Here is a 142631-nt window from a genome sequence, read left to right on the forward strand (position 1 = left end):
CTTCTGCTTTAATTTAGTTCTCTCCTTCCCTGCACCCCATCAAGTGACTTCTAATAAATGACTGAATAAATGCATTCAGATAGTGCTGTAATGGAGAAAAATTCAGTGTCTAATGAAGAGATTGTTCGTACCCCGAGACTGTAAAGATGAATGATGGTGACTACAGTTTGAAAACTCCTTTTAGTTTAAAATATTGCTCCTTGGTAAGGAAAAAAGAAAGCACAAAGAAAAAAAAAAAAACAATCCTGTATAGTTTTTACCAGGAAGGAGCTGCATGCACACGGAACAGAACTGTCGCAGCCAAAATTGCTTCATATATCATAGACTAACACCAGGCAGATAATGGCAAACAAGTTCTGATCAGGGAATGATTATTGCTCCGTGCTCCAAGCACTGATGTGCAGAGAACTGACTACAGCTTGATTTTTCTTTAACTGAACTGACCTTTTGAGGTTGAAATTAAGAATGTGATCACACTGGCCAGTAAGATGAGGTGCCAACCTGAAGGAAAATTCATAAAATATGTCAGTCCTTCCTCTCTCACACTTACGTTTTCTGTTTGAAATAGGATTGTCTCTTTCCACATTGTAGCTATACGTGCTTGTGCTTAAAGGGAAAAAAAAGGCTCTTGGACCTGTTACTGACAGATATCAAATTATCTCAAAATCATCTTGCACCTGATGGAAATCTGTGGTCAGATGAGTTATCAGATTTCAGACCCTGGCAGAAATAGGAAGCAGAGTGGAGGGCATTATGATGGGATCATTTAGTTCTGATGTGATACTCAAGCAGCCGTCATCTCCCATGCAGTCGCAGTTTGTGTGTGTTTGTTTTGCCAATGCAGGAGAAGAGTTCACGCAGAACAAAAGGCAGGCTGCTATGAGCGATTTGGGAGCAGAGGGACATGCCAGGGGATGCATTTGCAGGCAAGGCACAAGGCCCGTTAGCTCTATGTCCACTGGCTGGGAACGTGTAAGGAGTGCTCGTCCTTCTGGCCAGTCTTGCTCAGCCGCATAGGTCCTTCAGAGAGGATATAAAACTCAGCAGACACCAATGGGCATCTGCTCAATGCCATCTGCTCTGTTATACCCCTCTGGTCGTTAGCTCCATTTCCCTGGGCACCCCTTTGTGCTCTTTGCTTTGTTTTGCTCTGACTGTACTGCTGGTGCTGATGAACACATTCATGCTTTCCAGACTCACAACAGACACCACGATCAAATACTCTGGCACTGGAGGTTTAGGCTGGAACACGGGAGATGCAAAGGCAGGTCCTGTTCCATGCTATTACAATGTGATCACGTGGGATCATCAATCAGCCCATTTGGCCAGGCTCAAAACTCTTCCCTTCTCCCAACATTTTGTCTAGTTAGGCCATATGACTTTCAGAACAGGGACACTTCCTACCTGGTACAGACAGTCACAGTACAAACAACGATCAAATATGACAACTAAATTCTGTCCACTAACAACGGAGCTGCGGGCACAACTCTCCTCCTCTCTTCCACCCCTTGAGCCCAATGCAATGGGTCAATCTATTCACTGTCAGGCTAGATTTGCAGTCAATACGATGCTTTAACTGCAAGTTTGTACCTTAAGGCCAACTATTTTATTTTTTTTGGCATGACATAGGCATAGTCTCAGGATAGGAAGTTGGATGAACCCCAGGCTTGATCAAATTTGGCAATTCCTATGTGCCTATTAACATTTCACTACTGGAGAACAAGCTCCCAGCTGAGAAAGGCATCCAGTGGTTAAAGGAGCATTGTGGGGGCACAGCTCGACAGAATGAGACGCAAGCACATTACAAGTACCAGGAGGTCTCCAGAGCAGGGGTAGTCAGTGAAGAGGGAAGCTCAGATTTCATCCTTGTCTAGAAGCTTGCACGCTATGTGATGTATGTACAACAGCCTGTGTGATAATGTACATCAGCCTGCATCTTGTGGAGAAAGCTAAGCCTGACTGCATCTTCCTTCCATGTAAATGTAAAGCTAAAGTCATTCCCTGGAAGCCAATGAGCGGGAGCAGAGTTAGACCCAGCGTATTCAGTGCCAATGGCTTTGAGACGGAGTGCTGGGCTGCAGCTTGACTGTGTGCTCCAGTTCAGTACTTCTGCAGAGGCTGGAGGGGAGACAGTGTCTCAGCCTGTGTAATGGTGAGGTCAAATTGTGCAGCTTTACCACCTGGCAGAGGGGAAGGTGGCTGTGAGCAGTAGGACAGGCTGAGCGGTGGGCTGTGGAAGAAGGGAAGCTGTCTGAATCTGCCCTTTCCTCTGCCCATCTTAATATCAGTAGGGCTTCAGCCTCTGGTGTTAGTCTGCCAGTCAATACTCCAAGGGAAGAAATCAAGTTGACTAGGATTTTTCAAAGGTTCTGGGGTCTATGGCACGTCACTGCATTGGGCTGAGCAGTTACCCAAGATGAGTCCTGAGAGGGGAGTTCAAAGTAGCAAGCAAATAATACAAGCAAAGTCATGCGTAGATGAATCCCCTGCCACTAAGACAACAAGAAGTCAAACTTTCACCTTTCAGGACTAAGACAGCACATTGAAATTGATTGAATGAGCCCCAGTTTTCATGAAAAGGATGTTCTACGGCTGTTCATCTGAATCTTTGCTTCCCTCAAAGATGCTTTTGTGTCATTAATCCAAACTTGCACTGCATATACTATTTCTTGTAAAGCACAATGAGTCACACAAGACCCAGGATCTGCCACAGTTTGTTACTGAGTTTGTAATATGCAATTGTGGGAATGATTATAATATCACCAACTGGATTTCATCTGTCCCCACACATTCAAACATGCAAGCTGAAATGAACAGTGACAGGAAAATGTTCTTGTTTGCACACAAATACTTTAATAACTAGCAATTTCAGAAAGAGAAAAGTGGGAGAAAAAAAAATTGAAGGACAAAGAACTCACATATTAAAAATTCTACAGTGAAATTAACTCTTAAAAACAATATCATTAAGGCTTTCAATGTGCCCTGAAGAGTGGTTAAAACAACCAAACGGGTTAATTCTCCCCCTAAACCTCTCATCCAGCGACCACTACTTTGCATGCCTTTTAAGGCAGCCAGGAAATTATATTAATTTCTCTAATGTGTGCAATGCCATAAGTTCTTTTTTTAATTATGATGATCAAAATATTGCTTAAAATTAAAGGCAGCTGCATTTGTTTCTGACGGGTACCGTAATTGCAATTGTAAATTGGGAAGTGTAATGTTTCCTGGTGCTGCTGTGAGTAATGGTTCTGAAATCATTATAGATAGGTAGATATAAATAAACCAAGAGATCTGTGAAAATAGAGCAAAAGCAAGCTAAAAGGGTAATTAGCAGAGCAAATAGGAACAGAAGAATCCAGTGCTCAAAAAAATTAAAAATTCTGTGGAGTTCTGTGACTGTATTTGTAGCATTTTGTAAAAAAAAGAAAATTGCTCTCCAAAAAGGCAGGGAAAAGCCCCAAACAAAAAAAGAATTAATTTGAACTCTGGATTTACCATTAAGTTTCTTTGCTGTCTTTTATACCCTGCAGAGAAATAAATTCATCCTCATGAAATACTCAAATGCGAATGCCACGGATAGAGTCCTGTTCCTTTTGGTTTGTCCTAGCCTTGGGCTTGACTCGGAGCAATGCTTACGCATTATGCTGACTGCCCTGCTTTTCCCTGGGGATCAGCAGGTGAAAAGTGAGTGGTCCTGGGGCTCTGTCATTGCTGGTGATGAAAAGACAAGTCAGGTCTTTCAAACTAGCACAGAGGAGGACCGGCTGCCTCTTTTCACCTACTGCTCCTGAAGAGGGAATGTGAAACCGGGCTTGGGCTCCTTGCTCCGGGGCTATGCCTAATCTGGGAGGCTGTTACCCTCTGAGAGAGGGATGGAGTGGCTTTATGCCCAGGAAGCATTTCTATTCCATACAGCTATGGAAGAGCTGAAAGTACTCAGAAAAGCCCTGCAACACCCAGCAAGGTGCAGCTGAGCTCTTTTTGTGTAACTAAATGCTCTCCCAAAACATAATGAGCCAATTCGGAATGGGTGTAAATCCAGAGGAATGCACTAAACATCAGTTTAAGCCATGGGGTAGAAAACAAACAGAACAACAGAACCAGTTGTAAAAAGCGCGGCTTGTATTTGCCCTAGCCAACACCCATCTATTTAGACTGTAGAGGAAAGAGAGGAAAAGGTAAAACTAATCTTAATTTTAAAGTCTTAGGCTTTTTTTTTTTAGGGAAAAGAAAAATAAAGGTTTTCTGATACTGAGGCCCTGACAACTGGAAAATGGCTTAACAGCAACATTTATCAGTAGACCCTGAGATATAACAAGCAATCACACTCCAGCTGGTTTATCATCAATAAGCAGGGATGGAATATTAGTAACAATTTTGCAGGTTTTAGAAGGTGAACACTGGAAAAAGAACAGTTGCAAATTGGAGACCTCAGCCTGGATTTCCTGGTCTGCTAAACTCACTTGTTCAACAGCTCCAGGTGGTGTTGCCATGTAACTACATCACGAGAGCCATACTGGAAGTTGCGGACTGAACTGATGACTCATTGAGTAGATAAACAGGTGGAAATGGGAAAGCAGTCAACAGTTGTACAAGCCCCTGGAACATCCCCAGATAGAAAGAAGCTATCACTGGACCAGCTGACCACAGGGCTGGAATTGTTCCTAGCACAAGCAGAATGAGCAGGACACAGAGATCAAACACTGTTTTGAAGATACTTGCTAGAGAGGCATAGGACACTGCAAAAAACTGTGGAGCTCTCATGTTCTGGGACAGACCAAACTTGGCTTTTATTGTTATGCCCACAAAATTTGCAAGCACAAGTAGAGCTGAAATAATTTAACATCTGCCGAAGAAATACATGTTCTTGCATGTGTAAGAAGACACTTTGACCTTAATTGGAGCAAAACCAAGCACCAGAATTTGACTAGCCAGGCAAAATTCAAGGAAAGCCAGTCCATCCCATAAAGCTGATTACTAAGAACACTTTCCCTCTACTGAGGGCAGGGGGAGAAGCCTAGAGACTTCTCAGGGTTCATTAGAGAAATGGGGATCATTATTTTCCTTCTTCAGCTCATAGAATCACCTCCTGAAAGGATCTTTTAGCAGCCAGAAACGAACTTAACAAGGACACTGACCGATTGAAGAGCCTTTGTTGATTCTATAAACAGTATTGATTTTCACATTCACAAAGAAATGAATTAGATGCCAATTGTATATGAACTGAGCCGTTGTCTCTTGTACACAGTGTGTCTCACTACCTGTATGAATAGAAGTAGGTCTGCAAAACAGTGGGTGCCCTCAAGGGAAAAAAAGGTTGAGGAGGGAGGGAGTACAGCTGTGAGATTAAAAAGGTTGTCTCCAGTCTAGTCCTCTGCTGTTGTCAGCAAGCGCCTTAGGGAAGACTACTGCTCAACTAATCAGGCTGCTGTATAAAACCATAGTGAAACAGATTTAAACTCCATGGTCACCATGATGTTGACGTACATGGTTACAGACTAACCTCAGACCTCCTAGCTAAAGGGGACCAGAAGACAGAGGAAGTGGTGAATACCAAGTGAATAATATGAAACTGGACTCCCCTCTGCTCCACGGACTTTTCACTTGCACAAATCCAACTGCGTATTTATTCTCGTGCTTGACAAATGACAAAATAGACATGTAGGCATTGAGCATCACTATCATCTCTGTGCCAGTCACAGTGACCTTTCCCTTCCAGACCTCCAAAACTACCGTTCAGGGCAGTCGTCCATCGCTGGGAGACGGAGAGATGCAGAGGTCCTTGGGGATGGACAGGATACCAGTGCTGTGTCCCCTCTTGTGCTGGCCGCATTTGACAAGGGCAGACCTGAAAGCCATGACAAATGACATGACCCCATGTCATAAAGCTCTATCTCATACTCTAATCTTCATCATCACCATCACCAAGAAGAGCTCAGACACTGAAGCCAGGGCCGGTTTAATCTTCTGCAGGCCTGTAATGACTCTGAACCCTCTGTCTAACATCACTCAGCATGACTGCTTAATTACAGTAATTAGGGAGCGCGATAGAAACCTGCGCAGTGTGAAGGAGGCACTGCACTCAGGAAATGGATTCTCTGTCAATCGGGTCCATTAGGAGGTCAGCCTGCCTGTCACTTCCATCTCCTGTGGCAGCCTATGCTCAAGTCTGGGAGTTTGAAACATGCTGGGCTGGACCCCGTGTCCCAGGCAGGAGACGTGCAGCTTCTCATCTTTCTTCCTTCCCTGCCATTCCCAGGACTGCTTTTACACTCCAAGATCAGGCCCAGTGAAAGACCACTCCTGGCTACTCTTTAGAAGACAAGGACAGTGCTTGTTAGTTAGAGAGGTGTCCCTGGGAGAGGTGGCGACAGCGAGGGCTCCTCTCTTACCATCGCCCCCCATGAGAGTGGAAGTGCTCATCATAGCTTTACCACTGAGTCACAGGAAGTCTAGGTAGGGCTCTGCAGCTGGCTTAGCCCTCCGCCCCGAGAAAAGGCATACGGAGAACCAACACAGAGGAGATACCACCAGGATACCATTATTCTCACCCCAAATGCGTAAGTCAGGATGGCCTTTCCAGACCATGACATGTTAAGGGAGTGATTAGAGCTTGCCCTCAAAGTAGGTGTGATGTCTTTCTGGAGAAGCATCTCACTCCTGACTACGTCCAGCCACCTAACCAGGTTGCCTTAGGTCAGGCAGCATAAATCCTCTCTGTCCTGTGCTATGAGTGGCTTCCGCAGGCTCACAGCAACTCTATACCAGACTTGAAGCCAGATCTCCCGAGCACTAGTACAAACCTTTCCCCACACCACCAAAGATGTTCTTTTCAGTCCTGATCCACCCTGGCACGTAGCCCACCCGCAAGTATTCCTTTGGCTGTTCTCACTCTGCTAGTCACACCTGATTTTCCCTGAACTGTAACAAAACGCATTTCACACTGGGCCTGCACCAGGGGTGTTGACCTTTCCAGTCCTCCTGTGGTTCAGAAACACCTTCCCTGCCTGGTGTGATACCCCTGTACGAGCACACGCGACTTTGTTCACACTTCAATAGGCGATGCTGAGCGTGGCCAAGGGACATGGATTAGAACCTGCCCCCAGCCAGGACAGAAATAATCCTGGCCCCACACCACTGCACCGAGGAAGAACTCCGGCTCTGAGTTAATGAACCATAAATTCCAGCTTAATGAGTTTTATACTGAGGAGAATAATTAATGTAATTAGTACTGATATGAAAATGATGGTACTCGAGCCTGGATTACAAGGGGGAGGGGAGGATGTGGGGGTGGGAGGAAGCTTGGAGAAAGTTCATTCTGTCTATGGTGCTGTTCACCCAGAGGAACAGGACTGGATGCATTCTTGGCAGGCTTTAAAACCTCACCTCCCATCCGCCATAAAGGGAAAGAAAATAGAGCATGACAGTATAGCAAAGAAGAGATCAGCCATCCCTGTTTGCAGCAGAGACGTGGAATCTTTAATGCAGCTCTTTCCTGTGCTGTCCTTTAATTTGCAGCTCCCCCACTCCACTCCAGACGTGTGGTATATTGTCTGCCCTCCACGGTGCCTATTTTTTGCTTCTATATGAAAAGCTCTTTATAAAGGTGACTATCTCCAAGGATAAAACAACAGCTCTTTAGCTATATAAGTGTTTTGATACGTTTTATATATTTAGTGCAGTCCAAGAGGCAGTAATACCAATATTTTAGTTTTATACATATAGATTGATACATAAATTTCTGTATACACATAAAGTGACCCAGCAGGAAGTACTCTGTTCTGAGTGAGGCACTGATCATAGTACATTCAGCACTGAAGAAAGAGACCTCAACACTCATCTTAAGTGCTGACCCTGCTTGCACATCTGATAGCAGCGGGGAAATAAAAAAAAAAGCAGGAATGGATGTGTTTCACAGCACCTCTGTTTGAGCGGGCATCTTTTCCACCTTATCTGTGCAAAGCGTCTCTGATACTAGCCTGGGTGTTCATGTGCCTTTTCAACTCAGATGAGCAAAGCTCTAGCTGGGCATTGGTGGGAGTCTCCGTGCAAATGGCACCTGTGTTATAAACTGGCCATGCAGGAGGTAAATCCAGATTCTTTTCCCCTGTTCAGAAAGTAAATACAGTCCTGGGGGGAGATGCCAGGTTCCAGAAATACAGGATATACTTGTCTGTCTTTGTGCAAAGCGAGGATAACATTGCCAGCAGTCTGCTTTCACCATCCTGCGCTAGTGCTTGGATCTGCATGCTATCCTGGGCCACATTGTCCCTGAGGATAAGTTGTGGCTCTCCTTGAACCATTCTGAGAAACAACCAAGAGAAACTCTGGAGTTCTCAACAAAATGTGCCCTGGTCATGACAGCTTATCTCATGCAATCCAATAAACGCCTACCTGGTAATGACCAGCTTTGGCTGCTGCTAACACAGGCTGTATTCAACCCACTGACTGCAACACAGAGACCCTTTTACCTTCCCTTCATGACTCCCCACCCAGCCCTCTGCCACTTTCTAGCCCAGATCTGTGGCAAAATTGTTCCAAAAGGTCTTTATCCAGATGCAGAGGCTCTATCCTTGTGCAATGGAGCTTTTTTATTAAAAAATATCCTGGGGATTTTTCATTCTCAGAGTTAGTGGCTTGTGCTAAAAATTCTCTACTAGTGTATTGATCAAACCTGTCTGGTAGGGAACGTCCTAAGTAAGTGCGAGCTTCATGTTCAGCTGGACTGGACTGACACCCCGTTCCCCTATGAGTGCATGCGTGCTCGCACACGCACATGCCAATGTGTCTGTCTGTCTGCATATAGCTCCTCTGCCCGCCGCGGGATGTCAGCACGCTCACCAGGCTAGGCAGGCACGACAGCAGGGGTCTGCCGGTTCAGCAAGGTGAACCCTAGCCACGGGAGCAGGATTGCCAGGCTGGCATGTAACACCCTGCACAGCCTGCGTGGCCTCCTAAAGCGAGCAGTGCCTGGAAGGGGGAAAGGCAAGAGCCTGGCTGGGAAGCCCTCGTCCTGCAGCGTGCTGGGCTCTCCTCCTGCCACGGGTCCTAGCCCGAGCTTGGGTTGCTGGGGCTGTGGAGGCGTGCGGCCGGGCTGGGGAGCTGTGGAGGAAATCCCCCCAGACTGGAGCACTTTCCCCTCCTCACCCCCTACCCTCTCGCCAGACCGCTTGCTTCTCTCTTTTTTAACCAGAGGACCCCCTTTTAAGGACGGGTTTTTATTCTGTTGCCTGTTTCTTGTGTGAATCCAGCTCTTGCTAATCCTAGATTAACCAGGGAGCGCTTCCCGCCAGCTGGTGCAGGGCCCGGTCCTGCCCCTGACCGAGGTACATTTGATTGCCATGTGCTGCTGGTGAGGAAATATCCGGGACACCAGTGCTCACTGCACCGTGATTCGTGGGTGCTAGCGGAGCGTGTAATGAAGCAGGAGCAGAGATGGAGTAGTCTCCTTTCCCCTGCGTTATGGATGTGGCAGAGGAGGCGTCTCTGGGCTCCCCATCCCTCTCTGACAGTTCCCACGCAGCGCACCAGAGTGCAGCAGGGGCTGTCTGGCAGTCCCTTGCAGCAAAGGCAGCTGCAATGCATTTGTTGTCTTAAAACAATGTTCAATGTCTACCTGCATATGGAACCAGAAGCAGTGCTTGCCTGCAGAAGGAAATCAGGGCACTTGCAAGAAAAGTGGGCTAGAGAGGAGGGGGCCCCGGGGATGACTTCACCTATACCTTCCCTAAATACCTGCTGGCCCAGAGGACCGGCTGTTTGTGACTGAATCTATTCCATCCACTTGCACGGGGAGGCTGGGAGGAGGCTTCCCTAAAAGGTAACAAATAAAATGAATGAAGTGAAAGAGGCATCTCTCATAGAGCACTTGGGCATCATAATTATGTTTGTATTGCTCCAAAGGCAGAGCTATAGTAGTAATGTGCACCAGGCATTGCCTTGCAGGTCACCTGAACACTGCTCCTCTGTTTACCTTTAAGTCCCATGCCCCTGCCAGTGCTGCAGACGGTGCAGGATGCAACGTGAAAAGCGGGTTAGTCTAGTCCTGAGGACAGCCTTCGCGAACAGGCAGAACTCAGCGAGTAACTCCCGGGCCCCAGTGCGAAGGCAGGGGTGCGTGTGCATGCGTGTACATTTTGGGGTGTGAATGTGCAAGGGATGATAGGTGTAGTGAACAACTCAGGAAGAAGTCAGCACTGGGAGAAAGGAAGAGATCAAGCACCTCACACATTTCACAGCTATGAGAGAAGTTGTTTTAACTCTTCAGTTCACTTTTATTTAAGTTCTGTGATCAGTCTTTTCCACCTGCAAGAGCTCTTGTGTCAGTGCCACCAACATATGGAACAGAAATTATGACATTTCACCCCAGTAACAGGAAGAAAGGCTTCATGTCTCACACCAGTAAGACACAGAAATAAACCACCAGTTCCTCCCATATACTGCTAGCCCACTGGATGATCACACTCCACCAGTTTCCTGTTCAACTTGTTCAGCAATCTACGCCCAACAATGTTACTGGATGGCTCTCTTCCTGGAGAAGGGATCTTTTAAGCACCATGGCAGGAGAACACCTCTCATTAGCATTGCTGCAGCAGGATTTCTGCACCTGCGAGGTCACCGCAGACATGGGTAGCCTTATCACGGAGCAAAGCCAGTGTTAAGCCCGCGGCAACAGGTGCAGCAAAGTTTGGAAATAGCCATTAGGCGAACTTTGTGCAACTGTATGGAAAGGGAAGGGGGAATACGAGCCCTGAATCAGAACCACTTCTAAACACAGCTTTGTAAAACTCAAACAATGAACTTGAATCTCACTATCTCTTTCTTCAGGGTTTTTCTTCAGGGGGTTTCCCCCTTTTCCTAGGGTACAAAGGAATTTGGTGGTGTGTGGAGACTCTCTTTTGCCATTTGTTTGAGACCAACCCAGTTCTTAAGGAGAAGAAAGAACGTTAAAAGGCAAAGAGAACCAAGACATTCCTAAGCTTAATATATGTGCTGGCGTAAGTCAAACTACTGCTTTGAATTTAGGCTTTTCTTGCTTTTACCCTTTCTAAGGAGGATTGAAATCCTTTTGCTTTGCTGAAAAGCACAGTAAAACCCTTTGTGGCAGTCTTCTGTGGGCAGCTCAAATTCAAAGCTGCACAAGGCAACTAGAGTTTCTCTGTAATGCTGCAGTCTGTATCTCTGCCTTCCCCTCCCTCATCAAAGCATCGTTCCTCCAGCCACGGGCAGCAGAGAAAACTACCTGCAACATGTCCCCTGCCTACTCTGGCAAACAACCATTTTGTCTAGCTTGTTTCCTTATGTGTCTGAAGACCTGACCATATTCCACTTCTCATTTAAATTCTTAGATCTGTCTGAAACTGCATCAGGTGAAGGCTCCTAATCAAATCTACTTTAATTGCTGCTGTGCAGGCAGCATCCTGCTATTACAGGCATGCAAATAGGGAAGCGTGTAATGGACTTTTTCTTGCTTTTTCTCCATGGTCAGTGGTGCTGGGTTGATTCCAGGATGTCAGAGACCCCTGGGTTTTCCAGCACCTCATCACTTTTCCAAACAGAGTGACCAAAGGCAGATTTGGCAGACTCCAAAGCGTGGTTCCCTTGCTGAGGCGAATATGTTGGCTGTGGCTTCAGTTCAGAGCACACCCAATTTCCAGCTCTGTGGTAACCAGAAAGTACCCCAAGGTATGTTGAGAAGAAAATGAGAGAGAGAAATACATTATCTGAACCAGGACATGTAGCACTTGAGTCCGTTGGTGTAAGTAAATGACTGGCTGAATTCTCTGGAGGCTGGCAGAGGAAATGTGAATCCAAATGACTCCAAAAAGGGTTCCATCAGTCAAGACCAAAAGGATGGTATTGGAAAAGTTGTATTTAACACTCTAAGGCTATGTATGTATAGTGCCCTGATCCTCCGGGAATGAGAGCACTCCATGCACTAGCACTTATGAAAGCTGCTACGCCTGTTAGAGGTACTGGCCATTTCAGCTTGGACAAGAAATGCATCAGTGCCCTTTCATCCACACCTCACCCAGCCAAGCAGAGCCAGGTCACCTAGCAGATACAATAACCTGTCAATCTAGTGGGAAACCACCTCCCCACGTTGTGCAGTGATTTCCCACCACAGAGACGAAATCTTGTCCTTGTGACCAGCTACCATGCTGTCTCCACAAAGCACAGTGGCAACATGCACCAGGGAGGCAGGGGAAGAGGGGTGGGAAGAGTCGGTTCTCCAAGGGTATGTTGTATGCTGTGCAAGGGCCCAGCGGGATCCATGCGTGTGGCATCATCCTCACACAGTGCGGACTGTACTAACTGAAGTATAAGCTTCTCTCTTATATACAGATCTATTTATTAGCCTGCAGGGAATCCACGAGGTAGTGTGAACACAGATGTGCTTCTCTGTGGAGGAAGAGGGACAAGCAGGGTGAGTCTTGAGGCTATGCTAGGTGATGGGAACACAGAAAGTGCATAGAACAACTACAGCTGTTTAGATTCAGATATACAAAAATAAAATGGTGTCTCAGTCCGTGTGGCATGGCAGGAGCTGGGCTGGTAGCATCCAACACGGTATTCATATCTCCTCTTATGGGGAGGCTTTCATTTTGATGGTAGTTTCACTTCTTTGTACAAGTAGCACTGAAACGTCGTTTGGTGCCTGGGCAGCAGGATAATGGTGTGGTCCCCATCTCTCCCTCCCACATGCACTTTGCTCAAACATCCTCATGGTTTCCAGAGTGATGTTAAGTGTGCAATGTCTGCAGAATGCCAAATACCCAACCTGAGACAAAGGAAAGTAAATGCCCATTCGCCAAGAAGGCATATCCCCTTGTTCAGAACTGTCCCAGCCGTCATCTCTTCTATGCCATACCTGGGTGAAACAGATGACAGTTATCCTTGAAACCAAGCTCTTATACAGGATGTTCATTCCTTTTTCTCCTCTTCCTCTTCTTTGCTTTTATATACATTTAAGTGTATATCTATATTTATTTTTCCTCTAATACAAGTGAACACAAATGTGATGTGGAGATAAATTCCCTTCTCTAAAACACTTTGTGGTCACAGGAATGTATGCATTTGGATTTACACACCCACACACATTCCAATATAAAAAAATTTGTAGTCCCAAAACTAAGATGCTTTTAAAAAAGTTAAAAGGCCAGATTCCTCTATTGGCTTTTATCCTTCATTAAGAGCAAGAAGATTACCTGAAATCGTGATTTATTCTTTATATTCTGCCTGAGTTCATTTTAAAATTCCAATCAACAGATGCAAGGAAGAGAGGGGGGAAAGCTAGTGGGGGGTCACGTTACGCTTTGAAAAGGAAAATTAGAGAGAATGTTTTCCTTTCTAATTTTTTTTCCCCTTTGGGTTTCAGGTTATAAGACAGTTATTTAAAGGATGCTTTCTCCAAATGTGGTAGCTTCAAAATATGTCTCCATGCCGTCTGGATTTAAGAGAGTCAATCCAAGAGATTGGGAGTGGGAGCAGGAGGGAAAAAGGACAGAAACAAAACCCCTAAACCAAGTCATTTTCTCTATTCTTGGGTTGGTTTTGAGCATCTTTCATTATAAGCATCTTATTATCTTGTTCAGCAATCTTGGCTGTTTAGCTCTTCACAACAGGGATTTCCTATCCCCACTGCCAAGGGGGAAACAAATTTCTCCAAAGGAGGGGGAAAAAACCTGCTACAGCCTCAGATTTGAGCACTGGCTGCGCTGTAAAACTTCACACAAGCTGGAACAAGGGCTGTGAAGAATCCACACCCGGCTACTCTGGTGCAAACAGTGTAGAGATTGACACAAGGGAACCTACGGACTTTTAATCAGGTTGGGCACATCCCATCCAACACAGGGCAGCTGTCATCCACATACACATGCACACACATAGCCAGCTTGATACAGGAGGGCCAGGGTGAGAAAAGAAAGATGCAAGTACTGAATGAGACGTGGGCAAAGGCAGAGTGTTCCCTTGAGCATTAGCAAGCCAGGCAGATACTTAACCTAATCATGTCAATTACAGTTGCACCAAAATTTAAAAATCGATAAATAAAATAAGCAATGGCAAAGGGGGGGATCTAAAAGGCCTTGGTTGTTGAGCGACAGGGTCAGGAGAAGTGAAAAACATTAGCTTTTTCATTTGCTGTGTTGACACTTTAAACGTACTGTTCCTTAGGACAGATGTAAGGAGCCCGGGAACCGGGAGGTGGGCAGCAGAAGGAGATGTCAGAACGATGAGGATAAAGATCTTGCGGGAGATCTGACAAGGGCGTATAGACATGAGGGATCTTCTCCAGATATCGATCTTCATGAGAGTAACAGCGGGTCAGGTAATCACTCGCATTCGATATCTCTGAGTGACACTTTCCAAAGTTCTGTAAGTAGAGACAAAAGTCAATGGGTGAAAACTCTGGGATCATTGGCCATAAAACATACAACTCTTCAGTTCCTTGCTGAGACACACATATAACAAGTAGGATGGAAAATTAAATAGTTCTGCTTACTGCTTCAGAAAAATAGAAAGCCAGGTGATAAATCCTCACATTTAAAACTTTTTGTCTCACTTCCCGAAATATCCATATTGCTGATGAATATGTATAGATTTTGCATGGTTTGCCCCTTCTCTGTAAATGCTCTGCCTCTCTGGATAAAATAAGCAGTCAGCCAAGAAAGGACAGTTTATTTTCAGTCTTCCTAACTCTTCCACACCTGAGTTTTGCAAAAGCAGTGCTTGTATGCATCATTATTCTAATCCAGGTGCGTGCTCTTTTATTTAAAGGGCACATGTGTCTGACCAGGGACTCTGGAAGCAAAGTAAGTTATTGTGTCTAATGTTTACCTAGTAGATAGGAGTGCATGCGCTAAGCTTTACCTGTGTGAACAGTTCCACTGAAAGCCTCGGGGCCAGTTTTGTAAGTCAAATCAACTACAGAGAATATAAAGCACTCGCAAGATCGAGACTGCTGTGTGGTCCCGCGATCTTCCCTCTGATGGAGTGTATTATGGATACTTTGCAAAATCTGATTCTTCCTCTTTAAGTGCCAAATGAAATGAAAACCCCTCGGAGTCCAAAGTGCTTTGATTTCTATTGAGATAATTTTGCAGAGGTGTGGCAAGCAGTAATGAAGAAACACTGCTTGTTCGAGTGCAAAAATTGCAAAGAACCTTTTTCTCCCAGAAGTTCCATGCAAACAGCAGCAACAGGAGGAGAGAGACCCCCCTGCCTCTCCTGGTGTGCCTGCGGGGGACGCCTGTGTAAGCTCAGAGGAGTGCAGAGCTTTCCCACAGCCCAGGAATCTGGCTCCCCAGAGGGTGGCAGCAGATGGGAAGGATTCCTGCCTGCTCACAGACCCTTTCCTCCGGTTTGAAGCTCTGCAAGATGACCCAAGCAGGAGGGACATCTAGCGAGGACAGTGCTTTTGGTCTTTAAAATCAACCCACATTCATGGGCTCTCACCAAGGGCTAATCTCTTCTCTAAGAGAGAGCAAATGCACTGGCAATCACCTTTTATGCCTGTGGTTTGAACTGGGGCTGTTAGAAGCAAGTAACTTGCCCTCAAGTCCTTCCTTGTTCTCTTTCAAAACACCAGAAACAGTCTGTTTAGTGGAAAGGACAAGGACTTGACCCTCAGGAGAAAATGCCTGAGGGAACAGAACAATCTACTCTGCTTGTCTGCTGCCAGTTCCTGGATAAATATTTCACCAGGATGCTTAAAAAAATCATATAGAAAACCAAGTGTCAACAATAATTTATTAATGGTTCAGACTGCTAGAAGAGGCAACAAGCAAGTTGGAGGGCTGCACAGTCTTAAGGCAATTTCAGGAACAGCCTTGCTAAGAGCAATGAAGGCTGCCAGAGGATGGAAAGTTTGTCTGAACACCAGGAAAGCAGCAGCAATCTAAGGTCAATCTGATTTTCATTTCCCTTTCCTCGGCAAAACTGTATATCCCACTGCTTAAGCTTTTAAAAGTCAGTGATCTTGACCTGGCCAGACAGCAAAGAATAGTAGCCTCTAGGCCCCTTCTACTTAGAATTGCTGCATTGGTATCTGAAATTCAGGTGGGCCATTCCCACAGCTACCTCATGAGGTTTTTGTCCACTTCTGGCTTTTAATTGCAAAATGAAGAGGTGGAGAGGTGCTGTGCAGCATTATAGCTGTTTAACTGGAGGAACCCATGCCAGGGGACATGAGGAAGCTTCACTAACTCTACCTTAACCCCTACAATCTCTTCCTGGCTGCTTTAGGCAGCCCTGACTTACAGCTCTCCCATTCCCAGGTGCGAGCTATATTTACACAGAAAGTTTAGGCCTCTACAGAATTCAAGGCTCAGTTTTACACTGTACCACACACAACCCTCTGGCTGGAAAACTGGGCAGGCTCTGGCAACACATACTTCAAGCCTGGAGACAGTTATCTTCATACAAATTCTATAGCATAAACAGGGATCCATACCATAAGGGAAGCAGGGAACAAAGAACAGCTGATTGCTATTCTTCTGATGGCCCCAGCTGATAAAAAGGGATAAAGAAGGGCTAGCAGCTAGGGAGAGTGTTAGTCAGCACAGCATGTGTGAGGGTTCTCTCCCTGTATAATCTACTCTCAGGAAATCTCAAACGCAACAGAACTCCTTTCCATACCTGCAAGGGGAAGAAAAGCATTAGCCATGCTCTCCTCCTGTTTTAGAGAGGTAAGTCATTAACTGATAGCTCAACTTTCTGGATAAAGCTGACCTGAAAGGGAAGTTGTCTCAATGGTTGAAATTCAGTAAGACATAGCAGGCAAGAAGGTCTCTTAGCAAGGCTAGCAATCTATTATCAATTACATGGGAGGGTAGGTTTATATGCTTTTTGAGCATGCAACAGAAAAGCATAGGACTTCACACTAATCTGTGCACTCAAAAGGTCTAATAGACAGAAAGGTCTAATAGGAAAGAGATTCTTAGTTAACATAAGTACACATCTTGTGTAAATTGAGCTGGTTGTTAGCATCTAACACTGAAAGAAGCAGAAGGGGTCATGAGATACTATTTTTTGGGCTGCCTATTGACAATATACTGGGTCAGCAAAGCCTATTTCTTTCTGTTTATCTATGAGTTAGCGTGGGTGTGAAACAAGCATCCATGAAGTAGGGCTAGAGAAAACAAGTGCAATTTTGTCAGCACTTCTATTTGGCCAGATGAGTCTGAACAAGCTCTTTTCTTTCTGGCCAGTGTTTTGTGCTCACTCTTCACAGGTGGGAGTGGGGCCAGAGCAGGGCAGCTGGAGAATGCCAGCGTCGGGCTCAAAGGAAGAGACTTCCCTGTCTCTTTTCACCTTTCTTCAGCATGTGAAGCCAGAAGTCGCATTGCTTCTGCTTTGTTCCCTGATCTCATTTCTAAGTAGCGAAAGGGAAGAGAACAAAATCAGCCTGATGTTTTTTAACATATTTAGCAGCCGGTGCCCTCTGACTTCCTTCCCCAGTCCCACTGTGACTTCTCCCAAATCTAATTTATCTTTAACAAAGTTTGAAATTAAATTAGGGATAATGAACTAATTAGATTGAACTGGCACACCATTCTGCCACCTTCCCCCACCTGACTTCTCCCACTTGCTTTTGTTTCCAGCATGACTCCGTACAATTCTTCATTAGCTGGGTTACATCCTCCCCTCTCAGTTTTATTTTCAAGAGCTTGATTAAAGGGGATGTCAGCAATCTATCCATTTCAGACAGCCTGGCAGATTACCTTTAAACAGTCTTTATTTGATTGAATTAGAGAGCTTTCATTTCTGCCATGACTTACTCTCAACCCTTCTCCATCCCCTATACACCTGTCTCCAGCTTTTCTTCTATTTGCAGATCATCTCTTTGGTAAAACTAGGTGTGCTGCAGACAGCTTTCCCTCCGACCTGACTACATCCTATACTTTTAATCATCCCTAAATAATGAGGTCTTACTGGTCTAAAAGTGAAGAAAAACTTCTCAGGGTCCTGAGGATTCCTCTGCTATATTTTTCTCTGGAAAATCTGACAACTCTATTACATGTGAGAGTTGGACAGATACCGCCAGAGAGGACTGTGGTTTCTGCTATTGCTCAAAAGCCCAAGAGCCAGTTAATAATCTCTCATGCAGTTTAAACTTGTCTTTAGTCTTGCAGCATGGCTCACAAACAGAAGTAGGCTGGTTTTCTCTGCTTGGCCAAACTCAAGGCAAACACAGTGCACATTCATGCACCTATCGGATGTGTTAGCCTCTTCCCTGGCTGGGAAAAGTCCCTGCTGTTCAAAACTATTCAAACTTTGGGCTGCCACTACCCTGATCCTCTCCATCAGTTGGCTTTGAATTTTGGGATGCAGCACAGGCTGACGGATAGAGAGAAGCATTTTGTTGAGTGACAGCAACAGAGGACTGTTGTCACAGTGCAGACCAGTCAGTGGAGAGGATGTAGGTGTTGGAAGATAGAAAATATAATGGGAACCAAAAATAAGAACATTTCATCATGGTGTTGGGAGCCTCACATCCTCTCCTCCCTGTTTCTAAACTCCCTGTTCAGCATTTTTGACCTGCTTTTCAACTTCCAAGTACGGCCACAACTTTAGGTATGTCCTGGCATGCTCCTGCACTCTGTTTGACACCTTATCTATGAGGGAGCTCCGGGGATAATCAGTCCTGAGTAAAGAACAAACATTAATGTATCGGGGATGGGTGGGAACCAGTGGCCCTGAGCTTGCTCTTAGGAGTGGTGGACTTCTGTGAGGACAAAACTGAGGGCAAGTGGGACAGAGCAGCTCACCCCTGGGTTCAAGGTTGAGCATGAGGAAGGCTGAAATATAGGGTAAGGACCTATGATGAGGGATGCACCCACAGACACATGCAAGTATTATTTCTGCAGAAAACTTGCTCATAAGGCTGCATTCCTTCTTACAGCATGCTTTTAACTCACTCTCTCTCTGTCTATAGTACGTACCTGTTCTGTGTTCCTATAGCATCTTAGACCATCATTAATCTTAAACATTTCCCTTCATGCTGTTTCTCTCCTAGGTCTTTCTCTCTACCCTTCTGGAGTCAGGACAGGGCTGTTATCCTCATTTACTGATGGGAAACTAATAAGGAGCCACCTTAGTTCTTTGCTTTATTTCTCCTAAAAATTGGAAATGGGGCTATTGACCTGGGGGGGTATTCAGGCAACCTTGGTGTTGATAGGGAGGAAATGTGGCGAATGGGAACTAAGTCAAGGCTGCTACATTTGATGGTTCTCCAATATCCCCAGCTCAGTCTGCACCAAATCTGTAACTGGTGCAGGTTTAATAGTGTTATAGGGACATTCAGAAGGCAGAGCTGGGAATCTGAACCCTGGTCACTAATTTGCTGGGATCTTGGTGCGAGTCTCATGGTTTTGAGCTATTCTTGCTGTAACAGGGACAAGAAATTCCCAAACAAAACTGAGAGCAGAAGTGTGGGGAGGTGAAGGGGGAGGAAACAATTAAAAAGCATTAAAAAAAAATCACCCTGATCTGTGGTGTGCCTTACCAGGGAGATTTTGTGGCAGTGAGATTACACCTTCAAAGCACCATATGACTGGCTTTATTTTTACTTCAGAGAAACTGGGAGGATTTCCAAATTTGGATTTGGAGGATTACTGTCCTTTTGCTGACGATAAAATCCCCCACCCCAGGGAGGACAAGGCGAGACCTCCCAAGATGGATTAGGGAGCGCTTGCCTTGTTTGTAACAGTGGGAGTGGTCCTCCAGTGCAACCCAAGAAACTGTTGGGAACTGGAGGTGAAGGCATAAGGGAAGGTGGCTGCTTTCAACTACATCTTCCCCTGGGCTGGCGTTTTCATCCTCTCTCTGTGTGCAAGAGGCTGGCAGTGCTGCTGCCTGTTGGTGACAGGCAGGCAGGTGCCTGGGAGCTGATCAGCACCTCTCTCCAGTGACAAACAGACCCCACAACCAAATGGAGAAAAGAAAAACCAAACTGATCCAAAACTTACTGTCCATTCTCGCTCATTACGTCTACGAAGACCTTGATCCTCATTCTGGGAGCAGGGGTGGATGAGAGAGACACCGCAAAAGAGAGAGGTTACCGTTCTGGTCCAGGCCAGGCCTGCTGCAGACACTTACCTAGGAAGGGTTTTGCTACAGCAAGGGAACTACAGGGCTGCTTCCAACACAGGAAAACCAGGGACCACAGGGATAAAGGCAAAAGGAACTAACCCATTGCACACCTTCCACCCGGGTGTTTCTGCTCTACCTTAACCCACCTGTTAGCACAGATGTTCCTAGTCTGCAAGGAGGCACTACATCAACAGGACTGTCTGGTGGGACTTTTTAAAAACACCATTTTTCCCCTGCTTATCCTCCTGCACAGAGCTATTCCCCTCCTTCCCAAGGATCCAATTCCCTTGCCCTCTGTTATCTTCTCCAAATCACCCCTCCCCATCGCCAAGCTACTGCTTCTCTGTGTGCCTCCTCTGTGGAGCAAGGCAGAAGCTGTGGTCACCACAACTCAGGGAATACACAGGAGCGAGGGAAAGTCATAGCCAAGGACAGGGCTGCCAATGGCAATTCCTTGGCCGACAATTCTTGGCATCACCCAGCAAATCTCCCATGGGGTGGGAAAGGAGAGTTGCCTCCCTTTCAGATAGGGACCTGGTGGCTTTAATACCTGAGAAAAGGGTATGATTATAGGGTAATGGAATGTAAGAGCCGAAGACACCTCTTTCCACTGCAAACACCATTCCATTTCAAAGGGTCACTGGTAGCTAGAGATGGTCCAGAACAACCACTTGTAGGTTTAAACACAAGCTGAGTCCTAATCAGTCCCTGCCACAGGACCTGAGCTTGAAGGAGCTTGGTGACACTTAAAGTGGTCAGAAAAACATGAACAGGGAAACAGTCAGGTCTGGTTTCTAATTTTGAGGAGGAGAGCACCAAAGAAAACAATCTTTCTCCCTTTCTCTCAAACATCCAAACATGCTGTCTGTGCCAACCTCATGCAACGCAAGCTCTTTTATTTTTGCATACGCAGTCCCTCTCTGACTGTCTCTTATTCACCGACTCTTTCAGATGCAGGAACGTTTACGTGTTCCCATATTCTCTCACATACTCTCCCACCTTGTTCTTTCACACATGCACATATGCTCCGTCTTATCTATAGTTGCTTCCATACATACAAACTCTTCTTTTTTCTTTTTTTTTTCTTTCAGTCAGTCCCGTTTTCATTCCCTCCCCTTCTTGTACTGACTAGCTTGGAAAGGCCCTCTTAACATCTCCACAAGGCTTTTGGCTTCAGCTTCTGCACATCCTAGTATTGCTGCTTTGCTTTGTGCTGGTGAGCCTTACAAAAATTCACCAAACCAAATCCCACACCAAGAGCTGTACCCTTCAAACCCACCTCGTTTCTCCCTGTGTCTCCAGCCACACTGACTGCAGAGGGGGCAGACCCCTGTTCTGAAACAAAGCCATTAACCCTTTCCCCCTCCCACATGCTTCGCCTCACTGTAGAAAGCAAAGGAAAACACTGCAAAAAGCATGCGCAGAAGGCAAGACAAGGCAAAGGTGTTCCTGTCAGCACCCCCAGAAATAAGGGTAGCAAAGAGAGCAGCCATCGTGGGCAGCATGCAGGAGGTGGAGGGAGTGGGGAGGAGGACAGACTGGATGCATGGGGGCCGCTCCACAGGAAGGGGAGGAGATGCGGAGGGGAGCACTGACTTTCAGAGGGGCGCAGTGAGGAAGGCAGAGTGCGATTGTGTACCTTGAGGCCAGAATCTGAGGGGAAAGGGCCTAGAGTGACATGCGCTAGCGTAAGTTGGGCTGGATGGTTGCATACTCGACTAGGTCTCCGCCAGCATGGATGGAGGTCCGAGGACTGGGTGACGAGGCCAGAGCGGAAGTGTCCAGCTCTGCATAGTGGACATCACAGTCCTTGTTGCCAGGGTTCTGGAGAGAAGAGAGCAGCAAGGCGGTAGGGACACAGGGGGGAGGAATTGGGGTTGAAGTGGAGAGGCGGGGGAGTGAGAACACAGGAACCGTGCAGAAGGTGGGGAGCGAGTGAATGAGACAGGAGAGGGAGTGTGTGGAAGGAGAAAGAAGAAAAGGGTGAGAGGGGGGAGGAAGAAAAAACAGTTAAAAAGAGGGAGGTAGGGAGGTAATGAACAATCAGTCAGGTAAAATCCCAAATCAAAGCAAAGGTCCTAATGGCACTGCTCCACAAATTCACCACTGAGCTGAGTCACTCAGCCCAGGTTGGCAGCACTCCCAGCAACTGCCCCATCTGCCCCTTTTACTGGGGCTGCTCCCAGCAGCATCTCGCTGCTCTGATCTTCCCATCAACCCCTCTGGCATCAGCATTTTCCTTAGCTGGGGGTGGTTCAGTGAATTCAAACCTTATTGGATACCTGAGCTGTCAGTTTTGACCCAGGAATTTGGGGTTCGTCGCAGCACGCTGGAGGCAAACGCAGGGTTTGGGGGCATGAGTGAAAACCATGGGGAAGGCTTGAATTTTGGGTGTCGGGAAGGAGATACCTGGAGGGAGTGGCTTTAAAGCCATAGCTCCAAGGGCAGGTTTGCAGCGGATGCCTTACCATGGGGAAATGACACTGCTTAGTCAATACTGTTGTTTTGCCCTAGCGTGAGGGCTGGAGAGTTCTTAAGTGCTACATTTTAACATGAGGCTTGACTGCACAGTATGCTACTGCAGATTAACTATGCAGCATGATTTTGTCATTGTAATAATGTCTAATAGATGCTAAAAGCATCCTTCTTTGGCATGAAAATATTTATGGGTATTCCCTTACTAAGCGGGCTTATCAGCAAGAACTGCATGAATGGAATATTATCCAATTTGTCTGATCATTCCTACCCAGACATCTCTCATGCTTTGCAAATAATATTGGTCAGAGAACCCTGGAAGGCAGGATGGCCTGGAGACCTCACTGCTCAGTGGGGAAAATGAGTCACCAGGAGGAGCCCTGGTGTCAGTAGCCGAGGTGTGAGGGGGTACCCTGGCTACTTGCCCTGTGGAGTTTCTTTAATACTCGCTTTTGGGCCTGGTTTCTGTGCCAGCATTAGCCAAGGATCTGCTAAGCCTCTCTGAGAGGAGAGAGTTGTCTCTTCCAAATGAAATAGCTTTCCAGTTTCTCTATCCCCTTTCCAAAATGGCTACATCACATGGCAATTATGCAAAAGGTGTTTAATTTGAAAATGTTTCTCTTCTCTTTTTTTGGAAGCGTCCTCTGCCATGTACCAGCTGTGGCAGAGCCGTTTTCAGAAGTTTATAGCCCTGTAATGAGCTGGTTTAGTGCCTGTCAGAAGGGGGGTTATTCAGTGAGTGATTATCTCTGACTGCTGCACTGTCCTGTGGCAGGGTTTGGCTCCCTGCTGGTGTTCCCCAGCCACCGGGATGAGGGGAAAGGGGCACACGGCTGCAGCAGCATTTCCAGTGTCCAGATCCCCTGTGGTGCCCAGTAAAGCTGGACGCTGGAGGATCAGGAGGTTTGAGGTCGCCCTCTTTCCTGCCCTTGGGGAGGTGAACAGATGGCAGTGGCAAGTTGCTGGTGTGAAAGCTGTGTATCCTATGGCCTCTCTGCTTCGTGTCTGGACCCAGACTGAGTGTCTATGGACATTTAAGAAAATCAGTAATGCCAACTCCAGTCTCAAACCTAAACCTATGCCCTGCAGAACTCTTTCCCCCTGAACTTTGTATCTCAGTACCCCCTCTAGTCCCAGAGAAAGGCAGACGAAGTCTTTACCTCCTCATTCCTACCTCCTCGTTCCTATGCTGTCTACTTTGCCTCGCTCCTCTCCAAAATAGTGCTTCCTTCCCACTGGAGGTGTTTTCTCCATGGAGTTCCCTTGCTTTCTGCCACTCTTGGGCTTGCTCCTGCTCCCTGCTGCTTGTTTGGAGCAAAATTTATTACAATATCAATAATGTGACTTGTATACAAGGTCTAGCACTACCACATGCAAGCACTCTGTGTAAATCATCAGCATCAGCACCCTGGTAATTGCCCTGTAAACTGAAAGGAATTGTTTTGCTGTCTGCAGCAATGAAACTTTCCCTTCTACCTGTGCAAATGGGTATTGCCGATACATACACTCATCATACTTCTGCTCCTACATGCACTCGTACCTCCACCTCTCTCGCTCACGCTCCCTCTCGCACACAAACACACAGCATCTATGTGACACATAGGCACTGCCATGTGCACACAGAGCACACCTCTGCTTTTACCCACACACGTGTCACTCTGCGCACTGACACACGTGGGTACCGGCACTCTCAGGCATGCATAGTCTTTGTAGGTGTTATCTGAAACACACACTCACCTTTCCATCCCATTCACTCTGGCTTAGATATCCTCACATAAACCAAAGCTTTTACCCCACAAGAGCTCAGAGACAAATGCTGCAGGCAACCCCAGCACCCTCATGTCCACTTCTGTACCTTTAATTGTCCACTACACTGTCCTTGCATATTTCTGTGCTGTCAGCTTCATGTTATCTTTCCCACAGTTTGCAACACATAAACATACATATTCCTTTGTAGCCTCTGACACAGGGCCTGCCCCTGCTACTTTCTGCAGGTATCCTGTCCCTGCAGACATGCCCCAGCCTCTCCCCTTCACCTGGTCCCCTGCCAGCATGCATCTGCACATGTCCGCACACACATACCTGCACACCCTCTTTGCGGATTCCTCCTCCACCTGCCTGTTTTATTTTCTCCTGGCACCTCTCCATTTTCCCCTCCCTCACTCTTTGCCATCTCTAATCACTTTTTGACTCCCATTCTAGTGCTGTGAAATTGTCAACCCCAGGCAGTGGCTTTCATGCCGCCTTGTGATGAATCTAGTTTATCCCAAATTGCGAGGTTTTGCACAATTCATTTAAAGCTGAATGCACCCACCCCATTTTCCTGCAGAATCCCTTCCCTTCAACTCTCGTCTTCTTCACTACCCTCCCAAGTCAAATCTCCAGATGAAGTGCAAGCAGAACAAGAATATCCTGCCTTTCTCTTGTGCATTCCCCTCTAAAGGATCCCAGAACCACATACAGAACAGAGCAGCTGCCTACATCTGCGTCTGAACACAGTGGGAGGGGGGCTGTATCAAAGTGAGGTTGGCAGAGACCCAATGAAGCTGAAGGAATGTGCTTCCCTCCTCATCCTCCAACTGACCCATCTCTCAGGTGAAGGACTGTGCCAGGTCTAGCCTGCCTTCGTCAGTCCCTCCCTTAGCACGCTGTTGGAATGTGGTGACTGGGCCTGAGCTGAGTGTGCAGGTTTTGGTAACCACCACTATCCCTGCTGCTGTTCTCCAGAGGTTTCCGTGCAAGTGCTATCCCAGCCAGACACTCCTCAGCATCTCCTCTGCAGGGAAGTGCATGTCTGCGACATGAACAGGAGGCCTCTGCAATGCTTTAGGGGTGAAAAAAGTGATGCCTCCGAGTGGTCCTGCAGGGAGGAGGGCAAAAGCTGGCTCCCTTCAAAGCGTGGCTGGGCAACGTGATGCACACCTGGCCCTGGCTGTGGCAGCACATACTGTCTGTGTTATCTGGGAAGAATCCAGCAAAACCAGCACTCCCTGGCAGCAAAGTGACACCCTCCTTCCCCTTACCAGTCACAAACTTGAATAGCCTGCTGCCTGCCCAAAGGATACAGTGATTTAGCAGGAAATGGGAGCAAGCCTCATCTCATTCCTGGGGCAAAAAGCCAAAGCATGGTGCATCTGCATGGTGGGGGAGCCTGATACCATTTACAGGGACTGCCAGCCAAGCTGACCAGAGGACAGGGCCAATTCGCAGTTGTGCTAGACTTGTGCCGAGAGCGGGCACAGCTGTGGCAGCAGCGGTTGAGTCACCCAGATGCCACATCCCTGCTGCAAAGGGAGTTTCTTCATGGGTCAAATGAAATGAGGGCTCCACAGTCTGTCACCTCTTGGCTAAAACTATGGCTAAGGAGCAGCAAGTGCCAAGTGTGGGACATAGAAATGCATCTTCTCAGATCAGGATTGAGAGCAGCAAACTCGGTTCCCATGGTTACGGAGCAGCTACCCATCAGGCCCCATCTCGCATCACTAACTCTGCCACTTAATTAACTGACTACTCGTTATTTCCCGAAATGAGCTCCTCCATCCTCCTGCTTGCCTGAAATTCAGCTCTTAGATGCTCTCCACAGAGCAGCCCGTCTGGCTCTAGCATCCTGTGTTTCATTTAAAACTCAGCTACCACTCAGCAAGGATTAGAAAGAGCTGGAGACAAGCCCCAGGACTGAGGGAGGGCTCCAAAGGGAAGTTTTTCTTTAGGGACATCAACCACGTTCAGCTAGGATGAAGTAAATAGGATCACACCAACACAGCTCAGCACAGAACTGTGTCTTTTTATTTCCAGTGCCTTCGGCATCTGTCTTGCTGCAGACTTCTGCTAGCTAAAGGTTACTGGTCCCTGTCCTTCTATTATCTGCACAGGAATACACATTAAAGGGTCATTCCAGGATGAACTGGAGGAAGGGTTATAATTAGTTATGTTTGTAAAATATTACTCTAGTATGGGCTGATGTTTATACTGCTTTCTCAAACAAATGGGTTCACATTGCTGAGATGTAGAAGCACCAGGCTTGGTATGTAGTGCTCTGAACCACCCCTCATGGGGGAAGAGTTTGAGAGACCTGCAGCATTTACATGGGGATCCCCTGTCTCCCATGGAGGATGGGGGGGATCAGCCCCATGTGATGGGGTGAGGGAGGGAAAGGATATTGTCCAAGGCCTGGGAGGAGGAAGGTTTTCTGTTTTCTCGTTAAGGGAGGACTCTAATCCTACCTGTTCTCTGTTTCCTATGCCTTTGCCCTTTGAATCTAACATTTCCTCCTTCAGCCTCAGTCCTTGAAAACCAGCCTTTCCCGCATGGCTGCTAATATCTCTCCCTGACCCTTAATCTCTCTGCTGCTGGTGCCTCACATCAGCATCTCCCTATCTGAGGCTGAACAAATCCACACAAAAAAAGGGGGTTTAAAGAACTTGTTGTCAATTGAGAGTCAAACACTGGCATGCTCTGCCCTGCAGATAATTGCTTTGTGAAGCTCTCACTGTGGTGCATGCTGCTCTTTGAGAGCTGCTTCATTCAGCTGCAAACAATTGAGCAAGGGGCTCAGTTGCAGGAGGTGAAGAGTGACTGGGGTGGGATAGGTGGCTTGTAGGCTTAGCTGTCATATGTAGGTAAAGATGAGACTACCACAGGTTGTGATAGTCCTCTGATGAAGATTTGGAATAAGCAGGGTGTTTTACTGAGGAATGACCCATAAAGGCACAGCTCTAGGACCTATGGAAACCGAGGGCAAAAGGGGCAAGTGCTGAATTAGGATCAGTGGTATTTGAAAGGTTGGCTGAGATCAGAGTGTGGAGGTTGCCTTCCTCCAGGAGAGGATACTCCTGGACTGCGAAGGCTGCTTGTTCACCCCTGTGGATGGTGGGGGTCTTTCATTTTTTAGGGTGAGAGATCCTGTGTGAAAGGCAGTGAGGCTGGGGGCGAGGATGAGGCCAAGCAGTACTATTAGCACCCGGATCTCCTTACCAGTTTGTCAGTGTAGGGAGAGGGCTCGGTGGCTGCCATGTCATAGTATGGAGTCTGCAAAGGGAGTTTCTGGATTTCCTCCTCGTGTTTCATGTTGTCTAAGTGAACAACCTGTTATAGAGGAGAGAGAGAGAAGAGGGATGAGAACAGCAAGTACTATCCTTCTGTCATAGCTTGGGGCACCATCTGCTTCAGGTGACACCACCACAAGGTATCACCATGAAGGGCAGTGCATCTTACCTGCTCCCTTGCTCCTACCGTATTATTTGCCTCCTGTTCTCTTTTCTTTCATTCTCACACCCCTCACTACCACTCATGACATTCAAAATGGTGGGGATGCTCAAAAGTCCTCACACCTCAGAGCCCATCTGAACACCACCTCATTCAGAATTCAATCCCCACAAAAGAGAGTACCAGGATCCAAATTACAGCTTTCAGTTAGTGCCAATGTTTGGGAATTCTGAGCAGACAAGTCCTTTCTTGCTGCCCCTCAAACTTAGGCAATGGACTTCTTTGCTCTTGCAAACCTTCCAAAATTTAGGCACTGTGGACACTGCTTGGAGTCAGTTTTCCTTGCCAGAGGAAGGAACTTGCAGCTGGGCTGGGGAGGCATACCTGGATGTCTTCTGCAGTCAGGTGGCTTTTCATCTCCTGTTTCCTCTTTGGTGGAGGGGCAGGTTTGTGGGATGGAGGCAAGTCAATTCTGCAGACAAAGAAGAGGTTGCTGATTAGAGAGCAAGAGAAAGGGGTCTGCTTGCTTTGATGTGCCACAACAAGCCGGATCCTGCATGCACCAAAGATTTGATTATATTTGTCACCGAACTGCCAATATAATCATATCGATTATTCTCAGTAACCCCGCCCCCCCATGCCCTCTTTCTCACTGCAGTTAGAATTGTTACTAGAAATAACCTCCCTCCTAGCATCCTGTTCCTAATTCCAAGCAAATCCCCATGTTGGATTGCAGATCCCAAGGGTGCAGCTGGGATACCTGTCTCCTGGCTCTGTTTTGGAATGGCTCCAAATCATCCCATGGGAGGTGGCTCATTTTGTGGCTGTAGGGTACAAGAAAGTGTCTGGCAGTGATCACTGCAAATCAACAAGGTAATGTCAGACCCAATTCGGGAGCTTACCTAGAACAGTAGCCCCTGCCACAGGCTTCCCAGTAGGAGTTTGAATCTTCCTCGTAGACATGCTATGCCACGCAGGGACATTTATCCCTGACCCCCAGTCAGGGGATCAGCTTTTGCCCCAGAGCATAAGGATTGGCAGCCATTATAATCCCAGCCTAGAGACGGTCTCTGCACATTCTGTTCATAAGCACAGATGTGTCTAATCCTTTTACAAAACTTATTAAAACTCTGACCCACTCATTAGCTGGCTCCCCCTCCCTTCTCTCTGTACAAACTTCACCAGATCTTCTGATAGAGATGGGTGACTTTCCTTGGCAAGCCAATGGATTCCAGCATGGGACCAGAGTGTACAGGTGAGGGGGGAGAGTAAAACGGGTCCCTGAGGCTCTGCAAAACATTGACTTTATGGCTCTAAAGAAAAGAAATGCTATTAACTTTCGGAGGCTTTGGAACAGGCTCCACAATAGAGGCAGCACCTCTGCAAACTAGGGCACCATTGTGTTTCTATTCTCAGCTGAAGTGGCTCTTCCCTGTGCCTGCGTGGAGGGCCATTGTGGGAAGTGGATTGTCTGAATGCATCTCTATCATAGGGCCGATGCTGTTGATGCAATTTCACCTTGTGGTGCTATTTTTTTGTTTGTCTGCCTTTCTGTGTCCCCTCCTGCTTTCCCTGGTTCTCTTCCCTCCCTCTCCTGCTATCCTCCAATGCCCTCTCTCAAATGGGATTAAATGGAGCACAAAATGTGGCCAAGATGTAACAACAATGAGGTGGGGGTTGTGGAAGATAAAAGCAACTTCTAGCCTTTGGGCTTTCCGTGCCTCCCCTATGAGGTGGGAAGGAAGGGAGGGGGTGCTCTTGTGAAAAGGCAGTGACAAGACGGAGCTTTTCAGGAAGAGGCCAGGGTAAATATTTCTGAAGAGGGCTCTGTTCAGGCTGCATAGGCTGAACTCCACACCACCAAAATCCCTGCCTGGGGTCTGTGCTGCACAGTGTAGGGCAGAGCAAAGCAAGTACCTGTCAAAGAGGAGCCCCTGGGGCATCCCCTCTCCCTACTCTCGTATCGCCAGAGTTCATGTCTTCAGGCTGGCACCATATATACAAAACTGGAATGCTGAGTGGATGTGAATCCTTTCTGGACTTTTTGGGATACATTCAGAGCTGCTCAGGGTCTATCCGAGACCCCTCTCTGATGACAGAATGTGATTCAGTCTAAAACAGGAGCCTGAAGCCATTTCTCTGAAAAAGGAGGAATAGGGTCCTCTCCTACCACTGGAGGTGAGAGTGGCACTGAGCAGCTGCACCGTGTCCAAGGAAAAGCAGCATCTGGGTGAACATCGTTGTGCTTCAGTTTCCACTTAATGCTTGCGATAAGAGTTCAGAAATAGGAGAGAGCAGGATGGAAAGCACTGGGGGGCCCCAAGGAAGGGAAGAGAGTCAGAGGAGTGAGCCAGACGGTGGCAGACAGGAAGAAATGGCAGGAAAACCAGTTTGCCACCAGGCTTTTCTTGTGTGCAGGTAGCAGAAGGGTCAGTGGTGCTGTCTGCCTGCTGCCCCATCCAATAGCACCTGTACCATTACTGCGCTGTACTTCTGCGAGCGTGGTGCTACTTACAGGTCATTGTCCGTTTCAGTGCGGTTCTTTTGTTGCCGCCTGTAGACAATAATTACGGTGACAGCCACGCCGATGATGAGAGCTGCTGCGATGACTCCTCCCACGATCCCAATAATGCCTCCTGGGGCACCCTGAGGTAGTGGCTTATCTGCAACACACAGGGAAGCACGGGAGAGAGGGTTAGAGCATCAGACAACACAACCAGTAAGGTGCAAAGACCAGTAGAACGAGGGGCTCTGGGAGCAAAGATGCCAACACACTCTGAAACTGTCTCAGGTAGCTGTGTGCGGGCAGCTTCATGGGGGGAGACAGGTCATACTGAAATGTAGTAGTCAGAGCTGAAGAGGAACAGAAAGCTGTGGCTACAATCGCAGCCCACTGTGTCTCCAAGAGCTAACCGCTTAATTTCCCCTTAAATCAGGTGGTTATTCCTGGATCCGTTTTTCTGCCTTTGTTCTGTCCTCAAAGAAAGAAGCGTTTAGGGAATAAAGGTGCTTCTAAGCAGCCGTCCCATGTGGTGCAGAGGGACTCATGTGGACCTGCTACTTGATATTATTTAACTATCTTGAAAGCCTTCTGCAGGGCTTTGTCACAGTGTCTTCACTGAATTCCTGGCGCTGTTGAAATGAAGGAGAGCTTTGCTATTAATGTAGACCTTAGAAGAGCTAAGGACCAATGCTCAATTTATTGAGGTGGAGCAGAGGTATGTGCACCCCTAACTCTTACAAAGAAGATGTCCTGAGTGTAGGATTTAGGGGTGAGGGGGAGATATATCATATCTTGCACTTCATCTCCTGTTCGTCCTATGGCTGGAGAGCTCTGTGACTTGGGCCAGCTCCTCGGTGACTAATGTGGACCTCATTCAAAGGAAACCTATCCCATGGGCCTGATGGGAAAGTGCTTTGAAACGTACGATAAAAGGATTTAATTTGCTCTACCTTCCAACCTAATTAAACTTGAAAACTAGCTAATTGGTACTTTGTACTTACAGCTCTGGCAGTGATGAAAGGAGGAGATAATTGGAATGGAGGAAGAAGGAGGAGGAGGAGGAGAAGGAAAAGAAATTCAGGGGAGGGGAGTGAGACAGGGATGAGGGAACAAGGTGCTTTGTAGAACTTGTCTGTCACACTTAATTTTTGTACTTAATGCACTGGCTACTGGCTGCTCTTAGAGACTAGATACTGGGCTATATGGACCTTATTCTGCAACAATTATGGCTTTGGGTATCATAGTGGTAGCCAGTATCTCCACTAAACTACCCATCCCCAAGGCCTCAAAATTATACCCACTTTACATGTGTGCATGGCTATAAAATGTATATGCACGCATTCCCAAACCACATAGGACAACTTATACAGGACTCTTCAGGGTGAAAATCTGCCACGTACTCCCACCTCACATCCATGGATTCAGCACTTGCTTAGCTCAAAGGCTGGGCTCCCTGAAATCCCATGTCCCAGGTGCAATTGCAGAACTGACTGCGCTGAATTGTTGCCAACAGCCTATTCCCAGACCTCACCTCACAGCCAGCCTTCTTCACCTTTCAGATTTGCTGCTGTCATCCAGAAGTGAACTGAGGTGTATAAACATTTCCCAGGGAAGTCCCCTCTCTGGTCAATACCAAGAAATTGCACAGCAGAGAAACTGGCTTATTTACTGTATCAGTACAAAACACTTGAACTCCCAGCACCATGCTGAGGCATTGCTACCAATGAAGAATTTGCCCTGGGAATTGTCTTGACACTGATCCCCCATCCCTTTCCATGCAAACCTGGTTTTCTCTTGCCTCGCAAGGACACCCCAGAGCCTCCACTGGTCAGCATCCCACACCCCACCTTCCCCTGTTCCTTAATTAAGAACTCAGAGCTGTGTGTCTTCGAGTGGCAGGATGCTGTAGTCACCAGAACATGAGACCTCGCTCCCCACTGTCCTCGGCAGCGGCAGTCACTTTTATTTCTCTTCCCTTCTCCATAAGCCACATTATTTTGTAAATAATATTTCTGCCCTGAGACAGCTCACTTACAGCCATGCTCAGGCAGACAGCTGACATGTTGCAATCCAAAGCCCCTGACAGCATGCGAGATTGTGGCAGGGACGGCGACTGTAAAGAATCTTCCAGTCACTTTGGCTGGGGCATTTCCATGATGAATTGGCCCCTAATGGCTCTCTGGATGGCAGGTAGCGAGCAGAGAACATCAGCCTCCTACTACCGCTGTAAATCAGTAGGTGTGTATATGGGGGGGGGGAAGGAGGTGGGAGGAGAAAGAGGGGAAATAAATAAATAAAGCTAAAATTAATCTCCAGGAACTTGAACAGGGCTGTGTAATAGCAGAAAGGGGCCAGGGAAATTTAAAGTGGGGATAATGCAGCCATCAGTTTGCAGAAGAGAGAGGGGTAAATACAGGGCACTGGGTAAAGACAGTAAGTGGATGAGCAGAGGGAAAGAACGGAGGAGCACCAGGAGAAATGCAGATGTTTTGGGGTGTCTATCAGAGTACTTCCTTCTTGGCAAGCTCTCAAGACTATGGTATGAACTACGGGTGTTGGTACCCATCCCAGCTGCCTAAGACAGGGCTCTGTGGCAATGCAATGCTTCCACAGAACGGCAAGTACCAAACAATGATAAAATCCTATGACAACAAGCCCTGCCCCTACATGTGCAGGTCTCTTTCTTGAGGACAGGCTGAGCCATCCTGCAAAAGTGTTGGTCACATCTTTGCAGGAGTCCAGCTAGGAAGCTGTGAAAGGCAACAGCGATAATTGTTGACCGTAAGAGGAAACACCAGGAGACAAGGAAGGTAAATGAGAGATTGAAGTCCTGAGAGAGCAAGAAAGTACAGACGAGAGGAGAAGAAACAGGGAGAGGTAGAGAGAGAGACCTTCCCTTCTGCTGGATCTTCCCTCTTTCTTTTTCCTACACCCCCCCACCCCCCCCACCCCCCTTTTTAAAACCTTCTTTCATCTGCATCCCCAGGTGTTTATTTCCTGAATCTCCCCTTCCTGGGAAAAAGCTGTGGCTAGTACTGTTTGGAGGGCTCACCTGCAAACCAGCCTATTTCCTTCCCTCCTCTGTCTGCATTGCCTCTTTAACAGGTAAAGTCAGAGGCACCAACAAGGCTTTTCTGGAGGGCAGGGTGGCTGCAAGAAGGGGTGTTGTAAGTCAAACAGGAGGGCACCGGGAAAGCCTCAGGAGAAGATGATAAGAACTGGCAGATGAGGATTCAGTTACATGGACAGGGCTTTTGGGCAGCCCTGGGAAGATGTTTGCAAGGCTTGTGAATCAGGATCAGAATAAATTGGCAGGACAGCTCAGGGGCCTCCAGACTGGAGTGGAAAAAGGCTTTGCCAATTAAGAATGCAAAACCTCTTGCTCTGTGTCACGCTCGAATAATTTAAAACTCTCCAAAAAGTTTGTGTGAAGCAGTTGGCAGTGAGGCAGACACCAGAGAACCCAAAGGGGCTGAACGAATAGCTCAGCCTTATCTGGATGTCTAAGGGCTGCTGGGAACTCCTCGTTCCTGCTGGAAACGGAATTAATTCATGGTATTACAATTAAGGAGAAAAGAAGGACACCCCACCCCCAGTCTCTTTCAGAGCAGTTTTGTTCATTACTTTGTTCTCCCACCGCTCTTCTGGAGGTGGAAGCAGACACAGGAAAGGAAGAAAAGTGGTTATCTACCCATAAAGCATCCTTCCCAGTCACCTGATGGTGTGTGTCTCTGGGTTTCCAAAACTAACCGGTAACAGATGAAGATCTTCCTACCAACTAGATCAATTAAAACATTTTGTGAGGTGCTGATACTATAATTCACCAGTCCCAATGCTCAGTTAAATCACATCCAGCAGTCCAATGCCGTCAGTTGTTCACATCTCCCAAATAAGTGAAGAATGTCCACTAGACAAGAATGTCCATCCCGGAGAGATGCATCAGACACAATCACAGTGCACAACTGACGCATAGTTCCATAGCACTAGCTATGAAAAAACCCTTGTCCAAACAGCGGCGGAGCTGATGACTCTGTCTGGACAGAGCCGTGGCTCAGATTTACTGCAAACAGCCATGGTAGCGTTTCGAAGCACAGAGACAAACGGACGGAGCTGTCCACACGTGCCGTGCCCACGGGGTGAAATAGCGCAGCTGCAGAGCACAATAGTAAATAATAATAGAGGAACAACGAAGGCTTTTGAGAACCAGCTTGCAGGAGAGCAAGAGAGGTGTTCCCAAAGGGAACTTGAAGTGAGGCAAAGACGGATAAACTGGAAAGCTTCTAGAGAAGGGTATACCAGAGCAGAGGAAATTACTCACTTGCTCTTGGTATGGGGGGAGTGATGTGGAGGACTTTGCAAAAGGAAAGGGAAGACCACCAGCGTCTGTCACACTTTTGGAAGTAAGGTCTCTTTCCTTAAAGCTACTTGTGTGGCTGGGACATTTGCATCATGAAGCAGCCTGGCTGTTCTTGGTATCAAGACTTGAAAGTGGGATATTTTACATCCCCAACCAAGGGTATGTGCCTGTCTGGGATTAACTTTTTATGTAAAGCTGTGATCAGCCAGATAATTCTGCACTTGCTGCAGTGTATGTGCGGTGATATCCAGCCTGAGCAGGTGGGGAGGAACAGATCCATGGAATGGGGTCGTGCACGAATTGCAGAGACAGCTGTGGGGTAGGACAAAGGTGCTGGCAGGCAGGAAGGGTGAGGGTGGGTGACAGGGCTGGGTCTCACACCGGTACTGCCTTCTTTCTATCCTGACTGTCTGCCATGTATTCAGCTGCCCCAGGGAGAGCCTGAGCCCCATCTAATTGCTGAGGCACTAACCTGCATCCCCCAGGTAAATCTGGAAGCTGAGTCAGTCTCTGGGCCTAGTTCACTGCAGCTCTGAGTGAAGCTAGTTTGCTCAGAGCGCTGCACACTGCTTCTGTCTTTGCCTCCTAACTTCAACTTGATCCCTCAGTGCTTCGCAGAAAACCAGCATAAGAACATACAACATCTCTGATAAGCCATTTGCTCAAAGATCTGCCTGTATCTGTAACCAGTTGCAAAGTAGGGTTCCCTTTCCATTTATCACCTCCACACACAAAACAAATCCCCATCTATTTCATGGCTGGCTAGCCAAGGCACTCAGCAATGTGCTGCCTCGCTCACAGACACATTGCAAATCAATGGGAAGAAATTCTCCTTTCTTTATGCTAGCAGCTTTGAAGCTCTTCCAGCTGCCAGCCTTGCTAGAGTTAAAGTTACCTTGGTGCTCAGCTGCACCCCTGTTCACAGGCATGTACAGCCTGCATGGCTAAAGCAGCCTGTCCCGGTACAGTGCCAGCTCAAAGTAAGCCTGTCTGTGACCTGGATTGTCACCCTGATCCAGTGGAAGGAGTTAGCACTTGCTGGACTCTTTCTGCCTGCTGAGCCTTTGAGCAAGACAATGAGATCAGATGATGCATATTTATAATACACCCCACCTGACACATTCCAGGGAGCCTGAGACACGGCAAGTTCACACAGCTAAATTAAACTGAGTTGAAAAACTTGGCAGAACAAATATATCTCCAGTTTGGTTTTAAAGACAAGAGCAGGATTGGCTAATTTGAGGCACGCTCCAATAGCATACACACCCCAGGCACAAGCTGGTTCAGAGCCTCATGATGCCTTGTGTTTGCAAAGGGTTAATGAAATACTGTTCCCAGGAGAGCCAGAGATGTGAGCTGGCAGAGCTGATGGGCCAAAGGGTAGGATAGCCAGCAGGGCTTGCAAGTCACTGGAGATTTTAAAGGGATCTTAAGTCTGAGGGAGGAGAGGTGGGGTAGGTTTCTCTGGGGTCAGTTCCCTTCACTGTGTATATTAAGTGAATCCCTTGCAGGGACAGCTAAGCATCCAGAGGATAAAAGGGTTTAAGAAGGGAAAGGCACTGCTTAGAAAGCTGAGCCAGTGGCACTGGACCATTAGTGTGTGAGGCTGAAGTGCCATCCTACCCCCTCAGCAGCAGCATTTCCTTCATCCATCAGAGCTGGGCCCAAAATCTTCATGCCCCTTCCTTTTGTCCTGGCCTGAAGTGGAGAAGGGGAACACAACATCTCAGTCTCCTCCCACCTCAGCCCCGCTCAGACCTTGCTCCAGCTCAGATCCTTGCCTAACTGCAGGTGGAGGTGACCAGGCTGCAAGAAACACTTGTGAAAGCACTTCACAGTGAGGAGAGACTGTCCCTGTGCAAACACAAATCAATGTTTGATGGTCAGTTTGCAGTTTGCAGCACAACTTAACCCCTGCAGTATCCAGAACCAGCTCTGTTACCAAGTGCTGTTCATCTGGTGACACACAGTGAGAGAAAGAGGGAGAATTAGACCTCAGCATGGGGAAGAGGAGCAATTTGGTTAGCAAAGGTGGCTGGCAGGGTTTTCTGAGCAGGAGGAGTGTCTGGGCTTCACTGGGTGACAAAAGCATAGCAAGAGCAGAGCTGATCCAGCAGCCCTCCCCATCCCTGCCTCTCAGAGACTCCTCCAGCTACAGAAAGAGCTCAGGACCTCTCTTGCTAGCAAGAGAAGGTGCTTCTGGTTTTGTGTCACCTCAGGAGCTGGGGATGCAGCCAGCCAAACAAAGGTTAAACACCAAAATGAAGGCAGAGCTGCTCTTCTGCCTCTATGCCCTGATATAAGTCAGAAGGAATTTTAAAAGCCGTCACAGCCTCTCCAGCCGAGGGTGTTTGTTGATGTAACTCTCATTTACACAATTAGCCACCACAGATGTGAGTGCCAAGCCATGGCTGCAATCCTGACACTGCCGCCGCACAGGGCTTCAGCCTCATTCCCCTGGAAATCCCCCACTGCACAGGGTGGGTCCGCAGGGCCCCAGTAAGGCGGGGGAGCTCGCCTCCCACACGGGGCTGCTCCGCTTGCTGGTGCACCTCCCTGCATCTGGTCCAAGCAAACGGGTGCTGGGAGGGTCTCGGTTATATTGTGTGTTTTGAGTGGGGCCACAAGCCAGTGTCACCAAGGGTGGTTAAACAAACAAATGCTCGCTCCTGACCGCTCTCTGCGTTGTCCTTCCTCTCCCTCCCACAAGTGGGAATCCCTCGCAACTGCCAAGCCCCTCTATGAGTGACCTGATATATCCCCTCTCTAATTCCTCTCTGCTGAAGACCAGATGACTGGGTATCCCCTGGGTCCTGAGTGCATTCGGAGCGTGGGTATCTCACTGTCTAGGTACTAATCACAACATCCCTTTAAGATCCCTGCCCACTTTGCTTTCCTCTGTAATTTTTACTAGTCTAACTGGCACTTAAAGATTTTGCAAACCACTTGCCTGTCTCTGATGAGGTTTTGGGAGAGCTTGGCAGTGTGCTGTGCAGATCCAGCCCTCCCTGGGGTGCCTGCTTTGAAGAGCATGACCAACTGCAAGTGGACACATGGATGTGCTTGATAGTGGAGATTTCACACACATTCCAGCAAAGGCAATTGCTTTGCCATTCACCAAGGGTGGAGGCATCTGGGGTCTCTCCAGTAATGACCAGCTTTCTCCCTTTCCTCTCCTGCAGGGGAAGCAGCAGAGTCATCCTTGGTTAAGCAGCATCTGGTTAAGTAGCTGCTGGCTGCAAAAGCATGTCTGGAATGCGGCTTTAACCCCTGGTGACCTTCCCTTGCAATGCTTCCCAGTGGCCACTAACAAGGATGGGGTTTGGATAGCAGCAATAGGAGCAGTGTGTTAACCCCATGGGATCCAGCAGAGATGAGGACTGACTTCTGTGGAGTAGCTGTTGTAGTGGGAGCTCCCCTGCAGGTACCTCTTAGTGGGCTGGTTTTTCTTCCACTCCTGGAGCAAAGTGTAGCAGTTGTTAAACAGCACCTGGAAACATGGCTTGAGAGCTTAGGAAGGAAGCCTTTTCTCTGTGTGAAAGGACAGAGCGTCACAAAGTTATTACTGTGCAACAGAAAGAGACAGTTGTTCAGAGGGTGCAACAGCAAGCAGCCTTTTGCAGCAGTGTCCACCCACAGAAGCTTAGCCCCTCTATGCACACGCATGCTCCATCTCCGCGCTTTCCACTCAGCCAAGAAATGTCTGCATTAACTCCAGATCCTGGGATGTCCCTGTCTCTCTGTGCCACTCTGTGGCTCTAGCAAAGAGGGGCCAGACATGACTTCGTTGTCTCTAACCCATCTATCCAAATCCAGCACAAACCTCACCCTGCCCTCTCTCCAACCTGCTTGGCCAACTCCGCAGACTCCCCTGCCTTCCCAGAACCAGGGGCTTCCACAGCTCAGTGCAGCAGTATGGAGAGTGCCCCGGCCTGTTTGGGGGGAGAAGATGGGAAATGTTATCTGACGTTTCCTCTGCCTCCCAGCCCTTAATTTTAGTTCTGCTTCATTTCCTGCAGCTCAGCAGAGTAATGAACAATCAAATCCCTTTAGTAATTTATTTCTTCTGCTGTACAGTTTCGAGGAGGTGATGACACTTGAAATTGCTTCTCCTGGAGGGATGAAGGGGCCAGATCCTGAACCCCATTACACCAGAGTGTGTCTCTCTTGATCTTAGCAGCCTGCTATAGCTGCCCAGAGCACAGCGTGGTCCCAAATCCATGTTTAGCCAGAGATACAGCCTTGCTCCCTTGATGAGTCCATTAAGGTCATGCTATTACAAGCAGCCACCAGATGAATTCTGTCAGATAGAAGGTACAGGGACTGCAGCTCACACTCTTATCATTTGTGTTAATAGAGTTAATTTGCTCAACAATCTTCAGCAGCACTCCTGGGAACGTCTCACTCTGCTTGGCCATGTGCCCTGGGCCATATTTGTCTCCTGTTGCCTCCGGGGTGCTGTAAGCACCAGGCAGCTGTATCTTGGATGTCCCCAAAGGATGAGATCAGCTCCCTGTTTGCACCTACGCAGACAGACTGCTGGGAGTTAGGTGCAGACACAGGGTATGTGTGGCAGGGCGAGGAGGAACTGCTCTGCTTCTCTGTCATCTGGCCAAAAGTGTATGAAAAGTTGTACAAATGGAAAGGTGGACAGGGCTACAGTTCTTTTACCTCCCCGGTAGCTGCAGCAGCAAGGAAGGCTCGAGGCTGCTGTGCCTCTTCACACCCCCCCTTCCCTTCTCTCCTCTCCTCTCAAATACCCTTGAGACCTGCTGCAGTCCAGACAAAAGAATGACTCTTCAGCGTCCTGGAGCAGGGAGGGAGCTGCCAGCCATTCTGGAGTGATGTGCGAGAGTGAAGCTGTTGGATGCTGTGCTGGTTTTGGCTGGGATAGAGTTAATTTTCTTCCCAGTAGCTAGTATGGGGCCGTGTTTTGGATTTGTGCTGGAAACAGTGTTGATAACACAGGGATGTTTTCATTACTGCTGAGCAGTGCTGACACAGAGTCAAGGCCTTTTCTGCTCCTCACCCCACCCCCCCAGCGAGCAGGCTGGGGGGGCACAAGAAGCTGGGAGGGGACACAGCTGGGACAGCTGACCCCAACTGACCCAAGGGATACCCCACACCGTATGACGTCATGCTCAGCATAGAAAGCTGGGGGAAGAAGGAGGAAGGGGGGACGTTCAGAGTGATGGCGTTTGTCTTCCCAAGTCCCCGTTACACATGATGGAGCCCTGCTTTTCTGGGGATGGCTGAACACCTGCCTGCCCATGGAAAGCAGTGAATGAATGCCTTGTTTTGTTTTGCTTGTGTGTGCAGCTTTTGCTTTACCCATTAAACTGTCTTTATCTCAGCCCATGAGTTTTCTCACTTTTACTCTTCTGATTCTCTCCCCCATCCCACTGGGGGGGAGTGAGCGAGCGGCTGGGTGGGGCTGAGTTGCCGGCTGGGGTTAAACCACGACAGTCCCTTTTGTCTCATGTGGCTCTGACCTGGACTCTAGTGCCGCTGCCTTCCCTCCTGCTCCTCACATGCATCTTCCTGACCGGCAGTGCCGAGGGCGAGATCTGCTTCTCCCAAGCCAGGATGGTCAGTGTGCCTGCACTGACTTAGCGAAAGCAGCTGCAGCACGTCCCCGGCTGCCCCCATTCAATCCTACTCCAGGAGAGGGACAATGATGCAGAAGGCAACTCAGGCTTTATGTTCCTGACCCTTTTCCTGATTTCTCCCTTCTGTTAATGGCAATGAAAGATTCCTAGCACACCTTCCCTCCTAACTTCTCAAATGTCTTGCAAGATCTGCGGGATAGTCGCTGCCTTAGCGTGTAACCACCAATATTTAGCAATGTAACCTCATATCAGCTGGGTATTTGTTAGCTTGCACACAGGGAGCTTCCCCCATCTCCAGTATAGATCAAATGGAAAAGCTGGAAAGAGAGCGATCAGTCAGTGTGAAAGAGAAGCTGTGAAGGACAGGCGATTGATACAAAAGCTAGGGTTACCCTGGGGAATACCACAGGAATAAACAAAATCTCTGCAAGGCTCTATAGGCACTTTACCAGATGGATATGGTCAAGAGGGCAGTAATGACTCAGAAAAGGCAGAAGATTTGAATAACTATTCATGATCTGTCTCTGGAGACCAACAGACATTTGTTTGTGGCTTCTGAGATGACAAAACAATTTCTGTGTGTTTGAGGATGACAAGACTGAGGAGCTTGCTGGACACCATCTCCTTGGATACTCCACTTATTATAAGCAAACAGATGGCTTGAAAGACTTAGCTGAGGGGATCCCTAACTCACTGCTGTTAGTTTTTACTATTTATTGAAATAGTTAAATGCTAGAAGGTTAAATTCTAGCAGATTGGAAGAGGACACAGGGAACAACTTGAATACTATAGGGTGATTTGCTGGCACCAAAGAAAAAGCTAACACAGGTTCCAGTTAATAAAGAATTAAAAGGCAGGAATGCAATCGATGACAGTCTACATGGTTCGTGGGAAATGGGTCTTGTCAGTCAAACAGAATGTAATTTTTTGCCTACTAAACCAGTCATCTTATCAAAGTAAGTGTAGAGATGGAATAGAAAATAGATTAAGAATGGCTAACTGACAGGTCTCAGAAGGAGTTGTCAAGAGGGAATCACTGTCAGTGGGCATGTTCCTACAGAGTCCGCAAGGAGGGGTGGTGGGCCTGATGCTACTCAATGCTTTCATAGGGCTTGTGAAAACAATGACCACCTCAGTGCCTTAGCAATCCCTGGATGAGACAGAGGTCGGTGGATTTGTAAAAAAGCCCATTAATAGACTCAGGACATTGTAATTCAGCCATTGCAATAGTCTGTATCCCTCCTGAAGCACCCGTATTTTTAAAAGGAAGAGGATTCAGAAGGGAATAATGCAGAAGATGCCTGAGTATAGCTTTTCAGTAAGTCTATTGAAACTGGACCTTAAAGGATGTTCCTTAACACCTCCCTGGTGAGAAGGAAACTGGTGCCAACCTGCAGCAGAGGAACAGGGGAACAAGCAAGGGCTGGGAGTTGAACACAGAGTCCCAGAGGCTGCCAGAGCTGATCAGTCCCAAGGTCATGCTGTAACCCACGGACAAGCCTTCCCCATCTCTAGATCTCTTTCTCCCCACCCTAATCCCCTACTGTGTGTCAGCCTTTTTGGCTCAACAGTCAGCTGAATGCTGAGAGAGGGGAGGTGACCCCCTCTCTGACACAGGGAAGGTTGTGGGCCTTAAGGAAAGAGCATCCTAGGGAGGGGAGAGGGGTCTCAAAGCCTCTGTGGAGGGTGCAGAGCTGCCCGCGCACATTCCTTTGTGCGGGAAGGGCTCCACACATCCTCCTCTTCAGCTCCCCCTATTCTGTTGCTCAGGTAACACTTTCAAGGCAGGTCCTCCAAGCAAATTTTTAGGTCAGTTATAATTGGGAAGCCTTGCATGGAGCTATAAAACATCAGTTAATATGCTGGAACTATCTAGTTAAATGCCAATTATAAAACCCCATAAGCTCCTCAACTCAAATATATTAATGACATAATTAAACATTTATTGCTTATGCAAATTAAAAATTAAGTTAATCGGACATCAACAAAACCCCAGGAAGTGACCATTTAAGTAACTAATTTCTATTCAATTATGATTCCTTCCTATTATAAAGCCCCCATGCCATTATTTCTGGACTGCTCTGCAGTGTTTACTCGGGCCATTCAGACTCGGCATTCCTACTCCGGTATCCATTCATAATCCCAGACAGCTGCAGCATTCAGATCAACAGCCATGGACCTCGCACAGCTGGCAGCAGCTGGACTGTGTGCCCCTCCTACTTGTTGCTCCTTCTCCTACCTCCTCCTTGGCTAAGCTACTAGGAAGGGCACAGCCAGAATTAAATCTCCTCCAGATTCTGCAGATTCAGGGGGGGTAGAGGAAGGGATATGCACTGGACCTGTGGAAAGGCACCTGCTGGGGATGGTGGCAGTGAGCATGCGTTTGTATATATCCCATAGGCAGAAGTGTGCTCTGATGAGCAAGATAAGGATTTAGATCTCCCAAGTCCACCCCTGAGCCTTCTCCCTGGTTCCCGGCACACCTTCGCTGAAGTCATTTCACTTCTCTGTATCACCCCCCCGGCGAAGGGCACTCTTTTGCACAGCGGGGAAATTATGGACCCCAGGGGATGAGTGTTTCATGATGGGATCAGCTCCTTGGGTGGACAAAACTGTGTGCCAGCAGAAAGCTACTCTTCATTATTATTGTAAAGTGGTAATTGAAAGGGCTGGGAGCTACAGCAGGACAATGAGATGAGGCCAGGAGATGGGAAATGAAGCGCTTTGTTCCTCGAGGGATGGAGACGTTTCCCCCGGCGAGCAGAGCCTGTGCAGCCAGGGCCATACGGATGGACTCCCTCCCTCCAAGCAACAGGCAATCGGTTAAACCTGACAGGTGTGAAGTTGGCAATTTTCTTTTCAAAACTGTGAGATAAACAGGCTGGCAGGAGTTTGAGCGGAACAGAGAGATAAGGGAGAAATGGAAACATTCAGGTACCCTCCCCCCATGGGGCTAGCGGTGGCTCACAGGCAGATGGATGGAGGAAAGCGTTTGCTTTGCAAAGCCCCAGATACACCAGGAACTCAGGTGCTAGGCTAGAAAAAGGCTTGACAACCAGGCACTAATGAAAAAGAGAAACCCCTTCCTCTCACAGCTCCTCAAAGGGTGCTCCCTTTGATCTCTTAAGATTTGATCCATATTCACCTCCTGGGATTTAGCCAGCACTGAACTGCTCCTCCTGAGCTTACAGGCAAACTACAGGACAGTGTTTTCTGCAAAGGGGCAGAAAGAGCATTTAGTGCCTCTTTGCATGCAAACAATTTTCTTCCCCAAATTCCACGCAGTTCAGACAAAAAACCCTGCCTGTTTTCTACGAGGATCTGGGTTTGGTTCAGCAATTGTGAAACCTACGGAGGAGGGAGTGTCCCTAACTCACCTTGTGCTGGGCTTAGTCAGATGAGGCCACAACATTCACCTCAACTGCTGAGGCTAAGGGAGCAACTCCAATGGCTGGTATCCATAAATTACTACCTTTCGATAACTCAGCCCCTGGGGGTGATACAACATTTTTAGCATACATTTTAATCATGTACACATTTATCTTGCTGTGCCCCTGCTTTGCCTGCATGGCCATGCCTGACTCTGATTTCTGCTAGCTAGTATGTAAAATTTTAGGAGTGCAACATAAATCCAGGTTTTTTTTTTTACAGGCTGATCCTTGTTCTGCAAATACTATATAAGAGAGAGCCTGCATCTAAACACGTCTGGGAAGGCTGTGAAATGCCTTGTTTGGAGGAGGAGTGAACCAGCCCCCCTTGCCTTCTGCCAGGCACCACTGAGGGCATTTGAGGCTCAACAGCACTTCTTAGTGTCACAGGTCCCCCAGCTGGAATACATTTGCATAAAGCAATTTCCTCTAACAAATATGTTCATACAAATCAAACTCAAGTTTGCAAATAATCTGAAACCATGAAAAAAAATTAATCAAACATATTTGTTACTACAAGTAATTCACCCAGCACTGTTCTAAACAGGCAAGTTTCTCTCAGTTCAATTTTTCCAGCACCAGCTCTAGGAGACTTAGTGGTATGTGTGACCGTGAGTGCTCCGACTTGAACTTGAGCACAGATTACCTCTTACCTCACAATGAATTTTGGATTGAAAGTCACATATTTCTGGACTGATGCTCTGTGCCTGACCTGTCTCCAGTGCCCCTTGAGCTCCCACCCCTTCGTAGCCTGCCTGGTTTGACATCTCCCAGTTACACTGCCTTTTTCTCTGTCTGTTGGAGTCCTTTGGCTCTTGCACTTCCAGTTCTGAGTCTGCCATGAATGTGGATCCCTGGGAGATCCATCTGGTTTTGAGTGTTGTGCAAGGCATTAATCCCAGCATGGGAGGGACATCTCCTTCCCAGGTGCCTGTGCCCAGGGATATCAGGCAGGTTGCCTGGTAATTCCCTGATTACAGGGGAGTGTATCTCACTCTCACTCACCACAAATCCTACTTAGGCCACGTTCATTTGTGTGGGTGGAAATAAGCGTAACTCCATTGTAGTCAGAAAAATTGGATGTGCTTGCACCAACTGGGAACCTGGCTCTGTATCTTCATCATGGACTGCCCTGAACTCTGTGTACATCTCCCAGTTCCAGGGAGGTGAATCTCATGGTGTTCGCACTGGTCTAGACTGGCTCTCTGCTGCTGGACCATGCTCAGCGGTGGGCATACAGCCTAAGAGCAAAGCCAAGCCTCATTCATCTCCTCCTGCCCTGATCCAGCTCCTCCCCTGGCTCTCTGCTGGCACCTCTGCTGATCATCAGGGCTCTGAAGTTGCTTTTGGGGCCAGCAGTGCTTGCCTGCAGAGATGTGGCTTTGAGAAGAGATCCAAGCCACGCTGCCATTTTTCCATGGGCTACATACATTGCTGACGTTCCCGCCCCCAACGTGTTTCTGTTTTGTTCCAGAGAAACACAATACTTAGGGGCACTTGCATGGGAGTCAGTTCCCGCTGCGTTCAGCTCTCTGCAACCTGAGCTGCTGAGAAGAGGCCCCATGCAATGGGTTTTATCCATCATCGCTTAACTGTAAGACATGGCCTGGGAAATCAGCGCAGCATTTCCCAGGGGCTCAACCCAGCAGGACCACGGGCAAAGATAGCCCCTCCTATCCTTCTTTCCATCTTAGACCCCCATCCCAGCTCCCCGGTGCTCCTTTTCTTTCTCCCCTTTCTCCCCACCCCCAAACTTGGCTGATGTGGCTGAGCCAGCTGCTGGGGATCCAGTTCTGTAGGATGCTGCTCCTCTGCATCGCTGTCATGGGCGCTCCTAGGGCTACTGACCTGAACGGCTGCAGCTGAAGCAAAGCTACACTTTCAACATCTGTCATTACTAAAAGGAGCTGGCAGAAAGGGGAAAATGAGAGCAGTAAAATATGTGGACATACAGATACAGGCCGGATGGTGGTCACAGCTCCCTTGGCACATTGAAGCCTGGTAACAAGAGCGTTCCTGGCTTTCCCCTCCTTTGCATCTGAGGAAAGCTTCCCCAAGGCTATCTTTAACCCCTTCCAAAGTGAGGTGCCCAGCACACTCCTTTTTCAGCAGAATCACTGAGAACTGGCTCCCTTAGTGGCATGGGGTTTGGAGGGAGCCTGCCTGCCAAGCAGCACACAATGCATTGATCATCGAGCCTGGTATCAAAGAGCCTCCTGCTGCTCTGGCGCATGCTCCACGCCTGCTTTGCTGCTGACAGGGAATGAACAGTCTGCACCAAACCCCTCCTTTCCAGCCTAATCCTGAACACTTCCCTCTCCATCCAGCTCATCTCTTCACACTGGAGACCAGTTTAAGTTCAGATATGGGTCAGGATCCCTCTCCCTCTGTGATGGGAAATGCTGGGTTTTGGTTCAAATCTCCAGCAGATCATCCACGTGCTGAAGTTGGGTGCAAAAATCCCTTCCCAGGGAGTATTCCGCTCTCTAGGCCAGAGGCATGGCAAAGTGCCTGTTGATGTCAGTGCAAGGAAGAGCATGCACATTTTCTGTGATCTCTTGCTCGCTTTGTCTCTCCCTCCCTTGCAAAAGTCTGGGTCTTGCAGATGTCTGCCTTGATCTTTGGGAACAAGGCTTTCTTTGTAGCATATATTCACAGTCAGGAAGCTGGAGGAAAGGGGAAAGGCAAACTGTTCTGCCCAATGCAGAGATCAGTAACGGAGATGCAGGGATGCAGCCCGACTGATCTTGCCTCCCAATGGACCCTTAGCATCCCTATAGCATTTAGATGTTTTTGATGCACTATCGTCATGGTAGCCACGCGTTGCACTACAGGAACATCCTACTGTGTCAAATCAAAGGTTGGCCTAGCCCGTATCCTGGCACTGACCACAGCTAATTACACATGCCTAGAGAAAATGTAAGAAAAGAGCAAGTGTGTATTGACATTTTTCCAATAGCCTGTCCCATCTGCTATAGCGAACAGCAACTTAAGAACTTCCTAAGCTAGAGACAGTGTCGTAATTTTTAATAGCTTTTGATAGATTTTTCTTCGATAGGTTTTTCTAGCCACTTTTTTAGCTCAGGTTAAATTTTGGCATCAGCAGCATCTTTTGACAAGGCATTTCGCTGTTTACATCGAGAGGGGGAAATGCTCCCACCTCCTTTTGTCTATCTTGAATCTGCTGTCCAAGAATTTCAAACAATACCACCTATGTCAGTGGCAAAACCAGTCATTCCCTGTCCACCTTCTCCAGGCCACTTGCTGTTTGGCAGATTTCTTAACCCTTAGCCTTCACCCTTCATCTGCAAGCAACTCCCATTACAAAATACTGCATATCATGGGAACAGACCTAGGTCGTTGAAAAGCAGATGACATTGCTGCTGCTTTGACTCTCCTTACAGCTACCAAACACAGGTTGAGGAACGACGCAGTCACAGACGCACAAAAAAAGGGAGAATGTGTCTTTTTTTTAAATTCTTTATTTATAAAAAAGTACATTTTTTTCCACAGCTGAGCCACTATGTTTTTTATACAAGTAAAAGGAAGGGTGATGCAACACCCCGCCCACACAAATTATAACCATGAAAATGCCCCCCCAGACCCCAAACAAACAAATTATTACAAAGGATGGAAAACAAAAAACCCAAACAAAAATCATTAAAGTCCATTACATTATTATTATTATTTTTATTTTTTATTTTTTACAAAAGCACTTACAACACAGATTACAAAAAAAAAAAAAAGTGGGGTTGGGGTTGTTTGTCTGTCTGTAGTCTTTATTCCACAATGATAATTACAGCAAGAGGAAGAAGAAAAAGAGAGATAAAATCACTGGAGTTAAGGAATCACATTTTAAAAAAAGAAAGGCAAAAGAAAAGAAAAACCAGATCCTCAACAAGAGTACCTCCACCAATGCCAGTTTATGCTAGCGGAGGATCTGACTCCATATGCTTGTTACATTCACCCCCAGGTACATTACATATGGAAAGTCACACCGGTACGAAGTACGAACTCACCCCCCTCTCTAAGGCTTGGGTTTCCTTCCCTTGCTGGTGGACTGAATCCTCCCCTTCGCCCCGTTGCATAAGCACCCCCCGCTCCGGCACCCCAGCCCTGGCTGTGCTCTGCCCTGGCCCCTCGGCCAGCTCCAGCCCTTGGCCCTCCCCACCCCGTGCTGCAGCCCGGCAGCCCTTGGGGAGAGGCCAGTGAATTTTAGGAGCAATGGTGAGGCAGCGGCTGGACCCCAGGCCTTCACACCCTCTCTGCCCCAAGGCTTCCCCTGCCTCTCTCAAGGAGTTGCTCAAATTGTCAGCAAATTGCATCAAATGCAAAGGGGAGGGAAATAGGGGGGTGAAACAGCAGGCTAGGGGAGGGTAAAGTGCTATAGTAAGCCCCACAGAATAAAGAACAGGCATCAGTGCACACGGTGCTGGCAGCATCTCCTCTCCCCACCGGGGCCCACTGCCCACAGCCCAGCGGAGCAAACGGACCTGAAAACTTCGGTGCTACGGCAGGAGCGGTTGTGAACGTGGGAACCTTACGGTGAATTTTAACCTGCTGGCAAAAGGCTACAACCTGCCCCACTGCTTCTCCTCTTAGAACAAAACGGGCCTGGGATACCCCCCTCGTTTCCACAATACGAAACCTCTGAGCTTTGTGCAGCCTGCAGGCGTGACACATTCGCCCATCTCCCGCACTGAGCTGGGCAATGGAGTTTTCCCCTCCCCTCTTTGAGCATAACGACCAGCGCCTGGAACTCCAAAAATCTGTGAGTGTGCGTGCGCTTGTGTGCTCCTGTATGGGAAAGAACAACAGCAAAGGAGAGCAGCAGCCCCCGTTCTAATCGCATTCCCTTTTCTAATTGCTTGAAGATCAATCTTTCGAATCTCTCTCTCTCTCTCTAACCCTCAGTGATTTCTGCTGAACAGTTGTTGTGTTTCTTTTTGACTCAACATCAGGAAAATGGCTCATTTTGTCCCTTATGTCTTTGCAATCAATTTGGTGCTACCATTTCAGTTTGATTCTTTTTACTAAGAAATCTTCAGGGGTTTTTTTAATTTTTTTTCCCCTGGCTGAATGAAAATGATTTAACGACAGGGAAAAAAAATCTGGTAATTAAATAAAGGAAAATAACATCACTAGGGTGAATTGCAATGAATAATCCTAGAGATAAGCCCCAGCAGGAAAACAGCTGGGGTGTCTTTGTACATAAACTACAGTCTCATTTTGGGTTGTGACACAGATGCGTCTGCTTCAGCACGGCTCCCTGAGTACACCCAGGGAAGGAGCTGGGGGCTCGGCCCAAATTCACCTGCATTTTCTTTGCTGAGATGGTGGCGAGACCCAGGGTGATGTACCACAGGGCTCAGATTGACCTCCCTCTCACCTACCCGTTCAGCTTTCCCATCCGTCCATCTTAATCTTGAGGTACCACAAGTTTTGCCTCAAGTTGCCATCCAGGATCAGGGTTTGGGAACAGAAAAGCACCACGCTGATACATCTCTTCGCTGGCAAGAACCCAGCAAAGGGATCTGGACAATGATCCCTTCAAATGGAGGTATGGCAACCGGCTGTGCCTCCAAGGCACTTTGCCAACACCCAGTCCCCAAGGAGTGCGATGACGCTTCCCAGGCAGAAAGCCAGCTCTGGTATAACCAATGCAACACACCAGTTCAGGTCCAGTGTAACACGGGGCATTTCCTGGAGAGCAGCAGCTCCCTAGCACCTAGGTGGAGAGGCGGCCAACGCTGTGCTCACAGCAGGTGCTGGGAACTGAGAGAGGATGGGGACGTGCTCCACCCTGACCGGAGGGGTAGCCTGGGGGTCCCCACCCCGTCCTCCACTGCCGGTTGTGAAGCAGGGATGCCACAACAGCTTCCATCTCTGAACTGGAAGCTTCTGCTTGCTCTTTGCCGGGTCCCACAGGGATGTTTTACACCTCCTTAGCACCTCTGATGAAAGGGGGGGGGGCGGAGAAGCAGGGGATTTTTCACTTGAGGTAGCCTGAGGGTCCCTTGGAGAGGTGGTCCAGCCAGCCCAGCCTGGGAGCTTGTGTGCGCAGCTGTGAAAAGTGCGTCACCACTTAAAATCCGCAGCTTGACTCCAGCCTGCCAGAATCTGGCCCATTGCGAGAAATTGGGGCACAGAGGGACAAGTGACACCATCCCCCGAGGAAAGAACAGATTGCCCCTCTGCTTCCCCTCGCAGCCCAGACACCGGGAGGCCCTTGGGGCCACCAGGCAGATTGCCGCTCCAGGGTGAGTACTGCACGGTCTCCAGCACCTTCACTCCCCCGCAGAACCTCCCAGGAAGCAGGATGCACATGGTCTTCAATTTGGCATCTCTACTGAGCTCACCTTCACATTTGGGTAGAGACAGGTACCACTTTCTTCCTGATGCTGGTGGAAGACCTGATCTAATTACCTTCAAGGGCCCCCTCAGAGCAATTTAACCCAGAGAAGGGAGTGATGCTATTACTGGATCAAAACGGCTCTCAGATGAAACATCAGTCTGATTTTTTTTTTCCCCACACTTCTTTTTTCTCCTACCTTGCTATGGATTAATGGCTAATCACTTGGCTAATTACCACCCCAAGAGTCTCTTGGCCAATTAGCTGACCTTGCAAGGGACAGCAAGAAGCCAATCACTGCACTGAGGTGGCATTTGTCTATGGCTGTGGGGATAATTGCACCAATGGAGTGATGCTGAAGGGCCCAAGGATGGGAGGAATGCACTACTGAACCTTGAACTTGCAGGGTACCTCACTGCTGTGACAGGCAATACTGTCTGTCTAAGGATCTTCCATTCTAAGCTTGCCGAGGTTCTGGATGAAAAATAATCATTTGACCCCTCTTCTGAACCACACTGATGAGCTAAGTGGCTGAGCTCTTTCCTAAACTTATGCTGGTGCAGTGCTGGGGAGCAAAAAGTGTGATATAGCAGAAAGGGAACTGTATACAGGCTCTAGCTTGGAAATACCATATGGCTTCGCTATCTCCTTTTCTTTTTCTGAGTCCCACTGGTTTTTTGAGCCCCCATTCAGCTAACTGTGTGAACGGGCAATGAATAAGCCAAGGAAGCTACATCTCAAAAAATGACACCTCTAAGTGCAAGGCTAATAACTACCAAAGCAATGTTTCTTAGGACTCCTTGTTCGTATTTCCTGCAAGCCATACCTCAACTCGGGAACAGTCACACTGTCCCGTTCTCTCCCAGGCCCATCTGCTCCGTTTGCAAGGCTTTGTACCTTTGGTCTTTAGGACACAACTTCACTGTGGGCTAGGGACCCGCAGTGCGGTGGAGTCAGTGCAATGTGAATTTGCCAGATCAGGTCAGTGGCCCCTGCCTGTGACTAATGCAGAACATGAAAGAATCGCTGCTGGACCCTGCAGATTTTATAAAAGGTTGTTTTCTTCCAAATCCATCTCCTTGCAGTATGCATCTGCGCTGGGGGAAATTTGCAGAGGAGGGTCTGTGCCCCCGATTTCCACTCTGCGCTTGGTCATGGACCACCCAGAGTTTGGTGTTGGAGACGTTGTCACAATCCTTTTTAGCGTCTAGTTGTGAAATTCAGATCTAAAGGATTATTCACCTGAGACAAGGACTTTGTTGAGAATTACCTCTGAATCATGAACTGTGCAGGCTCTGGAGCATACTCCATGTCGCATTAAAGTAAGCTGTGGGTAAGGTACAGCGCTCAGCAATGCTGCTCTGTCCTGATCCAGATTACAGTGTTCACACTTTGGGGAATTGAAGCCCTGTGTATGCTGTTATCCCAAGGCACTGGAGGGAAGTCATTCTCTCTGCAGGTTTACAACCGCCCCTAATAATCAGCCCCTGCTAGTCATCAGAGATATGGAGAGATGTTAGAGATTTCATTTCCTTTATTGGGGGGTTTCTTGTTAGCAGGGTGCTCCTGGTGGCAGTGGACGGACACGGGAAGGTTTAGCCATAGTTTTTAAGGTTCAGCCCAAGAGATCCCAAGGGAATCTCTGTCTGCCCTGCTTCGAGTGGACATAAAGCAGCCTTCCTGTGGCATTTGGCTGTTCTGCCAGAAGCCAGGAAGCCTGGAGGGCTGGCAGGAACAGCAGAAAGATTACAGCATTACAGTTGGATTTCCCACTCCCCTACACCACTAACGCAATAAAAGCAAGCTACAAACTGCGGATGGCTCATGCTGAGCTTCATGTTGTTTGGAGCAAGCACCACACGCTAAAGGAAAGCATTGGAGGCTGCCTGGATCAGAGATCTGACCTTGACTCATCTGCGTGGGTCTGACTCTCCACCCTCCCTTTTGTAGCAGGATAACCACTGGATGCTATGGAACAAAACCCAGCGGGTAAGGCAGCAGGAGAATTAGTCCTGCTATTTTTAGATGTGCATGATAATACAGCTCAGAAAACTGGGGATTTCTTTTCAAACAAAAGATTTATTTATACATCAAATTAAAAAAAAAACAAAAACAAAAACAACCCACAAGAAGAAAAATAAGCCCCAACCCAGTGAATCTAATTTGGATACGGTCAGTGTCAGGCAGAGGGCCCTGAAATCTGGAATCCCATTTAACCACAGAGCAGAGATAGCAGCAATCCAAGCCTCCCCATCACAACGCAGTGGCTCAAGGGAAGGAGGACGAGATCAATACCGCAGGCTCACTCACTCCTGCCCTGTCTACCAAGTCTTTGCTTAGAAGAGGGATGCGATATTGAAAAAGTGGCATTCAATGCAGACTAAGCGATTTATCTAAGGGCTACGGTTGTTGCGAGGAGAGTTAGAGAAGCGCCCCCATGCTCTGAGCCCCCCCCCCCCCCCAAAAGTGTAAACACATGACAATTAAGTCTTAGTGGTATAATAAAACTAAGGGGCCTGATCCTGTACTGAAGCCCTCAAAGACACTGGATGGTACCCTGGGAGATCTGCCCTGCCAGGGTCTGCAGACCAGAGCTGAAGGCAGTGAGTCTGTGGGAGAAGCAAGTGGTATCGGTTGGTCCCCCTCCCCAGGCAGTGGCAGCAAGATGTGTGCACGACATGCCGTGCACAACCGTTGTGCCAGAATTAACTGCTCTGTGGCTGGTACTAGCAACAACAACAGCAACAAGAACAAAAAGAGCCAGCATTTCTCTGAGCCATCACAGGGGAAAAAATGTCAGCAATAAATACTCCTTTTCTTTCTTTTAAAAGAACACTCAAACAAAGACAGAAATGAAAAGCCAGGAAATAATAAATTGTAGGAGGAAAATGGCAGCTCTCTTTCCCTGCCCTGCTATCAGCCCATGCACCTGGGGTTTGTTCTAGGGCTTTTTCTCCCCCTTCTCCTCATTTTCCTTTTATTGAATCATTAAAAACTGGGAGTGGATCTCGCCAGGCGTGCAGTGGGCAATGGGAACGCTACCCAGACCCCACTGAAAAGAAAGTGATTAGGGGAAAAAAAAAATCAGTTCACTTAATAATGGCACCTATGTTTCCATTGCCATAAGCTTTCCTGGCCTCTGTCCTTCTACGGACAGCCCACTTGACCCCCTCCCAAGGTTAAAAAAAACAAAGAAGACAACATACAAACAAATTCCAGTGTTTCGGGGGTGCGGAAGTGGGAGGAGGAACCTCAGGGCGGGAAGTGGGGCCGAAGGGCACTCTGAGACATGAAGACACAAACAGAGTGTAATATACAGGCTGGGCAACAGTCGTTAAAGCAAATAGTAACACCTAAGCCACCGACCAATACAAACACCACAGAAGGGGACGAAAATCGTCAAGAGAAATTAAAAAGCAAAACCAAAACCAAGAAAATAATTACCCAACCTCCCACCTCCCGTACGTCCCAAAAATTATCTGTAAGCAAAGCTGCCCTCCCTCCCCGCTCGCCCCAGCCCGCCCTTCCTGCCAGTGCTGGAAGCGTCCAAAGTCTCTGCCGAGCACCCAGGGCTGGCCGGGGGCGTGCTTGCGTGTGCGGGGGGTGAGCGTGCGTGCAGTGTGTGTGCAAGCGGCTGTGGCACGCTCGGCTCCACTCGGCAGGGATGCAGGGTGAGTGGGAGGGCATCACTCGTGTGTACGTGTGTGTGTGTGTGTGTGTGTGTAGCAATGGGGTGCCGAGCTACACGTACCACTCCTTTTTGGAAATAAAAGATCCATCGTTCTGTGAGACCATGTTCTCTGCTATGTCGAGCTGCTCGGGGTCGTACTGGAAGCCGAGTGTCCTTTCATCGTAAGGTTCGGGGTGCGCCTCCCCCTCATCTACTGTGAAGTAAGGCCGCTTAGCATCCTCCTCGTATTTGCTGGGGCCACCCAGCTTGCGCTCGCCTCCTGCATCCTCGTCCTCATCTTCGTAGGTGCTGCCGCCCAGCGGGCCCGGCTTCTTCTCGTCGTCCGAGTCGTCGGGGTACTGGAGGTTTTGGGCCATGGGGGGATGATGCTGCGGGATGCCAGCCTTGCTGTAGCCATTGCCGTACACGTGCTTCTTTGTGCTGTAGTCACCCTTGAAGGTGTGACGACGGCGCCGGAGTACCACAAAGAGCACCACGGCCACCACCAGGACCAGCGAGACTCCTCCCACTATGCCCCCAATCACCGGTGTGGGGATGTTCGGCTGCACCATGGATTTGCGATCATCGATTGGAGACGGGGTGTAGGGAAATTCTGGGTAGGAAAAGACAGATGGAAGGGGGAACAGTGTCAAACCATGCGGAAACGCGCCCTCCCTCCATGCTTTCATTGCCATTTTTGGGGGGTGAGAGGGTGGGAAGATGAGGGTAAGGAACAGGGAAGGGAAAAACTAGGGAAAGGGGAAAAGGGTGCGTCCTCACAGGGGCCAGCGCATGGGAGCTCTGCCTTAGCAAGGGGAACGCAGCGTGCCGTGCCAAGGTCGCCAAGCCTCATGCAGGAGCCCAGCAGGCTGGAAGCAGTGTTTCCCTCCCCACCCCAGATGGTTTCTCCAGACGTGCTCAGATCCCACAAGCCCAGTGCCTTGAGTCCAGATGCTTTCCATTTTACTGGGTGACATTTCAGGTCCAGTTTGCCAGAGCATGGGAGGGTCTTGCCAGGGAGCAAGACCCAAATCCCATCCAACGGTGGGCACCGAGCTGCCACGACTGCTCCTGTAGATGCCACGCTTGGACCTGCCAGCTTTGCATCCCTCTCCTCGGCATCCCAGCTCGGCCTGACCCCAATCAGCCTAGGTCAGGCCAGAAGGCAGCGGCACGTTGTGATCTCCCCTCCCACCCACCCACAAGTGATCTGCGGCTGCACAGTGCTGCTCAGGGTCACGGCTGGCTCCTGAACCCGCTTGCTGACCCGGCTGTGTTCTGCAGCACAGGGACACAGACCTCCCACTGTTTCTTTTTCTTCCGCTATTACTGTGGCCAGCATAGCGCCACTACTCATGCTAATCTTGTTCCTACAGTTACCCTGACCTATTTAAAACAATAAATAACTCAAAAGAGAAAAAGAAAAGAAATGAGAAAGAAGCTCTCTTCTCTTTCATGCAGTTCAACACCTACACTTCGGCACAGATAAAGTTTGATCCAGGACTTAAATCAACCTTCTTAACGCTCCCTGGGCACAGTTACAGCCCCTGGCCAAACTCAGCTTTCAAAAACTGCCTGTTGAGCATCCGTGTCCATGAGGCATTAAGCACCACATGGCTGTCTCAGTCCTTCACCTGCCTCTGAATTTAGACAGCAGGCACCTGGTTAATGCCCCCTGGCAGCCTTGCCCTTGCACACCATGCTCAGAACCCTCGCACTGTTTTTTCTACCCCCAAGGCCTGTCTGCCAGCCCTGCTCATAGCTGCAAGCCATTATTGATGCTCTAGAGCGTCCTGGCCCTCACTTTCTACCCTGGCAGCCAAGGAGAGGCGCAGACCGACTAGATGTCTCAGCACACCCTCCCAGAGGAGCAGCCAGGATGGGGTGATGGGGAGGGAGAGGCTCAAAGGCAGCAAATTCAAAAGGGATATGAGGCAGAGTCCGATTCCTGCTGCCTCTTCACGTGCCTGCGGGACTGCCCTGGCAGCCATGATTCTGCATTAGGGCAGGAAGCCCTGAACCAGCAGGAGCTGAGCAGGGAGCAGGTTTCCCTGCAGCACAGCTTAGCCTAGCCACTAAGGAACAGGGGAGAAAAGAGCTTCCCCCGGGTAGAGGCAGTTCCTGAAACAGCTGCAGATTTTGGACAAGGGTACTGAATTCGAGCAATTGCTGGCCTGATCCTTGTGGCATAAATGTTTTGCTTGTGCCTGAGAGCTGTTTCATTCCTGCCTTTCCTGAGACATCATCCCAACAACAGCATCTTGGTTTCTGCAGTGCTTGACTTGCATTGAGCAAAGCCTCACGAGCCTGAAACCACGCACAGAGCAGCACACTGGGCAGAACGGGCTGGGGGACACGCAGATGGAGGGGCTCCCTGCTGCAGCCAGAATGAGGAGCAAGACGCTGTGCAGGCAGGAGCCAGCATCTCTTTCCAAAGACAGCCTTCAGAGCAGGAGCAAGGGCATGTATTTCAGCATAGGGAGCTGGAGTTGGGTTCTGGAAAGCCAAAACCACATGTTGCATCAGCAGAAGGCTTGTCATAGCCAGCTGGTTAATGCAAAACCTCTCTGCAGAGACAGCAAGAAATGTCACATCCATCCCCTGTTAGTCCTGGTTGCTGAGGGCTCAACTTCAACCACAGAAGTGTCCACAGAGCTCTTGCCATCCCTGCCCATGCCACCTCCCCAGGCCTGCTCCTTGCCATCACAGCCTCTGCAGCCCCGTGGTGCCCAATTCCCAAAACTGTGCACAAAGCAGGCATCCACCTGGAGCTTAAGTGGGTGCAGGGAAAGCCCAGCAAGCTGGCTCAGACCCCAGGGGCCATATCTTTGATTTTCCCCCAGCCCACAGCTCTGATCTGAAGCCTCTTCCTACCTCGCTTTTCCCCACAGCGAGGCTGATTTTGTGCATGGGACCATGGGTCCCAATACCCCACGCTGAAAAGACCCAGATACGGTGTGCGTGCGGGGCGCAGGGTCCCTAAAGCCATACTGATCCCCTCTGCCTCCCAGCTCTGGAAAACGGGCAGATCTGAGAGGGGATGTCTGTGCACAATTTAAAAAAGAGCTTGGCCCACTTTTCTATTAAAAGCCTCATTAACAGCCCAGGTTGGACGCACGAAGTGAAAGGGGGGGTATTTTTCTACCTTTCTCATATATATTTATTTTTTTCCTGCCCTTTGTGCTGCCCGCCCCCAAGATAGCACTCGCCTACGTGCCACCCCCCTGCCACTGCCAACGCCGTGGACACGCAAACTAACACGCCGCCGTGTTGGATTTCACACGTTGTTCAGGGAAGGAACTATTTTCTGCTCGGATCCCATCCCCATCCTCCTCGCAGTGGCCCAGTTCCCATGCCAGAGAAAACAAAACCAAACTGTGGGAAGAGAGGGAGAAGAAAGACGGGAAGATCGCAAGCCAGCAGCCGAAATCATCCCCTCCCTACCCACGTAGTTTCCTCCCCCCCTCGTCCACCCACCGCACTCCCCCGGAGCCTGGAAAAGCCAGCGGCTCTGGGGATGCAGCTGGGGAACGCGGCTAAGCCCCGGGGGGGCGGGGGACGGGTACAAAGGAGGCGTGAGTGACCCAGGCAGGAGGGGGACAGGCTGCTCCGCAGCAGGGGAGGGCACCCGCCCGACACCGCCGCTGGATGGCGGTACAGACCGCCGCCGGCTCCGGAGCAGGGGTGGGCGCTGCCGGAGCCCCTCTGCGTGGCCGCTGGGCTGCAGCGAGCGGCAAGCCCGGGCTGAGCCGGGAAGGGAGGGGGGGGTCCCCGGCCTGGGCTTTGCCCCGGCGTGCCTCTGCCTCGCGACAAGGTCCCCTTCCCAAGGCCAGGTGGCGAGCAGGGACCAGCGTGCCCCCCCCCGCGCCCCAGGCCGGCTCCCCCCGCAGCTGGCTCCCTTTGCTTTCCGCCCCCTCCAGCCCTGCCCCAGAGGCAGGCCCTGGCGGGGATCCCCGCGCCCCGCTGCTGCCGGGCACGGCGAGGCGCGCCTGCAGGCTCCTGCCCCGGTGCCCCGGCCTTCAGCAGCCAGGTTAATTAACGGCTCGGGACAGGGCCACCTCTCGGCGGGTGTCGCTCCGCACGCATCCACAGCTGTCAGCCCCACAAAGGGGGATTTACCCCTCTGCCCACCGCGTTTCGTGTCTGGGGTGCAAAAGAGAGCAGAACTGCAGCCTGGGGAGAGGGGAAAGTGTGGGAAAAGGATCCCCTTTTTGTGTTTGAGGGGTGCGTGAAATTTCTGGAAACTGGTGCTGAGCCTGAGCGTGCTGGGGGCCCCATGTGAAAAATCCATTAGGAAGAGTCTGGAGAGAATTAAAGCCACTGTGAAAAGCAGACTGGAGAAACAGGAGACAGCAGAGTCGAGGGAGGGGGAACAAGCTAGGCTTTAATGCCAGCATAAAAAGCCTCCCCCCCTCCTCCTGCTACTCCCCAGCCCTCATAAAAAGAGGGAGTGCTGTATGAATAGGAATTAAAGCAGCAACACTATCTGCCCGCTGCCCGGCTCTGCCAGCTGTTGCATTCAGCCCAGCTTCCTGTCCCCGTGCCAGGAGCCCGACCTCTGGGGCGGCAGCTGGGAGCGCAGGGAGACGGGGGGTCGCCCTGGCCTTCGCTCTGGCACCCGGCTGAGCCCACAGGTTCTCTTTGATCCCCCCCGTGCAAGGAGGAGGGCTCGAGCATCTCTCTGCCCTGGCTCCTGCCTTCTCTGTGCAGCACCCAGGGGCATAGCAGTGCTGCCACTGCAGAGACAAACCAGGCCTTCCCCATCACAAGAGTGGCTTCAAAAATACACGTTTTAAAAATCACATCTTTCTTTTAATGGCTGGTTTCCAATAAAAATGAGACATATGCAAATCAACCTGCCTGTCCATCAATCCCTTATCTAATGCTTTTTGAACCTGTTGGCCAATTTCAGCGCTATCTGACAGAAGAAGAAATGAGCCAAAATTATACCCATCATAAAGCTCTTGGAGAGAGCTGGAGTGAGATCCCTAGCAGAGGTGGGAGCTAAACCTCATTAGACATCAGAGGACCCACAGGGACAAGAGGCTGCTCCCAAGGGCAGGAAGGGCCCAGATCAGAAAAAGCGTATTTTTAGACACCAAGTAATTCTTCTATGATACGCAGATCCACAGGAAACCAGCTTTCAAAAGCCCTTCTGCTCATCACACCGCTTAGATATTTTAAAAAATACTACTCCTTGTGGACACATTTTTTCTTGAAGTCACATTTCCATCCTTTTCCCTTCAACCATAAGGGCCAAGGAAAAACCCAGCACCAGCCGAGATTCTCACTGCAGCCACGGGCATTGAGGAAAATGTCAAACTCCATGAGATATTACCTTTTGGACATGTGTCAGCCCAAGCTGCTCCTTGCACAAAGCTCCTCCAGAGGAAGGCCCTGGATTTCCTTCTGCCTTGCAAAATCAAACACCTGCTGCAATGGGAGGCAGGGGCCTTTGGCTGGCTCTAGCCAGGGCGAGCAGCAGCTCTGGGGAGGAGCAGGAACCTTAATTCCAACCTCATGGACCTTCCCAGTTCCCAGATGGCCTCAGCAAATACAGTGGTGATCATGTGGGGTTTTTTTACAAGACAGATTGCTGATGGCAAACTTTCCCTGCCAGTACAGTCCACACCAAATTATCCCAGGACTTTGACCCACTGTGTTACAGACGTGTACATGAGTGAAGATAGGGAGATACCTCTGGACCTGCCTCAGCCCAGACAGGGCTGCAATCTGAGAAGCCCGTAGCACTGCTGTTCTTTTTCCTTCACAACAGCCCTTGCACCTATGCATGCCCATCTCCGGCTTCAAGGGATCCTGCCTTTCCTCTCCCTACCAGGGATTTCTGCTCTCCTTGTGCGGAGCAGGGTGGGGGGGAAAGGAGGCGGTGGGGGTGGAAAAACCACTGGCAACTAATCCAGAAGTTTAGCAGCTGCCACTGGCATTTCAGAGTGTGACGGCTTTTAGGCCAGATGCCAAATGTGTCTTAGGTTTTAATCTGTCAGGTCACCTATCGCTTGTCAATCAAGCGCTGCTCCCGCAGGGGCCGTTGGCACAGATGCCATCAGACAGGATGCAGCAGACACTCCTACCCGCCATCTGGAAGATTACCATCAGATGGACCCCCCAGGCTTGCTCCTCTTTAGCCCCTGGCCCTACGTCCTCCCACCTAAAGCAGCCACAAGCGCTTGCTGGTGCAGCGTGGCACGGCCCTGGCCGGCGGCTGGGCTTTGGGTGCACCTGCTCTGGGCTCGGGATTTAACGCTTCCCGGAAAGGGCTTTCTCCTGCGCTCTGAGCCTTAGCAAAGGCCTGCTGCTGCATGGCAGAGGGCTCCAGCGAGCCCCACGGACTGTTTGCAGTGACCTTGCTGGGGTGAGATCACTGGTGGTGTGTAAGTAACTCCCTGCTGCAAGCCAAGCAAACGGGGGGGCCGTCAGCCTCTCCTCCCCTCCCCTCCACAGCCTGTAGCACATTCAAGGACAGGGCTGCAAAACCGCCTGCCGACCGGCTGACACGGCCCTGGGCAGGGAACAGCACAGAGCCTCCCATCCTCACAGCCCCTCCCCGGGGCACCTGCACATCGTGTCCTGTCTCCTGGAAATCCAGGAGGTGCAGAGGTGAGGCTACACCAAGCAAGCAACTGGGGGAGCCTGCAGTATCCTGGAGGAAAAGACCCCTTCCTGGCCTCGGGAAACAGGCGGGAGCCCTGCAGCAGAGAGGCTGATAGCGGTCACTGCCTCAGCACAGGCTCTGCGCTCCCTGCTCCCCCAGCTCTAGCACTGTGATTCTCCTTCGGTTTTGATGTTTGCCTGGTGTTTGAAGGCCCGTGAGGAGAAGAAATGTTTTAACAACATCTTTCTCCTTGTGCTTCCTCTGGCTGAAGCCAGTACACAAGTGCATGAATGTCCCCCCGCATACACACACAAATGCAGATGTACACACATGCACAGGGGCCAGGGTATGTATATGCACTGCTGCACGCAAGCCCATACAGCCAAGCACATATTCATAAATACATGCATATTCACTCATGCCAATACACTGATGCTCTTGCGTCCTGCATGCACACGTGACTGTGCAGCAGGGCATCCCTGTGCAGGCATGGAGGTTTGGGAGGCCCATTTGCGTGCCAGGATGCAGATTGGGGTCACACATGTGTGTGTATGTACATGACCAGCTCTCTGTGCAGGACCACCACACCCATGTGCAGGCACGCAGGGACACACATGCAGTCTATAACCTCAGCCTTTTATTATGTCACCCAACCGCCTGTAATAAATAGTTACATGTCACACTACATGGCTTGGCTGCGACTGACAAAGGTCCTGCAAGGCAGGAGAAGCAATTATAGGAACAGATTGCTGGAATAAAATATTAAATTTCCACTTATCAATCTCTTTAATGTGCTATAACTCTAATAGCGGTGTTCAGCCTTCTCCCTCTGAACAAATCGCCCTCCCCATGAGGGGGCTGAACTAGCCCTGCACTCCTCCTCTCCGGGGACAGGGCTGGGAGGAAGGATGCTGAGTGGCAGGAGGAGGGAGGTCTGTACCTGGGGAAACAGAAGGGGGAAAAGCCGCTGCAGGGTTTTCTCTGCACCAGCCTTCTGTTTTTTTTCTCCCAAGGCTGGCTGCTCACTAGATTGAACTCCATTTATTGCATGCAGCTCTTGAAAGAGGTTTCGTGGTCCACTGACAATCCCTAAATTGCCTGCAAGACCCAAACAAATGTACCTGTAATAGCTGAGCGAGGACGGCTGAGCCCTCCCCAGCACTGGCCTAATCGGTCCTTAGGGAGAGCTGGATAAACATATTCAGATCCCATGAATTATTAAAAGTGGGTTTTTTACGTGGAGGAGGCCTGGCCTAACAGGCTGGCTGCTAATCCCTCCTAGCAGGGCAGCTGCTGGTGTGCCCTTCCTTCCCTCTCATTTAACTTCAACCTCACAGTTCGGACCTTTGGGAATAAATTGAGATTACAGGCAGGCAGACATCAACCCGAAGTCATTCCCCAGAAATCCTGCCAGTCCCCGCTTCCCTTGCCAGCACTGCACTGATCGAGCGCGAGAACGATGCTCTACCAGTCCCCTGAAAAACCACCAGGAAGGGAGACATTTACCGAAGCCCGGAGGGGGAACCCACAGACCCTCGTCCCTAGAGGAGCCCATGCCCATGCAGGCGAGCCGGTGCAGCCCACCCGGGCTGCAATGCTATTGTGGTGCTGAAACAGATAATACGCTGGCAGGTGGCAGCAGGAAATATGAAGAGAGGGCTGTATCTGGTGTTTGGGAACGTGTCCTGACGGCGCAAGAGATACGGCGTGGTTGGATAGCCAGAACGACAGCAAGAAATGGACATACAGGCCATGCAGAAATGGAAAATGAGACATGGCGAAGAGAGCCTGTTCCTTCCTAAGTCTTCTGCGATACCTATCCCACCTCCTTCTCTGCAACTGGGGACTGAGCTTGGAGGATTTTCCCTCCGATCACTGTTTCAAATGTGACCCAAGGTGCTAGTTACTGTGTGGGATGGTTTTCTATTGCCGACGGGAAGCGAGTCTGCTCAGTTTGCACCAGGCAGTTGCCTGCACTGTCCCAGAAACACAGTGCCTTTGGTGGCAACTCCCATGAAATGGCCAGCGGCTGAATGGATTTTGGCCACGACCTTCCCCCGGCTTTGGGCGGTTGGGCAGGGCTGGGCAGGGCGGGTGCTGCGCCTCCTCTGTCCTGAACAAAGAGCTTTGTTATTCTGGTGCCTTTCACTGGCAAATGAAAAATCCCCCAGAGAAAAGCTTATACCAGGAACAACTCAGCAGGCAAGGATCCAGGACAGGAGGTGTGAATTAAAGGCCTGCTACAGTGATAATGATCATAAATAAATACTTGGTAATTAGCATCTAATTAGCACATCTCATCTATTGACCTCCAAGCACTTGGATAGAGGAAGATTAGCCTGGTTTACCCATGTTACAGAAGAGGGGAACTGAGGTGGTGAGGGTGCCAAACACAGTGTTATTGCCAATTTCAGGAGGTCAGCTGCCCAGGCCTCGTCTTTACGCTTGCTCAGCACTTACCACTGTAGAGAGTGGGTGGAGGGGGCTGGAACTCTGAGAAGCCCTTTTCATCACTCCCAGGTTAGACAACTCTTCAAGGACTGGGTGGCTCAGGGAGGTGGCCCGCTATCAGAACAGCAGGCGCTCTGATTTGCCTCAGGCTGGACAGCAGGAAGAGCTAACAATCCCCGGAACCTGTCCTGTATTTCCCGTGCATTGGGAGCCCCCAGGGCACCTCATTGCCCATCCAGCTCCGAGGCACCTGTGCCGTCTGTGGCATTTGCAGGATGCAGGCGGCCGGCTGCTCTCCAGCTCACCCGGCTGCAGTCACAGCCCCGCTGCCCTCCCCAGAGAGAGCAGGTCTGGAGCTACAACACCCCATGGTCCCTGCTGTGAGCCCAGCTGGAAAAGTGGCCGTGTGCCGTGGTTTGTGCTGCCTGCCCAGCTGGCAATGGTCCCAAGCTGGGGTGTAGGGGGAGCACCTGAAAGAGACAAGCGCTGAGCCCCCACAGCGCTGCTGGCCAGCCGGGGGGCCAGAGGAGAGCCTCAGCAAGTCGCCCCAGCTGCCAGGCATGTCCCCTAGGCAGGCAGTGCTGCTTCATCGCATGGTCACTCCCTCCTCTGTCCCCCAAGAGCCCGGAGCTCGCTGCAGTGTGGCAGTACTCCAACTCCCTACTGCTAGAGGTACTTCAGTCTCTCTCGTGAGACCCACAACTGCTGGTCACTGCCTGTCATTAACCCACTGATAAAATGAATCGCTCTTTTTACCCCAAAGGAATGGGGTAAACTTCCCTTCCGTGCTCTCAAAGCACCAACAGCCACCTTCCCCCTTTGGTGATGCCCTGCAATATCACTTTGTCTCTCTGAAATCAGGCTATTGCCATATGTTATTTCTTCTCTTTAACCTATTTCTTGACATCAGTTTCTCTCCCTGACACTACCTAAGCATATCCACATGTCTTTTCCTCAATCCTGTGGCTACACTGATTTGCAAGTCATCAAATTCCTTCTGTCCCATATGACATCACATACCATCACTTCCCATTGTCTGTATCCTGTGATGTTATTCGTTTCTGGAGCCCAGACAAAGCTACTCAATTGCTCACAGCCTCTCGGTAATCTGTGGCAGCCAGGTGAGCAAATGCACAGACCAACATGGCATTGGAAGGAGCACAAATGAAAAATCATGAGACTTGCCTAACATCAGAAACACCAAACATCATCCTGAACAAATGACTCATCCATCTCATGCTTTACTGCCTCAGTGGCAGTCTATACCCTCATCCTACTCCTTCTTCTGCCTTCTAACAAATATCTCCCTCACACGTCTTCGCTTTTAACATGTTCAATGATCTCTCTGAATCCAAAGCAGAAGACAAGGGGGAAACAAATTGAATGTATCTTGGTGTAAGAAAGGAAAAGACAACAAGAGGAAAGGAGAAAAAAATCCAAGCTGAACCAGTGCAAAACTGGTGCGAAGCAAAGAACTTCACTGCTCCCTTTGCATCATGAACCTCTCCACCCCTAGAAGGAGACATTGGTGATTAAGATAGACGTTAAGGAGATGCAACTGACTGGTAGTTGTCAGCCACTCACACTCTCCTCTCCCCACCTCCTCCTCCTCTTCTGTCTTTCAAAGCACACCAAGTGTTTTCCTACCTGTGACATTGACTTCCACCAAGCCTGACCGTGTTCCGATGGCGTTGGAGGCCTCACAGATGTAGGTGCCAGCCACACTGTAGGAGACAGGTCCTTTAAAGTAGATGGTGTTGTTCTGGATTTCCACGCTCCCTGGCAGAGTCCCGTTTGGCCTAGGGGAAACAAAGATCATGGTTGACCCCAGAGATGATACTCAGTAGGGTCAAGCAGTACTGCAGAGGTGACACTGACATGTTGGTTCTGCGTTTGCCCTTGGGCAGGTCCAGAACCTGGTGGTGCTGGCTGGAAAATACCCACTAACGTAGTCAGCCTTGAAACCAAACCCTCAGACAGCAGCATTACAGGGAAGAGTCAGTAGAGTGTCTCCAGGGTAAATCCACTGCATGATGAGAATCGGGTTCTTTACATCAATTGGTTTTTTTTTTCCTTCTCTGTGATTACAAGGGAGATTGGACATATTTGGGTCACATATAGGCCCTTGAATTTGGCTAACAGGATGTGGAGCACTTTCAGTCTATGTACTCCCCTATCCAGAAAACAGAGCCTTAAAATGGTTCATTTTCCAGCACAATCCCCGAGCAGCTTAGGGTAAGATGGTCAGGTCACTCTTTTGGTTTTGGTGGCTCACCTCTAGCAGGCTCATCTTCAGAGTGTTCCTCCATCCTTGACTTTCCATTTGATGGAAAACACAGGAATGGGACACCAACCTAACCCTGCTTTACTCCAATTTCCTGCCCATGTAACTCTCTTGGGCAGCTGATCAGCCAGTGTTAGTTGCAACTCAAGCTCGAGTAAAGCGGTGCTGATTTAGCGCCCTGCCATCTATGACCTGCCCATGTCAGAATACTCAGATAAGTGTGAAACTGCAATAATGCAAAACTAAGTCTAGAGATACACAGAACAAATGAACAAAGGCAGATAAATAAAAAAACCTCTGTGTGTTAGGAAAAGACACACATGGCCTGGTTATTCTTAATTACTGAAGCAAAGTAATTACTTCTCTTAGGCAATTAAAGATTACTCAAGTATTCTTTCCCCTCCTCCCAACAAAAATGTGCACATATTGTCAGCAATTTGTAAGAAACAAAAGGGAATAATGGGGGTATAATTAGGTTTGTAAAGAAGTACCTAAATGCACACGCACATATTTTGCATGTCTACATATACACATAGGCACATATGTATAGCAAACACATTAGTCTTTCCCAGCTACATCAAGCCAATGATCCCAAAGCTGATGGAAGAATAGAACAGCCTAACGTTGGTCCTCTGCTGTTGTGGTTTAACCCCAGCCGGCAACTCAGCCCCACCCAGCCGCTCGCTCACTCCCCCCCAGTGGGATGGGGGAGAGAATCGGAAGAGTAAAAGTGAGAAAACTCATGGGCTGAGATAAAGACAGTTTAATGGGTAAAGCAAAAGCTGCACACGCAAGCAAAGCAAAACAAGGCATTCATTCACTGCTTCCCATCGGCAGGCAGGTGTTCAGCCATCCCCAGGAAAGCAGGGCTCCATCACGCGTAACGGGGACTTGGGAAGACAAATGCCACTGCTCCGAACGTCCCCCCCCTTCCTTCTTCCCCCAGCATTATAAGCTGAGCATGACGTCATATGGTGTGGGGTATCCCTTGGGTCAGTTGGGGTCAGCTGTCCCAGCTGTGCCCCCTCCCAACTCCTTGTGCACCCCCAGCCTGCTCGCTGGTGGGGTGGGGTGAGGAGCAGAAAAGGCCTTGACTCAGTGTCAGCACTGCTCAGCAGTAACAGAAACATCCCTGTGTTATCAACACTGTTTCCAGCACAAATCCAAAGCACAGCCCCATACCAGCTACTGGGAAGAAAATTAACTCTATCCCAGCCAAAACCACAACATCTGCCTATGGGTGAATTAGGGCCCTGAATCTACAAAGACAAGGGCATATCTAAAAACTGTGCTGTGGGATGCTAAAGAAGGCTATTGCTTCTTCTAACAGCTCCCCTGACTGTTGCTCGTCACCATCCAAATGAGAGGAGAAGAAAGCATGGCAGGTTTTTACATTCCAGGCAGGAGCGAAACAGCGGCAGTAATTGCTTCCTGACCCCCAGGAAGGGGAAGAGGCACATATAAGCATATGGATAAACCAAAGATGCTGGTAGCTATTTCTCTGGCTGCCCAGCCAAAGAAATGAGGAATCAGTTTGATATTACCGAAGTGGCACTGTAGGAAGGAAGGGGATGGCCATGGATCTTATTCCCACTCCTTACGTCCCTACACACACACACGCTGCATGCCTAGGTGGTTGGCTGCAGTACAATTATTTATCAGGTTTTCATCCCATCTGCTTGGTCTGCCTCTTGCTCACAGGGTCCCGCTCACAGGCAGCCTGGGGCCAAGAATGGGAGAGCAGGATTCTGGGCTGAAAGAGCCAGGAGGCAACTCTGTGCCCCAGCTTTTTCTTCCTTCTCCCTTTCCACCTCTATTTTCCCCAGTCTCACTTGCTCACTTTCACTCTCTACTTTCCTCTTCTTCCACCTCCATTCTCCTTACCTTCAGCTGCACTCCATCTTTCCTTTCCATCCTCTCTCTGGTCAATAATCCTATACTCAGTACTAACTGACCCATCAAGTGTGCAAAAAGGGAGAGGCTGGGGAATCAGACTGAAGTGCTATCAGGCTTAGAAACCCGTACTCTTTAATTCCATGCTTTCTCTCTCTCTCTTTTTTTCCCCACAGTTCCTTCTCAAAGCAAAGTATTGATGCTCCCAGCCTCTAAGCTGTAAGTCAAGAAACCTTGCAGACTAAAGACAGACAAATGGACATACACACAGCTCACACAGAATCCATACGAAAACAACTCTTTCCAGTGTTTAAAAAAAAAAAAAATCATCAATCACACAAGCATATAGGGACCAACTCAATGCCTGGCTCAAAGATGTGCTGTTCCCAAGAATCGTTTTTGCCAGAGCTGAGTTTATTACCAGCGCAGTGTGCAAACCAGGTGTGCAAATGACACGTCATACTCACTCAGTCATGCAGCGCCATGCTCAGCCCTGACACCTGCATCCCCTGTTGTGTCTGAACCCAGTTGGTAAGTAACTCTCTCTCCTGCCCTGGGCTGCAGAAACATCACCTGGCTGAGATGTTCGGCACCCGGTTACCCCGTGCTTCAGCTCTCAGCCTGCCTTCAGCACCACTATCACAGCAGGAGCAGACGGCCCCAACAGAGATCAGGGTCCGCTTGTGCTGCTGGCTGTGTCTGTACACAGCAACAGAGCTCCTGCCACGGAAAGCCTGATGCCCAGGAGTCCAGCAAGTGCTCAGACTCCAGCTCCGCATGTGAGCAATAGCAGAACAAAGGGATGAAATGACTTGCCCAAAAGCAGAGCAAAAACCCGCCTCCTGTCCCCAGCTCCATCTCACAAGGCTCGCTTCAGCTCAATTCACCAGCCCTGCTACATAGAGATAGCCTAAACTGGGACCTCTTCTGCCTTGGGAGCCACAAGGGGCATCTTTGCCTCTAACACTTTCCTGGCAACGTGAGGAACCCAGAGAGCCCCCTCGGAGTTTAAGTCGAACTGGCAGAACCAACAGAGGGAGAGAGCTGGGGACGAGAACTAGAAAAAAGGCAAGAAAAACAATCAATCCTCTTCAGACTTTCACTGTGAACAGTTTGATCTGGGAAGCGAAATGAGAGAGAATATGCCTAGCTCCTTGCAAAGCCATTTTGAGAGCCTCTTTCCTGATGACAAATGCCAGCTGAAAAGAAGAAAGGATCCATTTGATCTTTCTTTTTTAAAGCTACATGAGTGCTTACAGAAAAGAAAGAGAGGGAAAGAGAAGCACATCAGGTTGCACCAATTCCCATCCGACACCCCAGACACCCCTCGCTCACTTTTCAGTCCCTTTAGTGTGTTCAGCCAAAAGCTGAAACCCTGGAGGACATTGAATTGCTTCTGTTTAATGTCACTTGGGTGGGGATGAGTGCTGCAAAGGGGCGCTCCTGCTTACAGCTGGGGCTGATTCCAGGGAAAGGTTTTTTCACACGCAGACAAATTTTGTGCTATTTGTGCCCCTTTAAGGGAGGGAAATCCTGGGTTCTTTTCCAGCTCTGCTACTGAAGCACTTAGTGGTGCTGGGCAAATTATTCACCTTGTCATATCTCAGCTGCTTCACGTCACCAGGGCAGAATATTATTCCAGTGAAGGAAGAATAGGAAGTTATCCTGGGTATTGAGGCTGCACTGCACTGGTAGCAAGCTCCATCCCAGCCCAGTGGAGAGGGGGTGTGTATGATCCTTACCCACTGCCCTTCCCTCCTGAGTCTGAACTGGAAGATGTTGGGGGAGGACCCAGCTGAAAGACAGGGGATAACTTCTGTCCATCGCAAGGTGAGGTGGCTGTGCATAGCTCAACTAAAATGCTAGTCCCAGCTCTGTCAGCTGGAGCCACAGGCCACGTGAAACTTCTGATAAAGCCCATCCACGCAAAACAAGCCCCTTGCCCTAGTCGCTTCAAACACTGCACTGCCTGCCTCAAAAGCATAGGCTGCCCTCTAGACAGGGCTGGCAGGGCAGCAAGCCTTGTTTTGGATCTGACAAGCTCAGCTTCAGAGGATGGCCAGCACAGGACGGGGTGAGCTAGAAAGGCCAAGGCTGAAGACAGCAGCTTCCCTGGTTTGCAAATAAAGAAATTAGTTCCAGTCCCCGTGCAATGAAGGCCTCCCGGCAGAGCTGTGCCAGGGAACCAGAATCAGCTCCGAGCATTCTGCAGAAGCACAGCTCCAGCAACTACAAGTGTCCAACTCTCCCCGCACATGCACAGGTTTTACCTTGGAGTGACACCACTGACAGTAATAGGACTGGGCCCTAATTGACCAGAGGGTGACTGAGGTTTCTACAGAGACTCCTTGGCCCTGTTCAAAGATCATATGTGCTGCTGAAAGCAGAAGCATTGTAGGCACTTACAGCTTCCATTCATAGGTGTGAGCTGGGGGGTTGGCATCAGATTTGCATATCAGCTTCACATCCTTCCGGTTGAGAAACCAATTGCCGTCAAAGCCCTCAATAGTGACTTCTGGCTCATCTGCAGGGGGACAAAAAAGATAGAAAAGCAGGATGGAAAAGGAGAGGAAAGAGTTATGGAAAAGGGAGGGGGAGAAAATGAAATAGGAAGAGATGAGGGGCAGGGGTGGGAGAAGGAGAGAGATTTCAAGGTGGGAAAGATGATGGGACAAGGAATGTGAGAGAGGGTGAATGAAGGAGAGAGAGAAGGGGAGGAACAAAGGGACGAGGCAGATGCAGAGAGAGAAAGAAGGTGTGAAAAAGAGAAAGCATATGATTATTCCAAGGGATCACTTCAGTTTTCACTCTCCAGAAAAAGAGAGCAGCCCCCTACTTCAGCCCCTCCACCAGACCAACACCTTCCCTTCAGAAAAATCCTTTTTTGCCAGACCTTATCACCCACCCCAGGGACTGACCACGCAGCATTGCTCTCCAGCCCTGCCCATGCTCACTTACACTGCACGTTGAGGGTCATGCTGTCAGTGAAGCGGTCCAGCTGGTAATTGACCACGCACATGAGCTGCTGCCGGTGGGCCTCCCGGCTCGGCACCAACCGGTACCGGCTGATCACTGTGATGGTGCCATTGCTATTCCGGATCTCCTGAAACTCCGCTTCCCCTTTGAGCTTGGTGTCCCAGGTGACAGTGCTGGGGGGCTTCCCATTAGAGGAGGTGCAGGTAGCTACCAAGATCTTTTCTGTCCTGCCAGACTTAGCAATAAGTGGCCGCTTGGTGCCCTCCATCCGATTTGTGGGCTTGGCTGCAAGGAAGTGCAAAAAGGAGGAGGACGAGGAGAAGAAAAGGGTACAAAGGAATGGTTAGAAAAGCAGTGCTATCCTCTCTACTACAACCCAAGAGACATCTAGCACCACTGAGCCTGTGACAGACCTTGTGGTGAATCCAGAGCTGCTGCAAATTGCCAGCAACCTACTCTGGGGAAAGAATGGTGGAGGTGCCCTAGATGCACAGATACACGATGGAAAGTCAATCCTTTCCTGCCATAGGTTTTCAGCCCTATGTTAGAATGAGAAACTGAAATTGGAGAGCAAATGAATCATGTAGACCTTGGGTGGGTTCTATTCACTTACAACCCTAAGCTCCATGGACAAGCTCTACTTGTGCTTAGGATCTCTCTTGTCTTTTCTCTCTGTTCACTTGACAGCCACAAGCTCATTAAAACTCACCACACCCTTAGGGAAAAGGTCACTGTTATTGCACCTGCATTAAGAGATAGGGGAACTGAGGCCTGGAAAGAGGAAGAGGCATTCCTGTGATAGCGCAGTGAACCACCTACCTTGGGTTCCCTGCTCTTCACCTCTTTACAGTCAACTTGAAAGATCATCATAGGTAAAATTTACACCCAAGATTCACCTTTGCCCTGAGCTCCCAGGACACGAGTCTCAGGTTCCTCCAGATCTGTTTAACTGGAGGCAATGGTTCACACTACAAAGCTTGCCCAGTATCTTACCCAGCACAGTCAGGTTCAGTTGACTTTCCCGGTTGCCTGTTGGGAAGGTAGCAAACTCACAGATGTAAACTCCCTCATCCTCCAGCTCTAGCCGAGAGAGCTGGATGGTGCCATCTTTGAAGGAAGGATTCCGGAAAGTCACCCGCTCTTTGTAGGGAGAGAGGATGGAGACCCCCATGGCAGGGTTGTAGATGGCCACATTCTGCTTGGAGCCGTTGGTGGCTTTCTGCCACGTGACCTGCGTGATCTTCACATTGGGGAGCGGATTGGTGAAGCTGCAGTGCAGGACCACATCTGTCCCAATAAACCCCGAGACTGTGTCATTGACTAAGACAGTCTGAGCTTGCAGCCCTGCAATAAAATGGAAAAGACATGAATATACGTGTACTTCTCAGACAGAGAAAGAGAGAAAAAGAAAGGTTCTTGGACATCAGGCTCATGAACTCCTTTATTTATTCCGTTTGCTTCTTCTTGGCTTGGCTGATACAAGAACAGACTATGGCTACAAGCACTCAGTACCTTCTGCAACTACCTGCATCCACCTGCAGCTCCTGCAGCTTCATTCCTGTTCATAAACACCTTCCTTCCCACAACTGGTGTTCACACTTCACTATGAGCAGCCCTAATGCTCTGCAGCCAACCTAGGGCTTGTGATCACCAAAAGGCACAAGGCTGGATCAATAATACTTTCCTTCCTTTTGTCTTCGATTTTGGATAACACTAAATCAGTTATTGTAAATATACAGAGCATGCGTATCTGGAGGCATATGAAAGCACTGATATTTATCAGCATAGCATATCCTAACATATGCTAACGCACACTCAGACATCCATTTAATCCTATTGGAAATGCATCAGTAATTAAATAAGCTGTAAAAACTCAGCCCTAATTTCAGAGTAGCAATAGTTCCCATATAAGAACAGATTTACGGCAGTGCCTGTACACCTTGCACGATCTACCTGCATGATCTAGATCATTTCTGTGGCCTTTTTTTAACCCCAGAAGTGGCTGCTTCCATCTTGATTCTGCGGAGTAAAGATGAAAGGTGCTTGGAAAAGTGATGGCTGGTGTTCATGACTGCTATTCTGTCTCAGTTGATTCCTCCCCTGACAGCTGGAGAAAAATGTCTCCCACCAGACTGACCCTGAAATTCATCTTTGGCTGCCACTGTGTCTTTCCCTAATCTGTATGTTTAGAGATAATGCTCTGGTAATTATACAGCCAGTATTTATATGATAAATACAACAGAGAAGCAAGGTGGTAAGAACAAGAAAAGCGGGTTTTGCTTACTGCTTCTGGCAGAATCTGAAACTGGATGTATTCTGGGAGACTGAGAGTAAAGGAAAGAAAAGGGTAATAAAAAAAGAAAGATGTACAAAGAGTGAGGAACATGAAAGGGTAATGAAAGAGAGAGAGGCTGGGGAAAGAAAAAAATGCATAGCAAGAGAAACAGGACAGCATCTTCCAACTGAAGGGACAGAGAATTTCTGAAATGTCACCCCTACCCTGTTCTTCCAGTGGACGAACGGGCTCCCCATGCAAGGCCAAAATGAACTCCTCAGTCTTAGCTCCCACAGACCCCTGGCAGATGCGCACTGCGACTTCTACACGTGAACCTGAGCAAGAGTAGTCTCCTTCCTGCAGTTTCACACACACACACAAGCGCAGGCATACAAAAGTCTTCTCACCCACAAACACCGCCGTTACCGTTCTCTCGGCACGCTCCCTCACTCCATGCCTGCTGTACTCAGACAGATCTCAGTCCCCACATCTCATCTAAGCCTCTTCTTTCTCCCCTTCTCCTTCTGTCTGTGCCAAGCCTGTGACCCTGAGGACAAGCCTCAACAATCCAGCCCGGCCATGAGACGCCATCAGCTGACCACAGTCATCAGCAGTTAAGACCGAAACTCAGTCTCTAGAGCTTTGTGTGAACTTGCCCCCTTCCCTGAGTCAAGCGCTGGTTTGCCCCACACCCTAGCATTGCGGCTGGGTGCTGAGGAATGTTTTTCAGCACTGCTTACAGCCACAGCAAAGCACTGGTGCCCTCACGTGCCTGCATGCAGGAAGCCATTGAGTCCTTAGAGGCTGTTAGCTGAGCTGGCAGGGTTGCACGTGCCCCCTCCCAGCGTAGCCAGGGCCATTTTTGCCATGCATGTCCCTCTGGAAACCAGAAGGAAGGGATGTTCCTGCTCTGAAAGTCACAGCTGGACCACGTTTCTCCATGCCAACTGGAGGCACTGGCCTATTGGAGAAGGATGTCCAGGCAGTAAGACACAGTGAAAGACTTTTCTGACACCAGTCTGGCCTGTGCCCTGTGAGACCCCGTGGCCCACAACGGCCTTCCCAATGAAATGAGGGCACTGGGTGCAGAGCAGGGCTGGGTTTAGATAATGCTACGCTGGGATTTGAGGAAAGAACGGGTGGATGGGGAGGGGGGAGATGTCTCCAACATGCTTTGCAGCATATTCTGCTCCTTCTAGCCTGGAGGTGAGAGAGCCTCTTGCAGAATTGCCCACACCTGCGGAGGTGAGCAACAGCTTTGCCAAGCAGTCTGGCTCTGAAGTCTTTAGAGCCTCGCAAAGCGTGTGGGAGCTTGCCAGAGAGCAAAAGCAATCACGTAGCAAAGGCCCTGGGAACAACCTGCCGCCCATCTCATGGCTGCCTGGCTGTAGGTGTGCTCAGCACTCCCTCTTTCTCCCGAGGCTGGAGGAGAGCGGATTCATCAGTACCGGTCCCCACCTCTTTCATGAAGGGCCCATGCCCCCCAGCAGAGCCTGCCCGGGGCTGGGGCGATGGCACAGCTGGCTCTGCTCCCACACAAGCTCCCTGACCCCCCACAGGCCTCAGCAGTTCCCTTTGAACCAGGCTTTCGACATCCCAATAAAAGAGGCCCCGTTTGCGACAGCAGGAAGTCATGGCCCAGCGCCTCCTTGCAGTGCCAGAAAAGCAAGAGATGAGCCAAACCCCAGAGAGGAGAGGATGGAAAGTCACCAGCTTCTCCTCGGAGTTGCCCTTGCCGCGCAGCCGGGAGGACAGCCCGGCCTCTCCCTAGCGGGGCATGCGGACGAGCACTGCACGCAGGAGGCTATGCCAGGCTGAAGGCCACCACTGCCCAAGGATGGGCACCTAAGACTGCCTCTTAAATGAAGATATTGTCAACCAACCTGGCAGAGAATGTGATATATATCACAAGAGCGAGATCAATCCAATCCCTCACTTCATCATTACTATGCCCTTTCTTTACGCTATGATTTCCCTGCAAATTAATGAATGACCCTTTTAAAAATCAAGTGATTTTTCTTGATCTTGAGTGGTAGTAACAATTCCGAGTTCTACCCTCCCGCTTCTACCCAACCCTGCCATGGGATCCATGCATCAGTGCAGACTGTACTTGGACAGAAGCTGGAGAAAAAGCAGACTGGTGCTGACGAACCTGACCCTGAACCAGACCCCAGAATCCAGGGTCCTGCAGAACCCTCCTTCACCCAGGTGTAAAGTCAGACTTTCGGCTAGGGAAAAACGTGGTGCCAGTTGAGGACTGCTTGCCAACAACAAAATGCTGCCAAAGCTGGGATTCAGGCCCCTACATGTAGCAGCTTTAACAAAAACACATTCCAAACTTTCTAAAGGCTTCAGGGGAAAAGGGAAAAAAAAACCAGAAGAAGAAATAACAAAACAAAACAAACAAAAAATACCCCCAAAAACCCCAAACACTGTGCGGAAATCGTGTTTCCTTTCCAGGTGACTGAATAACTTATGACTCTTTTGCAAGACAGGGGAAACTCTTTATGTTCTGTTCCTCCAAGCCTCTCATCAGGGAAATAACGCACCCATTGCTCTGCTCCATACCACGGCAGTAACACCCACACCTCAACAGCAATGATGAGGAAGGGGAACAGATGGAGTAAAGGGGTTTTGCAAGTTGCTGGATCAGCTTCCCATGCTCCCCATCCTAAATAGAAGCCAGAGGGCAAACCAGCTGCCGTCATGCTCTGGGGAGCATTGGTTTGCAAGGTGACTGAGCTGGGATGGCGCGTCTTCCCTTGCCGTTACACACTCAATAATTCATCAGGGCAAATGCATAGATAATTGATGGCAATAAGCGTGCAAGGCCGGGAGAGGAGGAGAAAATAAAATCACTAATTAGCCTCTGGAGAGGCTTGAACATATTAAGCAGGATGTGTGTGTGTGTGCGCGTGTGCAGTGCTGGGGTTCACCTTGCTGCTTCTTTGCTGAACGATGTATGTGGTTGGTATGGCAGAGAAAAGGCTTGGGATACATCCTGCCATTTGCAGTTCCTACGCCAGATCTCCCAGTGCCCACCAATCCACTCTGACACCTCCCAGGGGGCAGCCAGCATGCATGGAAGGATTAGCTATATAGGTTGAAGCTTGCCGAGTTGCGTTTTACTCATTAGTGTTTTGGTGTTACTTTTTGTTAAGGACCAAAAGCAGTAAAAAAGGGCTAGCTGAGTGCCAAAGACATTTTGGTGCCAAGACCTCATTAATGGAGACCTCTGAGATCCTACTCCTCCACCTTGGCCTCTGAAGTGGTTTGTGTTGATGCCTTTCCCCACGATCCCAAACCCAGATATTTACTAAGTCATGCAAAGCCTTGGGGGCAACTGTGCAGAACTCACGGTGCCCTGCGGCACAGGCAGTGGGCTGGGAAGGAAGGTCTGGACTCCTTGGGTGTGAGGGGCGCTCGGGGAGGGAGCAGACTAAGTGGCAGCTGGTGGCTCTTGAACCTGAAAACCCTTTCTCCTAAAAGCCTGGGAGGTGCTGTTACATTGAGGCTCCCACACTTGCAAATCTGGTTCTTGCTCCCCCGTATAGAAAGTTCTGGAAGTGTTCTCCAGGCACTAGTGAGCTCTGTCACAACAGCGAGCCTCCAATCAATGCCTCTTTGTTAAGAACCATGTGAACTCCACACTGCTTTGCACAACTTTGCCTCTGCTGAGCCTCTCACCAATTTCTCTCCCTCCTGTTCCCTGATACTCATCTCACCCCAAGGGCATTGAAACAGCCCTTGGCAGAAGTGTGGTGAGCCACCCTTTGGTGTGGCAATATCATGGCTGATGCAAATGTCAGAGGAATCAGTCCTGATAGTCTTTGCATCACTTAGAACTAAACTGAAGGGTCACAGTAACCAGACCTTACAAAAGGACAAAACAATGCATCATGCTTCAACCTACAAAAGACCCTAAAGCACCTGATTTTGAGACAGCCCCTTGCACTTGCACCTTGACTATGGGCAATGATGTCCTGTACACGGTCCTGTATGCCTCACAGACACTTCAAACAGATCTCTAAGAACTTTCCATGAGGGTAAAATGGGATGGAACAGGAGCTCAAAACTTTCTAGCTGGTGGCACTTATAAATTTTTCTCCTGGTATTTCTGAATTCATCTTTCAAGTCTTCCCTATTTTTAAGTGGAAATCACGGTCTGAAATGCAACCTTTGTGGGGCAGAACACAACCAGCCTCCAACAGCCCAAAGGAACGCCACAGGTGTGTTAGGCAGGGTGGGAAATGGGAAAGAAGATCCTAAATCCCAGCAGGGGAATTTCAGGTGGCAAGACGCAAAGGTTTGAGCTGGCGCTTGGCCAAGATGTTGGGGTTAATACCTTTCCTCTTGCCAGAGAGACTTTGTATTGATTGCCAGGCATTCAAATCAGTACTCTGCTGCTCTTCCAAAAGAGCACAGTGCCTGTCTCACCCTGCTTAGTCAATGGCTTGCAGCTGACTGCAATGAAGGAGTGGCCTCCAGTGCCTCGCCAACGTGCACTTCCTGCAGCAGCAGACTTTCACTGGAGGTCTCTCTGTCATGCACTGATTCAGTTCTGCCCCACTTAAGTGTGGAGCTTGAACACCAAAGGGATTAGAAGAGGAAAACTGACCTTCCAACACAAGGCGGGTGGTGGTGGTGGTGGTGTTAGAAAGATGAGAGAGTAAGAGATGTGGCAAGATTATAGCTCCAGGTGACATGCCTGCACATGAAAGTGAAAGGCCTGAGATAACATTGTGATCGGGTGGGGGTACACCAAGAGAAACTGCAAGCCCAAGCATCCCTTCCCCCAGCTGAGAGCTGGGAGCTTTATGGGAGCTGACAAGAAAATGGCAGCGTGTACAATGGCCCATCTGGCTCTTATCCAAATCCCTCTCAAAAAAGAAAGAACGGGCTTGGCTTTGGCTTGCAAATGGGAAACACAGAGCCTTTTACTCTAGGTCACTGGTTCATATCCAGAACCAGCACATAGTAGCAACAGCAGAGATGTTATTATCTGAGGACCAGTCAATGGCTTGTATTGAGCGAGGTCTCTAGCCAGCCCTCCATTGGCTGTCTGCTGGGAGAGGACAGTGGAGATGCCTTTGGGATAAGGCAGGGTTGCCTTCTCCTGCCTATGCAGTATTTCCTCTCTGGATAAATAGAGAACAAAGCAGCCTCAAGATCCATTTGAATGAAAGATCTTTCCCAAAGGGCCTGATCCATTGATGCTCCGCTTGTTCTCTGTTAAGGTTTGGGAAGTCTGTTCATTGAGCCACCACTGGGATTCACACAAAGGCCCTAAACAAGACCAATGCCATGTTTGTCCTAGGTGTTCTTCATAGAAATAGATGAAAGAAAAGCAGACGCCAGGGTGAGACCGGCCACAGATCAAACAGACAGAGAAAAGCAGAGATGAACACCAGACTAGACCACTAGTTCTTGCTGTCTGTGCTTCAACCTTGCAAACACCCTCAGTTGTGGCCAACCTTCTAGTTCTCTAGGAAAAGGGCTGCAAACCAGAGGAGTGGGAAGGGAACAACCATGCCTGCCTTCGCTCCCGGCTTTCACTCTTTCCTGTACCTTTCCTGGCTTTCACACAGCTGCTTTGCTTCACCCCCCAAGTCAAGAGAAGGGGAACACGCCCCATGGCAAAAGCAGGAAGGCTGGCAGAGCAGGGCTCCTGCTGAAAGAGCTGACACAGCACTGGGAAAGGCCTTCCTGCAATAAAGCTATGAAACCCCATGCTCAGCAACAAAGCACAAAGGCTCCTCAGTCACTGCGGAGGAGCCAGCTCCTGTTGCCCGCCCCGCCCCACAAGCATGTCAGCTAATCCTTCGGCAAGAGCTGCCAGTTCCCACACACCTGAGCAGTGAACCAGACTGCCCCTTGCCTCTACCTGACGTGCACCAGTGCTCAGTACTTGGCCCACTTTCCCGTCCATGCAGCCTGTCCCTCCAGGCCTTTTGGACTGGACTTTACTCCAGCTCCTTCCTCAGCTCTGTTCCCACTGTGCGCTCTTACTCATAGTTGTCCAGTGCCTGGGTTCAGAAGATTCCCATCTCCTTTCCCTTTGTGGCCTTGTGCAACTTATTACACAGCTAAGTTACATCTCCCTTCTGCCCCCGCTACCTGTCTCCATAAGCCGGGAGATGACTGCCTCTCAACCTGGTCTACAATGCTTGTTTCTTTGACTTGCCCTCCCTCCATTTTAGCCTTACCAATTTTCCCACACCTCTTGTGTCTCTCCAACATCATCACCACACCCCAGGCCACTCACTTGCCTCTTCTCATCCCTGGCCACTAGTTCCTCTGGAGGGGCACCAGTGAACATGTCCAGGATCATAATTCTGCACTAGGAAAAGCAGGCAGCTGGCCAGGCAAAGACAAGGGTGGACAAAGAACAAAAAATCAAAGACCCTTCTCTCAAGAGTCATCTTGTTGCCTGCCAGCAAGGAAAAAGCCAGGGTTTTCTTGCTTACCAAGACCTGTAAACAAGAGGGAGGACTGAGAAAGGGGACCACATTCAGAGCCAATGCTTATTTGGTGGTTGGGTGGGGAAGCGAGGGCAGAAGAGAACAGTACAGCTGGAAAATCAAGTGTGGAGGAGGGGAAAGAAGCTGAAGCATTGAGCACGGGGAAGCTAATTAAGCTGAGACTGTCCTGAGACCTTATCTTGATGGGCTGAGTCCCCAAATGTACATGAGTATTTTCTCTGCCCTGCCTCTTTCTTGGACTTCCGCGCTGCCTTGGATGTTGTTCAAGGAGCCCTGGTCCAGGGCTAAATATTCTCACTATTAGAGCTCTCCAGGTGCTGAGGAGGAGGGATTTAATGAAGAGCTGTGAAGAGGGGATCAAGATAGTAACCCATAGAGAGTCTCATTTCCGAAATGAAGGAACTTGAGACTGAAGAGATTCAATAAAAACAAAAATAAACTTGATGGCACAGAAAGAGAGAACATCAGATCCTTCCTTCCCTCCCCGGGCTCACAGCTCAGAGCTGCAGCAGGAAACCGGGGAGCTCTCAGGGCTCGGCCCAGTGATGACTCACTCACCTCCACAATGGGAACGCGACAAAGCCGAAACTCTGCTGACTCAGGCCTGACTTCAGCGCCAGGGTTAATAGCTGGCAGCCCTAATTTGGCTGCCCCCACCAGCCTCGCCACCCCCTGATTCTCTCTGTCCTCACTCAAATCAAGCCTCTTTTATCAGAGGGGTAGATGCCAGGTCACGGGAAGTTACCAAAGGATACAAACTCTCTGGTCTTCTGTCCAAGACATGGTGAAAAATGCACCCCTGCCAAACCGTGCTGGTATTGGCCAGGCCTGCAATTTTTGTGAAGAAGATCAAAACTCCTACTTTCCTATAGTTTAAATGCATGCTAACCAGTCACAGCTTGTCTGGCCTCTTGTCTTTCCTCCCATTATCCTTCTAGTATATAACGTATTGCTGATATTTCACTATCTCCTTAAGTTAGAGAGAAATGTTTTCTACTATTGCAAGTGGGAATGCCATGCTCTGTTCTACCATAATTTGTTCAAAGATAGAAAAAACAAATTTTTTCTGTGACCAGAAAAATGTGATATATGTTCTGGCGGCTCATGACCCATCAGAACTGACAACTAGGAAAAATCTTTGCAAAAAACATGAATGCAAACATGGCACCCAACAGATGCAACAGACAGACACCCTTCACCAGCTGACTGCCTGTGATTTCTCTCGTAATGTGTTTTATCTTGCCCTAGAGATATTTCTGCAGGAAAGTGGAAGCGACTCAGACCTCCCAACTTTGTCTGGGTTGTTTAAGGATTCCTGCCCATGAACAACAGGCCGTAAAGAACAGCATGTACATATAAACCAAAACTCAGTGCCCCGCCTGATTTCAAGCCTGCTGCTGCTCAGCTTTCTTATCATCAAGTCCCTGTGCAAGGAACTAATTTTACAAATTTCACCTCTTCCCGGATTTATGATCTCCACAGTGCAGAGTGACAGACACCACGCTTCAGTCCTACCTGGGCCCCATCTGTAGGAATAAGTCTGCATATTTATGGAAAGCTTTGCATCTTCAAAAGGCTTTTCAAACAGTAACTAATTAATCCTCCAACACCCTGAGAGGCAGGAAAGTATTATTACCCCTGCTTTCGGGGATGGGGAAATCAGAGGTGCTGAATGACAAAGAGATGTGCCCAAGGCCACCCAGGCAATCACTGGCAATCTCACTTGAATGGCTTGGTTTAGATGTGGGTATCTGCATATTATGGTGACAATTCTCACCTAAGGAAGCAGGTATGGAGGCATTTGTGCTAAGGCCTCACAGCCCCACCCACCGCTCATGCAAATAGAAAAGGTCACCCTCATTTTTATGGCTGAGAAAACCGAGGCACAGGGTGATGATGTGGAAAACCTACTCTATTGACAGAGCCTGGAAGCAAACCTGAACATTATCCACGTCAACAGCTAGACTAAAGGTTCCCAAAATGTGGCTCGCATTTTTTTCTCAACAACGAGCAAACTGGCTGTGACCAAATCTATGACATTTTGTGTTAAGAACATGCCAGAAATGATGAGAGACATTGAGGCTGATGGGGAGTGTCCCATTCAACCTCTGAGCAAAGACAGCTCCACAATTCCAGTCCCCACTGCCCCGAGGAGCTGACTTGCACTCCAAGTTTGCCTCATCTCACTCGCTTGCCAGAGCAGTGGCTGCTGTGATACTTCTAGCCCGGGTTTAGAACTGGCATGGCCTGCTACAGCTCAGCAGGAATGCCACCTCAGCGAGAAGAGAGATCTGAACAGGGCAGATTTGGGTGCATGGGAGTCCCTTTGACTCCAGACCTCACAGCAGCTGGTGGGGTTGAGCAGAGGGCGGCTGACAGAGAGATCGACTCCATGCTGGATGGAGATGCAGCTCTCATATCTATTAAGGTCACAGCCTCCACCCAGGCTGTCTCAGGAATGACTGCTGAGCTTCAAAACGGCTGCACAGGTGGGGGCTTAGAGAAGCCTGCTGAGCTTGTAAGACTCAGGACTGTAAACAAGTGACAAGACCACCCATTAAAGGTAGCCTGTGCTGGCCCCAATCATGAGCATCTGAAGGGGGGGGAGGAAGGCAATGAGTGAGGGTCAGAGCCCAGCGGGGAGGCCTCCCACAGGGGGTCACGCTCTCTGCCTTGTCCTGCCTCGTACACAGCTCTGGGATGCATGCGGCGGTGGCTTTGCTCTTCTGGGGATGGTAAGGGAGACCAACACGGTTATATCCACTCTTACCTGCCCAGAAAGGTGAGGGCAGTCAGCAAGGGCTCATTGCACTGTAAAGACAGATAGCATTTAGCCCAGAGCAGAGGGCAAGTCAGGAGGAGCAGGAGTTCAAAGGGACTTCTGCAGAAAGATGATTTGTCCTGCAGAGAGGACAAAATTACAAAATAGGGACCACATCGCATTTCCCTTTGGACACCTCTCAGTGGGAGCAAGGCTTGCTCTTTCTGGTGGGGCAAACAGGGGTAACTGGGGACTTAGACTTACGAGTTGTATATACTTAGTGATTGTAGCACAATGGGGGAGGCAAGCAAACTTCCAGGAAGAGAAACTAAGGGCTTCTCCATGCCTTATTATCCCCTCCTCAAACAAGGTGGCTTTGTGCTTCCAGGTAGCCCCAGGGAGGAGCTGGGTTGTGATATAACACTCAGGGGGATTCGATGACAAATGTCACTCAGGAGGTGGAATGACATGCTGCGCTGAGTGACTCATCGGGCCTCGTATGCCCAGGTACAAAGATGTCCCTTCATACACGTCCTGGGAGGCATTTCAGCTATGCATCACCCAGAGTCTGATGGATGCATCAGCAAGCATCTACACAGGGTTGCTGCTGTTTGGGCTAGTTTTGGGGGCCTCTCTCAGCATGTGTCACTTTCTTCCCCAATCTGGGGATGCCTGAGCAGGAAGGCTGGGATACCAACAACTGTGACAGGAGCTGCGGGTAGCTACAAGGCCTGAATCCCTATGGCAGGCTTGAACCACGTATTTGTTCTAAACCTAACTGTTCCTGAAGTCTAGATTCATGAGAGACAAGCCAGAATCAAAAAGCAATCAGTTGCCCATAAAGACCTATTAACAGTCAACAGGATGGAGCAAACTGAGAGTCAACGTCCCATTTCCAGCCTCATGCTGGAGAAACTAGGCCCAGAGACTGAGGGTTAAATAGCTCAGTTGACCTTAATTGACATATTTCATTGACTTTCATAGTTATTTCATTGACTTTTGTCGAAACGGCATCAGCACTAGGCTCCATGTTTCCTTCTTACGTAGCAATAAGCTGTGTTCAAAAGGCCGGCTATGTGGACGGGAACAGCAGGCTGCTCAGCGGGGCAGACATATTTTCCTCTGTGCCACTGGGGAGAGCTCCAGCGAGTCATCCTGGTCTTCAAAGACTAGGAGGTCAACTGCTCTCTCGGGACTTCTGTGTGCTTCATCCTAGCTGAAACCAGGGACTGATGAAGTTGCCACAAAAATGGAAAGCATGTGAAAAAAAAATAGAGCTCGTGGAAAAGTTTCCAACATGGCATGTTTTTCTGATGGAAAGTGCCATTTAGCCCAAGCCAAAACTATCCACTGGAACGTGCTGATTTTGACAAAATTCAATTAAAAAAATAAATAGCCCTTTGATAAGGTTGAAATGGTCTGTGCTAACCTTGGAACAGAATGTTTCCTTTTTTGTGGTTTTAGTTTTTCCCATTTTAAAAAAAGGGTTTTTTCATTTTAAGACTTATTAAATTTACTGTAGTTAGTTCACTTCTCCTTTTGGACTCTCATTTCTTTTAAATGGTATACGGTAAAACAATGACCAGAACTGCAACCAGAATGAAATGCTTTGGTTGTAATGCAACGGGACATTTTGGATTAAGCCAGACCAAAGTTTTCTTTTGAAATTTCATTTCTGTGGAACTTTTCAAATGCCAGTTTGTTTCAAAGCAGAAGGAAAACTCACTCTGAAACACCCAACTTCCCCACTTGCAAGCCCATTCTGCGTTTTAGTCATCTCCACAGCTGACCTTTCCAACAGCTCTCACACCCAAAGAGAAAGCACCTCCCGCCTGCCTGTGAATCTCCCCACCTTCATTTTCCACAGCCCACTCTGAGCTCCAGTCCATCTGGATTCATTCTCTAAGAGTCTCATCCCACCCTGTCCCCAGGCTAGGAGTTCTCTGGGGCCTCAGGCCAACCTGCACAGCAGTGTGAGGTAGCCTGGGATGGGACCACTCCGGTGCCCGTCCCTTTGGACTCCGTGTCTCTTCCTCCTTCCCGACAGACGGATTTGCTCCCACCCTCCACCTGCCTGGTGTGCCCACCTCCTCCTCCATCTGCTGTTTGTGTCTTCCCACTTGCTAACGACTACATGGGAGGCTATTTAAGAGAACTCATGTTCTTTTCAGATTGGGGGGAAAAAAAGGAGAGAGAACACAAACCAGACTATTACATTTTTTAGCAGACACGACAATATGGACACAGTTCTTGCAGAACGTTGTACATTTTTAAAGACAAACTTTACCCAAAAAATGTCAGCCAGCTCCCCTGGTGGGAGGAAAAATGAAGAAAGGGTCTTTCAGGTTTCCAGCAGAACTTTTATATTTTCCCCTTGGAAAGCTGAAAACAACTGGGCAAGATCTCTCAGCACCTGACTGCATAGTCAGGAGGCCGAGTGCTTGGCTACTGCACACAGCAGCTGCTCTTCGACACGCTGCAGAGCGCCTCTCGCTCGCCAAGCACGAGCTCCCGCACAGCGGTGCCCCAATGTCAGCCAGCATCCCAGCTCCCCAACCTTCCTCACGACAGTGCCCCGCCGCTTCGCGCAGCAGCAGGCCTCGTCTGCCGCCTCCCCTGAGGGCTGGAGCGAGGACGAACGCTCCCCAATACCACAGCACCGCGCAGCCAGCACTCCCGCAGAAGCAGCCCCGTCCCCCATCAGGGAAGCGCCCAAGGATGGGGGAAAGGTCTCTGGAGCCAAAACACCGGAGGCAGAAGCAGGGAGATGTAGGTCAGATGTGACTTTCTTGACCTACCATGCCAGGTCCCACAACAGCTGAGGACCATCACACAAGTGAGGGAGCAAGGGAAGGAGGAGCTGTGCAGAATGAATCCCTAGGAGACAAGAACATCTCCCCTGGGGTCCCAGTGCTCCACAGAAGGACAGGACAAGCCTGGCCAGGGCTTCCTTTGGTGCTTCACCACCTCTGGGCACGGCAGCTGGGCTTGAATTGCTCACAAGCTGCCCAGCAGCTCAAGGGTCACTTGTTTGCCACCCCTGCTCTAGAGCAGCCATTGCTTGAGCTAACAGCTGTTAAGAAACATCTTTACTTGTTGCTTAGGTACCAAGGTGACAGATATAACACAGCTGGATGTTTGACTACCTAAGAAGATGGATGGAAGGATATAAATAGCTAACAGAAAAAGAGGACAAGAAGTCCCATCTCCAATTTTGTAAAAATGACCAGAATAGTAGTGAAGAAAGACTTCCAGAAATAACCAGATGGTTATTGAATCAATGTAAATGGAGGCAATAAAAAAAGAATGAAAAAAGAAATCAGGGAAAAGAGATTAAAGGGAGCTTCTTAATTTGTCTGAACTATAATTCTCCCATCATCAAAAAAGAGTTAATGTCATCTGGATGCCACAAACTGTTACTGTTAGTAAGGTACCCAGATAGTTCAGTGTGGGGAGTAAGGGGGTAAGCAGTGGAAAAGAAAGATAAGTATATAGATAAATGTCATTAACTCCTATTAGTGTGGGGGTTAGAGAGTTCAAAGGGTCAATCTTCAGTTAAGGGTAGAGGTCTCAGGGGCTGTGTCTGGCAACAGAGGCTTGTCTGTCGAAACTCTGAGAGGAGGCCAAGGTAGGCAGAAAGAAACACCAGTTTTAAGGCAGGTTGTCGCCTTGTGTGAACACCGAGCAGAGCAGGACATGTCTTCCTGGCACAGCAGAGTGTCATGCAGAAATAGATTAACTTGCTCATTAAAAGTAAGCCCGGGCACTGGAAAATGGTATAGCCACTCTGGTAAAGGACTCTACTTGTGCTAAGCAGCCTGGTTGATCTAAGCAAGGAGAATACTGCTGCAAGACACAGACTGGTGCCTTGCCAGTATACCCATAAGTTGGATGAAATGAAAGAATCATTCATTAAACCAAAAGCTAAGTTTCTTCCTAGTTCTGGAAAGGCACCAGACTTGAGAATCTCCTGTTTCTGATGCTGTCACGGCACCAAATCTGTGACAGTCATAGGGAATAGGTCTTTGGACTTGAACCCCCAACAGATCAATAGTATGGTGAGCAGATCAGTCCACACTGGAATCACCCATGCAAGAATGCAAAGGTGATGGATTCTGCATCTGAAGTCACCCTGTGCCCAGACCCAGCAAAACACACAGGCAGTGAGACAGAAGAAACAGAGCACAAGAGGATAAGAATGATGTGCCCCAAAGGGAAATGAAGAGACTTAATTTAGGGGAGAGACACGCCTTTCTCAGGAAAGATCCCATCAGAAAGAAATAACACCCCTGAAATGGAAAATAACTACCTCTCTGCAGGACTGAAGGCAACCTGAAAGGACAGCCCAATCTTATCCCCAAGGCTATTTTCAACCCTGTGGGCTATACAAGCTCAACAAGCACTAAGAAAAGGACTGGGATTTGTTGCTGCGGATTTCCTCAAGCGAAGGACTCAGACAGGGAAGCAACAGGAAGCCCAAGAGGAAGAGGAAGTTTACAGTTGTCCTCAGAAAAATGAATGTGGCCTTTTCTCTCAGAGCTCCCATATCCCTTAGGAAAGCGTAACAGCTTATACGCAAGTCTGCACAGGACCCTTTGGGAGTCTGAACCTCAGGCCTGACAACTCACTGGCATAGTGTCAATCTAAAGTAATTGCATTATTTGCTCTGGGAATACTCCAGATACACTTGGCATAACTGAGAAATAGACTCCAAATTCTCCCATTGTAGGATCTACAAATCCTCTGCTCTTTCACATCCCTAGGATCTGTTTTTTCTCTTCTCTCATGCCCTCTTTCTTTCCATTGCCTTGATCCCAGAAAAAGGTATTTGCGTTTCTGCCTTCACTCTCTCACTGTGTAATGAAATCCTTGTATCCTCCAAACATGCCTTGCAGTTAAGGGGTTCTCTGGAGCAGACAATGAGGTAAGGGTCCCTTGGGCATAAAGACAAGTTATCTGCAGGCAGCTGTTTGGGCTGCAGGGTTAAGCCATTTTAATTACCTGGAAGCAGAGCACCAGCCAAAGAATGGTCAATGTGTAAAGCAAGCCCTGCTGTCCCAGTGGGGCTGGGATGTCTCAGGAAGGCTGCCTGCTGATCTTCTGCTAGATTAAATTCTTCTGTGAGAGATGGCCTACAGTTTTATGGCAATGGGGCAACTACTTTCCTGCACCCTAGAGTCCGTTGTTTGCTTTGGGGCAATGCCTGTAATCCCAGAGCAGTGCAACTGCAAACCTCCCATCTGGATTACAACACCCCCTGCAAAATCCCAGGAACGGTGACTTCAGCAGGGTTTGAAGTTGTTGCTTTTCCATTCCTATCATTGCAGAGAGGCAGATCCCCCTTTCTCAGAGCCCTAGAGCTTCAGGAGATCAGTGTGTCTTCCAGGATGTGTCATCCCCAGAAACAGCCATTGCTGGTCCAGAGGCAATGGACTCAGGGTTTAGCACAGGAACCCCACAAAACTGATACACAGCTTGTTAAGAGAGTGGGATTTTTTCCTTTCCAGAGTAAGGACAAATTAATCAGAAAAAAGGAAAAAAAAGCCGCATCCTGAACTTCCCAACCTGTTTTCTATTTGTTGTTTTCTTGAATTTCAAAGGATTCTGTTCACCTTTATGCCTCCTGGCTGCCTCTGCAGTCTCAGTTCAGGTTGGCACCCACTGTGGAAGTTTTTTAACAGCTGTTCTCATACACACTGTGCTCAAGAAAACTGGTGCCAGGCCAAACACCCTCACCATGGCTCAGCCTAGGACTAAACGGGAACGTGGGACTGAGCTGTGCATGTGGACTCACTCTGTCATGATCCTATCTCACCCACTCAGCAGGTTGCTTGCACCTCTGGGCTTCATCTGCCTATCTGAGTCCATCTGTCCCCAACCTACCTAGCCCTAGCCAACTCCCAATAGTTCCCCATGGTTTCTGGTCCCCTCATATCCCTGCCATCTTCCTCACATGCCCGCAGCATACCCATGTGAAAGAAAATAGTGTTTGGGTGTGTTTATATGTGGGCAGAGGGAAGGGAAGGAACAGATCTTTCCAAAGAGACTAAGATGGGAGCCAATGCTGAACTGGAGCTCTTCCCAATGCAGGGATGGCCATTTGCCTGCCAGCTGCGTTGTGCTGGCCCTGTGTGAAGTCACCTGAGGCTATGGCAGTCTTCCCCATCAGGAGCTCAAATAGCCTGTACGTGGCATCTTGCTTGGCAAGCTGTGCTGTGCCTCCATCGAAACTCCTGCAAATGCCTAACTCCCCTCTCTGCTTTTCCCGTGCCTCCTTCCCAAACACTCTGCAAGGCAATTCAAGCCCTGCTGATCCAGGGAATCCAGTGATGTTCCCCAGGTTAAACCTATCCCCTCCCGGCTGGCAATGGCTCTGCTGCATAGACACCACATGGAGCTGCTCTGCTGAGAGGAGCGTTCCTTCTTGGCTCCCTGCCTCCTTCCCTTCTCTCTCCATGTTTGCAGGTACCAGGAAAGTCACAGCTTGCTCCCACGGGACTCGGGGTCTCCAGCATGATCCTTCTTCCCTTGCCCTGCCATGTGGGAAGCCGCACCCTGACCTCTTCGAGCTCTGACTTGCTTTTCCAAATTCGACTGGTTATGGGTAGGACATGCTGGGGCCTGCCGCCACCTCCCCGTCCCTTTGAACACAGACACGTAGGCAGCGAAGCACGCTGAATGCAGCTGCACACCGCAGGATCCAGCCCTCAAGACTTTTGTGTGGAAAAACCACAAATCCATGAGTCACCTGGATTCAGCAGACACGGCCTGCAAATGTTCCTGTTCTCTTCCGTTTCTCGGTGGGACAGACATGCTCCCAAGACACCATGCCTCCCTCCTCCCTCCCCAATAACTGGCAGAAGCTCCTGGCGGGGACAGACTTCTGCCTAGTAGGCTGTGCCGGGCTTTGGGAGCAGGATCTCGGACCCAGAGCTCAGGATGGGCGAAGGGGAGGCCTTCGTGCAGCGTGGTGTCTCTGCTGTGAGAGAGGGGAAGGAGAGAAAGGACAGGGTGCCACAGCAGGTAACTAGGGCAGACGGCTCCCTGCAGAGCAACCCACAAGTCACGGAGGCCTGGTGCACTTCAGCCTTGACTCCGCAGCAAAGGAGCCTGCCTCGGTTGAAGGATTATCCATGCTCAGCACTGACCCCCTCCCTTTTCTCCTTTCTCGGAGACCCCCTCTCCTCATCATCTCCATTATCATCCCATTCAGGCGCTGTCCCCCTTCCACCAGCTCTACTGGTGCCACTCCGAGGGTAAGGGATGAGGGTGAATTGGGTGTGGGAAGGTTCCTGCCCAGCACTGGAGCTGCCATCTGACAAGCGGGGTACAGAGCAGGGTGCATGTGGAAAGGACATTTTGGGGAAGAGGAAATACATGCTGTATTACATGCACGCACGCCGCCTTTCAGGGCTTGGCACAAACGCTTCTCAACTTCTGCAGCCCAGCTAGAAATCCCCCACAAAAGCCATTTTCTCAGCCAAAGAGAAACAGTTGGGTTGGGCTTGCATTTCAAACTGGGCATAAGAGATCTCTCTTATGTTAGAGATCTAACATAAACAACTTAGTACGGTTAGCACACGGGCAACTAGCCTGTCCCCACTGCTGCCTCTCTTCCCCCTCAGTGGAGCTGAGGCTAGCACGACACAATGTGTAATTAGGTTAATGAGCTAAGCATGGATTTTAATTGGGATTCCCTGATTTACTGGTCTATCTCCTCCTTTTGTTTTATTGTTGGTGAAGGTTCCTAAAAGCTGCCCTTGCTAAAGGCTCTGATATCAGAAAGGTCTTACGGATCTTTAATTGTATTTAATCATCAAGGTAATTAATGATCCTTGAGCAAAATGGAGATTGCATCTAGAGTAGTTCCAGTCTTGCCCTTCAGCATCTGTTGTGTCTGGGCAGAGGCATCCTGCAGACACATAGGAAGGGGGTTGAAACAGAGAAAGACAAAAGGATAGTAGAGAGGGATGCAAAGAGAAAGGACTGGGGAAAAAACTCCAAACATTTAAAATGGAGAAGGAGCTTAATAGAAGAGAGGGAAGTAGGGAGAGGGAAACAATGCTATTCCTTCTCATCATCTGTGAGCACTGCCCTGTCTCATGGCTGATTCATATGATGGAGGGAAACCAGGTCCCTCAGCCACATGTTCAAGGTGACCCATGATGCTCCTCTGCCTTTCTTGCAAGCTATCCATCAAATGTCCAGCTATCTATGAAATAGCTTGAAGCTGCACAGAGCTCTCAGCGGGTACAGCAACAAGGCAAGGGGGAAGCTGGCTTCCACCACTGGAGCCTAGACCCCAAGGCGGAGATCCAGCTGTGTGTGGGCCCTGGGAGCTCAGAGGACCTTCCTGGATTCACATGGCCCTTCCTGAGCTACCAGAGTGGTATGCCACTGAGGCGGCATTCCCCAAGGGGACAGGAGACTACAAGCCATTTAATTCCAGAGCCTGGAGCATTAGCTCATGGGGGGTGGCTGGTCTTCCCTATGCCTCCAAACTGTACAGCCTCAACAGGCGCTCAGTGCTCAGACTCCAGCAAGTTTACTCCTGTAAGACAGAATCACCTGTTTCTGCTGTTTCCCTTTTTCCAGGACAGCTTCCCTCTGGCACCATTTCACACCCCTTTTTGCAGGAAGACATTTCCAAAGTTCAAAATCCTGAGAGGGAACCGGGGAGAGGGGGAGCAATGGGCAGCAAGTTGCAACACATCCCCTCTCCCAGGCCACAACCGTGCAACTCCCATCCCAGCTGAGGCCTGCGGCCAACCTCTCCATTTCTCCCAGAGCACAAAGCAAGCCTGTCCAACCAGAAACTGGGCTGCCTGCTCCGACTTGCCCCAGAATGCAGCTTTAGTTAGAAACATCAGCGGGAAAGCAGAAGGGCCATGGAATCAGGCCCCGTCGCTTGGGACCTATCCGACGAGGACCGTCATAAAACACAGGGATGTGCAAAGCAGGGAGAGGTGTGCACGTTGGGAGGAGGGGTCTGTGCTGGCTTGTTGAGGAACGTACTCTGGCTCCCAGCCCTAATGGCAAGGGATGGTTTAGTGCAGAAAAACCACTGCCCTCCTCTTCTCCAGCCTCAGCAAGGGTGGGCAGGCTCAATGCAGCTGCTCTGGTGTGAGAATCGAGGACAGATGCAAATATTGCATATGAACCAGGGGAAGGATCAGTGGAGCCTGGGGGTGGGGTGATATTCGGGACTGTGTGAGTCCTCTGTAGAGGAAAAATCCAGCTGTCACAGCAGGATCCACCAAAAAGGTTTCCTCTCTCATTCCTATTCTGGTGGGCTCTCCATGGTTGAACACAAGTGAAAGGTCCTGGCGTGGTGCTAGAATGAGCTTGCTTTTATACTGTCATTGTAAATTAGCCCTAGCGTGGCTTCAGATGGGACCCAGATAAGCTCTGTGAGTTGTGACTTGCAGAGAGAAACAGTTGGGTTGGGCTTGCATTTCAAACTGGGCATAAACTGGGTTCACAGGCTTCCTCAAGCTTGGAGCAGCCTGAAGTCAAGGTTAAGGGTTGGGGGCAGAGTTCACCTCCAGATACTGAAAGCTCAGTTTTTCCTGGAAACCTTGGGCTTCATTACCATGAGAAAGGGACCGCGCAGATCCAGTCCTGACTGGGAATCAGCCCCTTCCCACTCTGGAACAAGCGTCCTCACCAAGCAGGTTTCAGCTTGTTTGGGCCGTCAGCGTGGCAGCTCTCATTTCCAGTGTTTTTTTCTCCTTTATTGCCTACCTGTCTGCCCCAGGACTTGAGAAAAGGCTGCCTCCTTCTTTACAGCATTAGCAAACATGCCGATTTTCCCCACTTGGAGTATTTCATACACAGGCCCTTTTCTCCCACACTCCCTCCCTACCTGCCTTCTCCGTCCCACGTTCGGCTATGGCTACCATGGCAGTTTGTCAGGCGTGCACATTCAGGTGCTGGCAGGCGCAGGTGGGCAGGTAGTGTGCCTGTTCCCTCTGCTTTACCCCTCCAACCATAACAAATCTGAGCAAATAGGAGCACTAGATGCGAGATACAGGGAGAGGCAGAGCGCCAGGAGCTGCATAGGAAGCAGTGTCACCCAGAAACATGGGACAAGGAGCAAGCCAGCACAAATGCACAGAGACAAGAGGGGAGGAGGTTACAGGCTGCCTTGTGCCCATCCACAGCGATGGGCCTTGAAAAGTGTGGCACTGCAGTGGGGAGAAAGGAGAGGGCTGGAAAACTGGGAAAGCAATCTGGCTACAGCGGCAGCATGGGGTCGGTCGTGCTCACACAAAAACTCCCCTCCCTGCAGGCAGAGCAGGGTCTCAGTCTCCCTACCAAGGCTGATCTCTACAGACTCTGATCCTGGGAACGGCTAAGCTGATTGCAGCAGCACTGAAGATCTGGATCAATCCTCTCCTCCCTCCCAACACATAAGATCAGGCCGCCTGATTGTGTCATTTATTCCCCTGTAAACAAAGCAGCCAAAAGAGAAACCCAGCCCATAAATGAGAAACCTTCCTAGAGACACAGCTCAGCACAGAGCAGCTGGGCAGAGCAGGAGGTGCTTCCTGGCCTGACCTCATTTGTGCAGGAGCTGCCTTGGGCTGGAGCACCGAGGGAGGCACGGCACCTTCATCTGAACCAACTGCCCTGGTGGCAAAGCCCCCGGGGTGCCTGGTGGGCCTGTCTTGCCCCACAGGAGCCACACCCTGGTGCAGACCACATGCGGAGAGGACCCTCTACACAGGAGGCACCCCTCAGCCAAGCAAGGGGGTGATTTGGCAGGTGTGGGGGGGAACTGGCCAACACTGTTATCATCACAGGCATGTTACAGTCACAGGTAGGTGTCCTCTTTCGCTCTGGGCACAATGCGTTGTCCCTGCTGGCCACGTCCAGCTCGTCCCCTGCACCCCCACAAACCAAGAGGTGCCCCCCCCAGGGGTGCTCCTCCGGCAGGTCCTAGGGTCCTGCTCTCGCAACCTGCTCTGCCCTCCTGCTTCCCAGCCTGGTGAAGGAGGGAAGAGTGAGGCTGGAAGCAGCTTCTGCCATAACAACTGTGCCTCAGCCTCTTTCTAGGGTGCCCTCCCACGAGCACAGACAGGGTGGTGTTCCTCCTGTCCCTCAAGGCAGGCCACCCGCGGGGCCCTTAGCCACAGCTCAGGAGGAGAACACAGGCAGCATTTCAGCCCTTGTGCTTCAGGGCAGGAGCTGATCATGGCTTGCCACACCAGGGAGGAACTGCCCCTTCAAGGCACATTACTTACTGTCCATTCTTTCCTACTGCTAATTCCAACCACTTTCTCTTGGTTGACAGGCAGGACCTAGGTCCAAAGCCAATACCTGCAGAAGTGGAGCTCAAATCCTGCTGCTTGCTAGCAACTGGGTTATTTTATATCCCATGAAGGGGAGACTTCAAAAAGCTCCTACAGCTCACACCATCCTGTTGGGATGCAGACTGCTGTGCAGGGTGACTTGGTGAGCAACCCCCACTGACAACCATAGCTGTGATCACACACAGGCATTTAAAATTGTCCCATTGTCACCAGGCCACTGCCTCCTGCAAAGACACGTAGGCAATGAAGGAGATGCTGGGTAATGTCAGCATCTGCAGAGCCGGGAGGTCCTGACACAAAAGGAGGAGGTGCTGGGCTCCTCTGTTTGCTAACTTCAACCTGTGTTGCAGCTCAGCTCTGATGTACCAAGAAGCAGAGCTCCAGCTCCGCTCCAGCTGTTTCTGGGAGCCAGGGCTGGCCTTCCAGAGGCAGGGTCCTGAGCTTCAGCGCACGCTCAGCCAGAGCTGTACTGCACCAAGGAAAGCCCGGGGCTCTCTTTGGAGCCGCTCAGTGTAGCTGTGGTGCCAGGGCCTGCTGGCAGCATCTGTGCCTTCTCCTGGGGGATGGCATGCGGGGGAGGCAAGCTGTGCTGGAACTGCTTGACTTGGGGTCCCTGCCAGCACGGTGATTTCCCTCTTGCGTGTCAAGGGCAGCCAGCAAAGAGCTGGCTGTGAAGCTCCCCCTCCGTCTCTCAGCTCTGCCTTCCCGGAAGGAAGGGGAAGCAGAGCGGCAGGCTCAGAAACACGCACAAATGCACCTGACTTCACTTTCTCTTTCTTTTCCTTTTCTCCCACCCTCCGTACTGACTTTTGCTCTGCCCTTCTGGCACCTCTGCACACAACAGCATTGTCCTTTGCTACCGGAAAGAGCAACCTGACAAATTTAGAGCAGCAAAACTCAGCAACGGCATACAGGGAGCTGGGTGTGGGAAAGGGAGAGCTGAGGAGGCTCACTTGACCCAGTCTCACTGCAGAAACTTCTCCCTGCCGACCCCGCCTTGAAACATCTGCACTTAATAAACACGAATGCAAAGACATCCAGCAACTGGAAGCACCACGACAGTAGTTTCTAGCCGCAACTCAGCAAAGAGCCCACACTGTCCTTGTTTGCTACTGCCTGCCGAGGAAGGATCAGGCCCAAGGGTCTTTGCAGTATGCAGAGAGCTTGTTTGAAAACTGATCTCGATCCGCTGCCTTTGTGTTTTACAAAGAGGTAGCAATAGAGCAAAAGATCTTGATGGATGCAGAGAAGTCACTGACTGAATACACAGCCTACGAAACCTCACCAAGACATTGTGAAACCTTTGAACCGTTGTTCAAATAGATTTTAAATAGAGTCCCAGGCCTTGATATGCTGAAGGTGATGAAGAATAAAATGAACCAAGAATTTTTCAATGCACACATTGAGGACAAATGGCTTTTGCATTGATAATGCCAGGGACTGAAGCCAGGGGATTCATCAGCATGTTTTGGCGTCCCGCAGGACTGCAGGATTCTGCCCATACTAGTGTTAAACAACACGTTAACAGGAGCAGAAGTGCAAGCAGGAGTGCAAGGCCTCCCAGCAGCTGAAAGTACCACGTAAGCTGTTGCCAGACAGAGAGTCTTCAGTTTTCAGTCAACCCCTCCTTTAGATGAATGGAGAGTAACTCCTGCAGTGTGGACAACAATTTGCAGCCAGGTCACTTGGCTTGCATTGTCCTCTGCAACACTACTGCTTCTGTCCCAAAGGAAGCACTGTGCTGGGAATTACCCCCAGTGAGCACAAGCAGCTGAACGGGAGGCGATGGCTTAGCTTCCGTTCAGTCATCCCTGCTCCGTCTTATCCTCAGCTTTCAGTGCACACCCAGCCTGAGAGCTGGGATGCCACCATGCTGGGATGCCACCGCGCCCTGTCTGCCCAGACTGTGTGTTTTGCTCTTTATTCCCCTCAGGAGGCTTTTCTCAGCCTCGCTGTTGCAGTAATGCAACTCTTGGGACCAAGTCACCGGCGTGTGGGAACCCAGGCAAGGAGATGAATCTTGGAGAGACAGTAATTAGTTCTGTCATATTAATAAATTAATAAATCTCTCATTTATTCTCCAGATTTAATTTCCCATCCCTGTGTTTTCTCTTCCTGTCACACAAACACACTACTAAAAAGTGTTGGAAGGCACAAGGAGTGATTGAGAGAAGCAGGGAAGGGAAGAAGGAGGCTCCAAGAAAGGGGCCATCTTCCACTCTGTAAAGCTGTTTAGCATCTCCAGAAAATGCCAAGCCACTGAAATGGCTCCTAAAGTTGCAGTGGCAGAAAGGTGAGAGGAGCAGAAACTCTGTCCGCACAACAAGCAGCCCCCCTCATGGAAAAACACAGCTCACACCGCACAGTGCAGACATCTTCATCTCAGCTGGCTGTCTGCACTAACTGTGGAGTCAATGAAGAGAAATTTCTACCGTATAATTCACCCAGTGTGCATAAGAAATCTATCTCGGGCTGGATGAATGTTAGCCTGAAAGTGCCTATTTATTTCCTTGGACATGAAGGAGTATGGATGATTAGCTCCATACTCCCATTCAATGTCAAAGCAGAGTCTTGCAGGAAACTATCCCCAGTGAAATCAAGCCTTTCCCACTGACCTGGACTAGAGAGAGGGTTCTGCTCATTCAGTGACTTACCCAACAACTGCTCAAAACACTTGTTCGGGGGACTCTGGCCTACGTTTTCTAAAGGGGCTGCCTAGCTGGAGACCCCATTTCATGAAAGCCTGTTCTTTTCAGAAATGACTTACAAAGTGCTGGCCTCCTTAACGGGTCTTAACCTGGACAACCCAAACCACAAGCCACCAGGGGAACATCAGCTGAACCTATCTCCTCCTCCAGAGCCTCCTTGGCAGTACTAGTGCTTGCCCAAATTTGTAAGTAAAGCACTTGTCTTTTTTCTTCTCCCTTTGCAAACTACCCCTCTGTGAAAACTGACACTGCCTGTGGATCAGATTTCTGACTCATCATTTAAAGATGATCCATGTTGGCCCAATGCTCAATCCAGCCTTTGTAAAACGATGCTTGGCCTCTTCTCTCTCCCACCCCCTCCTGCCCTCCTGAACGCCAGTCTATGAGACAGAGGCAGCGGTAACCCAGATGTATTTGTTGCAGGGGAGGAGGCACTGACAGTCTGATGTGGCAAGGACCTGTCGACGTTTCCCATCTCTGCAGAGAGAGGGGCTCAAGGGGAGCATCCATTTAGCAGTAATAGGAAGGGGAGGAAACTTAAGATCCTACTGTGGGCCGTCAGGTCTTTTCCATCAGGAAGGTACGCACCACATCCTACGTCCCTTGAATGACCCTGTACTTCCCTACCTTGCTTGCAATTTCTTGCTGGCAAAAATACAGGCAGAAAGATGCGAGGTTTCTTGCCAAAAAATACATGGTCAGGCCACGAATAAGAGCAGGGACATTACAGGAGCCCTACCTATAACCAAACTCTCCTGCTCAAAGCGTTCCTCTCCCCTGTGCACCCCAGACAGCAGGATGTTCACCTGTGCTGAGCAGGGCTAAGCCAAAGTTTTCTCTCCTCACCGCTTTAGGGAAGGCAGAGGGGAAAAAACCCCCAAGGACGGCCGCAACCGATGGCCGTATGCCGGCCACATAAGGTAAAAAAGCAACAACAAAAGCCCGCAGCCCGTCCCCGCCCCCCGCCCCGCTCCCCGCAGACGCCCGCTGTCTAATCCGCCCGGGCAGCCGGGCACCACGGCCTCCCTCCCCGCCCCGGTCAGCGCTGTCACACGGCGAGCGGCGAGGGCAGCCCGCCGCCCGCCCGCCCGCCCCCGGAGCCGGCCCCTCGCACGCAGCGCCGCAGGGGCGCGGGGCGGGGGAGCGGCCGGGGCCGCCGCTCCCGGGCCGGCTCCGCACCGGCCGGCTGCGCACGGGGAGGGGCCGGCCGGCCGGCCCGGCGGGCGGCTTCGCCGCTGCTCCCGCCGTGAGCGGGAACAAAGCGGCGGGGCCAGGAATTCAGGGCGACCGAGAGCATTTCTGTGCTAATGAGCGCTGCGAGTCGGATCCCGCCGCCTGTGGCAAACTGGAGAGAAAATCCGGGCGTGAGAGGATGCAACTTTTATGTCCGATGAGCGTCGCTGGGCTCCAACACCAGTCCTTCTCCCTCGGTTTATTTTAATTGACTCCTACTAAGCCGGAGTGCATGTTCATCCGTTCCAAATGGAACAGCTGTTGAAACTGAAAATCAGCATCATAAAGTGCGGACGTATATATTTTGTGGTGTTCGCTTCTCGGCGCTCCATTTCCAAACCTCAGCAGCCTGCCCAGAACAAAGGATGCTTTGGCAGAGCATTAACCCCATCCTGCAACCCTTGCATCTCCTTGCGCTTGTGCAGAAGGGGCTGCGCGCTGGGTCCTGCACTGAGCGTCACCCACAGTACGCTGGCAGTGCACGGTGACAGACTGGAAAAGATCTGTCCCACATGACCTTCATAACCTGTATGGGATCTTACCAGCTCCTCCTTTTACATCTCTGTAGAACCTGAGACTCGGGATACCACCAATGGAAATATTAAAAGGAAAGACCATAAAATCTCTCCCAAACTGTGCAGAATTCCCATGCTTTGTCCAGTTAAGGGGACATGACACCAACTTGCTGGGTCTATAAAGGGTGCTAAGTCTTCTCTTGGCTTCAAAAGCATTTTCTATGGCCTGAGCCAAGGAGATTATGGGCCAATACAAGGCAGAGGGTGTCTGGCGTGGTCTGCCTGTCCCAGTCAGCTTCCTTCCCAAAGACAGTAGGAAGCAGGTACTCAACACCCTTTGCCAATTGTGAAAACCCCAACCTTACACAGCTCCAAACAACGCCCCATCCCCGGTAACTGCCCTGCTCCCCATCTTGCCAACCATTCCCCAGGCAGCTCACAAAGGTAGCTACACTTCAGTCAGCCCTGTGCTACAGCCCCAGCAGGGAGTGTTTTGATCAACAGGGTCAGAACCAAGGTCTCTATCCTTTGCATAACTGTTCACCGACAGGCCAGCACACAAAACCCTGCACCCTTGGAAACAAGACCTGGCAAGGCACTGGCCCCTGAAGGTGGACTGCTGGACTCCATGACCTAATACAACTGCTGGTTTTTAGCAGGCACGATGTTCTTGATCATCAAGCAACAGAGCTGACATGCTGGTGCTTGGTCCTTCTCGCAAATAAACCATGCCCTCCCACACAACGAAAACTCCAGCTGGCTATGTCTTTGCCACCCCACTCCTTAGTCTCAAGGGATAATAATCCAGAGACCTGGCATTGCAAAATATACTGGAGAACCCCACGATTGCCAAATTCCTACAGCGATCCGAAGTCAACATGGAAGTGTTGCAAATGGGAGCAATTGGGATCCAACCCAGGAGCTGTGCTCTGCAGAGCAATCCATGAAGCAGGGATTGAGCTCTCTGCTAACACAGTGCTGTGGGGTCTGGCTGGCTCTGAGTACAGGCAGGGTTCACTTTTTCTCCCTGGAAAGAGACCATGTACTCTGAGGTGAAGAGGGGGAACAGCAAATTTTTAAGGCTGGTGTGCCAGTGTCTTTCGCAAATGAAAGGACAAAAGGGGCAATAAAAACTCCACAGGGACCAGGAGAGGCAGGATGCTGCAGACCAGCTGGTGAGTGGTATCCACCTTTTAGATTGGATAGTAGGAAAAATTTCTTCACCGAAAGGGTTGTCAAGCATTGGACCAGGCTGCCCAGGGAAGCTGTTGAGTCACCATCCCTGGAGGTATTTAAAAGACGTGTAGACATGGTGCTTAGGGACATGGTTTAGTGGTGGACTTGGCAGGGCTAGGTTAACGGTTGGACTTAAAGGTCTTTTCCAACCTAAACAATTCTATTCTATCCTGCCTCTGGTACTCCAGTAGGTTCAGGGCTTGGGACGAGGAGCATTCCTGGTTGCTTCTCACTAAATGTTACAGCTGCCACCTTCCAGTTTGGCAATAGCCCCCTCAAAAGCCTGTGCGCCTCTTCTCTGACCTTGGCCTGAAGGAGTCAGAAGAAGAAAAGTGGAGCAATGCTCCAGATAGCCTGGCCATGGAGTCCAACTGTAGATACCTGCTGGAAATGTTTCTGTAGGTGGCACGAATTGCTAATGGGGAATCAAAGCTCAACCTTTCTCCCTTAGGAGTTTGCAGCAGGCTTTCTACACTAACAGTGGTAAAGGGCCTGGATCCCTAATACCAACAAAGCCAGAGGGAAGACCTCCTAAGAAAGCTCGATCCTTTGCAGGAAGGATATCCCTCTCGCCTCTTGCCTGTATCCTGGGGAGCAGAATCCAACCATGTGAACAGACCTGGAGGAAAACCCCAAGAAGGAACAGGAGAAGGGGGAGTGGGTGCAGATAACACTTCGCTAGCATGTGTCAGCAGGACTTCTTCTATAAATAATATTTCACACCAGCGGCATGCTGGGTGCCAGTCATTTCAGATGCTTTGGCATTTATTAAGGTGGTTTGCTGGGAGCTGAGGTGTTTAGAAAACCTGTCACTGATCAGTGTGCTACAATCTTAAAATAATTGATAATTAAAAGCTGACCCTGAGCTTTTGGGAAAGTCTGGCCCTATCTGCCTAGCTCTAAAAACAGAAAAAGCAATTTTTATGTTTTGCCAACCAAACAAATCCAGCTTCAGACCTCTGATTAAATATTAACTACTTTGCACAGACCACAAGCAAGATCCACAGCTATTTATTGCTCCAAAGGCAGCTGCAGCAAGAAACAAAACAAAACAAACAAAGCCAGCCAGGAATGAACGGTGTCATCCACATCAACAAGTTTCCCATGTGTGCTTGAGTCAGCTTGAAACCAGGAGGCATTTAAGAGCACGTTTCACTGGGCTCAGCGCTCAGGGACTCAGCGCTGTCGGTGCATTTCTCTCCCAGGCCCAGACGCTTCCCAGTACCTACCACTCCTCCCTGCACCACATGAGTGAACCGACTACAGGCCCAATCCATAGGCTAATGACGTCAACGATCTTCACTTTGGATCTCGCTACAAAACCTCTGTGATGCCTGCAGAGCTAATATCACTTTGGGAGGGTAAACTGGTGACTGCCTGATTTATCCCCCTTTCATCCCCTTTTCAAAGCCCAGTTTGGGACCAGCAAAGGCCTGACAATGACATTTAGAGACACAGAAGGAGGTGAGCGTGTGCAAGAGGCCCAGACCCCGTGGCAGGACTGCTGCTCTGAGCGGTGCTCGGCCAGCACCATGAGCCTGCAGCCGCAGAGGTCGATGAGGCTGCCGTTGCTGCAATGTTTGTTTGGCCCTGTGCAGTGGCAGCTAGGGCACAAGTGTAGGACACCGGTGGGAACCAAGGTCAAAACAATGTCCCCATGCCAAAACTGCCCATTTCTTGCAGCCTTATTAAACACCTGATCACATCATGATAGAGATTTGTCTGTTTTAAAAAAATGATCGCCCATTTCTCTGGACGGTACAGCCTTCACCTTTCCTCCTCCTCCTCCTCCTCCCAGGCGGAAGGGGCGTAGCATGGGCATGAGGGTTGTTTCCAAACTGTCCGGCATGCACCGACCAGCAGCGTGATCGTGGGCAGTGGGTGTGCAGGTCTGCTCACCGCTGTACCCCCGCAGCTGCCCGGCGCTGTCCCATGATGTACAGCGCTCACACAGCTGCCTCTCCTACAGCTCGTCATGTGCTTAGAGTCTAGCAAGGGCTGAAGGGCTGCAGGGAGTGGAGCTGCCCTCTTTGCTGTGCATCTATCTGCTCCGGCAGGTATTTGCAGCCTTCGATGACTTCGGGGCCTCGCTAAAGCCAGGCTGAGGTGGGGCAGCCTGCAGCACCGGCTCGCCTTTGTCCCGTTAAGTGGCTAGGTAGCGTTAACACCCCTTGTATGCCCCATGCATGTCTTTGAAGGCTTTTCCCCAGGCTTCCTAGTATCATTTGATGCCCCGGAGCAACAGGACAAAAGGTGATTGTTCCCCACCTTATTCCTAATTATTATTGGAAATAAAAAAGCAGCTGTGCTCCTATTTGGGCCCTGAGCCAGCCCTGGTGTGTCCCCCCAGCCTGATTTCACAGACATATGCTCAGGTTTCTGACGCACAGAGATCAAATAACCCATCACTCAGGGTAAGGTATTATCCGCTATTACCAATTCAATGCAAACAGCTCTCATCTTCCCCAGATTAAAAGCCAATTAAAGAACCTTGCTTTTCAAGGGGAGGGGAAACTGAGAGGAGTTTTTTGTGGGGTTTTTGTTGGACTCCGGCAAGGAGGCAATATCCATAAGTGTTATCGATGAGTTCTTTTCAAATCACATTGATTTTGCTCAGAACAGTTTGGGACTCATGTCTCCAGAGAAAAAAAAATACAGAGAGGACAACAACAAAATCTCAACAACCAGTGCCCTAAAAAGGAAAAAGAAAGAAATTTTACTTGCTGGAGGATCAATGGTATTTGCTTAAGTCAGCAATTGGTGTTTTGGGTTTCAAAGCTTTCTCAGGGCAAGGGAGCCTTATTCTCAAGGTGAAGAGCAAGCTCATAAATCTGGGAGAAGCTTCAAGACCAGAATATGCTGATTCCCCACTGCAGGGAGGGCAGAGCCAACAGGAAAAGGGCATTTGCTCAGCAAACAAGAAGCAGGATGAGCACTTGTAAATCGCTAGTCACAAGGGAACAGCTGACATTCAGTCCTGCTGCACTCGGATCTGGGATACACGGGGAGGAAAAGGTGACTTGAAGCCAGCTCTGCACTCACAAGGGCCACGCGAGCCCCTGGTTTCTCCTCTCAGCTCCCAGAACAGGTCAGTGAAGCCTCAGGTCTGATACTCCATTTCCCACAGCTCTCGCTGAGAAGCCCAAGACCTATCTTCAAGGCAGCAGACTCAGCCTTGGCCCCAAATACCTTCTATTGACTTACTGCCCTGGGAGCAGACATGTCCAGAGACATGTCCGGTGCAGGGGTAAAGCCAGAGATCGGAAAATCTCCCGGCTGGGACTGCAGCCAGCACAGTGGGACTCCAGCACTAAGGTATACAGTGATAACTCACTCCATCGATCCCGTTTCCCTAGATTTAGTAGAAACAAACAAAAAGCCTCATCATCGAAAACCCCAGACTGCCTTTCCGGCAAGTATCGTACCCAAAAGGAGCTCTGTGTTTAGGCTTCCCCCAGCTTGCTACTGTTTTACTCGCTGCTTGTTGACCCCCCCGGCCTCTCTCAGGGCCCACTGCTCATAGCCCCATTACCATCAGTTTGCAATCAGCGTGCAGGAACCGCCCCGGGCTCAGCCTCGCAGCTCCTGTCTGCCGTGGCCCTGCAAAGCCCTGCCACCGAGAGCAACCTTCTAGTGTGTCTGCTGCAACGTGAAGGGGTATTGACTTCATGACAGAGGGCGTTTAGCACACCCATCTGCTTCAGTAGGTAGGTAGATGACCTCCTGAGGTCCTTCACAACCTGAATTATCTTCTGTTTCTATGAGGATGCTAAACTAGCACAAAAATATGTCTTTCTGTCAATCTGTCACTCTGTGTTCATTTCATTTTCATCTATCACACATTAGCCCAGATCTTACTGTCTACAAGCAGATAGCTATTTATTGTTTCCTCTTTTGTTTTCTTTTTTAAAGCCATTTCCACTTGAAATATACCGAGACACACGCAGACACAGGCATACGTACACAAATAGCAGGGCACCATTTTCACCAGGCTTACTCTCTATTCCAGGCTTACTTAGTGAGAAAGACTGTAGTAACCAGGTCTGACAAGTGACTCTGCATTAAAACCAACAGCCAAACTGCCACAGCCTTGTCTTGGTTGCCTACGCGGGCAGGGCCGGGGGATCTGCCCAGCTCCCTTGCACGGCCTGGGCTCAGCTGGTGCAGAGGCAGAGCAGGAGGCCAGGTCGTGTCTACACTGCCAGCAGCAGATCTCAGCCCGTTTGCCAGTCCACACTTGCCCACCAGCCAACATGTTCCCATGCAACCACAAGTTTTGCATCAGGAGAGGAGGGGCCTGACCACGGCCCAGCAAGCAGGAACCCAAAATCTTGCTCCCGCTGTCTGGGCTGAGCGTGAGCACAAACCAAGCCACCCACCAGCAGACTTCCTGAACGTCCTTCTGCTCGGCACCGCACAGATGACTCCAGCCCGAGCTACCGCCAGGCTGAGAACCACCAGCCCAGACAGAAAGCGGGGAAGTGGTGGGACATAGACACGGACGCAGCTTGTGGGGGACTACAACAGCTTCTCCCCCGCGTCAGTAAGCGTGCTCCAGCAGCACGTGTGCTGGCGATGGGCACTAGATGGGAATAGCACCAGGGCTGGGAGAAAGGCAGAGCCCAGCACGGCTGCTCGGGGAGGCACCGCGGCCCCTCCTTGCAGCACCCTGCGGGCTCACTGCCTGCCGCCATGCCGGGGGAGGCAGGACACCTCCCAGCACACACCTGCACAGCTGCAGCCCATCTCGCTGCTGCTGCATACATGCACGGGAGACTCAAACTGGAGGGAAAGGGAGAGACGGGAAGGGAAAGGGGGGCGAGCAAGAGGAGCCTGGGGACAGGACAGCCATGCGGGGGCACGGGGAGGAAGGAAGGGACGCAGCCTCCGCCGGCAGGGTCCCTCCCTCTCCCCTTCATTTCCGCCCAGGAAAAAAAAGGAAGACTTTTCCCTGCCTGGATTTTTTTCCCAGCGTCCCCGGCCGCTGGTGAAACCCCGTCTCAAGCCACCCCGTCGCCATGGCAACGGGCCGAAGGGAACAGATGGTCCTGGCGAGCCAAATCCCAATTCGAGGGGGAGCGGCGCAGGGGTGCGGGGCAGGGCAGGAGCAGGCCCCGGCCACATGCCTGGGGGGACAGGGAGGTCGCCCCCCTCGCGCTCCTCTCCCTCGTTCTCCAGCCATGGCGAGACATTCGTAGGCTTGGTGCCACCTCGGGGTGGCCTCGCAGGAGGGAGGGACGTGCATGCTCCCCTCCCAGGAGGCATGAACCCTCTGAGACCCACCATCCCATGACCTGGACTCCCCTGGCTACGGGAAGAGCCACGTTTTTCTCAGACATCTGGAGCATCTCCCTGCCCGCCTTTAGCAAATCTCAGCCCCTAAGACGGGGGATTGCACAGCAGGCAGGCGCGGGGGCCAGACCTTTTCATCTGTGAATCAAGCGGGCACAGGGCTCAGCTGGCACAGCCTTGCCACGTCTCCCAGACGGATTCATCTGAGCAGACCGGGGATGAGGACCGGGGTGGGTGAAGATAAAACTCAGCCACTAATCTCCCTGTGGATTAACTGACAAGCCTGTCCACGTGGGGCCGTGGTGTGGGGCTTTGGAGCAGACAAACAACATCTAAGCCCTCTTGGAGATACCCACGACTCCTCTGGAGTATTTGAGAGAAGCAGCCAGGCATGCCCCAGGCACCTGGAGAGAAGAGGGTGTTTCTCGGGGGCACAGACCTCTCCTCTCTTCATTGGATTTGCAGAGTGAGCTGCAAACCCAATACAGCTCGGTGTGGTCAGCCCCACAACTGGGTTGCATTTTGGGGGAAAGCAGCAAGTGTGAAACTACGCTTCAAAGCCTACAAAGCTGTCTGGACCTGCAAAGGGGGAGGACTCTCTGTGGGGAAACATAGGCTAAAGACACCATTGTTGCAAGAAAGAAAAAGTAAAAGAAGTAGCTTTTCCTTTAGGAACCTTAGCTCCTAGCACAGGCTGTCTCAACTGCTCAGGCCCATTTTCTCCTGAAAAACCCAAAGCAACATTAACTCTCCAGAGCCAGTTTTGGAGCTGTTACCACTGTTATCACAACTTCCTTAGCTCCAGACAAGTTCAGTCTCTGTGGATCATGGCTGAGTTTTGCAGCCCTGTACCCAGATCCACAGGGGCCAGACAGCTGCTTTTCTTGCCCACGGAGTCCTGGGGAAGCAGTGTTTTTCAGAGCTCAAGGGCCAGAAGAGGCTGGGGATGGAAAGCAAGCAGTCCCAGGGCGAGGGATGTGCATGTTGGGAGGCTGCACGGAGCGCTGCGGGGAGGGGGGAGCTGAACCCCCTCCTGCCTAATAGCAGTCGCTTCTCCCTGCGCCAACGGTTCTTGCGCCAAGCTGCTCCCTTTCCCGTGGCCCTGGCACGCTCACAGAGATACTGGCCTCGGGGGCCCAGCCCGGCCCAACCGGCTCCCAGCCCACACCCGTGAGAAGAGCGAGAGCCCGTCCTGCCTCTCAGGTGTGGCCCTTCGCCTCTGGGCAAGAGCACTGGTGCCAGCTTGGATGCAGCCACTTTTGCTGGTGAGAGAAGGGGAGCAGGGGCTGCGAGGCAGCAACACCCTGCCAGGGAGGTCTGTGCCAGGGCAGCAGCTCGTGGGAGGCTGCAAAGCCTCCCGGTGTGGACGGGGTTGTCCACAGCACCCCTTTTCTTGCTTCCTCTCCTTCAGAGGGGATTCCCAGATATTTTTTTCTGCTGGTGTCTGGGTTCAGCCCTTTCTTCCCCAGCCCGACAAGCCCTGGAAACCAACATCTTTTCTCTGCAGAACAGGTTGGGCGCAGGAGCAGCCATGCCCACTTCCCACGCACCAGCACAGCCCAGCCTGGCCCACACCCTCCCCCTGCCCCGATAGCCCATATTTTTTTTCCCTCTGCTCTCTTTCCTGGATCAAAGCTGCCTCCCCTCCCTGTATTACAAACATTATTCAGCTGCTAGATAAGAAGCTCTCCAGCAGCTCTTTATTAATCCCACTGGAGGCAGAAAGAAAGCAGAGAAAGGACTCGGCGTGGCCAGGACAGAGACTGATGTTACACGAAACACCTTTGCAAAAGAGAGGCATGTCTTTTTCCCAGAAAGTCTCATGGGAAGCTTGGGTAATAATTAACAATTATCGAACTTTAAACCCTCCATTTCTCTCCCTGTCCTTACCAGGATTTTGTAATAACTCATCCAGTCTGAAACACTCCCAGCCTGGTTTGCTGGGACACTGGGACAGGAGGTGTAAGGAGGGGGATGCAGAGAGACCCCGGGGCAGGCAGGAGGCAGTTGCTGAGCCTGCTACTTCCTTGCTTTCACACTGAGCTGCAGTGTCCCAGCTCCAGCTTCCAGGGAGCCTGGGTATGAACCTTCTTTCCCTCCTTCAATGCATCTGGCAGCTCTTTTGGCCACAAAAAGAAATGGCTTGTTGTGGTACACATCTTCCTAGGGAAGTTTCCCCCAGCCTTGGAATACCATAGACTCTTGCATATGGCTAAAATCGTAATCTACCCAGGAGATAGCCTAGAAAGCTTATAGCATGAAGACACTTGTTTAAATCCATCTGCTGTCTGAGGCAACTATAATCAGTACCATGTGATGGCTCACACGTGAAACAAGTTGGATGGCTCATAGGGCCTGGGTCTGCATTGCTACCTGCCCCCTCTTATGGAAGGACCACAGTTTTTGAAGTGCTTGTTCATGCAACAGGCAGGGTATTTATGTTATCTGCATCCTACAATGGGGCAACTCAGGTGTTATGACACTTTGCTTACAGCCACCTAGGAAATTAGTGGCAAAAGCAAGACACATTGCAGATATCTGAAGACTTACATTACTGTCCCCAGTGTGCAGCCATCCTTCCTGCCTCGGCATTCACAGCAAATCCACCAAGGACAGGGCACAACGTGAACCCCTGCCACCTGTCCTGCCCGGTGCGTTGTCCAGCAAAGAGCCAGGGTGTGGGTGGGAGCTGCCCCGGGCTGGCAGGGCAGTGGGGGTGTGGAGGGCTATCCAGCCCACACCTCTCACCTACCTGCAACCCCCCCCACCGATAGGGACTGGAAACCAGAAGTGACCCAAATGCAAAACTAGTAGAGCGAGAAATCAAGAGGCCTTTGAATTAAACCAGGCAGGGAAGTCAATGGACCACGTTCACCCACTTCCATGATTTCAACCCACACATCACACACTCAGAGCAGTAAGAAAGCAGGTCTGGTGTTGGCACTGACAGAATATTTGTACATCGATCCATGCAAAACAATTTCTTGTCTGCTAAAATCCCTGTGTGAGGAGCTGTTGGCTCCTGGCTGCTATGAAAAATGAAAAAATAAAGGGGAGTCACCTTTCCCTGTGCTTTGCAAATGGTCCCCTGCTTGTATAGAGTAATGTCGGCAAGATCAGTTGTGCAAGGTGCCCTGCAGACACAGGGCAATATGAGCAGAGAAGAGAGGAACTGCTACCGGTTAGCTTTTGACAAGGAAAGGCACACAGAGGTGAAGTAAGCTAGCCAAGGATATTTCAGGGAGCTTGTGGCAAAGCCAAGAAATGATGCCAGCCCTTCCGAGCTCAGCCTGCCTTTGCCATCACCTCCAGGCCATTCTTTCCCTTTAAGTAAAAGCTGATTCACGCCTGGTAGAAGTCAGTGTGAGGCAGCAGATATTCCCATTTCCAGTGAGGTACCGTAAGGTACTCTGCAGGCATGGCAGCAGTTGGGACATCAAGAATACAAAAAAATATATATACCTAAAAAGAATGATTTTAGCCTTATATTTCCGAAGTGAATTTAGAGCCAGTGAAAGGTCTCAGATCAATACCAGCAAAACTGCAAATTGGAGTCCTCCCCTTAGCCACAGAAAGGGTACAGCTGAGACAGCATCTGCACGAACAGCCTGCCCACAGTCTCTGCCAGCATGCCTCAGCTCTGACCTTGAGGAGTTGCCTTGAAGTGCAAGAGGGAAACTCCCCCTTCCTCCTTCCTCCCCCCTTCCCATGCAGCCCTGGGCTTTTGTTCCCCAGCAGGGAGATCACTGCTGGTTTATTTTACTTGGGTACATTCTGTCTAGAGAAGAAACTGAGTCTTGACAAACTCATTCCATATGACCTGCTTCATCATGCGGGTAGAAAGAAGTCCTAAGGGGTTCAAGGGGATTTTGCAGCACAGATTTTGAGGCAAATCCAGCCCTAGAGAGAGCTTAGCTACCAGGCTGGCTCTGGCATTTCAGATGGTGAGATGCAGTTGCCTGTTCATGTGCTCCATTACAAACAGGCCTTTCTTCTCCTCTCCTGCCCCACAGCTGTACATGTGCTCGGCCCCAGGGACCTTTGAAAACTGCATTATAGGTTCTCCCCATACAAAGTTTGGATCAATACAGCTGTCAGGCTTTGGCCACATTACCCCTGCTAATTGGAATTACAATAGGCAGACCGCAGCTTTCACTCCATCTCTCTGTTGCTTGTCATAACATAATCAAAATCTCTCTTGCTCTCTCTTTATCATGGAGCGTGACGGGAGCAGAGGCACTGGCAACCACGCGGCCTCCAGAGACTATGGATTCCTGTGGATCAGACTGGGGCTGGGAAGCTTTGGCACAGGAGTGGGAAAAGAGCCCCTCACTGCCGAAACTCTCCGGCCTGCCTTTGGCCAGGCAGGTTAACGGGAGAGCCAGCCTCAGCCCGCCCCGCTGGGCAGGGACCTGGCCGGGCACAGCAGGGAGACAGAGGTGTGGAATGAGGGGTGCTGGCGGAGCAGGTGCTGCAGGAAGGAGGTGCAGAGTCAGGCTAAGACTAGAGGCAGCCACAGCTTGATTGTGGAGCTGGACTCTGGCCGGCAGCAGAGTCCAAACCTTCACCTGGCCGTGCCGAGGAAGGAGCCTCCTTCCTCAGACAAGCGGTGCCTGCGCTGACCAAGCGCGGGGGCACAGGGAGGGTGCCTCCTCCTCACTGCCTCCTGACATCCCCGGCTTCTGCCTCCCCAGCAGTGCTCAGCCACCCCCGCGGCAGGGGGTTCCCACCAGCTGCCAGAGACAAAAGTGAGCGGGGGATCATGGGATAAGCAATGCGGCATCTTGGTGTGGGCATAGCATGGGGCACTGACCAGGACTCGGGTGGCTGGACAGGAATGAGCCAAAGCTTTGTGCTCGCATAGGAAGCTGCCTGCTTCTTGCTTAGCCCTAGTACAAGCAAAGCTGAGATAGCATCTAAAGGCTTCAGCTAGGTCAGGATCCCTGCCACGCTAGGTGCTGTGCAAAAGTCCCTGCCCCAGCAAGCTCCCCACTATGCTGACTCACAAACCCCTGCCCGCATCCTGCTCACTGCTCCCCACCTATGTGCAGCAACCCTGCCTGCAAGAGGCCATGCACACCTCGCTCACACTGGCTCCGAAGGCTCGGCCAATTTACGGAGCCGGGGCGATACACAGCGGGCAATAGATACAGCATCTGTGATTTGTTGATCATTATCAAACGGCAGTAATGTAGGCCTGAATTACCCAGAGGAGAGAAGGATCGGCAGCCCGGACCTACTCAGCTCCCCAGAGACTGGCCATAAACAAAACTTAAATAATTAGAGTGCTTGGGCGGAGATGCAGCCTCTAAGTATTCTTAGGCTCAAGCAAATAAAGGAAATAAATTCTTGGAAGGTGCCAGGCTGGATGGGGCAGAGGGAGGCTCATTTTACACATCACTTGAGAGCAGCCGTTATAAATCTCACTGAAAGATGCACCTCCCCAGGCTAGCGATATTTTTAAACTCTGGGAGAGAGGGGAGAGAAAAACCGCATTTTAGTATTTACACCACAGGCGAAAAGGGTATTTAAAAATCAGGGTACATTTTTGAAAGTCTGTTCCTGCTACGCCAAGAAAGAAAGAAAGAATTTTCTTTCTATAGTGTGATAGCTGGAAATATTAGCCCCAGAGAATTCATTCCTACCACCATCCTTCTGTTGTAAGCCGAGAAATCAAACTCCCAGAAGGACTGGGGGCTGGGGGGGGAGTCAGGTGATAAAGGTTCTTTCACTGGCAAATTGCTTGTTCGGTTCCCAACTGAATCAGTAGCAAATGCAAATCGGCTCCTCTGAATCCTGAGGGGTGACTTCTGCACTGTCCCTGCTTACTTGGTGTCTGGGATAATGTCCCATAGGAGACGAGACAACATGGCTTTACGCAGCGGCACCCTCACAGTTACAGCAGTCTGGTTTGCTGGGCCAGGAGCCCGAGCATGTAACCAGACACAGCGGGGATGGGACACCGGGGCACAGGGACCTGCTCGTGGATGTCAGCTGAAGGACGTGGCCCTGGAGTTAGAGCCAGGGCAGAGCCCCACGTGGTGCTTTGCCTGCTGGAGCAGTGTGTCCCAGCCATTCTGCATGGCAAGGCCACCTGAGCTTTGGGGCAGGGAAATCCATGCATCGGCTTGTGCAGGATTGCCAGGCCAGTTTTCCTTTCTGATGCTTTATTGTTCCTCCAGTTGGTTAGTGTTTCCGACCCTGCGCAGGGTAGGGAGTGGGGTGGGCTCCTGTTTTGGCAGTCATCTAGGAAATCTTGTCAACAGCTGACGGATCACAGGTCGACTGATCACAGGTTGAATGACGCTGCATGGCAACAGTCTGCCACAGGAAGAGTAACAATGTGAGAGTTCTCAGCCTTACTCTCAGGGGGGTCCTAGAGGACCCAAAGATAAACTGCCAGAGCACTGCCTTCCTCTGCAACCACTGCAGCTTTCCTCCTGCCAAACTCAGTCCTGCTCCTAATTCCCTCCCGGGTCCTCAGGCACTGAGAACATTCCCCCTTTTACAAGCTGTGTTCTGTGCAAGCCTCTCTCCCTCCCATCTCTCCCACCCCTTACCAAGACTGTTGTCATCCTCCCAAAAGGATCCTATTCAGCTTGTATCAAAGGGATACATGAGCACACCCATTAGGCATCAGAGCATCAAGCAAATCCCCCAAGCAAGCCGCCTCTAAAGATCAGAGCACACTATAATCACTCCTTCTGCAAGGAGATCCCAATAAGCCCTCCCCCACTTTCTCTGGGTTCTTGCTGAACCCAAGCACGAGATACGTTTGGCAAGTTCAGCCCCATCACTAGTAAAAGTCTCTTCATAAAACTTGGACACACAGAGCTCCTGGCCCCTCTCTGTTCCCCCGCAAGCCCTCTCCGCCATTTCAGAGCACAGCAGATGTTCAGTGGCTGCCCCAGCCCTCGTGCCCTGCAGTAAGGAGGGCATTGCTGCTGCCCTGAAGGTCTGGGCCTCACATCCCCACCTGCAGCTGGAGCGCACCACCTGGGCTGGGCAGCAAGAGGGGCTGCCGCAGATGTCACAAGCAATAGCAGCAGGTCCCCTCCCCTCGCTGCCCTCCTCTCCCTGCTTCCCCACAAGAGACAGCAGAAAACCAATGCAAGCCCGGGGAGAGGGGAGCGCTGGCAGCAGGTGGACATGCCTGCAACAGGGGCAAACACCAGGGCAGAAGTGGCGCTCCAGTACATGCATGTTGATTCACGTGTTGGTGCACATGAGTGTCTTTCATAACCATGGCCTCAAAGAGAAAAGCAAGAAGCCTTTTCTAAAGCCTTTTGTAAGACACCATGTGCTTTACCAATGTGACACAACAAGCACAGCACTTGGCTTTGAAGTTGTGACGATAGGTGTCCTGTAGATTTGGATCCCGGGCTAGTCTGAGACTGCCCTTTCTTCAGCACCTACCACCTAGGTGTCAGCCCCTTGGTACACAAAAATGAACTCATCCTTCCCGAGTAAAATATACAGAGCTCCAGCGTGTCAGCTGTGGGGTGCAATGCACAGACTAACAGCACCCAGCAGCACTGCCTATAGAGCCAAGAGGGGTCCTGTATCCAATGGAAACTGGCAGCTGATATAAATTACAGCATGGCAAGGATGCTGCTATGCAATACATCCCTGATCCTTAATGACCATAAATGGGCACAGCCTTGGTTCTCCCCTGCACCCAGAAGATACCCCTTCCTGCAGCTCGGTCCCTAGCCACTGTGCTGGTGCAGCTGACAAGGGGAAGAGCATGAACAGCAATGAGCAGCTTGTGCAGTTGTCTCTGCTGTACACCACCAAATCACTAGCTGCTGCCTTCTGTTCCAGCCCTTAAAACAACATTGCTCCTCAAATGACACAGGCCTTGGCTAAGTGAATAAGGTGACATAGGCAAGAGCAGCAAGGAAATACCGTGTGCTGCAACCTCTTCGGAACAGGGGTGATCTTTTTTCTTGTGTGTACTTACAGCCCCTGAACGGACTTTGATTATCCACCCTTAACACTTCCTCTGGTTTTGGCACCCTCGGGCTAGGAAGGCCATCAGCACAACTACTCTGGTGGGAATGTGACTCTGGACTTCCCTACAAGGGGTCTCAGTGCTGATTATCTAGCCCAGGAAAAGTCAAAGAGTAAAGCACATTAGATGCCTCTCCCTAAGAAAAAAGTAGCCCTAGCTTGGTGCAGCTTAATTCTCCAGTGTAACCAGTGTACTCCTGACTGCAGGCTTTGTATGGATGTTTAATGTGCTGGCAGCAATGCGCACCCTTCTCCTGCCCACCCCAGCATTCACTTTGCTGGGCATATAGCACTCATCCGTCTCTGGCACAGCGGCTGTAGCTCCAGCAGTTCGTAAGGAAAGCTGGGGCTGTAGCACACCGAGACACCGGGACAGTCTTTTTATTTCCAGTCCCGGCCTAGTGGGAGGGCAAGGAGATGTTTCAAGGCATGGGGAACCTCCGTCACGGCCATGGGTTTGGGTAAGGGGTGAGTTATGACTCCACAGTGTGCTGATAACTCACCCGGCCCCGGACCCTGAGCTCGGCTAGCTCATTAGTTTGGGTGTTCAAGGATGGGGCAGAGTTCATTCCTCCCTTGCTGCTCTCCCCTGCCCTGAGTGCCACAGTGCCTCGCACAGGCCAGCATAACCATCATGTATCAAGCTGCTCTACACAGAAACCTGGAGAAGACAGTGACGGAAACCCTGACCTTTCTCCTGAACTATCCAGCTCTCTGTATGTGCCTTAGAGTAAACCCTGTTCATCATATTAGACTTTCCCCTAGGTCTATGACTTCTGCCTGTCATGGACCATTTGTAACCCCTGGCTTTGCTAGGACACTCAGCACAACAGCCTCTAATTATAGGCCTCTGCTTGAGCTCTTGAGTCCCACCAGCCCCTTCTACCCATTAGCATTAGACCCTGAGTCCATAGCCAGAACTCTGCCCCCAGACTGCCCCCTTGGGCTGTCTTCCCTGGGGACAGTGAAAACAGTCAGCGAAAAGCTCCTCAAGCAGTATCCCCCTCGGTCCAGAGGGTATCTTGCCAGGGGATAAGAAATGAAACCTGATTTTGCCAAGCGTGGGATCCTCAGTGCAAAAGGTAGATACTTTAAGGCCAGCAGAAATCCAGTGTCCCTCCTGGACCCGCACAATGTGCCTACAGACCCTCCTCTGCAGCGGCCTGTTCTGATACCATGCCTTTAGCCTCACACAGAGAACAAGGCTGGTTTTGCTCTCAGGTGGCCACACGGCGCTCCGCTCCAGCCCCCTCGTCTCCTGCACAGACGGGCCTTTGTGCTGGGAACCACTCTCGCCTGTCACCAGAGCAGAAACGCTGGATGTTAGCCACCAGCTGCGAGCTGCATGGACCCTCTGTCACTCCTGGCCATGCCTCCGGATGCCTTGCTCTAGCATGGGGCGAGGAATGGATCTTCCATGAGAAAGAAAAATAGACTCAAGATCGGTCTGATTACGGGGTTTTCCCAGGTAGAGAGAGAACTGCCGAGAAGAGAGATGGAGGCAGAGTCCTCTTGACTAACCAGGCTTGGGAGCACCTGCTGCCTCATAGCCAGGTGGTCCATCTGGTACCTGCCGCTGCTTCAAGGCAGTGATGTGATTTGCAGGTCCTTCTGTAGCATCCCTGCACGGTCGGGAGCACATGGAGGCACTTTGCTGTTTCCTGCAGTTAGAAAGGCAAATAGGCTGGGATGGGGAACAGAAAACCCCATCCCTGCGTTTTCTCTTTCAGAGAGGAGAGTCACAGGCATTCTGCCTCTCCTTAAGCTGTTCCCCCCTGCCCACCTGTAGGTCAAATGAAGATGGAAAGCAGTGCTGTACACCAATCTCCAGCTGGACTGGCTCAGAGCCAGGGAAGGCAGGCCTGGAGCAGTGTGAGGGTGTTGGGTGGATAGTGCTTAGAAAGGCTTTCCTCCTGCATCACACCAAATAATATCAAAGGAGGATTATAAACCTCCTGCAGGGACAGCTTTATCGTGGGGGAATGGAGAAGAGATGGTTCATCAAGTTGGGTCAGTTCCTCCTATCCATCCCCAGCACCCCACAGAGATGCTGAAGGGACAAGAGACCGCTGGCCAGATTGCCCCGGCCCCGGCCGCTGCAGACCTGTGCCATGCAGGGCACAGGCAGCCTCGCTAGCCTGGGACCCCCTGTCCTCCTGGGCTGGGCAAACAGCAAGGAACCGAAGCACTCTCTCCCCCTCTCATGCCCAGTAGCTGCTGTTCATCTGCCTTGGGATTGCTGCAGAGCTGAAAGCTGCCGCAGCTTTTATGATGCCGGCCTGCGTGAACAGCTGCATCAGCCCCAGAGACAGGGAGAAACAGCGAATGGACAGCAAGGCGTTAAACTCCCCATGCTTCCTTGGGTGCCCATGGAGGCAGGGACACACAGAAATGACAGCATGGGGCATATAAAATAACACAGTGCTGGGAAGGGTAGCCCTTGCATCTGCAAATTTTGCTTCCCATTTCTGTGTGTGACAGAGACAAGGTTGTAAACACAGGACTTTAAACCTAGCATGGTGGCACAGGGGAAGGACAGGGAGGTGCCTGTCTGGCTGCCATGGGCTCTCACCCGCAGACTGAGGGAAAACTGTCCTTCCTCCCATGGATGATACTTCTGCATCTGAGCAGCTTGGGCAGGAGTTTCTGTTCTGCTATGGAGCCAAGGGGTTCCCCTTGAAAACCAAGCTGGGAGAGTACGTGCATGTGTGCTGGGAGGGTACATGCATCAATCTAGCCTGGACTAAACCTTCACTGGGAGAAGCAAAGAAAACTGTAAGGCCAGGAGAATATCTACAGCTCAGTAGCAGCCAGGAGGAAAGCAAGGGGATGTATCATGTGAGGTTTCATTCCTTAGTTAAACAAATTTTCACCTGAAACTATAATCTGGGTTAGGGAGCCCTCACTGCAGAGCTCTGAATTCTCTGTGCTGGGATGGCTCTGGTCTGGTAATTAACACAATAGGTGTCTCAAATGCAAACTGGGTCCCAGCTCCAGTGGCTGGCAGCACCAACTCACCCTGCATCAGAGCTGCCCTGATTTAATCTGACGTATTTGAAAAAGCAAGAAGATCTCTAGGGGTTGCTCAGATTGGAGTACCTTTGTCCCTCTCTCATTTGTTTCTGCTTTTTGCACCGATATGCCTTGCTGGCCTGTGAAAAGGACTGAGCAAGAGCCATCGTAACCTTGAGCAACGATGTTGCAAGACGCAAAGCTTTCCTCAGAGGCCCTGAGGATTGTGGCTAGCGGTGGCCACTCGCTGCTCTCCACCCGCCTTATGATGGGCTGTCCCCGCTGTCCCTAGCCTTAGCGGCGCTAGCAGAGGGCAAGGGGTGCCGGTGGAAACGCAGGCCTGGGAAGCAGGTCACGACAACCGGCTCTTCTGGTTCCCTTGGTGATTCAGCTGAGGTGTGAGCGGTGCCCAAAGGATCCTTCTGGTGCCTCCCTGTAAACTTGGCTTTGTGGCTGGTACAGTTGCAGCCCAGAGGTGGGGCGACGCGAGGAGAGATGTGCCAGGCTCCGCCAGCATCGGCATCTTGTCAGCCACCAGTTAATTGCAAGCGTTTGCCTCGTGCTAGATGTGTTGCTGGATGCGGTAATGCCCCTGCTTCTGTACATCTCTTTGCAAATGGATCCATGTGCACTGGGCTGAGAGCTCTCGCTTGATTAACGCTGCCGGTTCAGAAAGCAAATAGCATTAACCACGGTCGTCCCCTGGCTCTGGCCATGGGGCAGACACTCTCCTGCTTGTGGGCTGAGCTGGCTCTCAGTACAGCCTGTCGCCTCACCCACACTGACACATACATGAGCTCATAAATTCATGCCAGGTTAAAACTCGATGGGTTGGTTCCACCACAACAAGCGAGGTTTAATGAGAAAATATCAGCAAAAGACACACTTTTGCTTCCTGAAATAGCCTGATGTTGTTTCTGAGTTTTGGGAGGAGATAGGTGGGGGAAAGAAAAAATTACAACTAAGAACTCAAACCAAAGGCTGAACAAAACTCTGGCAACTTTTTGCCTTTTGGAAGCTGCTTTGGGATATTAAAGTAGCTCTATAGGACCAGATCCTGCAGTGACACACTTTGACTATTCCCAGCACTCCAGAGAGCTGTCGTACCTCCCCAAAAAGGAACCCTCCCTCCAGCTGCAGCCAAGTTTGACCTAAGGCCTCCAGGTCACTACAGCTCAGTCAATGCCGCTTTCAAGCGCCGTGATGGAAAAACCTTGTGTCAAAGCTTCAAACACCCCTCCGGCTCTCCCCTGCTGAGGATCTCAAAGCACTTTGCAAAGAAAGACTCACAAGCCCCTCTCAGAGCCCAAGAGGTAGCCCAGTGATAGCAGACAGGAATTTGTCCCCAGACAGAGGAGAGCGTTTGGAAATAGAGGCCCAGATCTGCAGATGCAGGACCAAGCCCAAGATGAATGCCTCTGCTCTGCATGGTTGCAATCTCAAGCTGTACCGAGTTTGGATGGCGGGGACAAACAGACGGATTGTTAAGACTTGTAAAGCATAAATTTACGCACAAGTGTTCCTAACCTCTGAAGATCAGCCGCCTAGGATCTCTCCTCCCCAGTACCCCACGGCTTTTCAATAAGCCCTATTCATATTAATATCTTGAAGCCCTAATGCCGTAGCCTGAGTTGATACCTGGTTAATGGTTCCAAATGAACAGGCAGGCAGATTTGCATGGAAGGCTGCAGGAACCCTGAACTGAATCCGTTCTGGACGATTGAGCCGATAACATTAAAGACAATTTGTAAAGCAGATTTTTATAAGGGACTCCTTACAGCTTTTATAGCAGGGAACTTTTATTTCCTTATCAGAAAAAAAGCTAACATTGTCAGAAGGGGGAGGTAGTATACGTGGATGGGAACAAAATGAAATGGCATTGATCAGATGAGCATGAAAGCTTTTCCAGGAAGCAGGTAGTGTCTCCTGCCTTCCTCCCATCCTTCTTGGGTGCTAGGTACCAAACCACATTTTCCAACAAAATCCACAGCTACTAATTCACTTATAATAGATGATCCTAAGTTCCCCTCTCCTCGTCTCCTTGATAAGCAAGCCTGTCTGCATTCAAAGCTTACATATGGCTTGTTACACATATACCCTCAGCTGATTTTGGCACAATGCATTGCGAACTTGAGGAACTACTACTATGGCATTCAGACCTGTGGTTTAGTAAGGACTGTCAGTCTGCTGTGGCTTTGTGCAGCACCTAGCACAGTATTGCGCTGGTCCTCCCCTGCAGCTCTGGGATGCGTCCACAGTACAAATAAACACACAAATGAATGAAACGAATTAATGAATAAATACGTAATACAGGATCAGTCACTCCTGCAAATGTGGTGCATCCACCACTGAACTGGTCGAGCCGGGAGTCTCGCCCACACAGGCTTCAGGGTACTCGGTGATCACGGACAGGGGTCGGGAAGGATTATCTTCCTGGAGCATTGCAGAGCTGGCCATACCCTTTCCTTGGCAAGGCACCACTAGATGCACCACTGGCTTATCCTGGCAGAGATGTCAGCGGGACAGTGCAAGACAAACTACCGGACTACTGCAGAGTGGCAGGAGACAAGATTGCCTGACTGCTGGCAGCAAAGCCTCGAGAACAGCCAAAAATAGAGTAAGCGGGGGGAAAAAAGTCTCTCTTAGCAGGACAAGGTGAGATGCCAAGCTGCCCCAGTGTCACTGCCTGTGTGTCTCCTTGGTGAAAGCAATTCTTAGAGGGACTGGGGGAGCATGAACCCCTTTTGGTTTACCCAGCACAGTCACCACAGCATTACTCCACCTCCAGTGCCTTTCCCAGGGGTTGTGGGGAGGGTTTCCTGCATGGGGCTGCCCGGTGGAGAGGTGAGAAGGAAGGAAGACCAGGTGAAGAATGACATGGAAAGTTCTGAGACTCCTTGTGAGGAGCCAGAGCTCAGCCAGGCACCTGCCTGGCAGCACACAGGAGTGCAGGGAGCTCGAGGCTGTCCCTTCCATCACCTCTCTTTGCAATGCACAGCAGATCCCTTTGTCCTGGGAATACAGAGGTATACCCAGACCTGGTTTCTCATCACTCTGTTAACCTTTTCCCTCTCACAGTCTCCCTGGTTTCTTGACCACCCTCCCCTCCCATTTCACCTCTGCCCTCACCCATTTTAGCTGGACCATCCAGTCACTGTGCTCTGTTGATCTCCCATGCCCTGGATGTTATCATCTCTGTCTTTGCTAGCACTGGGGAACCCTGGGCCCTCGCATTTGCTCGGATGGCCGGTCTTTTGGCCCAGACCTTGCTAAGCGCGGCCACATCTCAGTGACACAGTCCAGCCAGCCTGGCTGCTCTTCTAGGATGCTGCCCCAGCCCAATGAGAGGAGGAGCAGAGGCAATTCCACCATGCTTTCACCGCAACTTCTCCCCTCCAGCTGCAGACCCCTCTCCTTCTGCAGGCACAGGCTGTCTCTTACCCCTGCAGAAGGCTGGATGCCGGCCTGAGGGTGGCACATGCGCCTGCTGCCAGGCACTCCAGACCCAGCCACCAGGAACCTAGCCTCAAAAAGGCAAAAATTGATTCTGTTTGCATTTCCCAGTTCATTCTCAAGCACTGTAAACCCAGACTGCTGGTCCCCCTTCCATGTCTCCAACAGCCAAAGCCCTCCAGGATGGCATTAACTCATTCTGCACTGGAGCAGAATAAAAGAGTCTCCCCCAGGGCACTTCACAAAGTGGGTCACTCTCCCGCTTCTAAGAGCTGGGCTAGAGCCCAGGGCAGGACCAAGCCCTGGGCTGGGGACACACGGGCTGTTCTGCAACCGCCAGGGTAGGTCAAATGAGCTGGGGAGAAGTCGATGCAAATCTTTGCCCATCTCCTCCTTTCCAGGGATGGATCAGAACCAAAGGGATGGATCAGATGCCATCAGGCATCCAAGTGCAAAAGCAGTGAAAGGAAGGTCTGAAACCTGGGAGCAGTCCAGCCCCTCCACAAAAGAGCCCGTGGGAAGTGTGTGTGTTGAGGGGAGCGGGGATTTCGGGGATGCTGGATGGCTGAAACCTTCCATCTCTCCTTCCGAAACATCTGTGCTCATTACCCAGCCTTGTGGCTCCCTTTCCCGGGAAGCCTGGCTGCTATGCCTCGCTAGACGTTGCTCGATCCAAAAAGCAAACAAACCGCCTCAGCTCCCAGGACTCCGGAGCCCACTGCCTGCAGCTGCTTCCAAAACAAACGATCGTGTTGTTCCTCTCCAAGCCAGAGATGAAATCGGCCCCGACTCTCTCCCACCCTCACGCAGATGCTTCCACACCTGCTCCAGACCCGGGCGCGCACCCCAAAAAGCCGATCCCGTCCTTCCCCGCCGCTCCGCAGCACTTCCCGCACCCCTTCCCCCCATCGGCACCCCGCAGCCCTCCTCCGGGGCCGCCCCGACCCCCGCAGCGCCCCGGCAGAGCCCACCGCCTCCTGGGGCGACCGGCCGGCAGCGGCTCACCTGGTAGGAGCGCGGCCGCCAGGATGCAAACTCCGATAGTCCACCAAGATGCACGGCAACTTGTCTGCAGCTGTGAAGCCATGAGAGTTCCTTAGGAGAAATGGGCAGGGGTCGGTCTGGCAGCGTCGCTGGGCCCCCCACCCTCCCCGCCCCCGGTGATGTTCAGGTCTGCTTAAAAAAAAAAAAAAAAAAAAAAAATTAAAAAAACGTAGGTGCGGGAGGACAAAGAGGTGGTGCGCCCAGCAGGCAAGCCGGCGGCAGGACGGGCGGCCCGGGGAGAGCTTCGCACATCCGCAGGGGCCCCGGGGCTCGGCGGGGCGCGGGGCCCCTCTCCGCGGGCGCGGGGCGGTCCGGCCGCCTGCGGGCGCCGGGGCAGCGCGGGTGCCTTCCTCCGGGAGCGAGCACGTCCGCAGAGCTGGGCGAGCGAGAAGGGGAGGGGAAAAATACAATAAAAAAAAAAAAGGGGGGGGGGGAGGAAAAAAAGAAGGGGGGAGGAAAAACAAATGAAGAAAAGCGAGGGAGAGCCCTCCGCGGGCTGCTGCCGCCGCTCGCAGCGCGGCGGTCCCGTGGCTCCGGCGGCGGGGCTCGGCAGCCCCCGCCCGCTGCCTGCCCTCCGCTTCCCGGGGCGCGGGGCGCCGGGAGCCCGGCGGCGCTCAGGCGGCGGCGGCGGCGGCGGGCCGGCTGCGGCGCTCCATGGCCGGCCGCGGGGCGGGGGGCGCGGGCTGCCCGGGCTGCAAGGCACGGCCGCCCGCTCGCACACGCACACGCACACGCACACACTCCCGGGCGGGGCGGCGGCGGCGCTCGCCCTCTCCTGCGTGATGTCAGTGCACAGCGGAAGGAGGGCGCAGCGTTAACTCTTTGCCTGCCCCGCAGCCCGGGCCGCCGCCGCCGCCCGCCCGCTCTCCGGCAGGCGCCCCGCCGCCGGGGGGGGGGGGGGGATGATCGCCGCTCCCCGGGGCCGCGCCTGGCGCCGGGGTCCGCCCGCCTCGGCTTGCGGGAGGGGTGGCGGTGGTCAGGGCTCCCCAGCCTCGCCCCTCGCCTCTCCTCCCTCCAGCTGGCTGCTGTTGGCAGCTGTCTTTTGTTCGGCGAGTGTCCGGCGTGCTTGCAGGGGATAATCTGGGAGCCCAGGGCGCCGCTCTGTAGGTTTCCGAAGGTGCTCTTCGGCTGCGCCTCAGCACCCAGGTTTTGCGGACTTGAGGCTTGTCTTCCGAATTGCCTTACGGATGGTGGAACGCCTGGGCCATGGCTTCTGGCAGGGAGAGCAGCCGACCTGTCTGGCCATCGATGCGACATATAAAGATACCTGACATAAACCGCGTGTGAAATAGACATAGCTATCATATGGAATCTAGATCTACACTCATAAATGCTTTGGATGTAGATCCTAAGTAACACACAGCGTTTCCATGGGGCCTACTGAAAGAAGGAGCTTGTTCTGGACACATTCTGTGTGCGCTGATCAGCGAGGGGATTCAGAATCGGCACAAGGGCATTGGAGGAGGGAGGCACCGGTTTGCTGTGCTTTCTAACAGCCCTTCTTATGTGGACACAGACACAGCCTTTGCGGATCTTTTGCTAAGGAGGTGTTTAGCCTGCTAATGCCAGCTCCTGAGCTGCCCTGGCCTCAACAAGGATGCTGAACCCCAAACAAAGATGTGAACAACAATGACAACAACCAACAACAAAGTCATGTTGATTTCAAGCTCCATTAGAACAACACAGGAACAAATCAATGCCTGGCAAGCAGAAAAGGACAGAATCAGTGGGGAAGGATACCACACATAGTGGAGAAAGGAAGGGGGGGCAGCGAGCAGCTATAAAAAGATACCTCTAAGGACCCCTTCAGCAGCCTCCTCCTCCTTTTAATTCCTTTAGAAGTTAATTCCTGTTCGAGGGAAGCATGGGCAGCTCTGTAACAAAGCGGATTAGCCAGATACAAGGTTTGTTCCAAAATAACAAAAGTTATTACGTAGTAATGAGGTTTAGTTAATAGATTCACAGACTTCAAGACCACTGGGATTCCTCTGGACATCCTGCTTGTGGAGCGGAGGCTGCTGAACTTGCCACGATGATTTCTGCCTCCTGCCTCTTCTGTAAAGCTGCAGGCCAGAGCTTAGGAGCACAACCCCCTGCCCTTGTGGAGAGGCAAGCTATGGAGCGCTCCCGGCATCCTTGCAACACTTGTTTCAGTGGTTGGTTTTCCTGTCCTTGGAGTGTTTATCTGGCTAGTTTCACCTTTAATCCATAAAATCTCATTATTTCTTTTCCCATCTCCATTAAAGAGATACCTCCGATGAGCCATTACTCCCCTGGGCAGGTCTCTCTAAGTTGCGATCGAGTCCCCCACATTACACAATGTTCCGAATTACATTCTTCCCAGTGTGAGACTCTCCCGTCTCCCTTTTAATGTATTGCCGCCGGCACCTGAGCTAGCCTCTGCTGAGATGCGTGGGGCAGGCCAGATCTCAGCACTATCGTTTTAAGCTTTCTGCAAATCCAGACAAAGACACCTTGGGAGGGTTACCCTCGCTTCACACGTTCAGGGTTTCCTTCACAGGCCCAGCAGCCAGAGGTTTTCCTCTGTGAAAGGAAAGAGAATAGCCAAAGCTGTGATTATGCAGTGCACCAGGCAGGTCTGTTCTCACCCTCGGCAACCCTTTGGTGCAGTGCTTGGCCACGGGGAGCAGTGATGGTTTGGCAAACACTGAAATCCCCCGCTAGGAAGGGGAACCACTTGCGGGTGGCACAGAACAGTCACGGCAAACACACAAAATTTCCCCCGGTTTGTTGCAAACTCGAATCTGAAATCAGTCGCAGAAAGAAAAACTTGGGATTGATCATAGCTTGATCTAAGCAAGGTGACATTTCAGTGCTACGTCTGGGGTACAATTAAGATTTCCCTTCAAGAATATGGGGAGATTTGATAGAGCCTTGGGCCTTGGCCTCCCAAATCACAGACCTCAAACATTTGAGAGAAAAATGTAAATCCATTAGCAGCAGCAGCAGTAGACCATTAGCCCTGGTGCATCAGGCCTAATTTATTGAGCCAGAATGTATTATTTTCATGATCCTGCGCAAAGCAAAACCCATCACATTCGGCACAGTTCTGGCTGTTAACTTCTAAGATTTATTACACAGTGCCATGGGGCCCCTGTTCTGCAGCTTTTTGTGAGTCCAAAATTTCCGTGAAGCCCAAGGGGACTTCTGCATGAGCAGGAAAGGCAGGAGTAGAATACTTTGGTTTGGCAGTTTTTGTTATTTCTAGGGGAGGGAGGTTGTAATATGTAACATATTTAATTGCATCATACTTATTTTTTTTATTTGGGGAGGTCTCTGTGTGCATGTCCTCTGAGGGGCTGCTGGGGCTGCCTTCTGCTTTGCTGTATCAGCTGGTTTAGCCAATTGTTTCTTTCCTTGTTTCTAACCCTCGGAAGAGTAGGTCTCTAAAGCGCATCCCAGCCAGAGACGCGGAGGAGGAGCCCTAACTACTTTATATACCTTGGTGCCTGCAATAATAGGGCAGGGGTTTCAAAGGTTGCCCATCCTTTCCACTCCTAGTACAGGAACACACGAGCCACTCTGAGGCTTAGAAATCCCTTTGGTAAATCTATAAACATATTCCACTAGAAACAAAGAGAGGAAAACCCAACCCACCTGGTGCTTCAGATAGTCCGAAGGACTGGGCTGTGAGGAATCCCCCCTTCCCCAAGGAAAATCATTCCTAATACTGTACAGAAGTGATATTTCCCCCCTCTTGACTTTTAGGGATGGTAGAAGTCTCATTTTAGATGGCAACTAGCCATCAGAACAGAGACCCAAAAGTTATACAAGCCCCTTCCTCTACACTCCTGTGAAATCTGTTTTAGGCACAGATACTAGAAATGGTGTAGTAACTTGGCCGACACTTACATAAGTTGTCATGCTAATATAGTTCTTGAAAATTGCAATTAAAGCATGAAACAACATTTGGCTGAAAAAAAAAAAGGCTTGCTTGTAGTCGAGCACTGTTTTGTCCGCCCAGCATTTTGGCTGTTCAGCCAGCACAAGAGTTTTCTGCTGATGCTGCCATGTGAGGTAACGTCTCTGCAGCAACCTGCTGTAATAGGACGTTTCACACGCACCTCCCAAAATCCTTCCCACTGGCTAACATGGTTGAGCATGGTCTTTTGGCAATGTGCAGGATGACACGGGATGGGTTTGGTAACGGTTCTGCAATGACACAACTCCTTTGGATGGGGTCTTCCTTGGCAAGCTGATACACATCCTTCCCCGGGGCTGAGCAGTTGCTGGGCTGGAGTCAGGGCAAAATGGCTCGTCCAAATCTTTGTAAACGCAGCTCCTATCTGCTCTGGGATGAGCGCAGCACATGCTCAGGAACAATGGGGCTGGGCTGATGGATAGCCCTCACGGGACCACTGCGTTTCCATCCTCCGGGCTGCTGCCTGCCACGGAGGAGGAAATGTCACCCCGGAACTCCCCCACAGTGGTGAATTCCAGTTCCTCCACTGATGTCTGGGGCTGTGCCTCCGCTCCCCTTCCCGAGCAGTGGCCGCTTTCCAGTGGCTCCCTGCACACACACGGTCTGGCAAGGCCCTGCAACTTGAAAGGCTCTGCAGTGGGAATGGACATCTTATATTATTTTTTACAATTATGACTACCAGAGGGGATTGGGAGGACGGAAGAAGCGGCGGGGGGGGGGGGGGGGAATTGCTTTTTAAAACATTCCTCAGTGGGTTTTTTCAGCTGCTTTTGTTTGATGAAGAGCCCACAGCGGAGGCCTGTCATTCTGAGCTGGGAGCACATTTGACACTCCTGTCTCCGCCGTGTACCTGGTGTGTATTTGCTGCAGTGCTGATTACATTAACTTCTGTGTTTATAAACATTTTGAATCAGTGCAGAAGGCTGTGCTGAACAGAATTTTAAAGCCGGCATCGGTTTTATTTTTGCTTTTTCATCTGTAAACACACATAATGTGTCTGCAGTGCAGTCAACAATGAGGGATCAGAGGTGCAAAGGGCTTCCTGAGCTGATTCTCTGCTTGGCTTCACTTCTGAGCTCTCCTGATGCAGCCTCCTACATGCGTACATGAACACACATACATACACACACATATACACTGTACAGACAGCAGACACTCCTTCAGATCTGAAAGCACCATCCTTTTAAAAGGCAATTCAGTGCTGATAGTCACTCCTGTCCTGCTGTTCTCTGGATAGGGCTAGCAGTCGGAGAAGAAATTAAATCTGAACTGGTGAGAAAATTGCCTCCCAGTTAATGGAAGCTGATGCAAGTTGTAAGCAGTCTGCAAACAGCAGTGGGGTTTTTCTGTCCCCCTCTGTTGAAGGGTTTGTAATAGCCTTGCTGCAATGCTATCTGAGTGCCTTAACCCTCTCAATCCCCACAGCACCCCCTTGTGAGGCAGGAATTAAACCATAATCTTCATTATACATGGAGAAAAGAAGCCCAGGGAGATTAGGAATCCCAGCCTTGCAGAAAGCAGTATGAATTCTGCTATGGGCTTTCAGTGGAAAGTGTCTGGAAGTGCAAGGCTGGTGGGCTTGAGAGGACCCACGTTTTGGAAATGCCCAACAACGGCTGATCTGAGTGCCTTTCAATCCAACCAGCTACAAACTGGGGGTGAATTTGGGCTGGAGTGCTCTTGCATGGGTAAGACTGCTGCAAGCAGCATCCATGTCTAACTCAAACCACTGCACCATGCAGCTCTTTGGGCCACTCTCTTCTTGGCTTTCTGTGCCAACACACACCTTCTACTCCAGCCATCAACAGTAAAGTTACTGCTGGGAGATGTTTTTAATTTTGGGCCCTCTCTGAGCTAGGCAGAGGAAGGGATGGAGGCTCCATCTGTTGATAGGTTAGGAAAAGGGCGCCAAACTTTGTGAGTGCTCTTGAGGTGTCTCCTGGCTTACAGCTGCAGGAACAGGGGTCACATCTCCCCGCGCAGGCAGTGCAGGAGCAGAAGGAGGGGGCGCGGCTGATCCTACCGTTCCCGGGACAGGGACCATTGGGGCAGATGCACGCCCGTTGCACGGCAGGAGAGCATTTCTGATGGAGCAGACGGGCCGAAGGGCTCGCAAGGAAAAAGGCAGGCGAAACTGGCTGGTGCCTGCGTGCAATCCCCCACGGGAGCCCGAGAGCCGGCCCCAGGCATCGCTGCACCAAGCACAACTGCCGAGCACCATCTAGTGTCAGCAGGGCCGGCTCCGCCGCCTCTGCCCCAAGGCGCAGCCACAGCCCGGGCCGGAGCCGTCGGCGCGCTGGGACCAGCCGCCGGTCCCGCGGAGATGAAGGCGACAAACGGGCCGCGGCCGGTGCTGCCTTCCACCCGCTCCGGACCCGAGCCCTGGTGGAGCCGTCCCGTCCCAGCGCCGGAGCGTTTCCCCAGCCCAGGCAGGCCGGGGGAGCGCCGAGCGGCGCTGGCTCCGGGACGTGGGGTATCTGCTCCGTGGAGGGGTCTAGCTGCGTGTGAGCGTGCTCCGTGTCAGCAAAGAACAATTGCTTCGGCAAAGCTGCTTAAATGCGTGAGAGAAGGAGCTATCGTCTTTCTTGACGGAGCTGACATCTAAGAAGGAATTAAAAGGTCTGTCTTACATGCACGCAAACATGCGGGCTTGCGCTTGGGATTGTGTGTGTGCGTATGCATAGAGGGCCAGTGCTAGGCAGAAGATTGGGCACAGCATTCACAGAGACACGATGGTGTAGAGAAAGAAAATATAGAGGAGAAATATAACATGAAATCAACAGAAATCTTTCAAAGGGCATGTGTTCCCGGCATTGCTAATGAGGTCTGGCAAGGGGAATTCTCTCTCTTCTCTTCAAGACTTGCCTCTCAGCTCCAAGGTCTGAACCGATACGCTCTCCAGCACTGGCACAGCTCATTCAGAGCGCGCACAAGCCTCAGCGGTTATTGTATTAGAAAATAGCGTGCATTATTGAACAGCACTGTAGCCCTGCCTTCCAGAGTGCCTTGGCAGTGCCCATGCATGGCAGGGAAGGCAGGACACGGAGTACCAAAGCAATACCCAGAATAGCCTTCTGACTGAGGGTTTTAGAAGCTGCTTTGCAGTCATCCATGAGGGAGAAGCCACAGAGAGGATTTCTTCTGAACTGGAAATTCACTGACATGCTCTGCTTCGGATTTGAATCAGGATCAGAACTTGCTGTAAATTTACAAGTGGAAATAAGCCCTTTGCTTTTAGTAGTTGGACAAATAGGCTTCTTTTCTTGCATAAGCTCTTCTGGGACCTGATCTTTGGATCACAGGGCGAGAAGTCAAGAGATTTGCAGGCCTGTCTCATTTGCAGGCTGCAAGTCAATAGCAGAAGACTGTAAATTTGATGCTGTGGCAGTAGAGCTGCTGCTGTGAATGGGGAGCAATGCCCCCGCAGCCACCACAATGATTCTGGAGGGGCACATTGCCATCAGCAGGGTAACTCCACTGTCACCCTGCTGGAATCCCTGGAGTTGGACCGGATCAGCTCCCCTCTGTCAAGGTGTACCTCTGGAGCAACTCCAATGTATTGACTTTAGCAAATCTGCAGCAAATCCAGCCCAGACATGGCAATTTGTGGTGCAAATCTGGAAGGGGTTGAGCAAAATTGCTGCTGTGAACATGGAGCAGCGCCACGTGCGGGACTGTGGGGCAGCCCCCTCCCTGTCTATGCTGGAGTGGCTGGGCACAGAAGGCAGCCCAAGACCCGTTCCCGGCTGGTGCAGCTATGCAGGTGCGAGCTTTGTTAAAATCCACATCCAGGTGGGGAAACATTTCTGCTGCACAAGCAGCTTCCCCATTCGAATCCTTGCCATTTGCTTCTGAGGCACATCCAGCAAAGACTGTCCTCCCGCTCTCCCCCTCTTCCAGCCAGGCCGTTAATTTCCGGCTGTCACAAACGAGCTGTTGCTCTGCGAGCAGGGCCCTCTGCCCCCCTCCGCCAGGCGAGGCAGGCATCAGCCTTGTCAGCATCAGAATCGGCCACAGGAATCAACACATCCCGGTGATGCTGATTTATCGCCCTCTAGGTTGTCAGCATAAATACTTGATAAATACAGATATGAATAATACAGCCTGAGTTTACCTTGTCGGCATTAATGAATCTCCTGTTGGTGAGCAGGGGGAGACTATTGCCAGGCTGTGCATGCAGTGGAGGTCTCCTGTGCATGCTCCTCCACCATCCCAGGGAAGGCAAGGGGTTTTACTCCAAACAGTGCTTTTGTGAACCTAGAGTAATCCCCCTTGCAGACTGTTTTGTAAATGCCAACTGGGCCTGGCTGATGTCTATTCAGAGGAATTTTGCTGCAGTCTGAGCAGTTAGCGATGTGAATTTGGAGGGACTCCAAGGGAAATGTTTCTGTCAGCCTGGAGTAACTGCAGAGGGGCCAGTGAAATGACGTTACTCTTCTGTCTCAGAGGACAAACCTCTCCTCATGGGCCAGTTTCCTCCTCCTGTCTAATTGTGGGAGCAATCTATCTCCTCCATCCATGAGCTTCTGCTTTCTTCTGCAGATGCTGGAGGGAGGAGGTCACCTTCCTTATGCTGAGCTCCTAGGAGATCATGAGACCTTTCCAAAGACACTGGATAGGGAGGCTTTGCCCATCTCCCTGGGAGAGCTGCCGGCTTGGCACTGAGGACGAGCATTTGTCCCCATGGCAAGTTTCCCCAAACTTTCACTCAACCAGCCAAAGAGCCAGGCTCTGCCTGCTAATTCCTACTAGCTGTTTGGTTGGGGTTTTTTTTTTTTGTGATGGAAAAAGATATTAGGAAAGATTTGGTAGATCTATGGTACCTTGCAGCCTTCCCATGAGGAGAAAGGATTCACGCGGGCCTGGGACTTTGGGGAGCCAGGTTTATTTGCCCTTCCTCCTAGTGTTTGGGGATAATGTGACTATACTTCAAAGTGCTGTGAGACCCTGCCATCCTGGGCACCCAATAAGAGTTGTAGACTGACTTAATGAGTCACCTCTTTCTAAGTGGGGAGAAAAATGTCACATTAAATTTTTGTTTGCAAATTTTTTGAATGTGTAGCTTGAGTTCTTGACATAAATGAGCTTACAATGGAAACTGTCTGCAGGGCTGAATTTTCCATGGCCGTGTTTTTGGTGGAGATTTGGTGGTGGTTCTGGGTTCCAAACCCCCTCTCATGGAGTGATAGCTAAGCCAGCATCTACGTGGAGTAGATGGTAGTAAAGTTCAGCATGTCTTCTAGAGATCTGTGGCAGAAAGACAGAAATCTTTTAGCAGCAGAAATAGACTCCTGAGTTCAGCCTGTATTTCTGACACATGTTTTCCCATGTAATCTTCTGTGTGGTGTTCAAGGCCAGATAGGGCTCAGTTATGGGGTTTTTTGCCCTGATATAAACAATTTGACTGAGAATTCACTTTGTAGCAGAGCTACCAATGCCTGTCTGATATGTGTATCTCAGCATCCAGATCTGGGTCTAAGTCTTCATCATTTCATGCCTCAGTTTACCACCAGACAATGTGTCACAGCTAACAGGAAAGTTTGGAGGCCAAAAGCCCTTGTGGCTGGAACATGCTCAGCCAGAGCTTGCATAAATGAATAGATGATTTCCATCTGGAGCATTATGGGAAATTGGACCTCTCTAGAGGGGATGTGTTGTGAGATGGATAATAGCAGGGACAAGCTGCTAAGGGCTTTCTGTCCTTCTGCAGGCAGCAAAGGTTTCTTTTATCTTTTAAGAAAACCTGAGAGGAGTAGGACTATGGGCTTATTCCATTTGTCAAGTGATTTTTTTTTAATGTATTTAAATACTTTTACAGTGTCTGTTAATGAAACTTCGGTGACCCTGGGGCTCCTGAGGGAATCCATCTGCATCTAAGTGATGGAAAATGAACTCGTTAATGGCTAGGGCCTGCTCGGTCAATATAGGAAATCGATCCCTAGTGATGAAGGGCTGTATGGGAAGAGGCTTGGCTAAGTGGGTTTCATCCTCAGGATGAGTAGGGATGGGTGGGTGGGTGGGCAGTGCAGAGCAGTGACTGATGAAGAGGATCAGATGGTGGCTGTGAAAATGCCTCATTTTTACTGCTAACTGCAGAGATGTAGAAGGGCTTGCCAAACTGAGGTCCTTGTGCCTGAAGGACACGTGGAAAGCCTGTGTAAGATCTGATTGCAATCTCTCTACTTCTCTCTCCCGTGCTTGTACACCACCTAGCACCATAGGGGGGTCTTCTTTCCCTTCCTTCCCAGTTTTCCTTTGGGAAGGAGAGATGCGTCTCCAAAACCACCCATCCTTGCTCCCATCAAACCTAATTTCCTCCTGTCACAAATGATTCAGTATAGGGAGGGAGACTAGAGCTCCTGGAAATGCTCACACTATGGATAATAACAGAGGATAAAGGCTGGCACTAACAGAAAGCCCTTGGGAAGCCATGCACCAGCTGCCTGGGTGCTCTGGGAAGTGCTCTGGAGCAGCCTGGAACATGTCCTGCATCTAACAGGAGTTATTTTGGGGAACGGCTTGTCCTGATCTTGCCTTCACTTGGGCTAGCAAACTCCCATGAACTCCATTTCCAGTGACTTTGGGACACTTGCCTCTCTGCCCTTCTCCCTTTGCTAAACCTCTTCGCTTCCAGCTTACTCCTTTCCTCTATGGCCTTTCTGCACTGCAACAGGGACCCAGGTTCCCCCACCTCATGCTGAACTTGTATATGAGCAGGGACTCGCAACTCCAAGGGTACTTGTAGTAGTAGAGTTACATTATTGAGGGAAAGATGTAAAGGGCAGAAGGTCATACCTGGCTATTTGGCAATCTGCTGCAGGAAATGGGAATTATCTCTGTGGCTGTGGAGACCCATTGCTCCTGCGTGAGGGGAAAGGTATGAAGGCGGGGAGGAGGATGACAAATTAGGAGAGGGAAGAAGGGAACAGGAAGCACATTTTCTGCATTTGGGGATGCTGTGTGTATAATCCTCCTGTACACACCATCTGTGCACTGGTAAAACCATGTTGGGTCTTTTAAGAGCACTGATCCGCCTTTTCATCTCTCACGCAGGGCAAAACACGTACCATAGAGCTGGGAACAGAGCCTCAGACAGAGTAAATTGGTCATGTTCTGCTGGTATCCACAGGGTGATGCTGATTTTCATTACAGAGGCGGATGGCCCAGCGAGATCAGAACAGCAGGGCTGACTATGCTTTTAGTCAGGGTCCCTTTACACCCTCCTCCTCTGCTTCGGGGGCATTGCCCTGATTTAAAGCAGCTGAACCTTCAGGGAGCATATGAAAAAGGCAAGTTTGGAAATGCGAGCAAAACCTTTATGGCTCTGAAGCAGCTTTGGACGTCTGCAAAATGCTTTGAGATCTGCAGCAGCCAGTTGCCAAAGATGAGCAGTTTTATTATGACGTGATTGGTGCTATGCCCTTCAATGATTCGCACATCCCGTGGGTCAGATCCTCAGCTGATAAAAGCTGGGAGAAATGAACTGATTTATGTCCACCGAAAATCAGCTGCAGCAAGCCCACATTATACCATTTGATGAAGAGTCTGCACTCTCTTTTCTCTCTCCACTTGCCTTTAGTCACTAAAATCTGCTTCATTAACAAACTCTCCCTAATCACCGCTCCGGAGCAGTGGAGCACTTTGCCCAGTGGGGCTCTGCATGAAGCTTCTGCCCAAGGATTGTTCCAGCGAGTATAATGCACACTTTAATGACTTTGCTTCTCCTTAGCCAGTTGTTGGAGGATATGGAGGAGTGATTCTGCAAACCTCGCTGTGCCGGGAGTCTCTCATGGGTGGCTGGATGTTAGCTGTGAATCTGCTCACGTCCTGAACATTTTCCTTCTCTAACCAGGGGACAGTCTTTTAGCTAAAGGCATTTTTGCAGAGTCAGAAAGCGAAGGCTAGGGGGATGGTGGAGGTGATGCTTCAGGTTTTAGGCATGTCATGGAAAGAGCTTAGGGGTCTTTAAGGATTTCATTTTTGTGCCAGGATTTGGCTGGAGATTTTTGCAAAAAAAAAAAAGCTTCCAGGAAATATAGTTTCGTGATCTGGAAGCGATTAGATTTTGGCTACACCATGAGGGAGGGAAGGATGGGTATTGAAAAGAGCAGGTTCAGACCTGGAAGCATGATCAGGATATGTGCTCAGCAGTGTCTGTCGATGCTCTCTGCCCCATTGGCTGTTCTTGCAGCCCCGCTCTGTTGGCATGGCTGATGGAGACCTGCGCCCAGCCCCGCGATGCAATGTGAAGAGTATAATTTAAGCTGTTCTATTCCTATCCTGGCATGGAGCCATTTGTTTGAGATGTAAGAGTCTCCCCCACACAACCCCTTGCAGCAGCGTTTTTGCTGTGGGGAGCCAGGAGCTCTGCTGAGGTGCTGGGGGAGCAGCAAAGCTGTGAGGAGCAGCCCAGCCATCATTATCCTGTGGGCAGCTTGTTTTTCATCCTTCCCACCCTCTCAGTGATGATGAGGCCTATTTTTCTCCCCTTCCATGTGCAGAAATAGCTTGCGTTTCTCGTAAATCACCTCGGCTGCAGATGGTGAGTCACTGGTTGATCAAAGGCAAGACCCTTTTGTAGGTCTGAGGGGAAGACTAGATGCTTCAATAAATCATTAGGAATCGGCAGTAAAGAGAGTTTCCTTTGGGTTTAATGAGAAAACCTCACCAACCCCCTCCTTTGTCCCCCATGCCCCCTGGCTTATGTAGTGTAAATGGCAAATTTTAGTGACATGAATGGGGATACCTGATTTAGGATCCCTGTTACAGCTATTCCTGGGCATTGGACAGTAGTTTTCTGCCCTAACCGACAGGTCTGGACAGTAGCAAGGGAAAAAGTGCTATAGCTGAGGGGAATAGATGTGAGTGAGTGCATGTGCTAGGAGCAGGGAATGAGAAAGGACACAAAGTGTCGTCATGTGCCATTCACCAGCAGGCAACAAGATAAGAAATGCAGAGTCCAACGGGATCAGCATCAGCTGGGCATGAGCGTGACATGAGCTAGTGTAGTGGTGACAGGAGCTGGGATGCAGGGTGGGATAAACCACAGGCCCATGACATAACTGCATCAGGATCCAAGATACACACTGTGTACCTAGTGCGAGGTGGGATGAGGTGGCACGGAACAGGACTGCTCGCTCAGACAAGACAAGGAGCAGTAATATGGCAGCGGGGAGAGGAGGAGAGACTGAACCCAAGCATGCACCTGCCAGTGTCGTGACTGCAGTGTCCTGCCCAGGAGAGAGTTCTGGGTTACATGGGAGCCGAGGATGCTGTGAGAGCTGTCAAGGGAAAAGGGAAAGACCTGGAATTGTTCCTGTACACTACACACTCCTTTCCTCTCTGCAACCCTTGCATGTCTCAAGCCAGCCTCTCTGGGAAGGAAGGGATCAATGGCTCTTGAGTCAGAGGCTCCGCTGAAAGCTGAGCAGATGAAGGGTTTGCCATCTGTGAACAAGTTGTTCTGATTGAATTAGGGAACATTTAACATTTACAGATAATTAGAAACAGCCACCCATTACAAAGGGAGCGAGCGGCAGCAGAGAGAAGGGAAGCTTTTGAAAGGGGATTGGAAGCTTCTTGACACATCAGCCAGGGGAGCTTTTCAGACACAACTTCTGAGCATTTCCAACTGCTTTGTGCTCATTACATCCCCAGATCCTGGGAGCCAAGTACCTACCTCTGTTTCTCTCTTCTGTCCTCTCCATTATTTTTTAACTGCCTTTTGCCTTTTTCTCCCAGCCAGCGCTCAGCCAGCTGCCTTTCTGGGAGATTTTAACAGGGTGTCCCCTTTGGTCCCATACTGGGCTGTCAGCTGTGAAGCAAAAGGGAAGGAAATTTGCTTTTCTTCTCCATGACTGTCACAATCTCCTTGGCCTGGAGCTGGGCGGTGCAGCCATGGGGAGGGACAGCTCTGAATGCAGAGGCTCCTATGCTATCCTGACCTCTACAGGATAGACCTGGACCTAAATCTGGTTGGTATTTTTTTCAAACTAACTTTATTACATAGAAAGATAAATACACTTGGAATAGAAAAATAAAAATTTTTGGTTACAGATTTCAAAAAAGAAAGTAAAATATGTAAAATGCTCTCTTTTCCACTCAAAAATAGCTTCCCTCTTACAAATTTCTCTTTTTTTCTTGTGTTTCCTTAATATGTTTTTACATCAACAGTATTAAGAAAAGCACGTTTCTCATACTTTTCTTTTGAGAGAAAAAGAAGCTAGTGGAAATTTAAAATTCTCCAAAACACTAAAAGAGATTATTTCCTTCCCAAATTTCCTCTGAAAAATAACTGGCATTTCTCAAGCAGCTCAAGCAGTAATTGCGCTTACATCAGTGACGGTAATTGCATGGCATCTGCTGCAGAGAGCTACCCAAGAGCTGAAGTCATAAAGCTGCAGCTGCCCTTTCGCTGGAAGAAGCCTCAGTGATGGCTCTCGGGCAGCGGCTCCACGACTGGACCTCTGCTCCCAGCACCACGGGCGACCCCACGAGCAGAGGCAGCTGCAGTCACTGCCCCTTCCCGGCCAGGACTGCTGCACCTTCCAGCTCCCGCTCCCAGGCTGACACAGCCTCGGCGGTCCCCCTCCTCCCTGCCACGCGCGGAGGGTCTGCTCGCCCGCTGCTGGGCTCCCACTCTCCCGCAGGCAGGAAAGAGAACCCGACTGGGGAATAAATAGGCGCGTGTGTTTGTGTGAAGGTGGCTGTCCCCTCCTTCCAGAAAAGCTGCTACCTTCCTGAGCCTGCCGTCCCTCCCAGGGGTGTCCAGGCCTCAGAGCAACAGGGTTTATGGTAAATGGCAAAGGAACCACTGAGGGCTCCTGTGGTTCATGTTCTAGAGCAGCATTAACAGAGTGAGGCCAGATTCATCTCTCCCGTTGATATGGAGGGACGTGGCTGCCAGCGGGACCAGAACAGGCCCCCCAGGCCTGGACAGGGCAGGGCAAGAGGAAGGCAAGAAGTGCAGAGTTAAAAGGAGACTGGAGGGGTGAGAGAGGGATGAGGTCGGGGATGTCTTCAGGAGGTCAGCTCAGGCCTGGTGAGTTCAGGACAGGACACATTCATTTGAGAGCGGGATGACAAAAAAGCGATGTAGCCTTTGCAAGGCATCCTCAGCTCTTCAAAGAACTTGAGCTGCATAAATGTTTTGTCCTTGTAGGATCAATTTTGGGTGACCAGTCCTGCTACAAGGAAGGGCTTATTCAATGGTTGCACAGCTGATTTTGCTCTTGGCTGGTATGGGAACAGCATCTTTTTCTTGTCCATATCCCCATGGTAGACTATAGGTAAAGACCTTTCTAAGCAGCCCTAATGGCGGTTCCTACCTGGAGGTCATGTCCTGAGGGGAAACTTTTCAAAACTTGTCTAAAAACAGCTGCAATGAAACTGGAGAAAAGCTTATGGTACACAGAGATAATATTCAGCTTTCCTACATTTCTTAGAAGGAAATAAATGTAAAATCGAGATTTTTCCACAGGTCCAAAACCACCAGAAATCCTGACTGGGATAGTGAAGTGAGAAACAGACACAGCTTTCTGCACAACTCGCACCCCAGCCTTGTCTCCCTTGTTTACCAAGGCTATCCCTAGCAGGCAATGTGTAGGACCCTGACAGACATCTAGTGGCATTTTACTATAACTACAAGCACATATGGCTAAGAAGGGGGTGCCCAGGGAAGTGGTGGGGCATGGTGGTAAGGAGATGGTTCTGCTCTCCAAATAAATAACAGGCTTCGGTCACGGGGAAATATAAGGCCCCGTCCCTTGCACTGGCATCCATCTTATAGAAGAAGAAAGGGAGAGATCTGTGATCTACACCGTTATTTCTTGAAGAGTCAGACTGAACGCAAAGGAATCTCTGCAGGCGGCTCACCCTACACAACCCCGTCCCACTGCCGTTAATCTCTCTGCTGCTGTTGTTGGGGAAGGAAAGGGTATGGAGGGCAGCCCCCTGCCATCAGCGACAGTGCATGCTGGGGGGATCTGCACGTGCCCACATCTTGGCTGGGAGCATGAGAAAATGCCTCCAAGGGGGTGTCAGACACAGTTACAGTGAAACATGGTATTTATAACAAAGTGTGGGGGAAGGTGTCACATCACATTACGCTGATGCTCCGGCACCAGAGACACGGGGACAATGCTGCAGAGTGGGATGTGGTGAGGGCCAGCAGGCAGTAAGATGAGTTTGCTCTGCAAATATTGATTCTTCTCTGGAGTCCTAGCAGCATGGCACACCGAAGCAGGGTTTTCCTGGAGGCAGGGAGGGAGGGCAAGCCTCTCATGGGTGCTGGCATCAGCTGGTGGTGTCACTGGGCTCCTGCATTCCTGTGCCTGGCCCTGCTCTGCTTTCCAAGGGACAGCAGAGCTAGGGTGTATGGTGTTAAAATGTGGGAAATAAAATCCAGATATCTCCAATGTCCTTAAACACTGGTCTATTTTTTCTTTTCTGGATGGACATATCTCACTTGCTTTTGCATCAGTGCAAGGATGTTGGCCTAGGAACTTAACCTTAACTGACAGACCTTCCCTTACCAAGCTAACGTTAAATGCTGTAATATTTTGAATAACCAGTTCTTTAGAGAAAGCTAGGCTGTGTCACTGCAAGCATCTGGGATTGTACAACTCCTCCCTAAGGAGTGAGTCTCTGAAAGTACCAAGCTCTTTCTAGTTGCTGCAATGAGTGGGCCAAGACGTAGAAAGCTGAAGCCAAGGGCCAGGTCCCAGAGCTGCAGTTTCTCTGTGCAGCAGGAGGAGGCCTGGATCCCCATGCAGAAATACCCTCATGTGTTGTAACGAGAGCAGTGGGAGCTCCTACACGTACACAAGCATATTTCTGTGCATTCAGCTCCTGCTCCTTCCCCCTGCCCTGGCAATGGTACAGTAAAACATGGATGCAATGTAGCACAGCAATTGTAGCCTTCACCGGCCTCTTGGGGCTAATTGCCTGGGAATAACTTTTGTCAGCTGCCGTTTCTCCCTCACTGCAAACACGCGAGCATCTCTTGAAAGAGCAGCCAGCACATGGGCAGACAGAACTGGAGCCTGCTGCTTCTCCCCCTCTCTCCGGTGAAGGTATCTGGTGCAGTTCTGGTGGCAGGTAAACCCTCTCCCAATGATGGTGAATGGAGCCTGGTCCCCACACGTACAGGCTCAGGGGAGCATGCAGGTGGGCTCTGAACACCCTGCAGTGAGCTGGGAGCCCTTTCTTCCCTCTCTGCTCTGCCCTGTAGTCCTCTGCGACTCGCTCACCAGAGGAGTCAGCCACACTGTCCTGCGGTCCTTTGTGGGCCGGTTCAGCCCCTGCCCACCCCACGCTAGCCCTGCTTTTCTCCCCGCTTCTCCCCCATGCAGACAGCCCTGCCATTTCCTTTTTGGGGATTCAGCTGCTCAGTGCCTGCAGGGATTGATGTTCTTTCCCAGGGTGGTTTGAGGCCACTTTGAGCATCGCAGCTGCATCCAGAAGTGGAGACCTCATCACTACTGGCACGTCGGTGCCAGCTTTTATTCTTGTGGGAGCACCGTGCTGACTGCTCTCACTTGAGTGCAAGCATGGGTACGGGTGACCTTGGCCCCTTTGCCTGCCCTTATGAGGCTGCTTCCAAGTGCCTGCAGTGCTGAAGCCGCAGTCTCTGAGTGGAAATGGCAGCAGCGGCTGCAGACAGGGAGGCAGGCTCTCCCACAGCTGCCTGTGGGGGAGCATTCCCTGGGAAAGGCACCGGCTCCTGCCCCCTTTGCAAAGCGGGCTTGCACGTGTCTGCTATGGGAGAAAGCAACTATTAATTTTCGTCAGGAAACGCACACTCTTGACCTCAGCCCCAGACCAAGCCAGCCCTGAACTCTGGTGGGCTCCGCTCGCCAGCCACTGTGTGTGGCGATAATCAGCAGGTGGATGTGAGATGCCCTTGTTAGGCTAGCGCTCAGGCCTGGGCTTGTTCACTTGAGGCATGAAAATCTCCACATGAGGGAAGAGCCAGGAGAAAGGAGGGGCGAGAGCACAGGCTGGCATGCAACCCCAGCAGGGCAAAGGGCTGGAGCACCTTAACAGGTACGGTCCTTCGTGAGCGCTGCCGTCAGGGCTGCTGGTAGATTGTGGCTGCTTTTGGGAGGAAAAGGGCTAGCGGAGGTGCTGGAAGCATGCAGGTTGCTATATAGTCTGTGTAACGCCCATCTGTGATTTTCTTTCATGCAGCTGTGTTGCATACCTACTGTGACACAGGCTAGCACATGTACTGTGACTGATGCTTGAGGGTGACTATATGGGGAGATACATTTGCACAGAGTATACCATTGCTGTGCTACATTTGCAGTGGGATCAGAGAGGGACACAATGGCCATACGAGTACAGAAAATGGCTGGGTCCCTGCACACCACCTCCAGGCGTGGGTGATACATGTAAGCATTCTGCCTTGGACACATTTATGCCGATGTCTGAATCAGACGTCACGTCCACATGGTGTGATGGGCTGAGGAGGGATGGCATGTGCGTGGCTGTAAGGCATTACGTCTCTCTGCATCCTGGTCGGCAGACGTGTTTGTCTGCAGATCTCTAATATGTCACGTGTGAGTCAGCGTTCGCACGAAAACTAAGCATTTGGTTAGGATGTCCCTGAGTATGCGTGTGGGTTACCCTGCTCTATGTGCCTAACACGTGTTTGTTTTGTAAGGCATGTTCTGCAGCGTGCATGTTCCCGTGTGTCTGTTCGCTGTCGGCCCAGCCCTGCCTGAGGTCCCGCCGGCTGTATGCCCACAGCGATGGCACAATGCCGCGACACAGCCGGCCCTCTAATGTGGCTACTGTTCCTCTCACTACACTGGCAGTTTAAAGGGGGTCGTCCTTGTCCCGCTAGAGACAGTGACTAAGGCAGCCTGGCATTTACCCAGGATTTATTTGGACACTCTAGAGCCAGCTGCACACATTTTTTTTTTGTTTGCTTTTTTGTCTGACTTCATGCCCTTTTGGTGATTGCTTATAACGCCAGTGCAGAGAAGGAACCAATCCTCTCTGCTTTCAGGGGAAGGAGAATCGTGCAGCATCCACGAGATGCAGACAGACCAAAAGGGAAACAAGCAAAAAAAAAAAAAAAAGCCTCATGCGTTATGTGTCCTGGAAATGGCATGTTCTTTGTACAGTTCCCTTTGACTTTTTAGGGGGAGATTTATTCTCTCCTTCCTCATGACAGCCGAGTTTTCAGTGTTCCTGTAAGTTTGGACCAGCCCAAATTAACTGTGCATCCTCAGTGTCTGATTAGCTCTATTTGCTGTGTTTTTATTGACCTATGCAAGAGAAAAACTAGGTCAAGCCAGGCTGATGAGGCTAGATCTGGCTCTGTAATATAAATCAGTACAAACGAGGCCATCCATTGGCTGAGCCATCAAATCACGCTGTGGGGTGGATTGCCTCCAAAGTGTCCAGGGGACATAATTAGGAACTTTCCCAAGCTGTCACTCAGAAGTGAAGCGTGGTTTGGAGGTAGAGGGCGGGTAGATTTTTTTAGAAGCTGCTCTTTGTTTCTGTGGTGAGGGGCATTTTATCAGCAAGTGGATGAAGCACAGGCACTGGGATGGCTGCAAATAGAAATGCCCCCTGCCTGTCTGTGACTCCTGCGCAGTCTCTCCACAGAGAAGGGGTAGAGGCAGCTAAAAGAAGCCTGCAGGGCTGAGATGAGTTTTTTCTACAGAAGCAGGAGGGGAGGACAGAAACTTTTACCCAGCTTCTTTGCTAGCAGACCTTATTGATGGCTTTTGCCATGCACAGCCAAGGGCGATACAGCCAGCCTCTAGTATGGAGAAGCTGTTGAGACTGTCTGCTCCTACTCTCTGTCTGCAGGACTGGCAGCCCTGAATCTCCTCTAACGTTGCCTCTCCTGCTTTGGTTGGATCAGAGTAGGAATCAGCCTGTGACCCAATCTGCTGCTGCTGAGTTAGTCACCCTGCTCTGGGGAGAAAGGAGGCGGCAGGCTGATTTCAGATGCATTAAAAAACCCCTCCATCATCCTGGAAAAGCTCTTTGCAGGGAGACTTAGGTGTCTGGTGCTGGAAGTTTCCAGGACAGGAAGCAGGGAGCAGCCTCAGCTGGTCTCGCCTTCGGTGTGTGATGTGCTGGGAGTGAGATGTCACACAGCATTAGCTTCATTTTCGGTGGGGCGGAGGCGGCCGGCAGTCGCGCTGTGACAGCTCGGGGGGTTACAAAGCCACCCTGCAAGGCGGGGGGCAAGGGAGCAACACAGCAAAGCAGAGGGGGCCAAATCCCAAATAGGTTGTGCCGGTGTAGCAGGGGACTTAAAGAGGGGGTACTGGGAAGGGGGTGGAGGAGGCTGGAGTGCTGTACGCACAGAGGGCATGGCAGGCTCTCCCTGCTCATCATGATTACCCATGGGGCTGTCAGCAAGCCGCTGTTGGATTGGCCTCTGCTTTGCGGAGCAGCAGCCTGTGCAGGAGGGAAGCTCAGGTCAGTGTCACGTTGGGCTGCCAAGAGCCGCACATGTGATGGCCAGGCAGCGGGGTGGCAAGGGGGAAGTGTCCCTGAAGAAGGTCACCTGGATGTGAAAGCTGGTTGGGATCTGCTTTTGAAGAAGCAAGTGGTTTGGGCAGAGCCATGCAGGGTGAATTCAGCCATAAGAGATCAGGATGTTTTCAGTGCACAGGGGGACATGCACAGGGGGAGGCAGAGGTCTCAGTGTCTTCCAAAGTCTTTGGGGATCTTGCATAGGTGTCAAGTCACAAATGCCTCATTCTTCACTGCTGAGAATATCTGCAGTCCCTTCCTGCTTAGTGGGATCTGAAGGGATTTTGTGTGTTGCAATATACGGGGCAGAAACACCTTCAGTGGGAGTGTCAGGATGCTGCTGGAGGCAGAAACTCACCTGTTATGAACAGGAATAATCCACCATCTTTTGTACAGCCATGCACCCAGCTCTGTACAGCAAGTGTCAAATGTGCAGTAAATGCTGTTCCTCTGGGGAAAATTTGGTCAGTAAAACAAGAGGAATATCAGCTTTTATGGAGAGAGACAGAGCTGATGAGACCTGGCTGTTAAAAGCCCGCTGGAGATGCAAGCTATCCTCCACTGAACCCAAATGTCCATTCAGCTGAGTCAGCTTCCAAGGAGACGCTTCCCATCTTCTGCAAGATGCTGCCTTTGCTGGGTGAAGCCAGTGGCTGATGGGAATGCAGGGTGCTGCCACTCTCGCAGGGTAGGAGCTGGCACGGGCATCTCCGCCTGTGCAGCTTCCAGACCTGCCTCTCGTGGCTGAGCTCAGCAGCAACCCGGTGTGAGTGATGGTCCCGGCTTCCCGGATGCATTTACATTCCCTTTGCGTGCTGCTGTTGCCTTCCCTTCTTTATGGCTGTGATTTACTGATGTCACAGACGCAGCATCATGGAATTGAATTTACGGGAGGCTGAATTTATGATTAGAGAAATGAACCCTTCACCACTTCATGCTGCTCCCCCTCCCCTTCTGTACACACATGCATGCACGCGCATGTACCTTGCTCTGCTCCGCAGCCCCACAGTGCAGTGACAGAGGGGGAAGACTGGCCATGGAAGACTCCAGTTCATGGAGGATATATGCTCCCCTGGCTGCAGACAGAAATGAAGGCATCAGGGAGAGGGTTCGACAAGGTCCTGCACATCCAAAGCTCCTGGACTCTGCCCATAGATCTGCAAGCTGGCACTACAGCCACTCTTGTAGGCTGGACTCCTGGGTTTTGCATGCATGTCTGTGAGGAGGAGTGGGTTGCAGCCCATGAGGCAGGGCTCTTGACTACTTTCCTTCGTATTAACAGTCCTCTTAACAATGATGTGTTCCTACTTTTGGGTGATTTCCAGGCACTTCTCAGCCTCGCCATCTCCTATCCCTCCCCTCCAAATTTTGCCCTCTCTCCAGCTGAACTTCTGGATAAACTGCAAGATCAGTAAGCCAAACAAAGAAGGAAGGGGGTCAGAAATGAGAGAGAGTTTACAGGTCGTAAACCAAACTCATAATAGGACGCAGCTCCATGCAGCTTGAAGCATGGCTTAGTTAGTGCCTGGGTGTGTTGGAATAACTCCATCCTCAGGAACTAATTTAGGACGTCCTCTGCTCTCTGCCTGGGGAGGAAATGGCTTCTGTACAGAAGGCACTTGTCTGCAACAGATCTCTTGTAAACAGCATGATAGCTTGATGTCAGACACGCTGAAGACATCTTTATCAGGTACTTTGCCAAAGCCCCCAGGGGGAAGCTGTAGGACAGACCTTGGTCAGCAGAGATTTTTCAGGCACAGACTGGCTGAGATTCAGAGTCAGGCTGCATGGAGCCCTTGCTAACCCAAAGGCTTGGGTAGACCGCTAGCTATTAATAAAAAAGGAGGTCTGTGTTATACCACGCTGCATCACAGACCCAGCTGTCTCTCAGCAGAGGAGCTTTGCTGAGATATTCTAGGCAGAGGCACTAAAGAAAAGATTATATCAAAAATGGAGCAGGTTAGAAGAGCAGGATGGATAGAGGATTTCCTGCTCTGGGGGAAGGTCAAAGCCTTTTTTTCCAAAATGAAAATCCTGGTGGTTTTCATCAATCATCGAAACCCATTTTTGTCTGGGCTTAATCACAATGATTCAGGTTCATGTAGGCCTTTTTATATTTTTTCCCCGCTACTTCTGTATGTGTATTAACTACCTTTCCAATGACATGTCCCTTCATACCAACAGTCCCCAAAATCTTGGTTTAAAAACTGGATGAAAAAAATTGCTATGTTTCTTTTTCTCTGGGATTGTTATTAAGTGAGGAGAATCAGTCTTGCTTTTTCATGAACAATTTTGAGTTTTGTTGTTTGTAGGAAGCTGAAAGCAGAACAATTTTAGTGGGGATCAGTGTTTCTCTGGTGATGTGCTTGTTTCTTTCCAGCCTCTGAAAACAAGACACCCCTGTGCCTGCTACCAGTCCACCCATTCATTCATCCATCTATCCATTCCCATCTCTCCCTGCATACCAGAGTACCCTCTGGCTAAGCTAAAACATACTGAGCTGCAGGAATCGTGCATGAGGTGGAGAAATTGCAGAAGCAGAAGAAGCCTTTACAGCAAACAGTCTATTTATTGATATTTTATTATGCTGTTTAGCAGGACCCTGGTGCCTGTAATAAAGCATTAAGGAAGTGTAGCAGCACATTCTCATTGATCCCATTCAGTACTGTGACATTAGTGTGAGGGCCAGTGACAAAGAAAAGAAATAATTTTGTTCCCCTCCCCTGTGCTGAATTGCTGATGGCAAAATGCCCTGTAAGCCTGAAGCCAGTTAGTCGTACTGTAACCCCCAACTGAATGATCACAAACCACATGCCAAACGGGAAAGGCAAGCTTTTTTTTTGATCTATAGAACTACACAGGGAGGGATCTGGAGAAATCCGTGGTAACTCAGGAGAGCCCAGATCTATCAAGCCTAGTATTTTGTGACTGAA

General features: G+C 50.3%; 1 protein-coding gene across 5 annotated transcripts; it reads right to left on the reverse strand.

The window, feature by feature from the left end:
• Positions 1–10241: 10241 nt before the first annotated feature.
• On the reverse strand, positions 10242–119830 carry NECTIN1 (nectin cell adhesion molecule 1). 5 transcript variants are annotated; one of them, XM_076358615.1, is made up of 10 exons: positions 119211–119830; positions 70904–71254; positions 69893–70195; positions 69341–69458; positions 64405–64556; positions 30290–30437; positions 28159–28246; positions 27544–27654; positions 19971–20015; positions 10242–14374 (listed from the first exon to the last, which is right to left on the reverse strand). In XM_076358615.1, exons 1-10 carry the CDS (start codon positions 119290–119292, stop codon positions 14156–14158), a joined length of 1617 nt encoding a protein of 538 aa, XP_076214730.1. In that variant the 5' UTR covers positions 119293–119830; the 3' UTR covers positions 10242–14155. The 5 variants fall into 5 exon arrangements, with proteins under 5 accessions (XP_076214730.1, XP_076214731.1, XP_076214735.1 ...); XM_076358620.1 differs by lacking the exon at positions 19971–20015 and adding an exon at positions 21734–21918 and having other exon boundaries at positions 14311–14374; positions 119211–119829; XM_076358619.1 differs by lacking the exon at positions 10242–14374 and adding an exon at positions 21734–21918 and having other exon boundaries at positions 119211–119829.
• Positions 119831–142631: the final 22801 nt, after the last annotated feature.

Source organism: Aptenodytes patagonicus, chromosome 23 (genome assembly GCF_965638725.1).
Source record: "Aptenodytes patagonicus chromosome 23, bAptPat1.pri.cur, whole genome shotgun sequence".
NCBI classification, from domain to species: Eukaryota; Metazoa; Chordata; class Aves; order Sphenisciformes; family Spheniscidae; genus Aptenodytes; species Aptenodytes patagonicus.

What these genes read in the sequence shown, in the direction of transcription:
- NECTIN1 (XM_076358615.1), bottom strand. Translation starts at nt 119,292, where the DNA reads ATGGCTTCACAGCTGCAGACAAGTTGCCGTGCATCTTGGTGGACTATC. An exon ending in ACTGAAACGGACAATGACCT is followed by an intron (nt 28,247 to 30,289) that starts GTAAGTAGCACC and finishes CTTTGTCTGCAG; the next exon opens with AATTGACTTGCCTCCATCCC. An exon ending in CTCCCTACACTGACAAACTG is followed by an intron (nt 20,016 to 27,543) that starts GTAAGGAGATCC and finishes CCCTGCTCCCAG; the next exon opens with AATGAGGATCAAGGTCTTCG.